At 50.6% G+C, this 141,702-nt stretch overlaps 2 protein-coding genes, 1 long non-coding RNA gene and 2 pseudogenes across 4 annotated transcripts; all 5 read right to left on the reverse strand.

The window, feature by feature from the left end:
- Positions 1–1,356: 1,356 nt before the first annotated feature.
- Positions 1,357–2,602, reverse strand: LOC711931 (protein FAM8A1 pseudogene; annotated as a pseudogene).
- A 23,752-nt stretch (positions 2,603–26,354) lies between these two features.
- Positions 26,355–65,252, reverse strand: PADI3 (peptidyl arginine deiminase 3). The gene is made up of 16 exons (XM_001089024.5): positions 63,026–65,252; positions 52,819–52,999; positions 50,335–50,407; positions 46,845–46,906; positions 45,724–45,841; positions 44,600–44,725; positions 42,100–42,278; positions 41,530–41,633; positions 41,334–41,445; positions 38,926–39,033; positions 37,580–37,731; positions 35,737–35,881; positions 35,524–35,626; positions 31,997–32,076; positions 28,669–28,794; positions 26,355–26,614 (listed from the first exon to the last, which is right to left on the reverse strand). Exons 1-16 carry the CDS (start codon positions 63,115–63,117, stop codon positions 26,381–26,383), a joined length of 1,995 nt encoding a protein of 664 aa, XP_001089024.2. The 5' UTR covers positions 63,118–65,252; the 3' UTR covers positions 26,355–26,380.
- A 678-nt stretch (positions 65,253–65,930) lies between these two features.
- PADI1 (peptidyl arginine deiminase 1) lies at positions 65,931–106,219 on the reverse strand. 2 transcript variants are annotated; one of them, XM_001088797.5, is made up of 16 exons: positions 106,016–106,208; positions 88,786–88,966; positions 87,535–87,607; positions 86,799–86,860; positions 85,311–85,428; positions 85,081–85,206; positions 82,162–82,334; positions 81,909–82,012; positions 80,747–80,870; positions 80,252–80,359; positions 78,101–78,252; positions 73,627–73,771; positions 72,396–72,489; positions 71,334–71,413; positions 70,358–70,483; positions 65,931–67,921 (listed from the first exon to the last, which is right to left on the reverse strand). In XM_001088797.5, the coding sequence occupies exons 1-16, from the start codon at positions 106,105–106,107 to the stop codon at positions 67,688–67,690; spliced, it is 1,992 nt and encodes a 663-aa protein (XP_001088797.3). In that variant the 5' UTR covers positions 106,108–106,208; the 3' UTR covers positions 65,931–67,687. The 2 variants fall into 2 exon arrangements, with proteins under 2 accessions (XP_001088797.3, XP_077828762.1); XM_077972636.1 differs by lacking the exons at positions 65,931–67,921; positions 70,358–70,483; positions 71,334–71,413 and adding an exon at positions 71,510–71,595 and having other exon boundaries at positions 106,016–106,219.
- A 9,675-nt stretch (positions 106,220–115,894) lies between these two features.
- Positions 115,895–122,202, reverse strand: LOC144335916 (uncharacterized). The gene is made up of 4 exons (XR_013407188.1): positions 122,056–122,202; positions 119,108–119,303; positions 116,670–116,828; positions 115,895–115,980 (listed from the first exon to the last, which is right to left on the reverse strand). It is a non-coding gene; the product is annotated as an uncharacterized LOC144335916 (long non-coding RNA).
- LOC100427744 (uncharacterized) lies at positions 117,372–118,094 on the reverse strand (annotated as a pseudogene).
- Positions 122,203–141,702: the final 19,500 nt, after the last annotated feature.

The raw sequence follows: 141,702 nt of genomic DNA on the forward strand, positions 1-141,702 counted from the left end.
GATGTTTGGTGGACACCCACACAGGCACCTCATTGTCCCCTGGAGAGACACAAGCAAATCCTCTTCCCCATAATATTATCTTTCCTGTGTTCCAGCTTTTTGTATGTGCATCCCTCCACCGTGTATCTTGCCCAGCCTTTTTATTTTCCTTTGTCAGCGGCCATTGCTCCACCCAAACCAGTTTGGCAGTTAGCCAAACAAGAGGAACAGGAGCCGGATGCTCAACAATGACCACTCCTAAAAATGACACCCCAGTCCGGTCCGATCTGTTTGCTGTTGTAATTCTAAAGGTTCTGATTGGCCATTTTTATCTTTTCCTAGTCCTTTTCCTGAGCAATGTCCCATATTTCTCATCATTTGTCTACTATTACTACTATATTGATCCATAGGAATAGATATTTCAGCATCCCATTGTTGCAGTTAAGTCTCTGCCCCATAAATTGACAGGAACAGATGTAATGATAGGCTGAAATGTCCCTTCCTGACCATCCGGTCCTTGACATGGTAAAATCAAGGAAGTCTGAAAAAGTTCTGAGGCAGCGCCTACTCCAACAATACCAACGGATGCCTTTTGCTTAGGCCAGTGCTGGGACCATTGATTTATAGCAATAATAGAGACATCAGCTCCAGTATCTACTAGTCCTTCAAAATCTTTTCCCTGAATAGTAACTGTGCAAATAGGTCTTTTGTCAGACACTTGATTAACCCAATACACAGCTTTTCCTGCTGGATTAGTATTACCAAAGGCTCCTGTTCTTTTCACTGTGCTGCTTCCTAGTTTTATGTAAGGTAACGGCAACAACTGAGCAATTCTTTCTCCTGGGGAGGCAGAACACAGAGTCAAGGAATTAATAACTAATTGAATCTTTCCAGTATAACCAGAGTCAATTATTCCCATTTGTACAGTAACATCTTTTAAATTTAGACTAGACCTTCCAAGTAATAGACCGACTGTTCCTGAGGGTAAGGGTCCCCTAACTGCCATGGGGACCTTCTTTGGTGGCTCCCCAGGAAGTATGAACTAAAAGATGAGTTACATAGATGCTTACAAAACACAACTGGACATTTTCCATTATTTCGGGATAAACCAAAATAAATTTTAAAGTTTCATTTGCAGATTTCAAAGCTGAAAATGCTTTCAGCAAATTCTTAGACCTTAAGAAAGTGCCATAGATCTTAAGTATATATTGTCCATTGTTTATAAAATCACTTGCCTTTTTGATCTAAAAATTTGAATTCTTGAATTTAATAGGTTTTTCTTCTGGAAAAGTTATTGGGCATTCAAGTAAAATCAGTACTTTCAGAGTAGTGACCTGCATCACACTGGAGTGACTGCTTTAATTTCTAAATCATCAATTAGTGTAACCCAGGGATACTGATGGCCTTGATACATAATTTAATCTTGTCATTATAGCGTGTGGAAATCAGGCCTTTGTGGGGGCAACATCTGACCCCATTTCTTTTGACCACAATGGTTCCTGCTACAATGTCATAGGCTGTTCGATTATGTTGAAAAAAACAGCAGTGTGATGAAAGCAGAGAAAAAAGAAGCAATCAAAAAATTTTTGATCATAGCTCGTATAGTGGACGTTGTAATGCTGACATGTGAGGAAGGAATCACTGAAACCCGACTTAGTGCAATAAGCACTGATGTATCTATCACATGTCACAACTTGAAGCCCCACCAGGAACTTCCCTGGGGTAGCTCCAACTGCTCCCCAAATGCAAATTATCTCATAAAAACAAACTAATAATCTGTATATAAGAGACACAACCATAATTTTCTGCAAGTTTTCCATTGATGTCTTCATCTGTTTTTTCCATTATATAATGCATAGCAAACTTAAGAGATATCCTTTATCCCACTGAGGCGCATAATGCTTAAGACAATGGTTGCTTTTACAAAAAGAGAATAAAGAAATCCACCATCTCTGCCATAAATCTGTGAGTCAAGGATGGAATAACATATTCTCTGCCTGCCTGGTGCCCGGTCTCACTTGGGCTTCGCAAGGGGGCTGCACATCCTACCTTTGTCACTGGAGTGGCTCGGACCTACGCCTGCACCTGAGGAGCCTGGGGTCTCAGGCCGGCAACTGGAGCAGCGGTGCTGATGCCAGCAGCCGTCCCTGGGTCAGACCCCGAGGCCCGAGGGACTGCAGCGCCGCCCGAAGGGAAACTCTGCGAGGGCCGTTGGAGGCTGCAATAGGCGGGGAAGGCAGCCAGGCTGCTGCGCCAAGTGAGTTAGCCGCAGCAGGACTGCCACAGCCACTTGTGCATTTGCTGGGAGTACTCGTGGGCGCTCAGCTGTGCCGGTCTCTCCCACGGCGCGGCGGCTTTGGGCCCTTGGCTGCTCCGCCTGCTCCTGCAGCCTGGCACTGGAGCTGGAGGCTGCCTCCCTGCGCCTCCCGAGCTCGCGGGGCCGCTCCGACGTGTCAGCAGCAGCGGCTGAGAGAGGCCTGCGGCCTTGGGCCAGCCTGGGGGCTGCCGTGGGGCCATGGGATGGCCGCGGCAGAAGGTCCCGCAGCGAAGGGACGGGCTCCTGGTCCCCTCTGCCCTCCCCGCGCCCGGGAGGGTGGCCTTGGGCTCCCTCTCCCCCAACCATCGTCACCCCAGCAGCAACCCCCGCGGCACCTGTGACTGCTCCATCTTTATATGCCCTTTTAAAATCTCTTCCAATTCTCACCCATTCATGCAACTCTATAGTACCCTGTTTCGGGAACAATGGGCAAAACTGCTTTACCATACTAAAAAAGTGATAGCAAACTCTTGAGTACTTCTACGCCCCCACTTCATAACAAATGCTTTAAAAAACTTAAATAAGCAGAATGTCTGCTTTCACTTTGTCTCATTGTTACCCTGGTTCTTCCAAGCGCTCAGCTTTCCCACAGAGGTTCTTTTAGACGTCCTCAGGTGTCCTTTGACAATGTATCCTCTGCTTTCACACACTCTGGCGTTCCTTCACCGGGGTCTTTGTCGTCCCATGTTGGGTGCCAGGAACGTTTGGGGTGATCAGACCCAACACCAGGTTGTGGGGGCGATGAAGTCCCCCAGAGTCAAAGTAATGAGAAAAAGACAGTTTGACAGAGAAAGTGGGACCAGGGGGCCATTGCGAGTTTGGAGGCTTCAAAGGCCCCGAGCTCTGGGAGCCCATGCTATTTATTGGTGCTCAAACAAAGAGGTGGTGAGGATGTGGGTGTTGAAAGGAAACAGTGTATCAAGTGAATGAGAAACATACGGCTTCTTGAGATAATGGGAGTGCTAGAAGCAAGGAGCCAGCAAGTCTAGCAGACATGCAAGCCCTGCCTCAGCTTCTCTCCCAACACACAGCTTTTCTCCTAACACCATGAGGGATCTGCTCCCATGATCCAAACACCTCTCACCAGGCCCCACATCCAGCATTGGGGATTACAGCTCAACAGGAGATTTGGGCAGGGATAAATATCCAAACTATATCTATAGACAAATTGCTTCTACTTTATTCTTCTTCAAAATTGTCTTAGCTATTATAGTTCCTTTGGCTTTCCATATAATGCTAGAATAAACCTGCCTATATCTTCAAAAACATCTTGCTAAGATTTTGATAGCAATTGCATTAAATCTATATATCAATTTGAGGAAGATTGACGTCTTTACTATGTTGAGTCTTTCAATTCATGAACATGGTGTGTGTCTCTATTGAGATGCTTTTTAGATTTCTTTCATCAGTCTTTTGTAGCTTTCAACATGTAAATCTCTTACATGTTTTGTTAGATTTAAACCTAACAATTTTTTTGGAGTGATTATAAACAGTATTGTATTTTTAGTTTCTTTCTTTTTTTTTTTTATTTTTGAGAAGGACTCTTGTTGCCCAGGCTGGAGTGCAGTGGTGTGATCTCGGCTCACTGCAACCTCTGCCTCCTGGGTTCAAGTGATTCTCCTGCCTCAGCCTCCTGAGTAGCTGGGATTACAGGCACTTGCCACCATGCCCAGCTAATTTTTTTTTTTTTTTGAGACAGAGTTTCATTCTTGTTGCCTGAGTTGGATTGCAATGGCATGATCTTGGCTCACTGCAGCCTCCACCTTCCGAGTTCAAGCAATTCTCCTGCCTTAGCCTCCCAAGTAGCTGGGATTATAGGCACCTGCCACCACACATGGCTAATTTTTGTATTTTTAGTAGAGACAGGGTTTCATGATGTTGGCCGCCAGGGATTTTAATGGGAATTTAGACCCAAGCTGGCTCAATGTCCAAGACTTTTCCTCCACTACTGGGCAGCTGGATGTGAAGAGCCCATAGCAACTATGTGAGAGAGGCTTTCTTGGTGCTGGTGACAACTGGTATCTGGTCCAGCCAGTGGAGAATAGGCTCAGAATCTGCTTCCCTCCCTGGTGAAAGGAGGCTTCCCCATCTTGGCAGAGACTAAGTCAAAGGATAAATTTCTTCTATTTTGGGGGGAAACAACCAGCTCATTATTTGGGAGTTTGAAGAAGACTTCTCTCCCTGACAATGTTCAAGGATCTTACCCTACCCACTGGAGGAGACTCAAAATGCCACCAGCTTTGGAACTTTGCTTCCTGTTGATGGAAACCTCACAAAGGAGACCTCATATTTTGCAGGGTAGAATTAGTGAGTTCCATAGTTTCTTTTTAAAAAGTTTAGAAACCATTTCCCCCTCCTTACTATAAGTGGATGATAAGAAAAATGGTGGTGGAGGGGGATATGAGTTGAAGGGAATACAAAATAAAAATATTACCTGGTTTCAATCAAATAGTCATTTCCAGCACATAATTTTATTTCCTTCCATTTTTAACAGAATTTTTTATTTCATATCTTACAGATTATTTATTTTTTATTTTTTTTGGAGACAGAGTCTTGCTCTGTCGCCCAGGCTGTAGTGCAGTGGCACGATCTTGGCTCACTGCAACCTCTGCCTCCTGGGTTCAAGCTATTCTACTGCCTCAACCTCCCAAGTAGCTGGGATTACAGATGCCCATCACCATGCCTAGCTAATTTTTGTATTTTTAGTAGAGACGAGGTTTTACCATGTTGGCCAGGCTGGTCTCAAACTCCTGACCTCAGTTGATCCACCCACCTCAGCTTCCCAAAGTGCTGGGATTACAGGCGTGAGCCACCTTGCATGGCCTTATACACTTTAAATGTATATAATTTTTATTTGCCAATCATACCTCAAGAAAGCTGGAAAAAATAAATCAGTATTGCTACTATTAATAATAGTTTTGAAACAGTAATTGCTGGCTCGCACCTGTAATCCCAGCACTTTGGGAGGCTGAGGTGGGTGGATCACCTTAGGTCAGGGGTTCGAGACCAACCTGGCCAACATGGTGAAACCCCATCTCTACTAAAAATACAAAAATTAGCCTGGTGTGGTGGCATGCACTTGTAATCCCAGCTACTCAGGAGGCTGAGGAAGGAGAATCCCTTGAACCTGGGAGGTGGAGGTTGCAGTGAGCCGAGATTGCACTACTGCACTCCAGCCTGGGAGACAGAGTAAGATTCCACCTCAGAAAAAATGAATAAATAAAAAAAGTGTATGTTTTGTTATACACATGCATTGTGAAATAATTATTACAATCAAGCTGACATATCCATCGCCTCACATAGTTACATGTGTTACTGTGTGTGTGTGTGTGAACACCTGAGAGCTAATCTCTTAACAAATTTCAAGTATAAGATACATTATTATTAACCATAGTCACCATGCTATATATTAGCTTTCCAGAATTTATTCATCTTGTAATGGAAAGTTTTACCTTGACTAACATCTCCCATCTTCTCCTACCCCCATCCCCAGTAACCACCATTTCTCGTCTCTGTTGCTGAGTTCAACTTTTTAAAGATGCCAGTTATAAGTAAGAATGTGCAGCATTTGTTTTTATGTGCCTAGCTTATTTCACCTGGATAATGTCCTTCCAGTTTCATCCATGTTGTCTCAAATGGCAGGGTTTTCTCCTTTTTTCAAAGGCTGAATAATATTCCTCTGGGTGTGTGTGTCGTGTGTGTGTATCACATTTTCTTTATCCAATCATCTGTTGATAGACACCTAGGTTATTTCCATGTCTTGGCTACTTTTTTTTTTTTTTGAGATGGAGTCTCGCACTGTCGCCCTGGCTGGAGTGCAATGGTGAGATTTCGACTCACTGCAACCTCCGCTTCCACACCTGGCTAATTTTTGTATTTTTAGTAGAGATGGGGTTTCACTATGTTGGCCAGGATGGTCTCGAACTCCTAACCTCAAGTGATCTGCCCGCCCAGACCTCCCAAAGTGCTGGGATTACAGGCATGAGCCACCACACTTGACCTTCCCTCTTTTTCCCTACTTTAAAAACTTAAAAGATGCAGTCAAAGCAAATCATGCCTAATTTAATCAATTTCCATAGGTAACGATTACTACAACCACCGTCACTTAGACCACTTCTACTTTCTTGTTTAGCTCTTTGTCATTTCATGGATGATTTTCTTTTGTAGTCATATTTTTTCACTTAACATAAAAGGTATTTGTCACACTACCATAAAGACCTCAGAGGTTTCATATATTGCATCAAATGGAGGTACTGCAATTTTCCCACTCATTCCCACAGGTTTCTAACATTTTGACCAGCTCGATTCTGATTTTTTGCTATTAAGCATCCCTAATAAATATTTGTGTCTGATTAGAGTTACTTCTTTGTTTATTTTCCTAGAGATTGAACTCCTGATATTTGAAACTCTTTTCCAAAGGACGATATCAAACCCCATCTCTATATTTAACACTCAAGGCTGCTCACTTCACCCTGGGCTGTCCAGAAACTTTCTTTTTTGTTTCTGTTTCTGCTATTTTGATTGTGGTGTTTTATGTTCATTTACTGCCTAATGAGATTAACAAATGTTCCTGGTATTTGTCATCAAGTTGTTGATGTTGTAGTTGCTCTTGTTATATGAGAGCAATATTGGTCAGGAGAGATGTTGGCAGGGCTGGGGCAGTGGTGAGGGGCTAGAAGTGGGAGATGGTTAGTGCCGACGCCGGGAAACTGGAGCGCTGCAGGCAGTTTGCAACCTCTCAGATTCATCACTTTACTTTTTCTGGTTAGGACTGTGATCGTATCCTTCCAACGGCAAATTGAAGGTTGAACCTGGAGCTATGTTCACGTAACATTGCCACAAAACTTGTACCTTGGGCTGGTTTGAAATAACTCTGACGCCTCACATTCTCCTCTGTCAGGCTTGAGTGATTCTCTTTTCCAAAATTTATTTGTTCTGTGATTCACACTCAGCAGAAGTCATGAGGTAGGGCTGGATCGTGCTGTCCCAAGGGTGTTGGCAGAGCTGCCTGTTTAGTTGGTGGTTAGTTCTTCTCTTCCCGGGTGCCCCAGACTTCACCAAGCTTTCCTTCTTGCTAAGCAGAGTTGCCCAGGCATCTTCACCTGCCTTTAGAATGGTTTAGAATGAACATGCCTCTTGGTCCTATAGTCCGGGACCCAGAAACCATGATGGAGAAGAGTTAGGCATGGGGTTGCTATATCTCCTCTTACTTTAGTGCTCTCATCCTATTTTTCACTAATCAGGGCCTCAAATGGCTGTAACACACTATTTGTGCACCCCTCCTCCATTCAATTTCTTCGGCACTCATGTGCCAGGCCCTTTTTCCAGGTCTCAAGAAATTCAGGCCTCAATTTTTCTGGAATGTTCTGATTTCAAATATGCTGCCCCCAAATAATATTTCCTCAGGTACCTTTGTGCAGAGAATGGTAGGTCCTAATGTTCATGTTCCCAGCCAGTGACATTGACTTTGGTGTGCTGAGCCCTCTGCAGGCTTCAGGCTGAGCTGCTGACATGCACCACCTCATGTAATTCTTTTTTCTTTTTTAAGAGATGGAGTCTCGCTCTGTCGCCCAAACTGGAGTGCAATGGTGTGATCTCGGCTCACTGCAGCCTCCGCCTCCTGGGTTCCAGCGATTCTCCTGCCTCAGCCTCCCGGGTAGCTGGGATTACAGGCACATGCCACCACGCCTGGCTAACTTTTGTATTTTTAGTAAAGACAGGGTTTTGTCATGTTGGCCAGGCTGGTCTCGAACTCCTGACCTCAGGTGATCCACCCGCCTTGGCCTCCCAGAGTGCTGGGATTACAGGCGTGAGCCACCGCACCCGGCCTCACGTAATTCTTATTTCAACCCCATGAGGAAGTCATTATTGACCCCACTTTGTAGGCAAGGAAACAGGCTCAGAGAAGAGGAATGACTCAACCAAGATTGTACAATTGTTAGCAAAAGAAATCAGGACTTGAACCCAGATCTAGCTGATTGCAAAGCCTTAACTACAAGGTTTTGCTGGCCAAATACAGGGGGAGATAAAAGATCCCAGACCCTCTGATCTTCTGGTTTAGATTCATTCAATAGACACCTGCTAAGCACCCCTCTGCTGAGCACCCCTCTATCCTAGGCACTGGGGACACACAGAAACAGAACCAATAGAACATATAGATGTACAGATATAGATGTAGATAGATATCTATCTACATCTATATCTGTATGTTTGTATATATGGAGTGGGGGAGAGAGAGAATTCAAGGAATTGGCTCAGCTCACATGATTGTAGAGGCTGGCAAATCCAAAATCTGTTAAGTAGGCCAGCAGGCTGGAGACCAGGGAAGAGCTGATATTGCAGCTCAAGCCAACAGGCGTAGAACTCCAACTCCCTCTTCCTTGCGGGGGTGTCAGTCTTTTTTCTCTGGAGGCTTTCAGCCAATTGGACGAGGCCCACCACAAACGAAAGTCATCTGCTTTACTAGAAGTCTATTGATTTAAATGTGAATCTCAACCAAAACACACCTTCACAGCGACATCCAGACTGGTGTTTGACCAAACATCTGGGAGCTGGTGGTCTGGCCAAGTTGACACAAAAAAATTAACCAGCACCAAACACATCGTTTAAGGCAGGGTTCCTAATCCTATGGGGTCATTTAGCCTTTTGAACATTTAAAGGAAGCAGTCAAGATGCCCTTTGCTTTCCTTTTTTTACATGTGGGGAAAATGAGGCTCAGGTAGAAGCTGTAACTTGCCTTAAGCTACAGGCAAGTGGATGCAGAACGAAGGCAGGGGCTTCCTCTTCTGACTCCAGTTAGCGTTCTTCATCTTCTGGGAGGTTCTTAGTTTGGGCTCCCCCAGAAGGCAATTCTGAGGCTAGGATTTGTGTGCAAGTGGCTTATTTGGGAGGTGCAGTATACACAGGTAGAGAGTGGGAAAATGAGTCAGGGAAGGAAAGAAGCGAATAAAGGGTCTGTTAATGAGCTGATTACCACCTGTGGGTAACTGAAGATCACCCCGCCTGAGGAGTGCTAGAAGTAGGGTGAAGCCCATGCCTCAGAGTTAGCCCAAGGAGCAAGGGAGCTGGGGCATTTATACTCCCACTCCCTTCTGCAATTGGCTGAGGGCTGCTCCAGGTGGTATTAGTTCCCTGGCGCTTTGGTCAGCAGGCTCCAGTGGTCAGAGAAGGCCTCAGGTAAACAGTGCAGGTGCTGGCACTTAGAGTCCGGGTCTCTTTGAGCTGAAGGAGGGGTTGTAGGAGGAGTGGGTGGGCACACATGGCATCTTCTACAGGCTGGGGGAGGGTTAACACTCCTTCCAGCAGCAGAAGACAGCTGGGAACACACTCTCCTGAAAGACACACATGGAATTTTCTGTGTACAGTTGGACGGATTTATGGAGCCATGGACCCCACCTGGGGATCCAAGTTTAAGATTCTTGACTTGAATCTTCCTCTGGCGACTGGTCCTTCCTCTTTTCTCCACGCCCATGCACCTGCGCTCCCCAGGAAATAGGCAAGACTTCATTGACACAGCTGCCATCCACCCACATGTGCCCAGGAACTTTTCCAGGAGGCGGCTCAGTGATGGCATCCTGGTGTGGTCCCCCACTGTGCAACACCCTGCTCTTCCCCAAGCTTCCAGCAGCTGGTCCCCTGCCAGCCCACCCCCAGTGCCCCCATCGTGGGTTACTCAGTCCTCTGCAATCTGCCCGCTGGAGGCCAGACCTCCTCTTTGTCCCGTCAGTGTGAACAGTGTGGAGTAACTGGATTAATTCACATACATATGCATTCATGATTGCCTTTGTATCTGCGTGCAGCTTCTAAAATTGCAAAATATACATCTGGAGGAGTGTGTAAACATATGTGCATTTATAGGATAATACTAAACTGAGTACCAAGTAAACAACACCAAGGTTAAGAAACAGAAAGTCTTCAGTACGCTTTTTTTTTGTTTTGTTTTGTTTTTTGAGACTGAGTCTTGCTCTGTCATCCAGGCTGGAGTGCAGTGCTGTGATCTCAGCTCACTGCAGGCTCCGCCTCCTGGGTTCACGCCATTCTCCTGCCTCAGCCTCCTGAGTAGCTGGGACTACAGGCACCTGCCACCACACCTGGCTATTTTTTTTGTATTTTTTAGTAGAGACAGGGTTTCACCATGTTAGCCAGGATGGTCTCTATCTCCTGACCTCATGATCCGCCTGCCTCGGCCTCCCAAAATGCTGGGATTACAGGAGTGAGCCACCTTTGGGGACATCTCCCTGACTACATCCCCCCGCCCCCAGAACTAACAGTTACGCTGACTTTTGTGACCATCATTCCCTTGCATTTATGGTTTGTACTTTATTGTTGTTTTTGTTGTTTTAGAGACCGGGTCTTTCTCTGTCACCCAGGCTGGAGGGCAGTAGTAGTGCAATCACAGCTCACTGCAGCCTTGCACTCCTGGACTCATCCTCCCAACTCAGCCTCTTGAGTAGCTGGGACTACAGGCACACACCATCATGACTGCTAATTTATTTTATTTTATTCTTTGTAGAGACAGGTTCCTACTATGTTACCCACACTGGCCTCAAACTCCTGCTTCAAGTGATCCTCCCGCGTTGGCCTCCCAAAGTGCTGACATTATGGGTCAAGTGCATTGGTTACTGTTTAGTTTTGCCTGTTTTTGTCTTTATGTGAATGAAAGCACACTTTATTCCTTCGTGGCTTGCTTCTTTCACTCAACATGGTGTTTGTGAAATTCATCCATGTTGATGTATGTTGGAGGCTGAAGGAGTGAGGGTCATGATCAACTCAGTATACCACTGGAGGCTATATGAGTAAACAGCAAACTGTGCTCATGAAAGCAGAATGTTGGCAAACTGACAAACTGCGTCTGCCGCCCAGAAGGACTGTCAAGGGCAGTCACGACCCAGGCACAAGTGTTTCTTGTTATAAGGTGTAATTGAAGCCTGTTAGTAATAATATAAACCTGTGATCAATTAAGCAGCTGACCAATCGTTGCCTCCTCCTCCCTGCTCTTTCTACCCAGCGAATGAGAAGGGCTGTGGAAGCTCAGGGGCTGCCTTGCTCACTAGAAGCAGGGAGTTCTCTTCTTCCTGCCTGGTTCCCCTTCCTTTATAATAGTTTCTTTTGTCTTAAGTTTTCATTTTTACATTCATCCCTTCATTCAGTCTCGTAATGATGGTCTCAAGCAGTAACAGTAGTAATTGCTATAGTGATGGTCTCAGGTAGTAGCAGTGGCTGTCAGCCACAGATGTGTGAGTCATAAATTGTTCATCTTTATCACTCTCTAATATTCCGTTGTATGAATAGACCACAATTTAGTTATTTGTTCTACTGGTGATGGGCACTGTTTCTAGTTTTTGGATAACATGACCAATGTTGCTATGGATATTCATGTCTCCTGAGGCAGAACAAGGGTTTCTCTAAGTATTACCTAGGAGTCGAATTTCTCGCATTGGGTGTAGGCATTTTCAACTTCAGTGAGTAGCACAAACTGTTTTTCGGGGCTGGTACCAATTTCATTCCCATCAGCAGTTGTGAGGGATCTGGCTCCTCCACATCCTTGCTACCAGTTCTATTTTGTATATTTATTTTTTTCCTAAGTGGTGAGCATGTAATAGTGTGCCACTGAGGTTTTAATTTGAATTTCCCTGATAACTAATTAGGTTGAATACCTTTTCTGTTGGATTGTTTATCTTCTTTTTCTCATGTTTATTGAATGGTAGGAGCATTGTTTGTACATCTTAGATACTGGTTCACAAAGAACAAAATGATAAAAAGGAAAGAATGATAAGTTTAACTATTTTAATATATTATTAATGCATGTAATATAATTAATAAAAGTAAGAGCTTCTGGTTTTTGAAAGAGTAGAAATAACTCTGGTTAACAGAGTAGAAATATAAACCACAAACTAGGAGAAAATGTATTTGTTACACATGCAAATGATGACTGATAAGTATATAGGATTAATAAACAACTGCTATCATTCTATAATAAAATGTTTTGCCCTCTCTTTTGTGTAATTGGTCTATTTGTCTCTGCATAAGTTCCATATTGTCTTAATTACTGTGGCTTTATAATAAGTCTTGATATCTGGTAGAGCAAGTTTCTCTTATCTTTTCATCTTCAAGGGTGACTTAGGTATTCTTGGCTCTTTGCACTTCTATATAAATTTTAGAATCACCTTATAAATATCCTTCCCTTCCTGTCCAGTCCCTCCCCTTCCCATCCAGTGCCTCGCCCTGCCTCGCCCCGCTTCCCCTCCCCTCCCCTCCCCTCTCACATGTGCACACACACATACATACACCCTGTAGAAATTCTGATTGGATTTACACTGATTTGTAGGTCTTGCAGAGAATTGACATCTTTTTAATATTGAGCCTTTCAATCCATGAACATGGCATATGTCTCCATTAATTAGATCTCCTCTAATGTTTTTTCAATACAGTTGTATAGTATGCTCCATAAGGTTTTTGCACATCTTTTGTTAGAGATGCTGTTTTTTACTTTTTGATGCTATTATAAATGGTATATTTCAAATTTGCCATTTTCTATTTCTTTTTAGTATATAGAAATGTAGTTAGGCCAGGTGTGGTGACTCATACCTGTAATCCCAGTACTCTGGGAGGCCAAGGCGGGAGGATTGCTTGAGGCCAGGAGTTCGTAATCAGCTGGGGCAACATGTGAGATCCTGTCTCTACAAAAAAAAAAAAAAAAATTAGCCAGGCATGGGGGCACACACCTGTAGTCCCAGCTACTTGGGAGACTTAGGTGGGGGAATTGCTTGAGCCCAGGAGGTCGAGGCTGCAGTATATTGTGACTGAGCCATTACATTCCAGCCTAGGCAACAGAACAAGACCCTGTCCCACAAGAAAAAAAATACAATTGATTTTTGTATATTGGTTTTATAGTGACAGCCTCGCTACACCCTCTTATGAATTCTTCTACTTTGTAGATTCTTTTGGATTTTCTGCATATATGATAATTCCTTTCTAATCTTATAACTCAATGGCAAGAACCTTCTGTTCAATGCTGATGAACAGTTATGATAATGGGTATTCTTATTCTGATCCTAGAAGGAATGGTTCCAGTACTTTATCATTAAGAATAATTTTTGATGTGAGTTTCTTATAGATCAGTAGTTCTCAAACTTCAGTGGCACTAGAATTACCTGAAGGGCTTTATTGAAACACAGACCGCTGCTCCCCCAGCCTCCAGAGTTTCTGATTCAGAAGGTCTGGGTGGGCCTGAGGACTTCCATTTTGGACACGCTCCCTGGTAATGCTGATAATGCTAATGCTGGTCTGGGGACCACACTTTGAGAATCACTATTGTAGCTTTTTTTTTTTTTTTTTTTTTTTTTTGAGATAGAATCTTGCTTTCTCACCCAGGCTGCAGTGCAGTGGCGTGATCTCGGCTCACTGCAACTTCTGCCTCTTGAGTTCAAGCAATCCTCCTGTCTCAGCCTCCTGAGTAGCTGGGATTACAGGCACGCGCCATCATGCCCCACTGATTTTTGTATTTTTAGTAGAGATGGGGTTTTACCATGTTGCCCAGGCTGGTCTTAAACTCCTGACCTCAAATGATCCACCCACCTCAACCTCCCAAATTGCTGGGATTACAGGAGTGAGCTAGCATGCCCGGCCTATAGCTATTCTTTATGGGGTTAAAGAAGTTTCTTTTCACTCTTAGCTTAAGTTTTGTTTAAAAATCATAAATGGCAATTTTATTAACTATTTTTCTGATTTATTGAGATGATCATGTAAATTTTTTCTTTGATCTATTAACCTGTTGAATTGATTTTCTAAGATGCAACTTTCATTCCTGGGATCAATTTATTCTGATCTGATATTGTATAATCTGATGATTTTTGAATTGAGTTTGCTAATAGTTTTGTTGAGAATTTTTGCATTTATGGGTTTATTGTTATGTCTATAGGTTTTCTTTCTTATTCTGTTCTTGTCAAGCACAGTAACAAACTCAGGTTACCTGCTAAAAAATAGAAGCTATTACAGTTATTATTATGGTTTTACAATTGTACTTATCATACCATGTTGCTACTGTCCGTTTGCCCTGCTTCTCTACTAACCTGTGAGCTTCCTAAAGGCAGACTCCATATCTGCTCACCCACTTCTGTATCCCCAGAATCTGCTGCTGAGCTGGATACATAGTAGGGAAAATTGTGCCCGTGTAAAATAGGTGTGAGGATTAGGTAGCTACCCTGGAGAGGATAAAGAAGGCACTAAGCTTGCTGGGGATAGAAAATGAAGAAATAAACATTTGTTAGGTTCTTACTGTCTGCCAGGTACTGCTCTAGTCCTCAAACACCCCATGAAGGTAAGTATTATTCCCATTTTACAGATAAGCAAATGGAGGCTCAGCCATAAGAAATCTCCCATCGAATTTGGTCTTGCAACTGCTTCTTGGCCTTTTGGCTAAGAGCAAATGTAGAATTTGCTCTTGCAAGGTGGTTGAGCACACTGACCACTCCATGTTCCTTTATAAAGGTCCATGTATGATGGGAATCATTTTGGCATGCTCCCTTCCTTCTGATAATGAGAATTAGGTGGTTGACTCTGGTTCTCTTCTTGCATGGGCTGCTGGGAAGCTCTGATCCTAATTATAGTTTGGTTCTTATGGTCATATATTTGTCCTTTACTGTGGGTTTTATTTTCTGGATTTTTTTTCTGTTTTGGTGTATTATTATTATTGTTGTTGTTATTATTTCAAGAAAGAGTCTCACTCCAGTGCCCAGGCTGGAGTGCAATGGTGTAATCTTGGCTTACTGCAATCTCCCTTTCCTGGGTTCAAGTGATTCTCCTGCCTCAGCCTACTGAGTAGCTGGGATTACAGGCACCCGCCACCATGTCTGGCTAATTTTTGTATTTTTAGTAGAATGGGGCTTCACCATGTTGACCAGGCTGGTCTCAAACTCCTGACCTTAACTGATCCACTTGCCTTAGCCTTCCAAAGTGCTGGGCTTACAGGCGTAAGCCACCGCGCCTGGCCTTGGTGTCTTAATTAAAAAAAAAAAAATTAATCATCAGCTTGTTGAATGTACTCTTAATATAAGTCACCTCAAATCCATAGAGGAAAGTGCCAAGGGAATTAAAAAAAAAAAAAACAAACCAGTAAGTAAATATGCTGATTGAGCTGTCCAGTAGCCTCTTGGGGAGCGTTACTCACATAAACACTTACTTCTGAACGATGCCCTGCCCAGCCCTGCTCAGGTCCCTGCTTGCTGGAGCACTGGAAACTGCCCGAGGCAGCTGTAATTTCTGTGATTGAGATGTTTTGGGTTAAGATAATTGGCATTGAGATGCAGTTTCTCAGAATGCCAAGACTTATTTAAAGACCCAAGAAGGGTTTGGAAAAGAAACTATGGAGCTAGCTTTAGTGCTGGCTTCCAGTTCTTGAAAGACAGCATTGCTTCAGAGAGCCAGCTGAGCCGTGGTTTCTTTCCATCTGCTGGTTCAGGACACACACATCCACCAAGCGCCCACGCCAGCAATGTTCAGCCTGGGTTTCTGAGTGTGCATTCCTTTCCAGGAACTCGGAAGGTGACCCTTGCCCCCTGACATCCTATCAGGAACCATCTCAAATCCTCACCACCAACCTAACAATGAAATGCTGTGAACCAGGAGACCCAGGCCTGGGGCCCAGAATTGGGGGGATGCACTTGGGGGAACAGGGATCCCAGCCCTTTTCTTGCCCCAAGCCTCAAAAAAACTTGCCCACTGCTTGACTCATCTGTGAGTCTTGGGGGAGCGGCCACTGGCCCATCATGGTGGGCAAATGGGGGATACACATACCTGCTTTGTTATCAAAGCTTTGCTGTAGTCAGGCTTTTTTGGGGGGTTTTTTAGATGGAGGCTCCCTCTGTCGCCCAGGCTGGAGTGCAATGGTGCGATCTCGGCTCACTGCAACCTCTGCCTCCCGGGTTCAAGCAATTTTCCTGCCTCAGCCTTCCGAGTAGCTGGGACTACAGGCGCCTGCCACCACGCCCAGCCAATTTTCATATTTTTAGTAGAGTTGGGGTTTCACCATGTTGGCCAGGATGGTGTCGATCTCTTGACCTTGTGATCCGCCTGCCTCGGTCTTCCAAAGTGCTGGGATTACAGGCGTAAGCCACCACACCCAGCCTATAGCCAGACTTTTTAAGTGTCCAGTTGTAACTTTCTAAAACCATATTTGTCACCAGGAAAAAGTGGGTAAGAGACTCCTTGGGTGGCAGTGCAGAAAAACCGAGTCTTCAGAGCCAAGCACATCTGCCTTTTTCGTTTACTTGGGCAAGCTGCCTCAAGTTATATCCTTCCCTGACAGACAGCTGCTGTTTGTTGACTGCCAAGCACAAGGCCGAGCTCCTCCCTGGACCACCTCTTAACGCTGTTCACAATGGCTCCCCAAGATATGTACCACTATTAGCCCCATCTTACTGACAAGGAAAGCAAAGTTCAGAGAGGTTAAGTAACCTCCCCAACGTCACACAGCTGACAAATGGCAACGCCAAGAAGCACACCCTGGCAGTCTGGCCTCAGAATCCATGCTTTCAACTATGCTGCAGCCATTGCCACTTACTGTCTGGGCACACAGTCCATGCTCAATAAACATCTAATGAATTAATGGGAGTGTACTTGAGAGTCGGCTCCTGGTTCCACCTCCCATCTGCAAAGCTCTCATTTGTGGGCAGTGGGCAGGTACAGGCTGGCAATCAGCCTCACCCTGCTTCCACATTGGCATCTCCATTGCTTCATTCCCACTGACAGGGAAACGGGAAAGATGGAAAGAGACATTTCTCCAAACACCTTCATCAGTCACCCTTGATGGGCCCTTTTTTTCTGCTTATACTGACTCATTCGTCTCTCTCCAGGAAACTACTTGCTGTGGCTGTTGATCCGTGGTTGAAACACAGGACTGCAGGATGAATGTGCTGGGAGTGGGGTGAGAGGGCAGGCAGAGAGGAACCTACAGGGGCTAAGTCCAGCTTTGTATGGCCACAGCTAGGAGAGGAAGGCTGACTCTCAATCCCTAAGGATAGGATACCACGAAGTGAGCAGCAATAAAACTGGAGCTACAAACTGAGGGTTCAGACCTGGGGTGCCTCCCTTGGGGAGAGATTTTATTTTATTTCCCTGGCCCATTCTTTTTCTCTTCTGAGTCAGCAAAGAACTCCTTCTCCCTCTTCTACAGCATGGATTTGACTCTGGGAGGCGGCTGCCAGGCGAGGACCACGTTACGCAGAGCCCCTTGCATCCAGATATGGCCACTGAGTTGTTCTTGCTGATGGACTGTAAGTGCAAGTCATGTGTGTCTCTTCTGACCCGACGTGATTAAGAAGCAGGTTTGCTTTCTCCGTCTTTTCTCTTCTCCTTTCTGCTGGCTCGAGGTCAACATCCAGGGTGATCTTGGAAGTCACATTTGGAAAACAGCAGCGCCTCTATTAGCCTGGGTCCCTGAGTGCCTGTGTGGAGCAGAGATCCCCCATCCCACCCTGATACACATGCATGCTTACCATTCAGACCTGACCAGCCTTAAAGGGTCAACACGAGCAAGAAATAAACATATATTGCTACTGAGCAGTTATACATGTTTTAGTCTATTTGTTAGAGCAGCTAGCCTACCTGAGTGAGTGATTGTTTCCTCCAGACTGATCCTTTCCCTTCTTTTCCCATGGCTCCACCATTCTTCTTGTTCATAAAGCCAAAAACCATCTAGATACATATTCTAGAGAGATTCGTGAATGTGCACACCAGGAACATCCCTAAGAATGTTGACAGCAGCATTGACTATTATGACAAAAGAATGGAAACGACCCACGTGCCTGTTGACAAAAAAGTATGAATAAATTGTATATAATAAATTCCATTCATCTGGCCCGGCGGTGGCTCACGCCTGTAATCCCAGCACTTTGGGAGGCCAAGGCAGGTGGATTGCTTGAGCTCAGGAGTTCGAGACCAGCTTGGGCAACATGGTGAAATCCCGTCTCCACAAAAAATACAAAAATTAGGTATGGTGGCACACGCCTCTAATCCCGGCTACTCGGGAAGTTGAGGTAGGGGGATGACTTAAGCCCAGGAGCTGGAGGTTGCAGTGAGCTGAGATTGTGCCACTGCACTCCAGTCTGGGTGACAGAGCCAGACCTTGTCTCAAAATAATAATAATATAAATTCAATTCATAAAATGGAATGCTTTGTAGCAATAAGAAGGAACGAATTATGGTGATGTACAACATGAATGACACTAATACGGTGCTGAATGAAAGAAGAGAGTCACAGAACACCAACATTAACATGGCCCTGTGAAAAAATTTCTAACAACAGGCAAAACTAAACAGTTTGCAGTTCAGGGATACTCACATGGGGAAATTATAAAGAGGAGCAAAGGAATGATAAATGCAAATTTCAGATGAGTGAGAATCCCGGGTATGGGAGGAAGTAGGAAGCGCCTCCATAGGGTTGCAGAGGGGTTTGGAATGTTCCCTTTTTAAAAGAGAAGATGCTGAGAGTACACAGGTTTTCTGTTTTTTTGTTTTGTTTTGTTTTTTTGAGACAGAGTCTTACTCTGTCGCCCAGGCTGGAGTGCAGTGGTGTGATCTTGGCTCACTGCAAGCTCCGCCTCCCAGGTTCACACCATTCTCTTGCCTCAGCCTCCCAAGTAGCTGGGACTACAGGTGCCCGCCACCACGCCCGGTTAATTTTTTGTATTTTTAGTAGAGACAGGGTTTCACTGCATTAGCCAGGACGGTCTCAATCTCCTGACCTCGTGATCCACCCGCCTCGGCCTCCCAAAGTGCTTGGATTACAGGTGTGAGCCACCACACTCAGCCAGCCAGAGTACACAGGTTTTCATTCCATAATTATTCTTTAAGTCATTCAGAAACATTATAAAAAACTTGGTTTGTATTCATGATTTACTTCATAATAAATCAATGAGTAAATAAATCTCCAAATCTGGGAGGGACTCTTGTCCCTGCCCTTTCCCGTTCCCCACGTCCTGCCCAGCAAGCCGGTCGCTTCTGGTTTCCCCACAAAGAGTGAATTGAACGCAGTGGCTTCTCTTCAGCTGAAATAGCTGCCACCTTCTGACTTGTCTCCCTGCTCCCATCCCTCACCCCAAAATTTCATGCTAAACTTTTCCCCATGCAGAGCTTTCTTTATTATTATTTTGAGATGGAGTCTTGCTCAGTCTCACCCCAGCTGGAGTACAGTGGTGCGATCTTGGCTCACTGCAACCTCTGCCTCCCTGGTTCAAGCGATTCTCCCGCCTCAGTCTCCCAAGTAGGTGGGATTACAGGTGCGCGCCACCACGCCCAGGTGATTTTTTTTTTTTTTTTTTTTTTTTTGAGACAACGTCTCACTTCATCACCAGGCTGGAGTGCAGTGGCACGATCTCAGCTCACTGCAACCTGTACTTTCCAGGTTCAAGCGATTCTCCTGCCTCAGCCTCCCGAGTAGCTGGGACCACAGGTATGTGCAACCACGCCCGGGTAATTTTTTGTATTTTTAGTAGAGATGGGGTTTCACCACGTTAGCCAGGATGGTCTCGATCTTCTGACCTTGTGATCCACCCGTCTCGGCCTCCCAAAGTGCTGGGATTACAGGCATGAGCCACCATGCCCAGCCAAATGTTTGTATTTTTAGTAAAGACAGGCCATATTGGCCAGGCTGGTCTCCAACTCCTGACATCAGGTGATCTGCCCTCCTCGACCTCCCAAAGTGTTGGGAGTACAGGCCTGAGCCACCTCGCCTAGCCCAAAGCATTCTTTGAAACAGGGTAGGCTGGGTGCGGTAGCTCATGCCTGTAATCCCAGTGCTTTGGGAGGCTGAGGCAGGTGGATCACTTGAGGTCGGGAGTTCGAGACCAGCCTGACCAACATGGAGAAACCCCGTCACTACTAAAAATACAAAATTAGCCAGGCGTGGTGGTGCATGCCTGTAATCCTAGCTACTTGGGAGGCTGAGGCAGGAGAATCGCTTGAAACCAGGAGGTGGAGGTTGCGGTGAGCCGAGATCGTGCCATTGCACTCCAGCCTGGACAAGAGCAAAACTCGTCTCAAAACAACAACAACAAGAACAAACCAAAAAAACAGGGCTGCAGACTGGTACCCGTCTGAGGCCTGTTAAGAACTGCTCACAGCAGGTGAGCAGCAGGCAAGTGGGCGTTACCACCTCCTGTCAGATAGGGGCGCCATTAGATTCTCTAGGACCCCGAGCCCACTTGTGAACTGTGCATGCAAGCGGTCTAGGTTGCATGCTCCTTATGAGAATCTAATGCCTGATGATCTGAGGTGGAGCAGTTTCATCCTGAAACCATAACCATCCCCACCTTCCCTATGTCCTGGAAAATTGTCTTCCATAAAATCGGTCCCTGGTGCCAAAAACGCTGGGGACTGTTGCTTTAAAAAATGCTGAGCACCTCATGTCACACCCTGCTTAGAGAGCTTCCACTGCATCAGATGGCAGCCATGCTCATCGCTGGGGCCTCCCAGACCCCAGAGACAGGGACCTGTCCTCCATTCATGCTATCCAATGTCATGCCCCTCGAGCCCACACACCCCACCCCAGAGGCCTTCGGCCAGCATCTGGAACACATGGAGCCAGTCCCCACTCAGGGCATAGCACGAGCTACCCTCTCCTCCCTGGCTCCTCCCCATCCTTCACGCCCAGCCTGAGATGCCACCTCCCTTGAAGGCCTTCCTGGCCACTTCTTTTTTTTTTCTTTTTCTTTTTTCTGGCAGTTTCACTCTTGTCACCCAGGCTGGAGTGCAATGGCATGATCTCTGCTCACTGCAACCTCTGCCTCCTGGGTTCAAGTGATTCTCCTGCCTCAGCCTCCCGCATAGCTGGGACTACAGGCAATTTCCACCATGCGCGGCTAATTTTTGTATTTTTAGTAAAGACGGGGTTTTGGCATGTTGGCCAGGCTGGTCTCAAGCTCCTGGCCTCCTGGTGATCCGCTCGCCTGGCCTCCCAAAGTGTTGCCGTGTCCTGGCTACACACCTGAGTCACCGAGTTACTTTGTGTAACATCCCAATGTCCGGACAGAATTTCTGATGGTGGGGGCCCGGCCCTGCTAGGTTTTAATAGCCTTCCAAGTGATTCTAATGTGTAGATGGGTTGAGAACCACTGGTGTGACTGGTTAAGAACCCAGGGTACAGAGGTCACGTGTCTAGGCTCAAATTTGTCTCCCCCACTTAATAGCTCTGTGACCAGAGCAAGCTCTTTTATGTGGCTGAGCCTCAGTTTCCCTGTCTATAAAGTGAGAGCAATAATAATAGCTGCCTGCCGGCATGCTGTGAGGGGTATATCAGATGGTGCTCGGGGAGCATTCGGTACCTGCTGGCACAATGCTTGCATTCACCGTCATTATGCTGGAGGGGACTTGGGATGACAGAGACTTTGTAGGAAGTGACAGGTCCCACGGACTCTGTCCAGCCATCCAGAATTCCTTTCCAGCCATCCTCACCCAGGGCCCTCTTTCCTGGGCTGCTGGAAGCCGCAGGAGGCCACAGGGTTGGGCAATGCCTGCCGAAGCCCTGCAGCTACTTATTCCAAATTTGAAGAAAGCATGAGTCAGGGCCGCCCAGAGCTGCAAATCCCCGTAAGAAAGACGGGCTTGCTTGTCAGCTTCTTGTCTGGGCAGGAACCTCCACCTGGGCCATTCCCACACAGCTGAGACAAGCAGGGTATGATCTGAGAATAGCCAGGACAGCTGTCCCTTCCGTACCTCCCTCATCTCGCCTCTGGGTCTCAGAAGGTCTTTGTCATCTATTAAAGTGCGGGGATTAGGAGTGTTCTACACAGCAGATGCTTGAGGAAGGGCTAGGGGATGTTATGTAACAACAGTCATCATTTACTGAGCACTTACTATGCACCATGCACTGTGCTGTTAACACTAAGTGTGTCTTGTGAGTTACCCTACTTCATCCCCATGCAAGCTCTATGAGGCAGGCAGTTATTTTGCCCATTTTATGGAGGGGGAGACTGAGGCTCACACAGGTTAAGTGCTCAGCTACAGAGTACAAGTTCAGCAACTAATGGTCCAACTCCGAGGGGTTCCAGGCAGCCAGCTGGGAGTAGGTGAGCCAGCTGGGTGTCTTCCCTTATCCTCAGGCCTGGTCAAGGTTGCCCACGGTGTTAGAGGAACCACAATAGGGTGAAGGGGAAGTTTCCCCACAAGAACCCAGCCTCATCCCAGTCTCCCTGGGATTTCCAGGCCTGAGAACCAGGCCCCGGAAGGGACCAGGAAGTGTGGCATGGGCAGCTGTCTGGGAAGGCAGTGGCCAGTGGAGGTGACCCCTGACCCCAGGCCTGGTAGGGGCAGCTTCCAGTGCTTTTTGGAGCCACCCAGCCTGCATCTGTGGGATCCCAGATCTCAGCCCAGCTGAGGGTCCAGAACTGAACACCAGTCCCAGAGTGAGGGCTCATTGACTGCATCTTTCTGCTGCTGCCTGTGTGGATTTCAGAGGGGACCGGGTATGGTCTCACTCTTGGAGGCCAGAAAGGGCAATCGGGACCTGGTTGCCTGTAGTCAGCAGAAAAATTCCACTTTCCACTTTCGAATCAGCAGAAAAACTCCAAAGATTTCCACTTTTGAATCTGCAGAACTCGTGAGTATATGACCTTCTTAGTAAAAGGGAATGACGGTTGCAGATGGAATGAAGTTCGCTCATCAGCTGACCTAGAGATGGTGGGTGAGCCTTGCTTATCCAGATGAGCCCACGGGCATCGCAAGCGTCCTTACAAGTAGAAGAAAGAAGCAGAAGAATCCGTCAGAGGAAGATACAAAAATGTTACTACGCTGCTGGCTTTGAAGATGGAGGAAAAGCCCAGCAACTGAGGGGTGTAGGCAGCCTCTAGGAGCTGGAAAAGGCAAGAAAAAGGATTCTTCCCTAGAGCCCAGAAGGAACCACCGCTTCCGAGATGCTGACTTTAGCTCAGTGAGAGCCATGTGTATGGCAGACGCACTGCCAGCAACAGCTTAACTGAAGCATACTCTGAGAATGACCTTACAGTCTATGACGAATGTGCATTTGGGATTCCCAGCTATGGAAAGTGCCCAACCCAGAGACTCATTTCTTTTCTGTGAGGAACATTGGGATCCACCGCTTATCTCATAGAATGCAGGCTATACGGGAATTGAGGCCCTTTGTTATGGGTGAAATGAAGATTGCCAGGAGGAGGTTGTTAGGGTGAGAGTACTAAGTGAAAATGCTATATAAACTGCATGCTTTTCTTACCTTTTTTTTTTTTTTTTTTTTTGAGATGGAGTCTTGCTCTGTCGCCCAGGCTAGAGTGCAGTGACACCATCTCGGCTCACTGCAACATCCACCTCCCGGGTTCAAGCAATTCTCCTGCCTCAGCCTCCCGGGTAGCTGGAATTACAGGTGCCCTCCACTGCACCTGGCTAATTTTTGTATTTTTAGTAGAGACGGGGTTTCACCATATTGGCCAGGCTGGTCTCGAACTCCTGACCTCGTGATCCACCTGCCTTGGCCTCCCAAACTGCTGGGATTACAGGCATGAGTCACTGTGCCTTGCCAACTGCATGCTTTTTACAAGCAGAGGTGGTTCTCCTGTCCAGCCCACCACCACTGGATTGCCCTGTATATGAGTCCCCTCAATAAACCTTGTCTCGGTCACTGGCTCCAGGTCTCTTCTTTGGTCTCTCAAACATGGTGCCATCCCTATCTTTTTTTTTTTTTTTTTGAGATAAGAGTCTCACTCTGTCACTCAGGTTGGAGTGCAGTGGTGTGATTTTCGCTCACTGTAACCTCAAACTCCTAGTCTCAAGCAATTTTCCTTCCTCAACCTCCCGAATAGCTAGGACTACAGGCATGTACCACCATGCCCAGCTTCTACTGAAGTCAGTAGAGGTCCAGCATGACACCATGTCAGACTTCTGACCTCCAGAACCATAAGATAATACATTTGTGTTGTTTTAAGCCACTTCATTTATGGTAATTTGTTATAGCAGCCTTCGAAAAGTAATGCACTGACCCTGTCCTTTGCTGTGTGGACAGGTGGATGCCGTGTTCAACTGTTTTGCTTCTCGTCCGCCTTTGGGTTAGGTTGCCCCACCCACACCAACCTAGAGCACACGGAGCAACTTTGAGAGGCAAGAAGTTTCCAGGGCTTTATGCTGGGTCCACCCAGAGTCTTGTGTTTAGTCTTGAGAGTGAGAAAAGCCTGTTGGAAACTCATCCCTCTTCTCCGAATTTTAGGCATTTGCCTTCTAGAGAGTCACATTTCCCTCCCCAAACCCTTTCAGAAAATAAGATGTTCTCAGCCTCTTCATCTGTCTCAGCTTCTCCTGCTGGGGGAAATGGGGGAGGGAGCTTATTTTGTCAAAATCTGGGCATGTGAGGGGACACCGGGAATCTGTTCAGAGAACCTAAGTAATCTATGGCAAGGAGGCAGCACTGGAGAAACCTGCACAGCTCTAGCCACCCAGCCTGGGGTGAGCTTGAGTGTGTTTCTGTGTTTTGCACCTTGAGAGAGAATAAGGGGGTTGGGAGGGTGGAGGGCAGAGGGACAGCGCCCGAGTGCTCTGAAGTAAGGCTTCCTGCAGCCTCTTGCAGGCAGAAGGAGGATGCTGCTAAGGACATGCAAAAGGCCTCCACATGCTCCCCACTGCCCCTCCTTCCACAGCCCGGCCATGCTCACTTGTCCTGGTAGCCTAGCATTTTACCCCCAGGCTTGCTTTTATGTGTCCATATCATCACAACTGTCCATGACAGCCCTAACCTATCTTCTGGCCAAGGCAAGGCAATCTCAGTCTTATCAAAATTTGGGTTGTCAGCCCCAAATTCTTGGGGGTCAAGAAAGCAAATGCTTCAGCTGCAAGAAAGTCCTCTTTCTTTGCTGTCTCATTCTAAGCTCAAAGAAGGGTCAACATGAGAGCCAAGCCATTTGTGTTTCTGTTGATTTATTAGCGAGTGATGGAAACGCAGCTGGACCCATACAGAATACACGTGTAGCTGGCACACATCTCGAGAACCGCCCCCCCAACCGCCATCCCCTGAATTCAGTGGTTCATTCCCAGAGTTTTCCCACCGTGAACTGTCTTGGTGGATCCAGTCCCTTTAGCCCCCTCTTCTGCAGCTATGCGGAAACGCTGACCAAAGGCCAATAGAGAGCCTGGGACCAATCCAGAGGAGAGGCAGGGGTCTCTCCTCCTGCAGAGAGAGGTCCCAGGGCCAATGAAGCATCCTTCTCCAGACACCTAATATTAACCATCACAAGGTGGATCACCATAGTCAACCATGTGTATTATGGGAGATATTTTTCACCCTTGTACCCAGTCTTCCCAGTACCCAATAATCCCCCAGATAATTTCATCTCCAAGAAATTCCAGGAGGATTCTGGACAAAGCTGGATTTCTGCATGTCAGATGATGGGGAGTTTATAAGGCTAAGGGACAATTCTCATTGCTTCCACACGCATCTAGAAGCTCATACCATGTGACAGCTCATGCTGGGTGAGGGTCAACATCTGGGCAGGAACTTGGCAGGGTGAAAGATGGTCCCGCCCTGATCTCAGTGGATCCACAGCTCCCTTTTTATGGGGGAGGCTTCAGGAAGAATCTCTCCTGCCTGTCCTGTGTGGAGTGATCTGGTTTTAGGGTTGTTCCTCTGCAGAGAGGAAGCAATTGGACCAAAGCAGAATCATGGATCTTTCCTCTGTTAGGATAAACAGGACAAGATGGCTGATGAGATACATGGATGTTTCTAGACCCCAATGTGGATTTGTCCCCAAACAGATGATTTCAGAGTGAGGAGGGGACATCTCCATGGGTTGTGTTGAATCACGGAGAGGCTGTAAGAAATGAGGTCCTTCTTTTTGTGGGGCCAAGAAGATTCAAGTCTGAGAACCACATGGGTTGCAGGTGAGGCATGGACACTTCCAGGGAAAAGGCTTCTGAGAGGGACGGTCACCATGGACACTTCCAGGGAAAAGGCTTCTGAGAGGGACGGTCACCCTCAGTGTTCCATCTGGAGCCTTGGGGTCTCTTGGTGCTTATCATTCAGGGGCCTGTCTCTGTCTCCACCACCTGGGCCAATGCCCGCCCCAGGGGGACAGGATGGTGGTTGGGAGCTGTCTCAGGGCACCATGTTCCACCACTTGAAGGAGAAGGGCTTTCTGCGCACATTGGTGCCACAGTGCACCTCCCCATGCAGCATGTGGTATGGAGTGAAGTCATCAATGAAGGTGCAGTGGAGGCCTAGCGGCTCCAGCAGGGATCGCACCTTCTCCTCCAGGCAGCAGCGGCCGTCGATGATGGGCCCGAAGGGCTTGGGGATGCCCAGGTGCTTCCCCAGCACCAGCATATTCACCTGCAGTCCGAAGGGGAGGCAGAACTTCATCACTGGGCTCCCACCTCACACCTCTACTCTATCTGCAGGACCTAGGTTTGTGTTTTAGGCAGTCTTATCAATAGCTGCTCACCCTTTCCTGTGCAATGAGAGGGTAACTGGCTAAAGGGGCTGGGAAGAACACTTTAGCCAGGTACCTTTGGGAGCATCTACAGAGCTCACTCTGGCAACGCCCTCTGGAAACTGCCCTAATGTGAATTTGGAATTGTGGATTGTGGCAGCTGCCATGTTTGTGCTATAGAATCCCAACCTTCTAGGCCATAGCTGATTGGGCCAGGGAGGACAGCTGGTCCAAGATGGACCAATCAGAGTCCCTCTCCCGGGAATTTGAAACTGACAATGGGAGAGTTTAGTCGGTCTCTGCCCGTGTCAGTGTCTCTGTGCATGGCCATACTCATCTTTGTCCCCAGGAACAGAGAAGCAAAGGAAGCCAAGCTGGAAGAAGAGAGAGAGGAAGTAGGAGATGGAGAGGGTGAGAGAAAGAGAGAGAATGAATGATGTAGACACAGAAACAGAGAGGATTCCAGGCTCTGCTGCAGCTATCCTGCCCTCAGGTTTCTGGTGTCCTTATATTAAGACTCCCTCTGGCTGAAGCTGGCTTGAGTAGGACTCTCTCTCTTGTGAACACAAGAACCTGAATCATTGCACAAGCTTCTTGGGGCACATATATAATTACAAGATAGCCTCGAACAGGAAGGAAGGGGAGTGGCAAGAGGCTTTGCAAGTGGAGGGCAAAAAGTTGCCTGAAAAGAGGAAGGAAAAAGGGGGGCATGAAGCAACAGTGGTGTGGACAGGTTCCCCTCAAGGCTCTGACAATGGCAAATTGAGTTCTTCTAGGGGATGGAGGTGGGGAGGCGTGGAGAGGGGAGCTGGGTGGCCTATAGCAGTGCTGCTCAAACTGTGTTCCTCTAAAACGCAGCATCAGCACCACCTGGGCGCTTGTTAGCGAGGCAGCAGTGCCTTGGGCCCTGCCTTAGACCTGCTGAATCAGGACCGCGGGGTGGGGCCCCACCTGTCCGGTGTTTCAAATGCAAGCTCAAGATTCAGAAGCAGGCCAGGCACGGTGGCTCCCGCCTGTAATCCCAGCACTTTGGGAGGCTGAGGCGGGTGGGTCATTGGAGGTCAGGAGTTCAAGACCAGCCTGGCCAACATGGTGAAACCCTGTCTCTAATAAAAACACAGAAATTAGCCAGGTGTGGTGGTGCACACCTGTAATCCCAGCTACTCAGGAGGCTGAGGTAGGAGAATTGCTTGAACCCTGGAGGCGGAGGTTGCAGTGAGCAAGATCGCGCCATTGCACTCCAGCCTGGGCGACAGAGCGAGACTCCAGCTCAAAAAACAAAAAACAAACAAACAAAAAGATTTAGAAGCATTAGAGGCGAAGCATCAGCGGCAAAGCCCTCAAGGCTCAGTCAAAGGCCACTTCTTCCATGAAGCCTCTTGGATCTCCAGTTCTACCTCTTAGGCTGGAAGTGCTTTGTTTCACCTCCAAACTGCCACGTCGCCTTATCCTACAAAATAGATCACTGGGACATGTCCTCAGAGAGGGGGAGAATTTCCCTCTCAACAGATTAGACTGAAAGTCCCTTGAGAGCAGCGGGCATTCTTAATCATCTCTGCATCTGCCACAGGAAACCCTAAATATATGTGGGATGAATGAAGAGCTGCAAGCTGGGACGAAGAAAGCAGAATGAGCATCTGGGTTCCCAGCTGATGCCATGTGCTTTGCACACGTGACCTCATGCAATCATTCATTCACTCCACAAATGTCAAGTGGTCCCCTTCCCTGACGCCCCTTGGGCCAGGGCTTGGCCAGCAAGCATTCCACAGGGACCATGATGGTCAGCCAGCTAGAGGCCCTTCTGAGGAGCACCACAGGACCCCTGATTCTCCCTGCCACCCCCACTGGCCACCACAATCCTAAATACGACTGTGACCAAACATTTTTCCCCTCTAGGGCTTAGAGGCTTGCAGCCTGATTTGGCGTAGTCTGGAGTCATGGGTGGTGGCCTCACCAAGTCAGGGAAGAAGGCCATTGCTTTTTTCCTCTCGGTCTTGAAGAGCTGCGGGATGTCGATGATGTCACACTCAGCCAGGCCCAGCTCCCGCTTCAGCACCTCACGGTTCCAGTCGATGCAGCTCTGGGGGCAGGGGAGGGCTAGAGTTGGGGACACCTTGCCAGTGTGTTTTGGGGGCACTCAAGGCATCATGTCTAGTTGAGGAGAGGCAGGATACCCAAGTGCCCATAGGTCCATTGTCCACACAGACCTTATCTGCGTGCCCCTTTGTCAAAATATGCCTATCCCGTGTCCACCCCTCACAGTTCTACCCCATAAGGTTAAAAATGAGTGTTTCAGAGTGCTCTGTCCTTGACCCTCTTCTTCACATCCCTCATGCCTTAGAGGATCTCACTCTGTCTCATGGTTTTTTGTTGTTGTTGTTGTTGTTGTTGTTTGTTTTGAGATGGAGTCTTGCTCTGTCTCCCAGGCTGGAGTGCAGTGGTGTGATCTCGGCTCACTGCAACCTCCGCCTCTTGGGTTCAAGCGATTCTCCTGCCTCAGACTCCCAAGTAGCTGGGATTACAGGTGCCCACCATAACACACCCAGCTAATTTTTGTATTTTTAGTAGAGACAGGCTTTCACCACGTTGGCCAGGTTGGTCTCAAACTCCTGGCCTCAGGTGATCTGCCCGTCTCAGCCTCCTAAAGTGCTAGAATTAGAGGCATGTGCCACAGCCCCCGGCCTGTCTCATGGTTTAAAACACCTCTATACAGTGACAACTCCCAAATGTGCATCTCCCCACCTCTTTGTTTGTTTGTTTTTTGAGACAGGGTTTCCCTCTGTCACCCAGGCCGTAGTGCACTGGCACAATCTTGGCTCACTGCCACCTCTGCCTCTTGGGCTCAAGTGATTCTCCTGCCTCAGCCTCCTGAGTAGCTGGGATTACAGGCACCCAGCACCATGCCTGGCTAATCTAAACCTCTTTATAAAGCCCATCTCTTTCCTAAGCTCAGACATGTGAGTGTAGCTGCCTACTTAGCATCTTCACGTGGGTGTCTAACAGGCTCATCAAACATGATGCATCCAAAGAGAAACGCTTAATTTCTACCCTACTACCCCGCTTCTTCCCCCAGGGTTCTTCAGCTTAGTACATGTCACCGCTGTTCACCCAGCTGTTAGGGCCACAAGTCTTTTTTTTTTTTTTTTTTTTTTGAGACGGAGTCTTGCTCTGTCGCCCAGGCTGGAGTGCAGTGGCCAGATCTCAGCTCACTGCAAGCTCCGCCTCCCGGGTTCACGCCATTCTCCTGCCTCAGCCTCCCAAGTAGCTGGGACTACAGGCGCCCGCCACCTCGCCTGGCTAGTTTTTTGTATTTTTTAGTAGAGACGGGGTTTCACCGGGTTAGCCAGGATGGTCTCGATCTGCTGACCTTGTGATCCGCCCGTCTCGGCCTCCCAAAGTGCTGGGATTACAGGCTTGAGCCACCACGCCCGGCCTAGGGCCACAAGTCTTGCTGTTATTCTTGATGTCTCCTGTCCCCTCCTCCAAATCCAATTCATCAGCAAGTCCTGTGGGTGCTACCTTCCCCCTTTGCCATCTGTTCCCAATCTGCCCCCTTCCCACCTGGTCTGAAGGCCACCCACTCCAGCCTGGTGGACCGCGATGGCTTCCTATGGGGTCTCTGCCGTTGCCCCACGTGGCAGCCATGATAACTCCTCTTGCACACCTCCAACTTGGGAGTGTAACTGACCAAGGGTGCTTGCTGCCCAGCTCTGAAGCCCTTCCTGGGTTTAAGGTCACACCTCACTGACTGCTCCTAGCTAATGGCTGAGAGTGATAGTGCACTCAGGCAGACCCATTTCTGAGAGACGAGGGACTCCTCTAGTGGCCGACTGTGGCTGGTGGGATCCCCCATAGCTTTGCTGAAGGTTCCCCAGGCTGTATGCAGTACAGGGTGTGTGCACCCCACCTTCCTTCTCTCTTTCACTCGGGGTCTCCCAGTCTTCTCTGGCTCCCACTCTATTTCCTCACACAGGCATTTTCACTAATAAAACTCTGACATGTTTAACCCCATCTTGACATTCTTGGAGGATTTCGACTCATGCAGTCCCTATGTGGGAAATTCTGTTTGCCCTTCAGGAACACTGTACACCCATCTCTGCCCTGTGCATGGGGAGGCTGATCCCTAGGAATCAAGGACTCCAGTGCCCTCTGGCTCCTGATTGGGCTGAGCCAACGGGAGCAAAGAAGGAGGAGAATACAGCTGAGGTATTTGTCCCTGCAGCTCCCTCCCTCCAGTTCACTGTGGGTTGGCTGTCACATCTCCTGTCTCACAGCCTCTTATCCTGGTGGCCTCTCCAGGTTCCAGGAACAGTTCCCTTCCCTCATTCCTTCAGGTGTAGGGGTGGTAACACTTCCCGCTCATCCTAGCCTGGGATACTGAACAGTCCTTTGCTAGTTTCCTTGAGCCTGCCTGTACCTTTGTAAATATGTCCTTTATCAACCTCTTCTGCAGTTATACAGCTCCGGGTGCCATGTATTTCCCGTTGGAATCTACTGTCACCTCTTACCTCCACAGAATATATGTTTTCAACACAGCAACAGAGAAATTTTTTTTTTCCGAGATAGAGTCTTGCTCTGTCGCCCAGGCTGGAGTGCAGTGGTGCAATCTTGGCTCACTGCAGCCTCTGCCTCCCAGGTTCAAGTAATTCTCCTGCCTTAACCTCCTGAGCAGCTAGGATTACAAGCACATGCCACCATACTCAGCTAATTTTTGTAGTTTTAGTAAAGAAGGGGTTTCGCCATGTTGGCCAGGCTGGTCTCAAACTGGCTGGTCTGAAACTCCTGACCTTGTGATCTGCCTGCCTCGGCCTCCCAAAGTGCTGAAATTACAGGCAAGAGCCACCGCGCCCAGCCGAGAGATCTTTTAAAGCATGAGTCAGACTGGTCTCTCTGTTCATATCCCCTAATGGCCTCAAATCTCACTCAGAGTCACAGCCAAAGTTCCAGCGATGCCTACGAGGCCTCACGTGATGTGACCTGGCCTCTTCTGGCTCCCCATCAGCCTCCTGGCTTGTCCTAAAATACTTCAGGCCTGTTCGTTCCACCTCAGGGCCATTGCCTGTGCTGTTCCCTCTGCCTGGAATGCCTGTCTTCTTCTCATACACATGCCTCGCTCCCCTCACTTCTCCTGGGTCAAAGGAGAGTGTGGGGGCCCCTTTGTCTGGGCCTGTTCTAACCTGAGCTTTCATGAACGGTGAGCCTTAGATGTCCGTATCCCATCCTTGCCTCCAGGCCCACCTGCTCCCATATCACAGCCCACAGGTACACCACAGCCCTTGTACCTGAACAAACTTATTGTAGTTGATGAGGTCTTTATTGGAGAGCACCTGGCTGATGGAGATGGTCCTCACCCGCTCATCATCTGTGAAGGAGAGAGATGAAAGGGAAGGACATGGACAGCACCAACATGAGGACCCCGTGTTTAGGGAAGCAGACAGGCAGAAGCCAAGTTCACAGCTACTGGTCTTGCCGAGTCAGCAGCCTCTGACTTTCCCGGGCCTTGGGTGGGCACCACCTATCTGAGCTTGTCTTGGCCATTGTGCACATCTGGGTGTGTAAGGAGTGGGAGGGTCTGGTTCCCATAGCGGGGTGAACTTTAGACCTTTATTTGAGTTCACCAGAAGTGGTAACGCCTTTCACTGGAAATTTACAACCGCCCGAGGGCACTGCATGAGGACTCCTCTTGCTTTGGCTGAGCCGGGAGCTGGGTCAGTTGCTGCCTACCCACCCACCATCAGAGTCAGGTTTTCTAGGTTCACTGAGCAGCGAACCAGCCAGTCCTGGGATTCGGACACCATCAGGCCCCAACCCTGCCCTCCAGGAGTGACTGCATGAAATGGGGACCTCCCAGGGGCCCAGATTTTCTCAGCCTGATGGGGTGCCCATGGAGATGAGACTGGACAGGGAAGGGGAGGCTAGAGTCAATGGCACACAATCCTATGGCTGCCACTCAGTAAGCGCTTACCATGAGCAGGCCCGGAGGGCAGTGCCCACGTTCAGCATCTCACTTAACCCTCATGGTGACCCCCACAAGGTATGCATTATGATCTCCACTTTACAGATGAGAAAACTGAGGCTCAGAGAGGTCAGAAGACTTGGCCAGGGTCACACAGGTAGGCTATGTAGGGGCTTGTGATTCAAACCCAAGCCCAGGGTTCGCACAGGGCCTCAAGCCTTGACCAAGGGAAAGGAAGGGCTGCCCGGACCCATCTGCAGGCCCAACACCCGCTTCACCCCAGTTTAAGGCAGGCAGCTGGGGTCCAGTCCCAGCTCCACTGCAATCTTGCTGAGGCCTCTGGGCCAGTGACGTCCCCTCTCTGAGCCTCACATTCTTGGGTAGAAAGGTGGGTGATGGTCATCCCCCAGGCTCTCGTGAGATCAAATGAGATAACACGTGTGATGCACACAGCGTGAGGCCTGGCACACTGAGGTGCCTAATAAGCGCCCTGGCCCCTGTGTCTGTATAATTAAAATCGCCACAGTCACTGCCTGAGTGTCAGCCCTCGAGGGTGGGGTGGCTGCTTGTGGTCTGCCATCTGTGAATTCTCCCACGCTCCCTCCCAGCTGGGCAGGTTGGAGTAACTTTGCTCAACCCATTCCTGGGTCTTGCTCACCATGAACATGGTTCTCCCAGGAAAGATGAAGGTGGCATTTCTCCCTGCCTGGTACATCATTTGGATTTAAGGATTTCTAAGACTTACTCTAGGTTCACCAGAGTCTAGTCAGGGTCCCTTTGGGAGCAACAGGATCAAGAAAGACTATTTCTCTTCCATTTTATTGCTAGGTCTCCAGGGTTGTGTTGGAAGAAGTTAACGCTAGCAAACAGAGAGCAAGGGGACTTTGGAAGTTATTATACCTGGGAGCATCTAAGTTCTAAAGGAGCTTTTTTTCTCTCTGAGCTGTGTTTGGTCTAGGATGCTATATGCCTCCCCTGAGGCCATGGGGCCAAGAAAACCTACGATTCTGCATGCCAAAGGGTCTTTGCCCTGTGGCCTCTGGGGTCACCAAGAAAGGGAGGATCCTCTGGGATTCATGCAGTCTCACTGGGGCTAGAAAGGAAATGAATTTGAGAACCGTTCCAGCAAGTTTGCCAGATGATGACTCCAGTCCAGCCAGCTCTCTCTCTCTCAAAATTCCTCCAGTGCAAAAAAAAAAAAAAAAAAGGGGCCCTCGCCAGACACAATGGTTCACACCTGTATTCCTGCACGTTGGGAGGCCAAGACAGACAGATCACTTGAGCTCAGGAGTTCAAGACCAGCCCGGGCAACATGGTGAGACTCCATCTCTACAAAAAATACAAAAAGCCAGGCGTGTTGGTGCATGCCTGTGGTCCCAGCTACTCGTGAGACTGCAGTGGGAGGATCGCTTAAGTCTGGGAGGTTGAGGCTGCAGTGAGCTGAGATCATGTCACTGTACTCCAGCCTGGCTGATAGACCCTGTCTCAAAAAAGAAAAAGAAAATGCCAGCTCCTTGCTTAAACAGCAGAGAAAAGAGTACCATTAAAGGTGCTATAGTATAAAGCTGTTTCTTTCTCCCCGAATCTCTCTCCTGACTTTTCAGGATGGTTTTTATTTGCTATTTCACATTGCACTTTGCTGGGGACACGCATGGGGCTGGGCAGACCCTTGCTGGTGTCAGGGCCTGGCCTGTGGGCCTCATAGTGGAGGCCTAGCTCCCCGTGGGCTGTGCCTGGGCATGCCTCTGCTGTGAGACCCACATGCTGTGCCCTGGAATGGGGCCAGCAGGTCCAGCCTGGCATCTCTCCTTCCCATAGGCCCGCCACCCCAAGCCAAGGCAAATGGGCGACCTCCAGAGTATTGTGGCCTCTGGGTATGTGCTGGGTACCTGAGCAAGGCTGGGTGAGACACTTACCCCTCCCAAGTTGCCCACCAAATGCCCTTGCAGGGCAGGGACGACTGATGCCATGATGATGCTGAGTGGCACATGTGCCCATGCCCAGGCTCCTGCTGGGGGCACAGTGCTACAGCATCTCAGGACAGTGACAGAGATGGGGAGGCCTGGCACTGGGGCTCCAGGGAGCACAGGAGTAGGCAGCACATAATCTGTGCCAGGGAGGCAGGGAGGCTAGGAGACAGGACTGTGCCTGAGCAGAGGCTCCAAGCCCCATAGACGCTCCATTGATCCATCAGACCTCACAAAACAGAATTAAGATTTCAGGACAGCCAGGTGCGGTGGCTCACACCTGTAATCCCAGCACTTTGGGAGGCTGACCGCGGGCCCATCACCTGAGGTCGGGAGTTCGAGACCAGCCTGACCAACATGAAGAAACCCCGTCTCTACTAAAAACACAAAATTAGCTGGGCGTGGTGGCGCATGCCTGTAATCCCAGCTACTCAGGAGGCTGAGGGAGGAGAATCACTTGAACTCGGGAGGCGGGGGTTGCGGTGAGTGGAGATCACACCATTGCATTCCAGCCTGGGCAACAAGAGCGAAAATCCGTCTCAAAAAGAAAAAAAAAAAAAAAAGAAAAAAAGGGGGATTTCAGGACAGTGACTGCAGAACATTAAAGCTCCACAGCGTGACTGCATTGGTCGCCTGCCTGGGAAGCCACTATGTCCCTGCTCAGTCCATGCCCACCTTCCATCACCCCGCTCCCCGCCTCAGCTTGGCCCCAGTTGTGGGCAGTGGTATCTGGTGAAGCAAAGGTGCGGGGGTAGGAGTGAGAAGCCCTGAATTTGGGGACACACCCCTGCTTTAAAACTTGCCCTCCCCCTCTCAAGCCATAATGTGTCTTAATTTGGGTGAGGGGCAGGCAAGCTGCAAGGAGGGACATGGCGCTGTTACCCACCAACAACCCCCTGGAACAGGAGGGCCCTCCCGTGGCCACACTTCCGCTTTTCCTGGAAGAGCTTGAAGCAGGCCCCGGGGCTGGCCAGGAGCATCCGGAAGCCCTGTGTGCAGAGAACAGATTCGGCTGAGCCTCCTGCCTTGGTGTGGCGCCCCGGAGCTCAGTTCTTGCCCCAGATGCCAGGGAAAGACATGTCATGCACCACGTTCTTACCTTCCCATCGGGGGCAGGGACGAAGCTCAGAAACTCATCCACGTGGCCCACGGCCAACCAGTCCACAAAGAGCTCCACGGGGGGCTGCACCTTCTGGGCATGGAGGAAGTCTCGCACCACCTGGGTGACCCTGCGGCCACTTGACCTGGGACCCACGAGGTTAAAAAAAAGTCGCTTAACTACAAAGACTCCATGCAAAAATAAAATGACAAGAATTTAGCATTCCTGCAATATCTGATTTTTTTAAAAACAAAAAATATGCATTACTTTTATAAACAGGAAAGATAATAAATATGTATATTTTATTTTTTATATATATATTCATTTATTTTTGAGATGGAAACTCACTCTGTCACCTAGGCTGGAGTGCAGTGGCACCATCTTGCCTCACTGCAACTTCCGCCTCCCAGGTTCAAGGGGTTCTCCTCCTCAGCCTCCCACGCAACTGGGATTACAGGCGTGCACCAGGCCAGGCTAATTTTTCTGTATTTTTACTAGAGATAGGGTTTTACCATGTTGGCCGGCTGGTCTTCAACTCCTGACCTCAAGTGATCTGCTCACCTCGGCCTCCCAAAGTGCTAGGATTACAGGCATGAGCCACTGTGCCCAGTCAGATATGTATATTTTAAAATTCCACTCAAAGTGAGTTCTGCATGAGGCAGACTCAGGACAGGTCGGTCACACCAGGGCAATGACCCACCAGGTCCCACCATCCAGGAAAATCTTCAGAACCACCCTCATACCAAGTCCTCATTCTCCAAGAGACAGATTTCACCCCTATGTTCAATCTTTAGGAAAATATATCTAAGGGCATGGTCCAGCTTCCTCTTTCAATGGGATTATGTATTTGAGGGCAGTGAGTCCCCTGCAAAGCTTGATTCTGGATTCATTCATTATTTGATCCCAAGTCTGTTCTAACAGCTTTGTTGCATTTGGTTAGCTCTATGTCTTGGTCTAGTGCACAGCAAGTAACCAATATGATAGGATTCCTTTTCCATCAGCACCCCTGTGTCACTACTGAACAACACATCATTTGTTTTGGTAAAAATGATATTTTTACCAATGGTAAAAAATGATATTACCATTTACATGGTAATACGTATGAACAAGCTTTGACCTAAAGGTGTTTTCTCCCAGGACTGTTGGGAATGGAAACTTTTTCTTTTGTTACTTTTTTTCTTTTTGAGACAGAGTCTCCTTCTCTCACCCATGCTGGAGTGCAGTGGTGTGATCTCAGCTCACTGCAAGCTCTACCTCCCAGGTTCACGCCATTCTCCTGCCTCAGTCTCCCAAGTAGCTGGGATTACAGGTGCCCGCTACCACGCTCAACTTTTTTTTTTTTTTTTTTTTTGTATTTTTAGTAGAGACGGGGTTTCACTGTGTTAGCTAGGATGGTCTCGATCTCCTGACCTCGTGATCCGCCCACCTCGGCCTCCCAAAGTGCTGGGATTACAGGCGTGAGCCACCATGCCTGGTCTTCTTCTGTTACTATTAATTGACTATTACTAGTATCATCTATTTATTTTCAGAATCAGAAAACCTGAGTCTAGTTATAACTTTGCTTTCTATGTGACTCACTTACCCTCTCTGGGCCCACTTGTAAAATAAAAGTGTTGGACCGAATGATCTCTTAGGTCTCTGCTCTCTGGTTTCAAAGTCCCCGAGATAAGTGTGTACCGTGTCTGGTGAACACCCACCACCCCCGCTACATCCGGGAGTATAATTTCATCACTCCTTGCTTCTGATTCTCTTCAAGGAGTGGAATGGTCCCTGCTCCAACATCATCACCACCCCCAACCCTCAGCCTCCACCCCAGGAACTCCACTCCCTGTCACTCTCTCACCCAGGCAGGTTGCCCCCAATGAGGATCCTCCCCAGGGGGTACTCCTTCCCATTGGCCACCACTGGGGGGCTGACCTCCAGGTTCCCAAAGGAGTCCAGGCCACTCACAGACCTGTCGCGTGGTTCCCGAGTCACGTAACCAAAATCTGGACCCTGGAGAGGGAAACCAAGTTAGGCGGGGGTGGAGGGTACCAGGAAGAGCCTGAACCAACTTGCTGGGCTCTGAGCTCCTTCAAGAGAGGGTGGGAAAGGCCATCCATTCTTCAGATGGAAATACAGAGTCATTGGCGGTGGGTGGGGGATCTGAGCTAGTCAAAATTTCGTGCACGCACAGCAGGCCAAGTTGGGAAGTGCTCGGACTCTTCGGCCTTGCTGCCTTATCACGGCAAGACAGCAGGGGGCGCTCTGGTCGCTCCACCACTCCGCATCGGACATGCAGCCTGAGGCTATGGCTACCCCACCCTTTTACCTACACAGCCTTCCTGCCAAGTTCAGACCAAGGGCAAGTGGCAGCCCAAGTGGCCAGTTGTGGGAACCAAGAGGCTGCTGATGGGCCTCTGGGCCTCTGTCTTTGAACTCTACAGAAGGGGAGACCTCCCCAAGGTCATCTCTCAGAAGGAACTTCAACAACATCAAGGGTCAGGAGAGAGAGCTCCTAGCATCTGTGTAATCAGTGAGGGGGTTGGAGGGGTCTTCTGTTCTTTATGGCACCAAGCAAGTCACTCCTCTTTTCTCAGGAGGTCCCAGTTAGCAACCATCGCCTTCCCTGTTATCCTTTTTAATTACAATAATGATAGCAGCTAACGGTGGTGCGCGCACACACACACTCCCTCCATGCAGGTACTGTGACGATGAGACGCTTCACAAACACCTGTGAGGCCAGGGCCTAAATATCATTGTTACTGATGAGGAAAATAAGGCTCAGAGTGTGGTAGTAACTCACGAAACATCACACAGCATGTAAGTAATGGAGCAGGGTTGTTCTGACTCTAAAGCTTGTGTTCTGAACAGGTGCACCATCCTGCTTCCCCTATTTAGTGCTACAAGATTTAGTAAATAAAAATACAGGATGCCCAATTAACTTTGAATTTTAGATAAACAACAACTTTTTTTAGTGTAAGTATATCCCATGCAGTATTTGGGACATACTTACACCAAAAAGTTAACCTGTTGCTTGTCTGAAATTCACATTTGACTGGGCATCTCCTGCATTTTATCTGGCAACCCTACCCTCATCCCGAAAGAGCACAGTTCCCACCGCTGCCCTCTGTACCCCACACCCCGTTGTGGCCCTTGGGGTAAGGCCTCTCAGCTCTCAGGGGTGGGCTGCAGCCGGGGACCACTCACCAGGATTCTTTTGTAAGGGAAATCCTGCAGTTCCCCATTCCTTGGGGAGTCAAAGACCACCGGGAGGGTCTTGTGTGGCGCCTGAACGTAGCCCAGCTCCATCTCATCCTGCAAGTGAGGAGAGGCGAGAGACGCACAGCTGTGACAGTCAACAGCTGCCCCTGCTGGCTCGGCTCTGAGCCCTGTGTGCAGACTGTTCACCAAGACCCCTGTCCCAAGCATGTTTTGCGCTTGGTCGTGGAGAGGACCGAGGTCAGGGTGCCTGCTGACTGGAGGAGGGGCTGGAGGCTCAAAGAGGGGGTGCACTTGTCTAAGGTCACACAGCAAGACAGAAGCTGGAGGTGAACGAGAGGGGGTGTCCCCATGAGTGCTGGGCCAGGGCAGGTGAACACAGAGAAACCCCCACAGTGGCCTGAGTTGGACAGGGCTGAGGGACCCTGTGGGGATACAAATATGCCTCCTTCTGAGACCCACAAATGTGCCCAGGTCAGTCCTGACCCCTCAGATTCTGGAGGAAAAGATGGCCCAGTGTGAATGAACTACACATCCAGGTCCTGCCCTAAACTCTTTATAAACATTAACTCCATTCATCCTCATGACACGCTTGACGTGGGTGCCATAATCACCCCATGTGACAGATGAGGAAAATGAGGAACTAAGAGGTCTAATTATTTGTCCAGTCTGGGTGTGGTGGCTCACACCTATAATCCCAGCACTTTGGGAGGATGAGGCGGAGGATTGCTTGAGGCCCGGAGTTTGAGACAACCCTGGGCAACATGGCAAGACCCCATCCCTACAAAACATTAGCTGAGCCTGATGGCTGCACCTGTAGTCTCAGCTACTCAGGAGACTGAGGCAGGAGGATCACTTGAACCCGGGACTTCGAGGCTGCCAGTGAGCTGTGATCACGCCATGGCACTCCAGCCAGGGTGACAGAGAGACACTATCTCCAAAAAGAAAAATAAATTCAAAATATATTAATTAAAAAAATAAAAATTAAAAAATATTTGTCCCAAAGCTCACAGCAAGTCAGTTGGTGGAACAGCCAGGCTCTAAACACTAAATCCCAGCCCATCTTGCCCCAGAGTCCTGCCCCAAACCCTCTCACTGAACTGACCTCCAGCCAAGAGGAAAGCTCCTTAACTTGGCGTTCAAGGTCTCCCACCTCAACCCTTGCCTTTCTCAGAACCAATGCCCTGACAGAGGAGAACACACAACGTTCTCTCTCCTGCCTCCCACCCTGGGCCTTTGCGCATGCTTGGTCTCTGCCAGGATCACCACCCTGTACAGCCTGGTACTTGGCAGCCTGAGTCCCAGCACTGCCTGTACCAGCTCTGTGGCCCAGTCATGCTCCCCTAAGAGCTCCTGAATTATGGTGGACTTACAGGAGGTTATCGAGAAATGATGCTATGCCTGGCCTGCAGAAAATGCTGTGTAAATGGCAGAAGTCATGTGCACCCATCTGCCAAGTCTGGCCCAGCTCAGATGCTCTCCTTCCCGGAGGTCTTCACTGATTCCCTGGGCAGAGGTGATGCTGCATCCCCCAAACCCTGCTGGTGTGTTGCTGGTACAGCCTCTGCACCCTAGATCTTTTTTTTCCTTCCTTCCTTCCTTCCTTCCTTCCTTCCTTCCTTCCTTCCTTCCTTCCTTCCTTCCTTCCTTTCCGTTCCGTTCCTTTCCGTTCCGTTCCATTCCTTTCCTTTCCTTTTCCTTTCTTTTCTTTTCTTTTCTTTTTTGAGACAAGGTCTCATTCTATTGCCGAGGCTGGAGTGCAGTGGCACAACCACAGCTCACTGCAGCCTTGACCTTCCTAAACTCAGGTGATCCTCTGACCTCAGCCTCCAGAGTAGCTGGGACTACAGACACACGCCACCATGCCGTGCTAATTTTTTAACTTTTTTGTAGAGACGGTTTCACCATGTTGCCCGAGCTACACCTTAGATGGTAGGAGTAGGTATTTTTGTAGCCATCATTCTGCACACCAGGGTTTCTCAGCTTCGACACTACTGATGCGTGGGACTGGATTACGTTATTGTGGGGACTTGTCCTGCGCGCTGTCTGCAGGTACTGCCAAACGTCTCCTGGGGACAAATCGCCTCTTGATGAGAACCACTGACCTCAGCTGTGGAGGGCAGGGAGTGTGTGTCTCACACCTGTGCCACCCCTATGGGCCTAGCCCAGTGCCTAGCCCAGATCCGGTGGGTGAATGGGTGTTGAATCCAGCATCAGCGTGTGTCTGGGTCTGCAGAAAGTTCTGGAGAGAGGCCTCTAGGTCTCACATTAGAAAGGGCAGCAAGTTCCCTGGGGAGCACCCAGGTCCTCCTGGGTGTTTCTCGGTGGCCTCCAGATGAAGGCCTTTCCCTCTAGGATGGTGTCCTGGCCGGGCCCTGCCCAGCAGGTGTGGTTACCTGGATCCAGCGGTCGTTGCGGTTCTCGGCCTGTGGGCAGATGGTCAGCTTGCAGCCGGCCTTCCTGGCCAGCTCTGCCACCGCATCCACAAAACACGTGTTGTTCCTCACACTATGGAGAAGCCCAGGGAGGAGGGGCTCAGGATGGAGCCAGGGCCTGGGGGCCAGAGGAGTCACCCACTGCCCCAAGACTCACCGACACACGTACACCTCTAGGGGCAGCAGGGTGCTGGGTGTCATGATCCAGGGTGCCACTCGGAATACCACAGTGTCAGTGAAGATAGGGGATGCCGAGAAATCCTGCAGGGGCAGACCAGGGGAGAAAGAGCTGGACTTGGAGTCCAGAGGCCTGGGGGGACTCTGAGTCCACCACTGAGGTCTGTAAGAAAGCCCCTTGCTTCTCTGCAAGACGGAAATGAACCAGAGGGGGGGCCAAGAAGTCCGGGGTCTTTCACACCAGTGGTGCCTGGTAGACTTACTAGGAATGGAGCCCTCCCCACCGCCCTTTATTATTATTATTTTTTTGAGACAGGGTCTTACTTTGTTGCCCAGGCTGTAGAGTGCAGTGGGGTGATCATGGCTCACTGCAACCTCAACCCCCCGGGTTCAGGTGATCCTCCCACCTCGGCTTCCCAAGTAGCTGGGACTATAGGTGCACACCACTATGCCTCACTAATTTTTTTTTTTTTTTTGTAGAGATGGGGTTTCACCATGTTGCCCACGCTGGTCCTGAGTGGACCCCCTCTTGAACCCCCTCTGTCCCTACCTCGTTGGAGTCGTCCAGCAGAGTGACATGGAAGGAGATGAGTCCTGTGAAGCCGGCATCGGGGAAGGACAGGCCTTCTACGAAGAAGCGCTCCTCGTCCCCATGGAAGCGGGGTACCTCATAGGACACCTTGTCTTGGCCCAGCACATGCCTATAGGCCTCACACATATCCTCAGGACCTGGAAGGGGAGGGAAGGGGTGGCTGTGACTCCCTGTGGGCCCAGGGAGCATGAATATGAGGGACACAGGAAGAGGTCTGCAGCCTCACCAAAAATTCCAAGTCCTCCAACAACTCCATCCTTTCACCTCCACTGGCAAAGGAGAGGACAGGTAATACACAGCGGGGGCGCGGCTGGGGAAAAGGATCTTCCTTTCTAAGACTGGCGCTCATGTCTTTTTGGAGGGCAATTTGGCAGCATCCAACAAAGTAATGTTTACCCCTAGCCCAGCAATTCCACTACTAGGTATCTTTCCTACAAAAATACATCTCCAGGCTGGGCACGGTGGCTGATGCCTGTAATCACAGCACTTTGGGAGGCCGAGGGTGGTGGATCATCTGAAGTTAGGAGTTCAAGACCAGCCTGGCTAACATGGTGAAACCCTGTCTTTACTAAAAATACAAAAATTAGCCGGGCGGTGGTGGTGCACACCTATAATCCCAGCTACTCAGGAGGCTTAGGCAGGAGGACCGCTTGAACCTAGGAGGCGGAGGTTGCAGTGAGCCGAGGTTACACCACTTTACGCCAGCCTGGGCACAGAGCGAGACTCCGTCTCAAAAAAAACAAAAAACAAAACAACAAACAAACAATAAAAGGTACAGATTCACATAATATTTCTGTACGAGAGTGCTCGATATTCATTAATTCATCAAATATTTACTGTGCAACTACAGTGCACCCACGGGGCACGGTTCTGGACTTGAACAAAGCCCCTGACCTCAAGCAACCTCCACTGTTATAAAATCAAAACACTGCAAAGCACTGTGATGTTCGGAGAACTGTGTAAGTCACAGCACCTCTATGCTTAGGAATATTATACAGCAGTGGAAAAGAATGAAGTGGAGCTCAATAAATACCAGGAAAGACGTGTGGGATTATCACTCAATGAAAGAAGCCGGTTGGAAAGCAGCATATGAACACATGCCGGAGAGCATGTATAATAAAGTTGGGAAGCGCACAACCCAACTCGTTAACAGCGAGAGTCAGATTTAGGCCAGGTGTGGCGTCTCACGTCTATAATCCTAGCACTTGGGGAGGCCAAAGTGGGTGGATTGCTTGAGCCCAGGAGTTCAGGACCAGCCTGGGCAGCAAGGTGAAACCCTGTCTTTACCAAAAAAAAAAAAAAAAAAAAAAGAAAAATTAGCAGGGTGTGGTGGTACATGCCTGTAGTCCCAGCTACTTGGGAGGCTAAGGTGGACGGACTGCTTGAGCCTGAAAGGTGAAGGCTGCAGCGAGCTGAGATCACGCTGCTGCACTCCAGCCTGGGCAACAGAGCAAGACCTTGACTCAAAAATAAATAAATAAATAAATAAAATAAAAAAGTCAGATTTAGAGACGGGGTAGAGAACTCTCAGGTTTCATTTTCTATACTTCCATATTGTCTTTATTTTAAAAATTGTTATTATTTTAAAAATGTCATTGTCATTATTTAAAAAATAAGCGGCTGGGCGTGGTCGTCACGCCTGTAATCCCAGCACTTTGGGAGAATAAGGTGGGCGGATCACGAGGTCAGGAGATAGAGACCATCCTGGCTAAGACAATGAAATCCCGTCTCTACTAAAAATACAAAAATTTAGCTGGGGGTGGTGGCACATGCCTGTAGTCACAGCTACTTGGGAGGCTGAGGCAGGAAAATCGCCAGAACCTGGGAGGTGGAGGTTGCAGTGAGCCAAGATCGCACCACTGCACTCCAACCAGAGCGACAGAGCGAGACTCCGTCAAAAAAAAAAAAAAAAAAAAACATCTTATTACTTGTATACAGTTTTACTTTCTCAAAGGCATTTAGATTCTTACTTTATTTCTTGTGATTTGGGCACTGTGACTATGTAAAACAACAGCTATCTATATTTGGGGGGGAACACAAACTGAATTAATTAGGGGTGAAATTTATAGTGTTTGGGGTTGGTTTTACAATACTTCAGCGAGACAGACAAAACAGTGATAATTGTTTAATCTGAGTGACAGGCATGTGGGGATTCATCGGCCTGCTTTTTGTGTATGTTTGAAATTTTTGATAAGAATTTCTACACATGCTTAAAATGTATTTGAAAAGTTCATTCATCCAATAAAATGACATCAGGCCAGGTGTTGTGCTGGGGGCACCAGTTCGTCAGTTCCAAAGCCCCCACTTCTGACTGTTCTTACTGTGACCCGCCACCCACCAGGGCATCTCCCAGAGTGTGAGCAGGACCTGCCCATGGCCCAAGGCAGGAAGACGAGGTTCCCTGGCAGGTAACCTAGCAACAGGGCACAGACGGCAAGGGGGAGTGGCACAAACTCACCGCAGACATGGAAGACCTGTGCCCGTTCGGCATCATAGCTGGAGGTGTGGAGGACAAGTTTGTGGTCGTCAAAGAGGGCTGCAGGGCCCTGCGTCCGCAGGACCATGACAGACATATCTTCCAGGTCTGTGAAACCAGACAGAGTGGTAGTGACTCAGGGGAGTCCTGGCCACTGGCCTCTTCCTCTGCTGCCTCGCTCCCTCCCCTGGTCAGTGGGTATCAAGACCTGGGTCTCCCAGCCCCAGCTTTGTGAAAACCCTGGAAGCTATCAAGAACAAACCACGAGGACATCTATGCTCTCCTGGACTCATGTTTCCTCAATTGCCCAGAGAAACATGAAGTGTGGCATAGCCAGCCGGTGTCTGACACACAACAGGTGCTCCAGAGAAGCGAGGAGGGTAAGACCATGGGGCATTTTGCAGGTGTGGGTTCTGGTGTCCGTCCCAGCATCCCTCCCTGTGACACGGTACAAGCCCCTCCCTTCCGGAGCCCGAGCATCCCCATCTCCAATGGTCCCCACTTCAGAAGGCAGCCATGGGCTTCTTCCATGGACAGCGCCTAGCACACCCTGGAATATTGCAGCTCATTCTCCATGGGGCTGGAATTCAGGACAGATGGGCTTAGCAAGAGGTGGGGTGTCACAGAAATGCAGGCCAGAGGTGCAGAAGGAGGAGGCCCAGATTTGGGTTTGAGAGGGGAGGCCCTGGATCAGACACCGTCTTCAGGGAGTCTCCTTGCTTCTGAGTCTCAGCATCCTCATCTCTAAAGTGGAGTGATGATACCGTCCCACTTGGATGATTCAACGAGAATTTGGGGAAAGGGCCTGGCACACAGTAGATGCTCAAACAATGCTAGCATCCTCTGCTCCCCTGGAGGAAGAGAATGGCTAAGTGGCTCATTTCCAGAGCTTCTGCCCTGGCATGTGAGTGCCTGCTGGCACTAGAGACACTAGGGAGGGGCAGCTGCCAGCCTGAGATGGGTTTTGAGGAGCATTGAGGAGTATCTGGAGGCTGGCGCTCTCCCCTGGACTCTGGCCTCAGAGTCCCGTGGGTCGGTTGGAACTCCCAAGGGGTAACTGAGCAGTGACCCTGGACACCTGGGGACTCAGGCTGCCCTGGCCTCACCTTGCAGGCAGCACACGTGCTCGTCGCAGTTGTCCTGGACACCACAGCTTGGATCATCACGGTCACAGTTCACTAGCAAGATGCCACCATACCCCCTGGGCCCCCAGACCCACTGCCGCTGCCAATGGCAAAACATAGCCAGTGGTGAGGGCTCAGATGAGACCTGTGCCTCCCTGCCCAGGAACCCCAGCCTGGCCTGTAACCACCCCACCCTGTGAGGTTAGGTCCACGTTCTCGAAACACCTTCTCAAGACATGGCAATGGCAATGGCTCTCTATTGCCCACACCATCCAGTCCAAAGTGCAGAGCTGTCTTTCATGGCTGGCTGTGATGGGCCTTCAGCCAACATCCTCTTTCTCAATAGGCAACCTCCCGATTATAGGACCACATGCCTTACTCTGTGCTCATTCCTCCATTAAACCCTCCTTAGTTTTGCTTCTGCCATTCCCTGCACCTGGAATGCCATCCCTCCTGCATCCCTTCAGAGCCCAGTTCAAGGGCACGTCCCTCCAGGAAGCCTTCCTCTCCTGCCCAGCCCACCTCGACTTTCTCCTTTAACTCCCAGGGCACCAAGTCCCAACACAATTCAGTCCCAAGTTCTTCAACAGTTTCATATTTGGTTTCTCTTCTCACCTAGGTCAGGATCAGCACATTATGAACTGTGAGCCAAATCAGGCCCGCTGCCTGTTTGTATAAATAAAGTTTTATTGGCACACAGTAACATGCATCTGTTTGTGTATTAACTGTGGCTGCTTTCGCACTATCATGGCAGAATTGAGACCATATGGCCCACAAAGCCTAAAATACTTCCTATGTGACTTTTCATGGAAAAAGTTTGCCCACTCCTGACCTAGATTATGAGTCCAGAAGGTCTTGATCCCACAAACCAAGGCCTAGCTCAGGGCTGGGTACTTCCATGCCTGATAATTCCTGGTGATGATTTTTCTCCTGGTGAAAGAAGATCCCCAGCCAGCCATGCCTGGTTTCTGTTTTTGGCTCCCTTGGCCTCAGTATCAGCTGGGAGGCAGGGGGATATCTGTAATGGCCTCGCCCTTCTTAACCCAACCTAGAGCAAGCTCCAACTGTACTCCTGCTTCCTGGGCCCAGGCAGAGATGCTTACCTTGTCTACAAAGGTCCTGTCCTGCCTTCCTTCACAGTTCAGGTCGCAATCCAGAGAGATGTCTGTAAGAGGAGGCGGAGGGTAAGTCACTACAAGGTTCCCAGGAGCCCAGGGCAGGCCTTGATCTCAGGGCTTGTCTGGGGCTGTTCAAAGGCAAGTCATTTCCAAGGAGACACCATCCAAGAGGTGAGGGCATCTGCACCCTCTGGGCTGGGGAAAGAGGCCTGAGGCAAGAAGCAGGGTCACAGCAAAGGCCCAGGACAAATGCTGCCACCTCTAGGAAACCTTCCCTGACCACTTCCTATCTGCATCCTTGCAGCCCTTGCAGTCCCAGGCACGGCCTGAACTGAGCCCAGGTCTCCAGGAACATTCTTGTCTATATAAAGCCGCCTCATCTCCTTGGAATGGGGTAGCAAACCTGGACTTCGGTGTCAAACAGATGTGAACACGAACCCAGGTTCTGCCACCTACTGACTGTGTGTCCTCTCTGAGCCACTCACAGTCCCCAAATCCCACCCCCATCCCACCTTCTTAACATTTATCCCTAGACACTGGGGGAGATTTCACAATGCAAATGGAGCATTCAAGAGGTCAGATCAATCTTCCTGCTCTGAAAAAAAAAAGTAGTATTCTTAGTTCTTAAAGAAGCAGCAGTGAGGAGCACGGAGGGAGAGAAAAAAGAATAAATTGGATAGGATTTTTTTTTTTTTTTTTTTTTTTTCCCGAGACAAGACAGGGTCTCTGTTGCCCAGGCTGGAGTGCAGTAGCATGATCATGGCTCACTGCAACCTCTGCCTCCTGGGCTCAAGTGATCCTCCCACTTCAGCCTCCTGAGTGCTGGGACTACTGGTGCATGCCACCATGCCCAACTAATTTTTGTATCTTTCATACAGACAGGATTTCACCATGTTGTCTAGGCTGGTCTTGAACTCCTGGGCTCGAGTGATCCACCCACCCCAGCCTCCCAAAGTGCTGGGATTACAAGTATGAGCCACCACGTGTGGCCTGAAATTATTTTTAAACTTGCGAAAAGATACTCAACCACCATGCAACAAGTGGATAAATCTCACAAACATAACATGGGGCAAAAAGAATATACATGATATGACTGCATCCATAGAAAATCAGATGGTAAAATGAGACCATGTTATTTGGGTATGCATATTCAGGAGATAAAACCATAAGGAAAAGCAAGAAAATACTTATCACAAGATAGTGGTTACCTGTAGGGGAAGGAGGGAGTTATGATCAGAGAGGGACATTGAGGGGGACTTTGGGGTGCTGGTAGTGTTTTATTTCTTGGGCTACTCTTGGGTTTATTTCCTGGGCTATTCTTCAGTTTGCTTTGCAATTATTCGTGTGCGTGTGTGTGTGTGTGTTCATATGATTTATACACATATGTATGTAAAATAAAGCTTTATGTACTTTTCTGTCTATGTTGTTTTCCAATGATCATGTGTGTATGCATTTGGGCTGCAGATGGGGAATGCCTAACCTCACTCCTAACTAAAGAAAGGCAAAGTAAAACAACAGTGAGATGCCAACTGATTGGCAAAAAGGGAAAAAGTTGATAATGCAGTGTTGGCAAAGCATATATGCAGTTGGCAGACATGTATACTGATACAATGTTTTTGGAGAGCAATTTGGCAGTATCTATCAAGTTAAAAAATATAGATTCTCTATAACCTAGAAGTTCTGCTTCTAAAAAATGCCTCCTACAGATAAAGCATTTTCAACTTCTTTGCTTATTGCTTCGCAAGTGTGTGAGCCAAAGCAAACTCCCACCCACTCCTTTGTAAGGAGTTTCCCAGCTTCACCACCTTGGCAATGCTCAGTTAGGCATCTTTTAATTTGGGTTTTGATCACTGGGGCTTTCTCTTCTGTGAATTGCTTATTCATGTTTTTGCCCATTTCTATTATTTTTGTCCTTTTCTTATTGATTGGAGTTCTTCATATGCTATATGCACCAAGTCAGCCGTATGCATTGCAGATTTCTTCTCCTAGTTCATAGTTTGGCTTTTTACTTGTCGTCTGTTGCACATAAATTTTTAATTTCAATACAGTCTAATTTAGCAATCTTTCCCCTTACGATCTTTGCACTTTCATTTTGCCTTGTTAAAGAAAATCTTTACTATCTTGAGGGTACAAAGATATTCTTTTCTAAAAGCTTTATAATTTTGATTTTCACCTTAAGATTTTTAACTGACTTGAAATTTATTTTTGAGTATGGTGTGAGGTAGGGCTCCAAGTTCATTTATGGCCACACAAGCATGGGTCTGTCTCTGGGTTCTCTTATTTGCTCCATTGCTCTATACCAATTTCACAATGCCTCAAGTACTATAGCTTGAAAAAAAAGTCTTGATATTTGGAATTGTGAATCCCTCCACCTTGTTCTTCATCAAAATCATCTTAGCTATTCTTGACCTTTGCTCTTCCATACAAGTTTTAGGATCAGCTCTGTAGGATCTTTTTACTCTGTATAGTAAAAAGCCATGTTGGGGCTGGGCACAGTAGCTCACACCTGTAATCCCAGCACTTTGGGAGGCCGAGGCAGGCAGATCACCTGAGGTCAGGAGTTCAAGACCAGCCTGGCCAACACAGCGAAACCCTGTCTCTACTAAAAATACAAAAGTAGCTGGCCGTGAAGGCATGCGCCTGTAATCGCAGCTACTCAGGAGGCTGAGGTAGGAGAATCATTTGAACCTGGGAGGCGGAGGTTGCAGTGAGCTGATATTGTGCCACTGCACTCCAGCCTGGGCAACAACAGTGAAACTCCATTAAAAAAAAAAGCCATGTTGGAATTTCTATGGGAATTGCATTGAATTTAGACTGTCTGATACTGTCACAGAGCTCTTAGATTTCTTATGTTTTTTCATTTGTTTGTTTTATTCTTTTTTCTCTTTGGGTTTCAGTTTGGGTAACTTTTATTCACTTATCTTCAAGTTCACTGATTCTTTCCTAAGCCGTGTCAGGTCTACTGGTGAAACCTTCAAAAGCATTTTTTAAATCTCCATTATTATGGTTTTTATTTCTAGCATTTCCATTTGACTCTTTCTTAACAATTTTCTTCTCTGTTGAAATTCCCCATCTGTTCATGCACGTTGTCCACCTTTTCTACTAGAACTCTTAACATATTAATCACAATTACTTTGCATGCCCTGTCTGATAGCTCCAACATCTGAGTCATCTTGCATGGAGTTTATATATCCATTTGTGGAGGCTTAGCAGAAAAACTTTAAGCTGGCAAAAGCAAGGTCCAGTTTCATGTCTATAGTATGCTTCAATTTGCTTACAAAATAGTAGGGATATACAGGTATGTATGTGCCTTCATATATAAGCTCAGCATATCTCCAGGAAAATGCTGGGTTTGGGGAACTAGAAGTCTTGAGTTGGAGGGAAGGAGGTTTAATTTTCAATGTATACTCTTTTGTACTGTTTGAATTTTTAAAATGTGCCCTTGGCCACACCATTCACATGGCCCCCAACTTACCAACACAGGTGAGGTAGAGCACCGCATAGGCCAGGGGCAGAGGCTTGTGGCTGGAGTGGTAGGAAATCTGAACCTGTGGAGAGTTGGGCACAGAGTGATACCAGCAGAAGCCAAGAGCTCCCACCCCAAAAGATAGTTCTCGGGGATCTGGTAAGGAGGGGAAGGGGCTCCAGGAACCTTGCTCTTTCTTTAACCTCCTCTGTGCCATTTATTTTTCTGTGTCTTGGTTGGCACATCTGTAAAACGGGAGCTATTTGTAAGAGCTTCTCTAGAGACTTGGGTCCCAGTCCCTCCAATAACCTACTCCGTGATTTTTGACAAGCTCTTACTCCCCTTTGGGTCTCAGTTTTGCCATTTGTAAAATAAAGGGTTTGGACTAGGCAGGGTTTAGGGACACTCTCCAAGCCAACATTCTTGTCTGTGGGACTCAGGCCTGGGCTTGAGCCTGGAACCTCTGGGTACTCTATGACCTTGGCCAAGGCCTCTCACCTCTCTGAGCCACCTCAGTTTTCTCATCTGCAAAATGGGAAAAGGTCTCTACCTCTATAGGTCTCTACCTCAGAGGCTTGCAGTGCAGCTTGGAAATGATAAATGTAAAAGACTGAGTCCATAGGAAGTGCCCGAGAAATACCAGCTACTGTTATCAGTGGGCAGATGGCATCTGGTGGGGTGGGGGGTGGTTAAATGCAGGACTCTGGGGTCAGATGGCCTGGACTCAGATTCTGGATCCTCCACTTTTGAATATCCCAGGAAAAGTTACTGATCTTCTCTGGGCCTCAATTTCCTCAACTGTAAAGTGGGGATAATAATAGTTCCTACCCCTTAGGACTAATTAGAGGCTGTGAAGATGAAAGGAGTCATGCATGGGGCATGTGCAGCTCGGTGCCCGGCCCACAGTGAGCACCCAAGAACTGTTACAGGGTGAGGATGAAGATGGCGAGGATGATATTTGTTTGGAGGCAGACGAATCCAAGGCATCCAAGTTCCCTTTAAAGCAAGACCCTCCTGTTGGGGTGCTCCCTCCTGATGTGGGTCTCTCAACTCTCTGCTTCTGATGTTTGAATTTCAGCCAGAGGGGAAGATCTTGCAGGGGCCACTCACCTCCTTAGTCCTGGGAGCCCCTAAATCCTGCAATTACTGACCCCCACGTGTCAATCACCAGCAGTGATGCTTGCCTCAAACATCCAGTTACTAGGATCCTGGCCAAAGGCCGGATTGGGAGCAGGGGCATATGGCGGGCAGGGGAAAGAGTGGGAGAGACTCTGAACTTCCTCCATCCCACCAGCCATCATGGCCAAGGAATTCAAGGCGGGGAGTACCCACACCATCCCCAGTTCAACCGGCACCAAGGTGAGGCCCCTCACAGGCTGGCCAGTCCTCTTGCACTGCCCCTGGGACTCTGTCCTGACTCTCACCAACTCTGCCACTCGCTAGATCATGTGACTTCAGGAAGGCCACGCCCCTTCTCCGTCTTACTTTTCTTGCCTGTTAAATGGGTTCACTGGGTCCTGCACCATGTGCCTCACAGAGCTCAGTGGAGAGGCTCAATTCAGATGCATGGCTGGGAACAGAGGTGGGGGTGATGGAGGGAGGCTGCCCCCAGGGGTCAGGCAGGTCTGCACTGAATTCTAGCTCTCCTGACCATTAGTATGTGGTCCAGGGACAGTTACTCTGAACCTCAGTTGTCAGTTGTCCCATCTGTGAAATGGGCATCAGTCCCCTGCCTCTCTGGGCTGCTGTGAGGGCCGGATGAGGTCATGGCTGCCCAGTGCCTGGCACGTGGTCAGTGCTCCTTAAAGGGCCAGTTTCTGAAACATCGCTTCTGACATGGAGTGGATCCCACTACTCCCACCCTCCAAGTCCTGGTCCCCATCAGCCCTTGAAGTGAACATCACCTGTGCCAAGTTTAATGGCCACCCATTTCTCCCATGTGTTAAACGTCTCCTACCCTGCAAATATGGTCAGGAAGAGAGTGGATTAGGGATAGCAAAGCACCTTGGGGAAATTGTCACCTAGGAAGGGGGTCTCCCCAGGCACCGGTGTCCCTCCCCTGTCCCTGCTTTCTCTCTTTCATTCAAAGTGGCAGAGATCCCCTGATCAACCCTCAGCCTATATATGGGGAAACTGAGACCCAACTCAGCAGAACTGGGACAACTCCTTCTCCAGGGGGTCTTGGGAAGCAAGAGAAGGAGCAACACTGGCTCCTGTGGCACTCCGCAGCAATGATAGGACACAGGGGTTCTGATTATTCCATTTTACAGATGGCAGACAGAGGCCCCGAGGGGTGATACGGCTTTCCAAGGACACAAGGTATGTGTCTGTAACTTGAAGAGCTGGGATTCAAAACCAGCAGCATGGCTCCCGGGCCAGGCACTTACCCACTGTGCTGCCCTGCGCTCTAGAGAAAGAGAATGTTGGGCCCTCCTAGAGCTAGACAGCTGCCTCCCCCGCAATCTCTCCCCACCCCACCAGGGACCAGCTCACATGGCTGTCGTTGAGGTCATTGCTGGGGGAGTTCATGACCACGATGATCTCCAAAGTCGCGTCAAAGCGCCACCGTCTGGTGTCTGCACGCTCCCGGCCCCTCTCCATGTTGGGAGAGACGTAGATGTCCACTCCAGGCGTCCCATAGACCTCGAACATCTCTGTGCCCTCAGGCACTGACCTGGGCAGGACAGACAGCCATGGGCGGTGCTGAAGGAGGTGTGTTTTGCTCAGATGTTTGAGCTTTGGCTCAAGCCCTGCTTCCTCTAGGAAGCCTTCCTTGGCCACACAGGCCCCTCAGATCCTCACAGCAAGTTCCCAGGAGTCAAGCCTGGACCCCACACAAAGATATACACAGTCAGCCAGGTGTGGTGACTCACTCCTTTAATCCTAGCACTTTGGGAAGCTGAGGCAGATAGATCACTTGAGGTCAGGCACTTTGGGAAGCCAAGGCGGGCAGATCACTTGAGGTCGAGACCAGCCTGGCCAACATGGTGAAACCCCGTCTCTACTAAAAGTACAAAAAATTATCCGGGCGTAGTGGCATGCGCCTGTAATCCCAGCTACTGGGGAGGCTGAGGTAGGAGAATCGCTTGAATCCAGGAAGCAGAGGTTGCAGTGAGCCAAGATTGCACCACTGCACTCCAGCCTGGGCAACAGAGCAAGACTCGGTTTCAAAACAAAACAAAAAACATACACACAGTCTGACATTCTAAGCCCCTGTGTTAATGTCATTAACATTTCCCTTGTGAGTTTCTTTACCACCCACCAGAATGGCGAGCTCCTCAGAAGTCAGAACCCAGCCGTGTGCTGGATAAATCCCCAGGGCAGGGCTGGGCACGAAGAGCTCAGTGAACACCAGCCAGTGGTGGGTGGAGCCCCTTACAGTTCTGAGAGCTTTAAAAAGAGCAATTCTCACCCCAGATCCCATCACATGTCTCCTTAGTGGGTGGCAAGATATCCTTGGATTCTTCCCTGGGAAGGGAATTCAATCTGGTTGAGTGCCCGCTGCATGGCAGGCACCTGGTACACACAGCTCCCTCCACTCTTACAAGCTGTAAGGTGAGCAACATCATCCCCATTTAACATATTAGCAACTGAGGCTCAAGGAGGCCTAGTGACAAGCCTATGGTTGCATCAAACGGCAGAGCCAGGTGTGCACCAGGTCTGACTCCAAGCCCCTGCTGTTCCACAGCTCCGCAGTGTCACCTGGGAAACTTGGCCGGATTTGGTCAGACAACGAGGCACTAATTGCAGGTTTAAAATATCTGTGATGTTACCTGACCCTGAGATTGCATTTCCCTCGTTCCTACTAGTCTGGGGTTCTTCGCTGGAAACCAGCCTGTGCATCCTTTGACTGTGGGGTGCCCACTGTGCACTCAGATGCTACCTGGCTGGGCCGATCCACCCACTGCTCTCCCCACTGCCCCAGAGCTGTTGATCCCGCTGGGGAGCTGAGGACCAACATTGTCCAGGGGAGCCAGATGGGGCTCAGGGCCACAGAATTACAGCTTAGTGGGAACCCATGTAGGGAGAGGCCACTGTGAGTTGGAGGGCTTCCTGGAGGAAGCGGCACGCACCCCCCTGGGGGATAACAGTGACTGACACTTGTTGAGCTCATGCTCTGTGCCAGCCCATCATGCAATCCTCTCAATAACCCTAGAAGGGAGGCACCATCTATTACTGTCTCCCATTATACAGATGGGAAAGCTGAGGTTAAGTAACTTGCCCAAGGTCTGTGGTGGGGCTGGGATCCAAACCCAGCCATGTGCCTCCTCAGTCCATAGTCTTGCCCACCACCTCCCCAAGAGTAGTAATAACAACAATACCGTTAGACAAAAAGCCCCCAGCCTCTGCGCCCTTACCACAGCAGGCCTGCCAACCCTTTCTGTACATTAGCTCATCTGATCCTCACTGCAGTCCCAGGATGAGATAATTACTCCTGTTTACACATGTGGAAACGAGGCTCGGGATATGTACAGGACTCCCCGAGTTTTCACAGCTGGCCACTCCGCCACTTTCCCATTTTCCCTCGGAGTAAGGCAGACCTCCCCAAAACACCCTCTTCGCTCTTCCACCAACATGATTCTGATACATCTCAAAGCAGCTCTTTTATAAAAAGGGAAATAAACCAAGCCCAGGCTTCTCTCCATCAGGCGGGTCCCACTCTGGGGTCCGGGCCCCTGTCAGGTGTCCTCACCAGGTGGGAGGGACAGACACACCTGTTTCTCCTCTTAGGCAGGGCTGCCAGACTTAGCAAATAAAAATACAGAATGCTCAGCTGGACTTGGATTTCGAATAAACAGTCAATCATTGTTTGGAACTCCCATGAAATATTTGGGATATACTTACACTAAAAAATTACTAATTATTTATCTGAAATTCAATTTTAACTAGGCATCTTTTATTTTATCTGGCAACCCGACTCCCAAAGGCTATCATTTCCAGGGCTAGTGGAGCCCTCTGGCCTGTTCTGCCCTGGGCAGCGCCCCATAGGGGAAGTGGCAGCCCCAGGTAGAGAGGCATGAAGACACAGAGACAGAGAAATAGGGACAGAGAGACGTGGAGAGACACAGCGAGGTGGAGAGTCAGAGACAGGGAGTCAGAAAGACAGACACAGGAAGACAAACCCGGGTAGGAAGAGCAGCCTCTCATACCCTCGGGAACACCCTCAGCCCCACTCCTGAGGCACCTGACTTCCACCACCCAAGTAAGCCTTTTTTTTTTTTTGAGACAGAGTCTCGCTCTGTCGCCCAGGCTAGAGTGCAGTGGCCAGGCTGGAGTGCAGTGGTGCAATCTCGGCTCACTGCAACCTCCACCTCCCAGGTTCAAGCAATTCTCATGCCTTAGGCTCCCAAGCAGCTGGAACAACAGAGCCCACCTCCGTGCCCGGCTAATTTTTGTATTTTCAGTAGAGATAGGGTTTCACCATATTGGCCAGACTGGTCTTGAACTCCTGACCTCAGGTGATCCGCCTGCCTCAGCCTCCCAGCTGGGATTACAGGCATGAGCCACCACGCCTGGCTGAAGCCTGTAAACTTTTTATGGAACTCCCTCAACCCCAAAGCTGTTCCCTGGGCCCCGAGCGTCCATGGGCGAGGGCTGAGCACCCTTGATAGTCCTTCTGGTATGAAAATCCCACTCAGTCCCCAGGCTCCAGCCCCTGCGTGTAGGGTATTTCAGCCCAGCGCCCTTGCCCCTCTATGTGCCAGGCTCTGTGTGAGATGCTGGGGGATTCCTAATGAAGATCCTACCGTCCAGGAGAGTCCCCGGGGCCACGGTCTGAACAAGGGCTTCACACAGAAGGTGAACAAGCTACATCTGAGGTTGGGGAAGGGAGGGTCCGCAGAAGTCGAGGGCTCGGGTGATGCTGGGACCAGAGTCAAGAATTAGGTTCTAGACCAGGCTGGGTCACACATCAGCCAGCTGAGCTTGACTAAATCACTTAGTCTCTCTGGGCCCATTAACCTCACCTATAAAGTGGGATAATGACACTTGGCCAACCTCATGGGCAATCATGAAACTCAAGTGTGATAATAGATGGGAAAGGCTTGGAACACCATTGGCCCAGGACAGGGAAGGGGTTATTAAAGTAAATGAGGGTGCAGGAAACGGGTCTGGAGGCGGGATGAGACAGTGGGCTGGGCAGCTGGGGCAGGTTCCCCAAGGAAGGCACCAAGAGGAGACACAAGTGAGGGGAATGTGTTTTCACCATGGAGCCTTAAGAGGTCTAGTTTAGACTCAGGTTATAATGAGCTTGTTTTCATTTTATCCCTCTGTAATGGGGAGCCAGCGATGGTTCTTGATCAGGAGGGGCAACATGATGGAGCCGTGTTGAGGTACTTGAGCCCGTGGTCCCGGGGCCAGGCAACTGGGTTCAAACCCCAGTCCCACCACTCATTAGGTGTGTGACTTTGAGCGAGTGACTGCCTCCCTCAGCCGCAGCGTCTACATCTATCTGGTGGGGATGAGGAGAAGATGAAAGGAACCAGTGTGGGTAAAGCACTCAGGATAAGCAAAAGTCATGCCCTCATTTCACTGCTGGGGAAACTGAGGCCCAAAAGAGAAGCGACTAGAAGGTAGGGCTGCTGACTCCCAATCCAGTGCTTATGCCTGTTATGAAAACTGTGTGCTAGGAAAATGAAAGGGGCAGCTGCTGGGAGGAGATCCTGCATCAGGTACAGGAGGATCTAGCTTCCCATTTCCTAGAGAACAGGGGAAGTACCTGGAGCCTCACCTGGACAAAGTCCTTCCTCTCCAGGCCACCTTGAGCTGCCAGCATGGCTGAGTCGCCACATGCTGGCTTCTGGGTTTTCTAGGCAGTGCTTCTGGTCTAGCCCTGGGCTCAGGGCCTTGGGCCCTCCCCTGCTGAGGCTTCCATACACAGGCCTGTCCAGGGCTCTCCCAGCCCCACACCCTCCCAGCCAGCCCAAGAACTCAACTGCTCCCATGGCACAGCCAGCCTAAGATGGTGAGTGGGGGGTAAAACGTGGCAGGGTGGCCGACAGCATCGGTTTGCTGGGACTAAGACTGTCTCTGGATACAGAATTTGCTGTGCTAAAACCTGCCAGGTTCCAGACAAACAGGAGCAGTTGGTCTCCCTAAAAGTAGCCAACCTCAGACCCACCTTATTGAAAATGTAGATTCTTACAGTGCTGCAGGCAGGGCCCTGGAACCTCATTTTAAGCCATTCTGATGTTCACTGACATCTGAGAATCACGGCTTAGAGTAGGTTGTCTTAGAAATGGTGGAGCCTGGTCTCTCCAGCGCGTGTAGAGTTGACTCAGTGTGAGCCCATCCCCTCGTGTATCACCCCCTTCAATGGTGAGGAGGAGGATGGGGCATTGGTGATGAAGGTATCCCCCACAGCCGTATGACACGTGTGCTATTATCCCCACTTTACAGATGAGAATACTGAGCCTTGGAGATGGCAGGTGATTTGCCCAAAGTCACACAGCTAGTAAAGGACAGAGCCAGAACTGACCGCCAGCTCTGTCCCCACTCCCCTGCAAACCCAAACCTTCTCCCTTCATGGACTCAGGGCCTGGACTCTTCTGGGAGAACAAAACCAGACATTTCAGGAGCTGAGAAACCGATGGGAAAGGTCCCCATGGCTGGACACAGAAAGGCTGACAAGATGACCAACAAGGTCTCCACTGAGCTGGACTGTGGGAGCAGAGGAGACCAAGACCCAGGCAGCTGGGTTTCTGGGTGGCAGTTCCAGCTGCCCCTTCCCAGTCAGCAAGGATCCCAGATCCGCCGACCCTGCCGGCCTCATCAACAAAACCAGGTTCAAGAAATCACGGTCCCACTGTAATCCTGGATGGCCCTGCCCCACCCCACCCCTGGAAAGTGGCAGCCACGTACACCCTTTTTCCAAATCCCCCGTATTTAAAAGGGTAGAAATGCACCAGCCCCCCCAGGTCCCAGCTCTCTGCACAGGCAGGTCAGAGCTCTCACATCAAACAAAATCCAACGTTGACAGAATGGAAGCTGCTTTGTCAAATCAGCGAGGGGATTCAGAGGCCTCCATGAGTGGAACTTGAAACCCACTGTTCTATGCCAACCCCTTCAGCGTCCATATGGGGAAAATGAGGCCCAGGGTTGAGTGGAAAGTTGCTCAAGATGACATAGTGAGTGGCGACAGAACTAGGACCAGAACTCAGGGTCCTGGCTCCATTAGGCAGCCTCTGCAGAGACAGGGTGACATGAGCTGTTTGTCCTCCCAACAAGGGCAGCAGTGCTCAGACCCAGATGCACATTCATCCCCAGTGGATCCTGGAAAACCTAGGGTGCTGGGACCCTTCAGAGATGAGTTGAATCAGGTTTCGAAAGGTGGGGCCTGGGCATCCATTTTTTTATGGGTCCCCAGGTGATTGAAACACACTGCCAGGGTTGAGAACCTCTGAGCTGGAGAAAAGAGGAGCTGGATGGCTCATCACCAGGTGTGGTCCCTTAGGAGACACCTGCCTGGGGTACCTTAGTGGTGGGCTCTCTGCCTTCTGTCTTTTCCATGTGCTGCTACTTGAGGTCATTCTCAGGGGCGGGAGCTGTGCACCTGCTCAGGTCAAGGTGGCCCCCTCTTAGAGGTGTCTGGGCTGCCATCAGAACAGACTCAGCTGCCCTCCAGACTGCTATGTGTGCTGGGCCCCTCTGCAGCCATGTAGATGGGACCTGACCTTCTAGGACCTTCTGACTGCAGGGCCTACACAGCTGTGCAGCTGAGAATACCTGGAGCTCTGGGGCCCTTAGAGCCAAGTGTGCCAGCACAGAGGTGCCACAAGCCCCACCAGGACCTCCAATCCAGGTGAGTCTCAGCACCTCTGTGACTCAGTTTCCTCTTCACCAATAGCCAGAGATCCTTCGTTTGGATTGGAAGATCTGGCTTCTAGTTGTAGCTCTGTCCCTAACTCGCTATGTAACCCTGAGCAAGTCATTTCACACTCCGGGCCTCAGTTTCCCCAAGTGAAAAATGAAGTGGTGGGTAAGACCCCAGAGATGTCTCACTGAACCAGCCTGGGGACTGCTCTCCAAGGCCACCTGTGATGAATCCCAAAGGTGACCAGCTTCGCGGGCCCCTCAGCCACAGGCGCAGCCACAACCCAACAGACTCCAGGAAGCATCTCCACATGTTACGGGAAAGCGCCGTGGGAGTGGGTCCAGTCCGTCCTTACTACTGGACCAATGACAGAGGCCCTGAGGATGGCCCTCTCCACCAGAGGTCATCCTGGGATTTTGATTTTGCCCATTAAGAATGAAACCAGGCCAGACATGGTGGCTCTCACCTGTAATCCCAGCACTTTGGGAGGCTCAGGCAGGCGGATCACTTGAGCCCAGGAGTTCAAGACCAGCCTGGGCAACATGGCAAAACCCCATATCTACAAAAAATACAAAAATTAGTCAGGGACGGTGGTGCATGCTTGTAGTCCCAGCTACTCAGGAGGCTGAGGCGGGTGGATCGCTTGAGCCTGGGGAGGTCCAGCTGCAGTGAGCCGAGATTACACCACTATGTTCTAGCCTGGGCAACAGAGTGAGCCCCTGTCTCCAGAAAAAAAAAAAAAAAAAAAAAGGAAAGAAAAAAGAAAGCAGCTTTCTTCCTGCACCAAGGCTTTGTGCTAAGGTTTACGCTGATGCTTGAGCCTTGAGAAAGAGCTGTGTGGAACCGAGCAAACCAACTGGGCTATGGAACTTGATGGGATCTGGGTTTAAGCCCTGCCTCCAGTTGCAGGGAGGAGTTAATGAGCCACCAGACACCCAGTGCATGGCTCAGTGCACCAGGGTACCCTTCCTTCCCTTTCCCCATCCTAAGACTCACTGCTCAGGAAAGAAAAGCCCCCATATCATGCCTGGGTCATCTTCAATTCATAGAAAGGCAAGAAGATAAAGTTGAATCCACTGCCACAGATAGAGAGGCCCAACAGACTTGCTTGTCCTCATCCTTCAAGGCTTTGACTGGTGCCCCTCCTCCAGGAAGCCTGCCCTGACTCAGCTAGGCTAATTTATCTTTTTTCAACTCCTCCTCCCAATACGGTCCAGGGGCTGTTTCCCAGACATCTTGCATATGGCAGGTTTGGGGATGCTTGAGGCTGTCCACAGGCCCAGGACAAAGCCTTAAACCGATGATGATGATAATGATGACAGTTAACATAACTGAATGTTCACCACAAATCAGTATTAGTTACATGCTTTGCACACACAATCTCATTCAATGCCCCAACTGCCCTTTGAAGTAAGGCCAAACTGGGTTACATCCTGGCTCTGCCACTCACTGGCTGTGTGACCTTGGGCAAGTTGTTTAACCTCTCTGTGCCTCTGTTTTCTCATCTATAAGATGACGATGATGACAGTACCCACTTTAGAACTGTGTGAGAATTAGTTAACATATGGAAAGTGCTTAGGACCAGCACTGCTGGGGAGTGGCATTAAGTGTCATTGCTGGTATTATTATCATCCCCAGGCGACAGGTGAGGAAACAGACTCAGAGAAGTTAAAGGAGTTTCCCACAGTCGGAGAGCTGGGAAGTTGCAGAGCCAGGATGGAGCCACCACACCTACTGCCCTTTCTCTTGTTGGCCCGCAGGCTGAGCACCCAGGAATGTTACATCACAGCACCTCCAAGCCAGGAGGGACCTCAGAGCTAACTCAGTCCTGCTCCCTTTCCCAGAAACGAGTCCTTTCTGCAGCACTCCTGTAAGAAGGTTGTCCAGCCTCTGCCGGCCTCTCAGAGGGGAGGGGCTGCTTCTGTACCCTTGTGTGTGTCCCCAGAGCCTGTGCTCATCCTTCAAGGCTCTGACTGGTACACACACTAGACTCAAAAGAAATACTTGAAGAATGTGTGAATGAACAAACTAGGAGCTCTCCACTCCCACCCCTGGGGGGTTCGGCCATCAGGGCCCAATAATCCCTCATTTGAAGGTATCAGAGCTTCCATCCCCCACCCTGTGACTGTCCCACCCTCGGCCTTCTCTGTAAACCTCCAGTGTGGCTCAGGTGACTCCAGGAAGCTATGGCCTTTGTCTCCTATCGCCCCAATCCATCCTCTATCCTCTAAGGAAGCTCTGCTGGGGAGGAGCCAGCCTCAGGCTTCCTGGGGCAGGTCAAACCGGAGCCACATCTGCCCAACAGGCACGAGGTAGCAGGGGTAGGTGCGTCACCCCATGGCACGCAGCCCAGTCACCCCATGGCAGGCAGACAGTGGTGCCAAGTGGTAGCTACCCCTCCTTCCTTACCCCTCCTCCTTACCCCTGTGGCACAGCCTCCGTGGCTTCCCCTTCCTTCAAGAACCACTGAATCCCCTTCCTCCTCCTCACTGCCCATCCACCCACCCAATACCAGGATTTATGTCCTGGACTGGCTCTGCTCCAGACTTGGTTCCCTCCCATGACCAGCTCCTCACCCCTCTCATCCAATGCCCTGGAGCAACCCCATCGCTGCTCCCAAGTTCACCCCGATTTTTTGAGTCTTAGTCTCAGAGACTCGTTCTCAATGGGTGGGCTATTCTCCTCCCCACCCCAGGGGACATTTGGCAATGTCTGGGGACATTTTTGGTTGTCACAACTCGGGAGCGTGCTGCTGGTATCTAGCAAAGAGAGGCCCGGAATGCTGCTCTCCATCCTACAGTGCACAGGGCGGCCCCCATGACAAAGAGGTACCGTGACAGTAGTGCTGAGGTTGAGAAACCTGGCCCGAGGAGAGGGCTGGGAGACTTGGGAGGCGGGAGCTGTCCCACAGTTCTGCACCCTCCTCTCCCAATATCCAGATTACCTCAAAGCCAGGTAACCGGAGACTCCCCAAAAGCCTAAGCCAGCTCCCTGGTGGTCCCCAGAGCCCAGCTCCTAAAACCCTACCTTAACCCTCTCTTCTTCCTAAGAGAGAGAAGACAGGGCCTTACCTCCCTCTACCAAGGGCCTTAAATACATGACCTGGCACACAGTAGGGGCATAATGCATGGCCATTGAGTGTCTGGAGGAAATCAGGTTGGAAATCTCTATTTTCCAAGTATCAGAGCAGCTAAAACCATAAGACTCTTGAGTAAGACCACAAGAGGGTTTAAACCCTGGCTTTGCCACTTAGTAACTGTGTGACTTGAGCAAATGGCTTGCCCTCTCTGCCTCGGTTTTCTCATTTGTCTGATGAGATGATGCTAATAATAAACCTAGTTCACAGGTTGTTGTAAGGGTTAAATTCAAGATTAAAGTTCGAAAGTTAAGTCAAGAGGCTTGTGAAGCTCTTAGAACAGTGCCTGGCACATGGTAAGTGCTATGTATTAACCTATTTTTTAAAAATGATTCACGCTCTGTTTCTAGGCTCATGGGCTCAGGATGGGGCTGGGGATATCTGCCTCTTCCTATTCTTTCGTGCCCCAGACAGATCCTCAGCCTAACCTGCAGGATCCCTTGGACACAGAAAAGTGCCATCTCTTCGTGGCACCAGCCCCCTCCAAGCCCCTGGCCCGGAGCTCAGCCATTGAAGCCTCTTCTACCCTGCTCAGCCTCCCAAACTTCAAATTCCCTGGCTGAGGTCTTCAGGAAACTCAGCTGACCAAGAGGAGGACCCAGGCTTCCCTGATTGGCTGCTGTTCCGAGGCCAAGGCTGGGGAGTGGGCCCTGAAGAAGCCCTGCCCGGCCTCAGGGAGGAAGGTCCAAGGGAGGAAGGTTCAAGGGCATCAGCACCAAGGGCCTGCAAACCACTAGACCTCTGACTCTTACCCATAAATGTCCACGACGGTCTCCACGCCAGCCACACACACCGCGCTGGTGGGATGCTCCAGGGACACGCGCACGATTCTCTGCAGCGACATGCTGGTCTTGGACTTAGCTGTGGCCGCCAAGCCCAACACTGCCCCTGAGGCCCCTTAGGATGAGGTTTAAAAGCCCCTGGCCCCACCCCTCCAGCCAGGGTGCCGATTCATTGGCTCCAGTCATGAAAGCCCAGCCCCTTCCCAAAACTGAGAGCTCAGGATAGGCTGGAAGGGACCCAGTATTTGTAATGAACCTGTTGTCCTGACCCCAGCACCCAGGAAGTTAATTTCTTGGGAAGCAAGTCCCCACAGGTACCTGGCTAGGCACCAGGAACTGTTGGGGGCAGGTGCTGTTGAAGGGGTGCAGAGATATATGATACCAGTCTCGGACGTTTCTTTCCCCCTCACCTCCATTTTCTGCATTTTCAGAGACAATATAATTTAATGGGGAGCTTTCTTACTCTGCTGGGGAGCTGGTGAAAATGCGGATTCCCAGGTCTGTTGTCCACTCTGATCCAGCAGGTTAGGGGTGCAGCCTGACCTCTGAATGTGTTTGTTTGTTTGTTTGTTTTGAGACGGAGTTTCACTGTTGTTGCCCAGGCTGGAGTGCAACGGTGCGATCTTGGCTCACCGCAACCTTCCCCTCCTGGCTTCAAGGATTCTCCTGCCTCAGCTTCTTGAGTAGCTGGGATTACAGGCATGCGCCACCACTCCTGGCTAATTTTGTATTTTTAGTAGAGATGGGGTTTTGCCATGTTGGTCAGGCTGGTTTCGAACTCCAGACCTCAGGTGGTCCACCTGCCTCAGCCTCCCAAAGTGCTGGGATTACAGGCGTGAGCCACCGCGCCCGGCCCTCTGGAGTTTTTAATAAGCTCCCCAATGCATTTTGGTGTCCTTTGAGAAACACCAGCTTTTTTTTTTTTTTTTTTTTGGCATGGATTTTAGAGCCAGGCCTGGGTTTCAGCCCTGCCTCAGCCACTTCCTGGAAGGGCGACCCTGGGCAAGTTTCTTAATAGTTCGCGCCTCACTTCTCTCATCTGAAAAATGGTTGCTATGAGGCCTCATGGACAGCGTTAGTAGAGCTCTGGAATGGAGCCTGGCGTTACTGTATTACTGTTGTTGTCATTAGATCTCAAAAACCTCTGAAAGGGGTAAATGATGAGGGTGAGAACTCTCTCCAGCCAGGGGAGCTTGGCATGTCAGAGTAGGAAGGCTCAGTCGTCGGGCAGGAAAACTGAAGTCAGAGGGGGCATTCGGGCTCCTGGAAGAGCAGGAGCAAGGGCTCTGGGGAGAGAAGTCTTGGGTTCAGATGCAGACTCCACTGTGTACCCACAATAGGGCCTTGGGTGCCAGTGTCCCCCCCTCTTGGAGACTCGGTTTCCTCATCTGTAGAAAATGTAGCTAATCACTGGCGCTGGCGGAGATAATAGTGAAGACGCACCCTGCCTGGGGGAGGCTCAGGAGGTACTGAATAGAAGTTTCCTCCCTTTTCCCTGGCAGTGCTGACAGCCTGAGGCAGGATGGGGACCAGGACCCGCTCCCCAGCACCTCCAGCTGGGACATCTGCACCAGTTCAAGGACCTCAGCAGGACCCTAAGATTGTCATTTCCATGTCTCAGTTTCTGGGAAGGATGTTCTTTTCAAGGAGAACTGCTGGGCTGCTGGGCCAAGACACAGCTTCACTGTTTTCTGCTGTGGAACGGCTTGATGGCTGTGTCAGCCCTGGGTAAGAGTTCGAGCTCAGGAGGAAGCCTTAGTCTCCCTAGCCTGCTTGTGAGCACAGATGGGGAATAGATGCAGAAAGTGGGGGCTTTCCCTGGAGTGCTGGCCCACCACCTGCCTCCTTCTCAGAGAACTGTATGTGCCTTTGGAAGGAGACTCATGCCTTCACTTCTCCCCCGTTAATACCAACTTTTAGAAACAGGTTTGTGGTTAACTCAGACTAAAGTGTCAATGACTAACAGGCAAAAACTTTTTGCCCTCTTAGTTCACAACAAAAGCTAAAATAAAGTGAGTATCAAAGAGTATAATTTGAGGCAGCAGCAAATGTGTAGGATGAGAGGGTGACATTTTCAGGCATCCAAAATCAGACCACTGAAGCCGGGTAACTTAGAAGCTTCGGAGGCAAAAATGGAAGAGAACTGAGCCAGGCACAGTAGCTCACACCTGTAATCCCAGCACTTTGGGAGGCCAAGATGGGAGGATAGCTTGAGCCCAGGAGTTTGAGACCAGCCTGGGTAACACAGCAAAACCCCAGCTCTGTAAAAAATAAATTAGCAATTTGCTGGGCATGGTGGCCTGTGCCTGTATTGCCAGCTACTCAGGAGGCTGAGGTGGGAGGATCACTTGAGCACAAGAATTCAAGGCTGTAATGAGCTGTGATTGCACCACTGCACTCCAGCCTGGGTGACAGAGCAAGACTCAGTCTCAAACAAAACAAAACAAAACAAAACAAAACAAAAACCAGAAAGGGAACTGTAGTGGCCTGTGGCCCTGGGAATCAGCCCTGCTGGGGAACTCTCACCTCTGTTAATAGGACCCAGGCTGCCTCCCCGTCCTGTCCTCCCTGAGAGATGGAGGAGATGCTGAACGAAGAGAGGAGAGAGGAAGAGGCAGGACCCATCCCTGCCCCGATCTGATCTCCATCTCAGCAGGGCCATCAGCCCCAGAGCAAGAGGCATGTGCCAGTCATCCTGCTGAATCAGCCTGCCTGGCACTGGCCGTGGCACTGTGAGGCTCTCCCAGCTGAGCAGGGTCTGCCTGTGGCAGCAGAAGTTGAGCCAAGCAGCTGCATAGTGGGTGGAACTGGAAGCAGGCGTCTCCGCTTTCCTCCCCTCCTCCCCAACCCAACAAACAGGCTGTGGAGACAGCCCTGTAAGAAACGCATATCGACATTTTTATTGATCAGAAAGGAGGTGACTGGTCACCCAGAACATTCTCAGAGCCAACACCAGGGCCCCTCGATGGCCCAGCAGCAACTCCAGAGCTTCCCACACCCAGGGTGGCCCTGACCCCCAGCCCTATCTCTGCAATGCCCACTCCCCTCCCACCCACAGCTCTTTCTCGGGGGATTCCCAAGCCCAGCTCACACCCCCGGCCCCTTCAGAGCCTCCTTCTCCTTCTTGACTCAGTGCAGCCTGGGGTATGATCCTGAGCAGGGGGTGCTCAGGTTAAAGCAGGAGCTTGCAGATGCGGTTCTGTAGAACCTTCCAGAAGGGGATTTTCAGGTTCCTGCTCACCCACTTTAACCATAGCAGTTCCAGGCTAGCTTTTGTTGGTTAAAAGAGTGACAGTAGTTGGCTCAGTGTGAGGTCTCCCCAGGGGCCACCAAAAACCTAGATGGGCAGAGGCTCTAGGGCCGACTGCCCTGCAGTGACCACACTGGCGGTGGGGGCTTTCTCCTGCCCGTGCCCTGCAGCCCAGCTGAACCAGACTGCCTGTGCCTGTCTCAGCGACTGCACTCAGAGCGATGAACCTCCTGTGGCAGCTGTCTTCCCTACTGTGGGAGGGAACATGGGCCTGCCACAGCGGTGTATTCAGGGGTGAAACCCATGCTATGTGCAGGGTCCCTGGGTTGCTGAGAGAGACCAGGCAAGCCTTCCCCTCCCACTGCCTGCAGAATGAAGGGGAATAATTAAAGACTATTAAAGGAAATTAAACTCCACCTTCAGAGAGAACCTAATTTCCTCCCAACACACACACCCACTTCTAACATTCTGGGCCCCCACCCCTGCTACATCTGGAAGCACCAGCTCCCTTCAAATCCAGAATTCAAAATCCCAGCCCAGGAGCCATGGACACCTCTAGGCCCCAAATCCATCATCACACACTCTGCCATCCTGACCTCGTCCCCTCCTGCCCCATCTTCCTTTGTGTGTCCTCAGGCCTCACATTGGCCTCTCAGCATTTCTGAGGAGGGAGAAGCCGGCTCCGGTAATTAAAGTCTTTCGAGAAAGGTAACAATCAGTCTCCTGAGGTTGGAGTCAGTTATTAAAATTTTGTTGTCTTTTTTTTTTTTCTATTGAAATTGGCCCTTGGACACTGGGTTTTTCTGTCCTTGTTTGTCCACACACAGCTGAAGGGTGCTGGATGGGGGTGGAGGTAAGTGTCACAGCCTTGGGCCCCCTTTGGGAGAAGAAATCTGGATGGGGCAGAGGATGTTTCTGATCTCCTTTCCTAGCTTTCCAAGAGCAGAGGCAGCCTGGTGCCTGGCACACCAGACCCCAGGTCCTCCGGGCCCCATTCCTGGTGCAGACACACAAAGTTACTGTCCTTGTTCCCCAGGGAGGCATCAGAATGAAGGGGGAGCAATTCAAAGTGGGGCCCATCTCCCTAGGCCACCCACAGCCTTTCTCGAACATGCTAACATTGTTGGTCCGGAGCCTCTGGGGGCTGTGGGTGGGGAAGAGGCGAGGGAAGAATGACGTGCGTTCTTCTCGGGTTGGGTAGGCCGTTCCAGAGGCGAGGGTGGGTGGTATCCATCCCTGTGTCCTGGTGCCCACGGGGGCCAGGATGTTTGCAAAGTGCCAAGGCTCCCCCAAGAGAATGGAGGCCAGGTGGTTGTTCCTTGCCCTCACCCTGGCGGGGTTCCCCAGCAAGAGGGCAGAGAGGATGGCAGGTGGGGGCAGGCTCAGGGCACCATGTTCCACCATTTGAAGGGAAAAGGCTTCCTGCGCACGTTGGTGCCACAGTGGATCTCGCCCTGCAGCTCGTGGTAGGACAAGTAGTCATCAATGAAAATGCAGTGCAGGCCCAGAGGTTCCAGCAGGGACTGCACCTTCTCCTCGAGGCAGCAGCGGCCGTTGATGATGGGCCCGTAGGGCTTGGGGATGCCCAGGTACTTGCCTAAGACCACCATGTTAACCTGCAAGAGAGAAAAGGCAAGAGGGAGGCTGTCTGGCTGTGAGCGCTGTGCTTCTGGCACCCCTTCCTTGCCGGAATAAGACAGACCCTGGGGAATGGGTTGGCCATCGCTAGAGCCCACAAAGGGCTCTAGGACTGGGGTTTGCTCAAGAGTTACGGTCTATGAAAGCAGAGGAGAAAAAGATTCAGGGTTGGAAATGAGGTTGAATAACAGCCAGGGCTACCAGGAATTTTGTACATTAAAAAAAAAAAAAGAACCACTTCTCCAACACTTTCTTCCATCTATGAGAAAACTGTCATATTATAGCAACTTTGTTAGAGCAAGAGATTTTCATGTCATCTGCCAGAAACTTGTACAACAAATATACACACCTACAAGGTCTGTGGTGTGAATGTCTTCCAAAGTGTGGTGTGCTTTTGCAGTGCACAGCTTGCTTAACTGTCTTTGGCAGCCCTGATCATTGTTAGCATTTATTGAGCATTTTCTATGTGCCAGATATATCATCACTAAATCTCACAGCCTGCCTCCGAAGCTGTGGCTCAGACAGGTTAAGTCACATAATCATACAGCCAGAGAATGATGAGACTGACATTTGGACTTGGATCTGACTGATGCCAAAACCCATGCTCTTTGTATCTGGCCACCTGTGGGACTGAGGAGTTGGGGGAAAGGGCTGAAAGCTTTTGGGGACACTTGAGTTTAACTCTGGGGGCACTTCTCCTTCCCTTGATTGTGGACCTGGCTTGGGGTCCTAATTCTGGGGATGGGCCAGAACATGCTGGGGTGGGAGTGGGGGTGGGGCATGCAGGGGGCAAAGGGCAGAAAGAGGAGAAAAGAGCCAGGACCAGGACCAGGACCAGGGCCAGGGTCAGAGCCAGCCAGGCCTCTGCTTCCTCCTAAATGAGGAGTTGTGGGATTTGGGGCTGGTCCCGACTCCGCCACTTGCTCACTGTGTGACCTCAGACACATGACCCACTCTCCTTCTAAGCCTCAGTTTCCCCATCTGACAAACCAAGGGGTTAACTGGGTGTTCCCTATGGGACCCGCCAGTGAAGACAAGCTGGGATCCTTCAGCAGAGCCTGGAATGAAGCTAGGGAATCCCCACAGGATGGCCCACAGGCAGGGGGCTTCCAGCAGACAGAGGCCAGGCCACAGTCACACGCGCTCCAGCCTAGGCCCTCCCCCCACCTTCAGCCAGAACCAGAGCTTAGCAGTCCCTTAGAGCTCTGCTGTCCACCACAGTAGCCACTGCCACATGCAGTTGTTTAAATTAAAATTAAACTTACATACAGTTATAATTTCCATTCTTCATCGACACCAGCCACATTTCAAGTGGTAGCTGAGTGGCTACTGGACTGTATTGTGCAGATATGGAACATTTTCATCAGCACAGAATGTTCTAACAGACAATACTGCCTGACTTCAAGCAGTGGTTCTCAATCAGGGATGATTTTGTCCACTAAGGCATTTTCGGTTGTCACAACTAGGAGAGTGCTATTGGCATTTAGTGAGTAGAGACCAGGGAGGCCACTAAACATCCTGCGAGGCACAGTACAGCATCTACAACAAAGGCTTATGCAGCCTAAAACAGCAATAGAGCTACAGAGTCAAGAAATCCTGCTTGGGGGTCTCTGCCAGGACCTAGAGGCTGGAATCTCCCCAGGAGGAGTCAGGAAAGCACACGGATCCTCCCCACCTCCCACAACCTGCATCCTGATTCCAACATTCGCTTCCAACCCTCGACTTGTCCCAAGAGAGGGATTCAAGCTAAAGACCGCAGTGTGAAGAAAGAGGGTCTATCCCCATCCTGGGGGACCATCCCTCCCAGGTGCCAACACCCCAACATCCTTTCCCAAGAGGTTAATGGGCACTTGGGCCAGGTCCACCCCGATAGCATCGCTCAGGCCTCTCCCAGGTGAGATCACATCTGCCCATCTCCTTGTCGGCTGCCCAGTTAATGAGAGTCAGTGAGGCCACCGCCCGCCCCCACCTGCCTGCCTGCCTAACACAGAACCCCCACTGGGGAGCAGCCAGTGAGGGACTGTAGTGGGAACCCAGCAGGCAGTTGAGACCCAGAGAGAGAAGCCTGAAACACTTGGAACCAAACCACGTATTCTTTTTCCGTCTGGGTGAGAAAAAAAAAAGTGCTTTGTGGCGAGGCATCCCATGCCCTGTAGGATGTTTAGTGAAATCCCTGGCTTCTACCCACCAGATGCCAGGGGCACGCACCTCCCTGTGGCAACAAAAAATCCCCTGGGGGCAAAATTGCCCCGGTTGAGAGTCACTGATGGGAATGTTCTCTATATTCACAAAAACAGACCCTGGAGAGGTCCGCAGCGCCCTCCAGCCTCTGCACCAGCCTGCCCTGGGCCAGGGAGTGCTTCTTCTGGGAGCCCCGAAGACCCCCCAGCAGGACCCTGCCCAAGGGCTCTCACCATGTCTGGGAAGAAGGCTTCTGCATAGAAGTTTTTCAGGAGGAAGAGCTGAGGAATATCCACGATGTCACTCTCTGCCAGGCCCAGTTCCCGCTTCAGTACATTACGGTTCCAGTCAATGCATTTCTGGGGAAAGGAGGCAGCTGGGCAGCCCGGGACCAGGAAGAACATAACACTGGCCAAGCACCTACTGTGTGCCAGGCCCGTGTGGAGCCCTCTGGGCCTGTTAGCTCCTTGAAGCCTCACAACAGCTTTGTGCCATAGAAGCCATTGCTGTCTGGGGGAAACTGAGGCTCAAGCAACCTGCTCAAGTGCACACAGCTAGGAAGTGCCAGAGTTGGGGTTCGAACCCACACAGTTTCTGGATGCAAATGTTCTTGTCAGTACAACACACTGTCTCAGCCCCAGCCACAGCGTGGCTGATGCTGCTGTCTCCTCTCAGCAGCTTAGGAGAAAGTGCTGGGCACCACCGGGGAGGGGCAAGGGGCCTCCTCCCGTTAATTGAGCACCGACTCTGACTCTGCGCTAGCCAATTTACCTTGCACAGGGCAGGTACTTTTTATCTTGGGGTGAGCCCTGCCCCTTCCTGACACCTTGCTTTACCTGTTCTCACAGAATCCCCCTGACTCTTACCCGCCCGACCTCTGGGCCCTGCAAGGTCCTATTTCCCCACCATGTCTCTCGTCTCGCATTTCACCAGACTTCTCGGATGAGAGGCTCAGGTTTGCCTCTGTGGAAATAGGTCATTGCCCCAGAGTGGGGCCAGGTCTCCCTCATTAGGCTGGGAGCTCCCTGAGGGCATGGCTCTGTCTCTTGGGTTCCTGAAGGCAGAGGCTTCCTACCCACAGGCCCCAGCAGCCCCCAGGACCATCAGAGCTCCAGCGCCGAATCCCTGACGCTCCCCCAGCAGTTCCAGGGGCTGCTTCTCCCTGGAAGGGAAAGGACCACTTAGAGCAGCTGGTGGTCCTGCCCCCACCTGTGCATGAAGATTGTCTCTCCGGAGGTGTCTGTCTGCCAGCATCTCATTAATGCTTATTTTTGCCTGGTGTTTTAACCCTGCAAGAAGAGAAAGACAATGCATAGCTCAGGGAGCACTGTCTGGAGGCCCTCTTCGACCTGGGGCTATGTAATCCAGGCCAGGATTTCCCTCCTACCTCAGTGCCAGGGTCAGAAGCCAGGATAGAGAAAGTCGGAGACTGAGAACCCTGATGGGACCAGGCCCTGGCTGCAAGGAAAACCTGGTGATGGATGAGGAACCCCTCAGGAAGTGACTCCGGACTCAGAGCCTAATAATTATGGCACAGGTACCATTATTGAATGTCTGCCATGCTCTGGACATCCCACTTAATGTATTATTAATATTTAAAGCAACTATAAGAGGGATTAATTATCACCTACAACTCAGAGAAGAGGAAACTGAGGCACTGAGAGGTTCAGAACACACCCTTGATACCAGAGCCAGCAAATGCCAAGACCAGGATTTAAACCCAGGACTATTCTTGTGGACAACGGCACCACATCCATTCCAATGCTCTATTCCCCAGATGAGAACACTGAGGCTGTGACAAGGAGGGGAGGTGGGCCAACCAAGCCCTTGGAGGGTCTGTTAGCTCCTGCAGGAAGCTCTGCAGAGGGGCCCTGACCAAGCCTGGCTTCTCCTCCTTCCTCTCTCGAGCCCCCAGCGCTGCTGCTCCCTGGCTGCACAGCCCTGGCCAAGCCAGTTCTCCTCTCTGAGCCTCAGTTTCCCCTTCTGTGAACAGGGATAAGGAAGGGGGAGGAGAGATCAGACGGGAGCGAGAACAAGAACGTGCCTGGCATTGACTGGCACCTGGGGCACTCATGGCTTCCTGTGCCTTTCCTCTCCTGGGGTGTGTCCCAGGAACTTCCCCACCCATCAGAGGACCTGGGGGCCCAAGACACGGAGAGTGGGTGTTGGGTTCTGAGCCCAGCTGAGAGCCCTGCAGGTGCAGGGACTGTAACCAAGGATGGTGATGAAAGGGCAGGGTTCCCGAGGGGTGACCGGGTCATTGGCACTCACCATCAAACTGGGCCGCCTCGCCATAGCCCTCTTCTTTCTTCTCTTGGAAGAGTTTGAGGCAGGCGCTAGGGCTAGCCAGGAGCAGCCGGAAGCCCTGGCACAGAGGGAGGGAGAATGGCTCAGTGGACAGGGTCCCCCTAGACACAGGAGACCCCAGACTCAGGAGGGGCCTGACAGCGCTTGGGACTCCCCTCTCCCGCTCAGTCTGCACCCCAGCCACAAAGCACTGTCTGCAGCAATCCCGGTCCTCCAAGCAGGTTCCCACCTCCAGAACTTTGTCTGTGCTGTTCTCCCTCCCTGGAAGCCCTTTGCATTTTGCCCACCAAGGCATTCTGACTTCTTCCTTCAAGGCCCAGTTCAGGGCTGGGCGTGGTGGCTCATGCCTGTAATCCCAGCACTTTGGGAGGCCAAGGTGGGCGGATCACCTGCAGTCAGGAGTTTGAGACCAGCCTGGCCAACATGGTGAAACCCCATCTCTACTAAAGAGATAAAAAATTAGCCAGGCATGGTGGTGTAATCCCAGCTACTTGGGAGGCTGAGGCAGGAGAATCACTTGAACCTAGCAGGTGGAGTTGTGGTGAGCCGAGAGCGCACTATTGCACTCCAGCCTGGGCGATAGAGCAAGACTCTGTCTCAAAAAACAAACAAAAACAAAATACCCAATTCAGATGTCTCCTCCTTCACTGTCAGAGCTGTCCCTAGCAGAGCTGTAACCACTGGTCACTGGGAAGCCTCTTCTCCCAGGCTGCTGGCTCCCTGGCCATGCCTTCCCCAGCCACCTCTGCAAGCCTTATTGTAGAGGCCCAGAACCCAGATCTGAATCCTATCCTGACACCTGCAGGCTGGGTGAGCTTGGATGGGTTAATGGCCCTTCTAAACCTCAATTTCCTCACTTGTAAAATGGGGCAATAATAATCGCACCACCTGACGGGTTTGTTGGAGGATTAAATGAATTAAAACGTGAGTATTTGGCACATAGTAGGTGCTCAGTAAATATTACCAATTATTATCAATATCATTCCTGACTGTCGGCTAAGGGATTTGGGTTCAAGCACAAATACCCAGGAAGTGTGAGGATGAGCGTGTCGGGGTGCCCTGACCCAGAGGATGCCCCAATCCAGAGTTTACTCGGGGCACAGGGTTGAGCTGGTTCTAGATGGCTTTACCCTGACTCATCCCATCAGGTCAGACAGGGGCAGAGGTGGCTCAAGCAGGGAGGGAGGGGACGCACCTTTTGGTCAGAGGTAGGCACAAAGGTCAGGAACTCGTCCACATGGCCCACAGAGAGCCAGTCCGAGTAGAGCTCCACGGGTGCCTGCACCTGCTGGGCCTTCAGGAAGTTCCGCACCACCCTGGCCATCTGCCGCCCGCCGGACCTGGCCAGGAGGGAGAGGGCGCGCAGTCACCTTGTGCCTGGGAGGCATCAGGCCTCACCTCTCAGTCATCATCAGATCTGCCACCAGGGGGCGGGATTGCTCAAAGAACGCTTTAAATGTGGGGTGTAGAGGGTGGAGAGGCCAAGACAACAGAGAATGGACTGTGCATTTGTGTGTGCATGTGAGCACCTACTGTGTGCTGTCCTTAGGGTACTCTCACTAAGTGTCTTGTTTAATCCTCCTGATGACCCTATGCTATACATACAAATACCAGCTCCAAGTTACATCTGAAGTGTGCTCGGCGGAGCTGTCTGGCCTCACTCCCCACTGTGCACCTCTTTGGTCACTTGGCTCCAGGTCCACTGGCCTCCCTGCTGGTCTGCTGTCTCCAGCCTGCTCCTGCCTCAGGGCCTTTGCACGGCTGTTTCTACACCCTGAAATAGTCTCCTAAGTAGCCACATCTTTAACTGCCTCTTCCTTCTTTCTTTCCTTCTTTTCTCTTTCTTCCTTTCCTTTCTTTCTTTCTTTCTTTCTTTCTTTTTCTTTCTTTCTTTCTTTCTTTCTTTTTCTTTCTTTCTTTTCTCTTTCTTTCTTCTCTCTTTCTTTTCTCTTTCTTTCTTCTTTCTTTCTCTCTCTCCCTTTTTTTTTTTCTTTTTTTGAGAAACAGGGTCTCACTCACTCTGTTGCCCAGGCTGGAGTGCAGTGTTGTGGTCATGGCTCACTGCAGCCTCAACCTCCTATGCTCAAGCGATCCTCCCACCTCAGCCTCCTGAGTAGCTTGGACTACAGGTATGTGCCACCACACATGGCTAATTTTTGTATTTTTTGTGGAGGTGGGATTTCACCATGCCACCCAGGCTAGTCTTAAATCCAGGCTAGCCCTGGATTCAAGCGAGCCCCCCACCTCGGCCTCCCACAGCACTGGGACTACAAGTGAGGGCCACTGTGCCCAGCCTAACTGCCTCTTTTCCTTCAAGGCTTTGTTTAAACATCAAACTCTCAGCAAACCTGAGACAAACATTTATTGGCATGTGCCACACACATACTTTACCCAGGCTACCTCATTTAATCCTTATGACAGCTCTGTGGGGTGGGGACCATTACTGTCCCCATTTTACAGATGAGGACGTTGAGGCCCAGAAAATTAAAGTTATGTGCATTTGTTCATGCATTCATACTATATTCATACATATGAACAGAAGTACTTATTTGTTTTGTTCACTTATTGTCTGTTTCTCGCTGCTGGAATGTTTGGTTGTCTGTTTTGTCCATTGCTAAGGTCAGAAACTAAGGCAGGGTCACTGGACAGCAGCCTGACGTGCTAAATTTGAGTTTGGGGCCCAGGTAGAAGGAGACCTGGGTTCTGACCATACTGCTAACTTGCGGTGTGGTCCTAAGTACGTAGCCAACCCTTTTCAAACCTCAGGTCCCATCTGTCCACCAAAGGCCTGATTCCTGTTTTTCAATCTAACAGCCAATGGAATGGGGACACGTCCACACTGGAGACCCCTCACTTTCCCATGTGGGGTCCTTGCTCTGTGCCTGGGAGTTCCCCTGCACCCTTGAGAGAAGGCTCCTGGCTTGGTTCGCTGGCTGGTGAGGCTTGTGGGAGCAGACAGGTAAGGATGCTCATGTGTTGCAGCATGATACAGAGACTGGGGCAGGAGCCTGGGACACAGAAGGAAGCAAAGTCCTTGGAGAACACCAAGGAGCCCCTCTCCTTCCCCAGCCTGCATCCTCTGAGCTCTCGGCCCCTGAGCCCAGGTCCCAGGGATCCCAGAGGAGAGAACTGCCCTGTGAGGCATCTGAACAGAATGATTTCTCCCCGAACTCTGTCCCCAGCTGGACCTGCAGAGCCCCCTCCTGCCTGAGGTCCTACAAGTCTATCCCCGCTCATCCACATGCCACCCATACCGAGTTCTTTCCACTTTTCCTTTGAGCTGCACCTTCTCTGGCTTCCAGGCTTCTGCCTGTGCTCTTCCCTCTGCCTGCAACACTGGTCCACTCCACTACTTTCTTTCCTTCCTTCCTTCCTTCCTTCCTTCCTTCCTTCCTTCCTTCCTTCCTTCCTTCCTTCCTTCCTTCCTTCCTCCCTCCCTCCCTCCCTCCCTTCATTTGTTTGTTGAGATGGAGTCTTGCTCTGTTGCCCAGGCTGGAGTGCAGTGGCATGATCACGGCTCAATGCAACCTCCACCTCCTGGATTCAAGCAATTCTCCTGCCTCAGTCTCCCAAGTAACTGGGACCACGGGTGTGCACCACCATGCCCAGCTAATTTTAGTATTTTTAGTAGAGACGAGGTTTCACCATGTTGGCCAGGCTGGTCTCGAACTCTTGGCCTCAGGTGATCCACCCACCTCGGCCTCCCAAAGTGCATGAGCCACTGTGCCCAGCCTACTTTGCTTCTTTCCTTACCTGCCTGAAGTCTGCTCACCATTTATGATTACGTGTTTATGATTACGTATCCATATCATTGGCTGCCCCTAGGAAGCCTTCTGGGACACCGCCTGTGGGATGATATGTGATCCCCTCTCTGATCCATTGTTTCACTGTCTCCCTCATTAGACTCTAAATCTCAAGGGCAAGCTCTTCAGCCATTTCTGTATCCCCGGCATTCAACCTTGGGCTTGGCCTATAGGAAGTCTCCATAAATATTTACCGAATTGGTAAATGAATGTATGAAAGAATGCACATAACTTTTCCAAGCCTCAGCTTCCTTCTCTGTAAAATGGGGATGATGATGGTCTCAGCCTCACAGCGTTTTTGTAGAAATTCAATGAGGTAGCCTTGGAAAAGCACTATGGGTGTGACACGTAGTGGGTAGTAGGTGGTCAATACATTTTGTCCAATTAGTTCCACCTGCTATGAAGCAGCTCCACTACTGGAGCCAACTGAAAAATACCTAAGCATTCAAGAGGTGGATGACACGAATTCTTTATCCCCAGTAATGCTGATTCTATAGCCGGGACTGGGATTTTCATCAGGCCCATTTTGAAGATAAGGAAACTGAGGCATGGAGTATAAAAGAATTTGCTCATTTAAAAGGCATCTCTTTTGTTCACTGATGTATCCCCAGTACCTTTAACTGTGCCTGGCACACAATAAATATTTTTAAATGAATTAATTGAGTACCTATTGTGTGCCAGGCACTGTGGTAAACACTGGTTTGGGGGACACATCCCAAATCATGTGGCTGGCAAGTGGCAGGGCCAAGACTCAAACCCAAGTCCATCTGATTCCAAAGCCTGTGCTCCTTCCTCACAGCTTCCTCCCTGAGTTAGAGAAAGACCGTCCTGAGGCCTCAAGGCCTGTCTGCCCCCAAGGGTGTGGGCAGAACAGCACACACAGTAGTGTCTGGGCATGAGTCACATGCCTCTCGCCTGGCCAGTCTCAGCCCCAGGCACCTTGCCTGGGCACCCAGTTACGTGCCTGGGTGGGTGCCAGGAAGCCTTACCTCATCCGATCCAGAGCTCTGAGACTGCCAGATTCACCAGGTGAGGCTGTGACCTTCTCAGCACTGCCTGGCTCCTCTGGGCTGGAGACCAGATGGTCAGCCAGGGCTTGAGGGGCAAGTGGGGGCACCCCTGCCATGCAAAAACCCCACAAATAGGAAGGTGATCTCCAGGGCTTGCAGTAGGTGTCATCTCCAGGGAGGAAACAGGGGAACCCACCAGGACCCTGCACTGCACACCCCATTCTTTGATTACCTGCAGGGAGGGTGTGCACCCATTCAGCCACCTAACAGACATCGCCACCTGTTTGAGCATTAAAACCTAAATACCTTGTTTCCTGCTCCATCACATCTGTCCGGGGTGAGATCCACTGACTCACCTCTGCCATCAGGGTATCCTGGCTAGTCACTTGCTTACCTGCAGCCACCTGCTCTGGGAACTTCATGACCTCAGGGCCCTTTTAAGCCATGGTTAGGACAGAAACTATTCTGACTTCCTAATGGGAGAAGTCAGTGAGTCTATTCCTCCGTCTGTGTGCCAGACTGTATCTCACCTCCCCAGCTTCTCCAGTTTTTCATGAGAAGCCAGAAACCTGGCTTTTTATGGGAGGCCCCCTGATATCTCTTTAATGTTGATGACTCATTAAGCCCATAAAATGAGGTAGGTCAAAAGATCCCAGGCCACAGGCATGTGAGTTTTCTCCTAAGACTCTGTGATCTTTTGAGATCCTAGGTTGCTGAGTCTTTGATCCCGGGATTCCACACAGGAAGTTAAGACCACTTATCAGACTAGGGAATTGTGTTTGTGATGGGGGCACAGGGAGGATGGATGCTGCGGTCAACCCCTTGTGCCCCCCCACCTCCCACCCCAGCCCCTCACTTGGGGTAGCTGCTCCCGATGAGGATCCGGCCCAGGGGGTACTCCATGCTGCCCACCGTGACAGGTGGACTGACGTCCAGGTTGCCGAAGGAGTCAAGGCTGGAGGGACCAGAGAGTGGGATCTCCCGGGTCACATATCCAAAGTCAGGACCCTATGGAAGGACCAGCGAGACCCCCGCCCCAAGAAGGAGAGGTCAGTGAGGACAGGACGAGGCGCTTCTTGGAGCAGAGGGAAGATGCTGGGGGCCTCCCACTCCATGGCTCCTGGTGCTTAAAAAACGATCTCTGTCCACTTTTTACAAATCCCCCCGGGCTCTGAGAACCATGCAGTTAAAGTCAAATCAATAACCAAAAGATAACTAGAAATCCCCCCGAATGTTTGGAAATTAAGCAATACACATCTAAGGAATCCATAGATCAAAGAAGAAATCAAAGAGGGAATTAGACAAGATTTTGAAGTGAAAGTTCATAAAAATCTGCTGTGTTTTGATAGCACATTAAAACTCATGGGATGTTGGTGAGGCAGCACTGCTAGGGAGTTGCCAGAGCTCTAGACATGTATATTTAAACCGAGCATCCTGAGGCATGCCTGAGTTCCTGGCTCCTCAGGAGGCTGAAGTGGGAGGATGGCTTGAGCCTAGGAGGTGGAGGCTGCAGTGAGCTAGGACTGCACCACTGCACTCCAGCCTGGGTGACAGAGCAAGACCCTGTCTCATAAAACAAAGTAGGCCAGGCAAGGTGGCTCACACCTGTAATCCTAGCACTTTGGGAGACCGAGGTGGGTGGATCACAAGGTCAGGAGTTCGAGATCAGCCTGGACAACATGGTGAAACCCCATCTCTACTAAAAATACAAAAAATTAACCTGGCATGGTGGTGGGGGGAGGGGGCGCCTGTAATCCCAGCTACTTGGGAGGCTGAGGCAGGAGAGTCGCTTGAACCCGGGAGGCACAGGTTGCAGTGAGCTGAGATCGTGCCATTGCACTCCAGCCCAGGCAACAGTGCGAGACGCCGTCTCACAATAAATAAATAAATAAATAAATAAATAATAAAACACGTGTGTTTTTTAGGAAAAGGCTGAATCATCTTAGATACCATTTGAAGCTAGAAAAAGAACAGCAAACTAAACACAAAGAAAGTGGAAAATGAAAGCGATAAAGAGGAGAGCAGAAATCAGTGAAAAAATCCTCTGGCCCCTATAGGCCAAGCCCAGGGCAGGTCAGGTGGGTCTCTCTCCAGCACTCTGGCCCTGGCAGGTGCACTCTCCTGCTGGGTTCATTGTCACCCGGTCCCTCCAGGCTGGGATGAATGTCCCTGCTCTGTGTGCCCACAGACTGCATCCCATACAGCTCCTACCTAGACTGGGGCTGTCCTAGCAGTGGGGGAGTGGGAGCCGGGAAACAGGCAGAGACCATGGGCTCACCTGGAGGGGTAGTGCACTCGAGGCTGAGTGCAGGGCTGTGGGGACAGCCCCTCTAGCTTTGCATCTTGGTGCCACTATTAACTTGCTGCATGGCCTTGGGCAAGTTATTTAACCTCCCTGAGCCTTGGTTTCCTCATCCATAAAGAGGAAATAATGATAGCACTTATCCATAGGCGTGCCCCATGGAATTCATGAGGTAAGCCTTGGAAGGCTAGGAGACAGTGCCTGGAACTCAATACGTAATAGTGGGTGCTGCTGTTGCCATCTTGTGCACAGGTGGTAGCACAGTGCCTGGCACGTGGTAGGTGTTCAGAAAACATTTGACACCTAAAGAGAGGACCTAGCTGTTAAGAACAAGAGCCATGCAGGCTCACTAAGGGTACATTCCCACATTCCCTCCAAAAGGCAGTTTGGTCTCCCCAAAGCTGACCACGCTGCTAATTCCCCCTTGGTGACCCGTCCCTTCTCCAGAAGAGCTCTGCTGACCTGCCCCTCTCAACACAGGAATAATCAGGCTGCTGCCTATTTGCATGTGATTTGCATATCATTTCCATCTCTTACCCAAACTCCCCACTGGCTCCCCAGTTTGCTGCTGTCCCACCTCCTGTATACTTCTGCCTCCTTTTCCTGTTCTCCAAGCCTCATAGGACCAGGCCCAGATGAGACTTCACCAGTGCCCCTCCAGGAGGACCCAACCAGGGTTTCCGCACTCTGCCTGTCGCCACATACCAGGATCCTCTTATAGGGGAAATCCTTCAGGCCTCTGTTCCGGGGGGAGTCAAAGACCACGGGGAAGGATTTGTGAGGGGCCTCGATGTAGCCAAACTCCATCTCGTCCTGGGAGGGGAGAGATGAAAAAGTCATGGTGACCTTTTTCGGGTGGGTTACAGAACAGGGTGGTCCCCACTGGGCCTGGGGCAGGGCAGGGCAGCAGATCTTCCCTAAGATCTGGTGAGGGGCAGAGGTAGACGTGAGGCCTCTTAGGACCCCAGCCAGGTGAGGACTCTCGTCTGGGACCAGAGCGTTTGGAGGGCAGCAGTGGGGGCTGGGGCTGATGCAGGCAGCGGAAAAGCCCTCGCCCCGGAAGCCTGGCCCAGGCGGCCGTGGCTTCTCTAGCGACACGGAGGTCCATCAGGCACCTGTGCGGCTTCCCTTTCCCCAAGCCAGGCTGCAGGCTTCCCAGGCTGCCCCCAGCTCTCTTCTGGAGTCGGCTTCGGCTCCCACCTGGATCCAGCGGTCATTTCGATTTTCAACTCGAGGGCAGATGATCAGCTTGCAGTTGGCTTTCAACGTCAGGTAAGACATGTCCTCCAAGAATTTCTCATTAGAGCCGTGAGTGTCCATCACACTGTAAAAGGCAGGGAGAGGGGAGCGTGCTAACGGCCTCTGACTGTGGCTGAGGTGTGAGTGGCCTTGATTCAGTTTGTGCTGGGCCCTGTGCAGCCTCTGGGGTACAGGGGTCCCAGCTCATGACCTTGAGAGGCTCATAGGCCCATGGGGAAGATGGATAAAGTCTCCAGATCATATCAGGTGACAGGAGCAAGGTGAGGCATAAGCGCAGGCTGTGGAGCCCAGAGGCAGGGCACCTAACCCAGCACAGGGAGTCAGGGAAGTTGCCACAGAGGTGACCTGGGGCTGAATCTCTTGGGTTAAAATAGCAGTGAGGGGCAGGTGGCCCCGTCTACTCCTGTTCCACACAACTGGCCTAAGCAAAGAGGTCAGGGTGGGATTAGCAAGCAGGAGAAGAGTCTCTTTTTAATACCTACACACACCTAGACCCAGGGAAGCACAGCAAACCTGTTTGGCCACACCCTTCCCAGCCTTTTAACTTCTGTCCAGCTCGACTGTGGCCTTTTCCAGTGGTCTGACCTCTGGCACAGAAGCCTGGCAGGCTTTGCCAGTCGAGGCTGGTCCTTCCCTCAAGGGCATGGTGAGGATTCTGAGACAGCAGAAGGACCAGCGAGCTGGGTGAGATCGGATTTGCAGTGAGACCCGAGGACTGGGTTCCCACGTCCTTAGCAGGCACGGGATTGTACCCATGTCACAGTGAGGGTAGGTCTCCGATGGTCACCAGCAGCCTGTGCACAGCCTGGCCCCACTGCCCAGACTAAATCTGAGATGTTCTGGGGCTGCAGCCACAGGACAGGATGGGCAGGAAAACCAGAGCTTGAGCCAGTGACCTGGGAGGGTCCTTAGCTGCACAGGGCAGGGTGGGTCAGGGTTGGGCAGGGTGGGGCCCCAGCCCACCTGCTGCTGTCCTGCCACCAGCTGAATTGGTGCCCACAATGAATCCGTTAGTCTGAGTGAGGCGCGCAGCCCTGAGGCAGCTTCTGTCCCTACCTCTGCACTCCAGACCTGGGGGAGGGCGGGAGGGAAGGAGCCTCACCTGCACACATACAGCTCCTCAGGAGGCTGAGTGTTGGGCGTCATGATCCAGGGGGCCATGCGGAAGCCCACAGTGTCTGTGAAGAGGGTCACCTCAGGCACGGTCTGAGGGGAAAATGAGGACTTGGTGGGCCCTGCAGGGACCCCTAGCCTGCCTCAAGCCCCCCAGCCCCCAGCCTGCCCAGCCCTGGAGCCTCCAAACTAGGTCCCCAAACCCCTCAGCCTCCATGCCCACCCCCCAGTGCTGTACACACCCCCGTGTCCACCAGGCTGACACTGAGGGAAACCAGCCCCAGGAAATCGGCATCGGGGAAGGTCAGCCCCTCCACATAGAACCTGATCTCCTGCTCCCCCGACTGCCGCTCAACTTCGTAGGACAGACGCTGGGGCCCCAGCACCTGCTTGTAGTCCGAGAGAGAATTCCCACCTAGGAAGAACAAGAATCAGGGACTAGCATGGGGACAGGGGTGAGGGGCTGCAAGCCCAGGAATCCAGGACAGAGCCCCCTTTGTGGTTAGAGCTGCTTGGGTTCCTCTCTGGTTCTGCCATGTGCAAGCTGTGTGGCCTTGGCTCAATGACTCAACGTCTCTGAGCCTCAGTTTCTTATCTGTAAAATGGCTAACATTTTCTCATGAGGTCAATATAAACTTTAAGCTAAATAAAGAGATAGAGGCATCTGGCACAAAAGGTGAAAACTACCCATGGATAAATACATATGCAAAATGTGATATATTCATAAGATGGAATATTATTAATTCATAAAAAGTAATGACCAGCCAGGTACGGTGGCTGATGCCTGTAATCTCAGCACTTTGGGAGGCCAAGGCGGGAGGATCGCTTGAGACCAGCCTGGGCGACAAAGTGAGACTCCATCTCTACAAAAAAAAATTTTTTTGTTGTTGTTCTTTGAGACGGAGTCTTGTTCTGCCGCCCAGGCTGGAGTGCAGTGGCGCGATCTCGGCTCATTGCAAGCTCCGCTTCCTGGGTTCACGCCAGTCTCCTGCCTCAGCCTCCCAAGTAGCTGGGACTACAGGTGCCCGCCACCATGACTGGCTACTTTATTTTATTTTTATTTTTATTTTTAGTAGAGATGGGGTTTCACCATGTTAGCCGGGATGGTCTCGATCTTCTGACCTCGTGATCTGCCCATCTCGGTCTCCCAAAGTGTTGGGATTACAGTCATGAGCCACCATACCGGGCCCCCAAAATTTTTAAAAATAGCCAGGCATGGTGGCACATGTCTGTAGTCCCAGCTGCTCGGGAGGCTGAGGTGGGAGTATCACTTGAGTCCAGGAGTTCAAGGCCGCAGTGAGCCATGGTAGTATCACTGCATGCCAGCCTGGACAACAGAGTGAGACCCTGTCTCTAAAACATAAGAAAAATAATGAAGCTGATTCATGCGACACCATGGATGAAACTTGAAGACATTATGCTAACTGAAGGAAGCCTACTGTATGGTTCCATTGATATGAAATATCCAGATAGGGAATTCCGGAGATACAGAAAGCACATCAGTGGCCGCACACGGCAGGAGAGGCTGTCCATTCACTTGTCGAGACTTTGCTTATTCCCTGGTGTCACACTGAGTGCTTTCAAGCTGAGTCCTCTGCCTAAACGTCCACCACTGGTGCATGGGAGGGAACGTTCTGGCTCCTGCCAGGCTCATTTAGCTGGAACAACTAGTTCTGGGTCAGTTTGAACAGAGGAGGGTGAAGGGGAATCAGGAAGGGCTAGAAGCCTGTTGCTGTTTGTAAAAACAAGTTAGAGCACTCCGGGGTTAAGGAGTGGTACATTATTTATTTATTTATTTATTTATTTGAGACAGGGTCTTACTCTGTCTCCCAGGCTGGAGTACAGTGGCATGAACACGGCTCCCTGCAGCCTTGACTTCCTGGGCTCGAGTGATCTCCCACTTCAGCCTCCAGAGTAGCTGGGACTACAGGCTAATTTTTTTGTATGTTTTGTAGAGACGAGGTTTTGCCATGTTGCCCAGGCTGGTCTTAAACTCCTGGGCTCAAGTGATCCTCCCACCTTGGCTTCCCAAAGTGCTGGAATTACAGGCATGAGCCACTGCGCCCAGCCAATTTTTTTTTTTTTTTTTTTTTTGGAGACGAAGTCTCGCTCTGTCACCTAGGCTGCAGTGCAGTGGCATGATCTTGGTTCACTGAAACCTCTGCCTCCTGAGTTTGAGTGATTCTCCTGGCTCAGCCTCCCGAGTAGCTGGGACTACAGGCATGAGTCACCACACCCAGCTAATTTTTATTTTATTTTATTTTTTTTTTTGAGATGCAGTCTTGCTCTGTCGCCCAAGCTAGAGTGCAGTGCGGCACGATCTCAGCTCACTGCAACCTCTACCTCCCGGGTTCACGTCATTCTCCTGCCTTAGCCTCCCGAGTAGCTGGGACTACAGGCACCCGCCAACACCCCTGGCTAATTTTTTTGTATTTTTTAGTAGAAACAGGTCTTCACCATGTTAGCCAGGATAGTCTCGATCTCCTGACCTTGTGATCTGTCTGCCTCGGCCTCCCAAAGTGCTGGGAGTACAGGTGTGAGCCACCGCACCTGGCCTAATTTTTGTATTTTCAATAGCGACAGGGTTTCACTGTGTTGGCCAGGCTGCTCTCAAACTCCTGACCTCAGTAATCCGCCTCCCAAAGTACTGGGATTACAGATATGAGGCATTGTGCCCAGCCTTGGCCATATTTTTTGAAGCCACAGGCTGATTAATAAAAACTCTGGTGAGAAAGTTGGGTTCTGGGGCCAGGGGCAGGGCCTGGGCCTCAGCCTCGCTGGTTCTCACGCCCTCCCTGCCTGGACAGTGCTTGGCATGCAGTTCAGTCCACACTGATTGACCAGAGGAGGGAACGGGAGTGGGGCAATGGTAAAAGGAGGAACTTTGGTGCACCCAAGACACCTGGGTTGGAATGCCTGCTCCACCCCAGATGGTTGTGCCACAGCGAATTCCTGTATCTGAGCCTCAGTTTTCCTCTCCATAAAATGGAACTCATTGCTGAACCTCCTCCTTGAGGACTATATTTGGTACTGATGGAGTGGTTGTTTGTAAGCTGTAATGAGAGTTACAAAAAGGTGATGGAAAAAAAAGAGAGAGAAATGGGGAGGAGAGGATAGACATGGATGGAGCTGGGAGGACAAGGCCCCGTCAGGCCACTCACCCCGAGCACAGAAGACCCTCAGTCTTTTGGAATCAGAGACGGGCATGTTCAGGACAAGCTTGTGGCTGTCGAAGAGCTCATCGGGGCCATTGCAGCTCAGCACCATCGGGGACATGTCCTGCAAGTCTGGAGAGAGTGGCCCCCTTGAGATTACCCTTTCTCCACCCCACCAACAGGATCCCCTCCCATCCCCGCACCCCACTCCCCAGACAACACCTTGTGTCACTCACCAGCCAGCGACATCAGCCAGCTGTGGGTGAGGTCAGGCTCTGTGGACCTGTGATTGTCCCGGTCACAGTTCACCAGCAAGATAGCCCCATAGCCCTCAGGGCCCCAGCGCCAGGTTTTCTGTGGCAAAATAAGATGCCTTGGGATCAGTGGGACCCAGGAGGCTCCAGGAAGGGGTTCTAGACATGGCCAGGGCGGGCTGCTTTGTTAGATTGTATACTTTCATATTCTTGGTTTGCTTAAGGATTTTAAAAAGGATTATTTGGGGAATGGAGTTACAGATAAGGCTCTAGACCCATCTCATCCTTGTGCAGTGAACAATCTGCACAACCATACACAATGGCTCCACCCAGCCATCACACTGGAGAAGCAAAAGTGTTACCATACCCAGAAATGACCCTCAAAAGCTGGCTAAGCTTTAGCTCTGCCTGGGGGGGCAGAGGCTGCCCACCATGACCTTGATGAAGGTTGGGATCTGGAGAATCTTTGGGAGACCTTCTTCATCCCAGCACTCTCCTGGGACCTGTCTCATAGATATCTCTGGCATCCGATTGCAGTCCTGCAGGATCTGCAAACTCAGGTCTGAGCCGAGGCGGGAAAGATGGCTGGAACGCTCCCCGCCTCTGTGGCTGCCGCTCTCCCCAACACGCCTCCCCACCAGACTCACAAGGCAGGGCTCACTTTCCCCATTTCATAGAAGGGGAGAGGGAGGTTCTGGGAGGTGAGTCCCAAGCCGCATAGCTGGCCTTCAAACCCAGGTCCTTGGGATTGCCCAGGGCTACTATTAGCCTTTATGGCACTCTTGCCCACACCTCTGGGTAGATGCCACTCTGCAGTAGGGTCCCAGACATGATTTGTATCATAGTTGCCACCATGCCCAAGCACTCTTGTGCAGTGAGCAACCCGCACTGCCATCCATGGCAGCCCTGCCCACCTTGTCCTCCAAGCCTTGTGATCCAGGCTGCCTCTCTGGAGTCTTTCTCTTCAAATTGTACCTTCTAGCCCTCCCAGGAAAGCTTCCAGATACTTCCTGTAGTGGGAGGCCCTGAGCCTACTCTATCCTCCTCCTTACTCTTCAGGCTTTACCTGGGGCTGGCCACCATAGCCTCCTCTACCCAAAGGCTTGTCTTCTCCTTGCCTTCGGTCACTCAACAACCTTTTAGGAAGCACTCCCACATGTGTAGGGGTCCAAATATCGCCCTCAAACTAAAAAAGGCAGCAAGCAAAAGAACCAATCCCAATTTCAAAGTGGCACAAGAAAGACCCAGAGAGGGTAAGCTATTTTCCAGCAGTCACAGCATGTTGGCTACAGGGTGTAGGTTAATATCCATTCATGCCAACTTGGCTGTCCCAGATGGGTTTCCTACGTGATTGGATACTACAGACCCTGGGAATCCATCATTCTTCCGTAGGGAGGGCACAGTCCACCCGGGACCACCCCAAGTTTGCCTTTCAACCCTGCAGTCTTGGAGTGCCCGGGAGGGTCTCACCTTGTCCCCCTGGCTTCTCTTCACCTTGCCTGTGCGGCCTGTGTCGACCTCAAGGGAAATATCTGCAAAGAGATGGAGAGGGGCTGCCAGGGCTCATCCAGCCCCATCTTCACACCCCTAAAGTCCAGGCTGGGCAAACTCTGACCCCGACCCAAACCCGTGAGGACCAGGATGCCCTGCCTGGGGGTCAGACCCCACATTTGGGAGGCCCTTGTGGCTTGCCCTGTGGTTCTGGGAGTTGGAGGGACCCAAGCCTTTGGCTCTTGAATGACTTGCTTGCCTGTGCATGTCCACCTGCTAGCCCCTGGCTTTGGGGTTCTAGATCATATGCTGGTGACCCCAAACTCTGGCAACTGGGGACATGGCCTGAGGTTGCAGGGGCTGGGTTCTGCTGTTCCATCGCCCTGGGCCCTGGCTGAAGGGAGCACATTCCGTGCTGGGTCTTGGAGGTCTAATGAGGGTATACGTGGGACTCTGGATGAAGGAGGCTTATTGTGGGTCTAGCTGTTGTTCACTGGGCAGTGAAGTTTCTAGATCCTTGTAGTCCTAAGGACTGCTGGGCCTCAATCCCTGTGGTTCCAGAGTGGACAGAAGGTCCCTGAGGAATCCAAGCCCCTCAGTGATGGAGGAAGCTGGCCATGGGTCTTCCACTCCAAAGAATTCACTAAGACCCTCAGACAGGCAACCTGGAGTGGCGAAAAGGGGATAGATGGTCTGCCAGGGAGCTGCTACTTACCGACGCCAGTGAGGTACAGCATGCTGTGGCCCAGGGCTTGCTCTTCCTGCTCCCCATAGTATGAGACCCTCACCTGTGGAACACAGCCCTAAGCCTGCATGGCCACCACCTTCAGAGATGGCGGGGGCAGAGGAGATGGGGGACACACCCTGACAGCCCTACTTAGAGGCACAGGAGGCATGGAGACCCTCCCAGTCTCTGAAGTCCCAAGACTCAAGGGCTCCCGGCTGGGATTCAGAGCTACCTCTCCAGTAAGCAGCTGTGGAGCCCACCCTGGCTCCCAGAGCAGGTGCGAGGAGCAAGGAGGGTGGGGGCAGGGTGGAGGGATGGGAAAGGCAGGGTAGCGCCCAGCAGGAGCAGCTGGCAGATGAGGGAGGAACAGCCGGCTCCATTGACCTAGGCAAGTCTCTCAGCTCCTCTAAGCCTCAGGTACTTCCTCTATAAAATGCGAATGAGAACCTCTACTCCATCATCACAATCAGTGGTCCTGGAGCTTTTAGCATGGTCCAGAATCCATGCCAAGCCCTCCAGCCAGGTCATCCCAGTGAGCCCCTGGAATGGCCCCAGTCAACAGAAGACTGTCCGGGCCCTGCCTGCAGTCCCAGCAGTCCCAGCAGTCCCTCAGCTAGCAAGCAGAGGAGGTGGGGTCTGAGCCCACGGTGGGCTCCTGAGCCCCTCTCTCAACAGCTGCCTCATCCCTGCCCTTTCCCTGTTGGGGAGAAAAGGTCATGTCTAGGATTTGATGGGTCACTGTGTGCCATGGGTGCCCAGGGCTGGGGCGAGTGAGGAGGGAATCATCTGAGCTTCGGGCAGGCGATGAGAGAGAAGGTTGGCTTAGGCGTGGGAGATCTGTGCACACAAAGGTGTGAACGTGTGTGTGTGCACCTGCACGGGTTGTTGCTGTGTGGTCCTGCCCACACGAGAGTACTGGGGCTTCTGGCTGGGTCTGTGTGTGGGCTGAATACAGGGATTAATGTGAAGTTGTCCATGAATCTGAGGGGGTGACTAGGAGAGCTTGTGTTTTGTGGGAGTACTCATGTGTACATGTGTGATGCTGGAGTGGTGGTGGAAGTTTGTGTGTTTGGGGCATCTGTGGCGTTGTGTCAGGATACGTTTTGTGTGTGTACCGTGATCAGCTTTGTGAGGTTTGGTTAAGTGGGGAGTTTGGAATGGGAATTGCCATGGTGGGGCTCTTACCTTGGATGGGGGTGGGGAGATCCAACCCTTTTCTGTGAGAAAGTGGCCTCTTACCTTGAAGTCCCTTAATTCCTTACTGGCTGTGCCCACAGATACGACCATGTCTGCATCAGTGTCCAGTGGCCAACGGGCCTTGCCTATGGGCTCTGTCACGTGTGTGCGGTTGTAGACCATGAAGATCTCCACCCCGGAGCTTCCAGAGACCCTGAAGCTGTTGGCACCCTTGGGCACATCGCTGGCAGAGAAGGGAGATGGGAAGAGACCCAGTACTCAGAGGAGTGGCCGCAGTGGGGTGGGGGCCTGGGGCTGCCTGGCCGTTCAAACAGCACCCCTCAACAGCCAGATCGGGGAGGCACAGGGCAGTGCCACTGGCCAGGAGACCAACCTGGGCTGGGCTTCAGGACGCCAGGGCATAGATGGCAGACCCTTGGACACCCCCAGCCCACACCCAAGTGCCTTCCAGATCTGACACTTTCAAACTCTCCAGCTCAACAGGAAATCCACTAACCCACCACCTCTCACCACCTCCACTGACATCGCTGCGGCCCAAGCCACATCACCCATCGCCTGATCACCGAGCGGCTCTCCTGGGTCTGTGGTCCCACCTGGGCCCCTCCAGTCTGTTCTGCACACAGCAGAGCGTGTCGTTCCTTTGCTCAAAAGCAGTGGTTTCCATCAAACTCAGTAAAAGGCAGAATCCTCCTGAGTAGCATAAGAGGCCCTTCTGATGTGCCCCTACCACGTTGCTGACTGCCTCCTCCCTACTATACTTCCCCTCGCTCACTTAGCTCCAGCCACGCTGGCCTTCCTGTTGAGCCATGAAGATGCCAGGCTGTCCTGGTACTTGGTTGCTTCTGCTGCATCGACTGCTCCTCCCCGAGATGTCCACAAGGCTCCCTCCCTCACCCACTTCAGGGCTGTGTCTAAATGTCATCTTCTCAGCAAGCCCCCGCCCCCCCATCACTCCATTTAATGCTGCACCTTGCCCATCTTTCCCCCTCACTGATCCCCCATCTCCCTTCCCCTGCTCGGATTCTTTTTTTTTTTTTTTTTTGAGACAGAGTCTCGCTCTGTCGTCCAGGTTGGAGTGTAGTGGCGCGATCTCTGCTCACTGCAACCTCCGCCTCCCGGGTTCAAGTGATTCTCCCACCTCAATGCCAGTCAACTATCCATCTTTCTTGTTGGCAGGTCAGCTCCACAAGGGCAGGAATTTTATCTGTTTTGTTCACAGCTGCATCCCCAGCACCTATAACAGTGTCTGGCACATGGTAGGTGCTCAATAAACACGTGTGAATGAACGGATGGATTCTCACTTTCTGCCAATCTGCAGGGGGACTCAAGCCCATCTGTACTTGAGTGGAGATCTAGAACTTGACTAATGCCAGTACCCAGTGCAGCTTCTTTCCATCACCCAATACACCGCATTCACCTGATACACCAGAGCTCTGGGATCAAGAAATGGGTGTTGAGAAGCTTCCCATCTGCCTTGGCCCCAGCCTGGGGCACTCGTCTTCTGGGGCCCCACCCTACTCCTCACACCACCAGCTACTCCCAGTCACAGCTGATTGGGACCAGCCTTCCTGGCCCACAGCATCAGAGGGGGATGCACTGCACATTCAGGCTACAGGGCACCCAGAGCAAAACCAACAGAGCCTCTGTGGGTGGCATCTCATTTTTTATCCCCTGCATAAGCGTGAACTATGGCCTCTCTGTGCCAGGCACTGCACTAATCCCCAGAGTTCCAGGAGGCTCTTGGGCCCGTGGCGTCCACACTTCGGAGGGGAGGTTGAATCAGAGAACTACACATTGGTGCTTGTTCTTCCTTTGTATGTCAGGGCTCTCCAACATCATCCCCCACGGCAGTCATCAGCCACCAGGACACCACCCAAGGTCAAGTCCACTTATAGACATCCACCTGACTACAAAGATGCTGCTGGAGGAATTGTGTCTGTTTTGCTCACAGCTGCATCCCCAACACCTATAACAGTGTCTGGCCCATGGTAGGTGCTCAATAAACACTTGTTAGTGAATGGATGGATTCTCACTTTCTGCCACTCTGCAAAAGGGGTCCTTCTGCATATTCTCCCGCCTTCATCCTTTCCTGGACTCCTAAAAAACCACCCAAATATTCAGCCCTCTGGAGAAACCAGACCCCCTCCGCAACCTCTGCCATGATCACTTGGCCCCATCAAAAAACTATCTCCAATGACTGCAGTGACAACAGTCTTAATCACAAGTCCTTCTCGGTGCTCCCTAATGCTCATCTCAACCCCCCAAAGCAACAAGATTATAATTCCCATTTTACAGATAAGGCAGGAGTGTGCAGGGGCCCCAGAGCCCCCGCAGACTGCTGGCAAGACCCACCACCCCCATCCCCCACTCCTGGCCTTATGATCACCACGTTCCACAGCACTTTTGGGGGCCTTCCCATCTTACCTGCTCTTCCTCATCATTTACATCAGTTACCATGGAAACCCCAAGTCTCCTGGACTTTCATCCTCTCGTCTGACTCCATTCCTTATCCTCCCCAACTCCCTTTCAATCCCAGCCACCATCATCTGCACGATATCCTCAGTCCTGCCCCGGACAGTTTTCTTGACCTTGTACTCTAAAGGAAGCCTGCCCCCGACAGCAGGCATGGCCTCCCCTGCAGCCATCTCTATGGCGACTGCTTCCCCCTTACTCCCTCCAGCCCCTGGGCCTGGAGGTGGGCAAGGGTCCTTCATGCTCCTCAATGTCCCTTCCAGATCATCATCTCTACTCCGCAAACCCCCAGCTTTGCATTGACATTTCCAGACTACTCCGCCCATCTACAGGGACACCCCTGCACACCGTCGCCCTGTCCTCATCTTGAGGGGGCCAGCTCCTGCCATGTTCCTCAGCCTGCTGCCGTCACCAGTTTATACTTCAATGGCGATGTAGATGGTATGTTGCACCCTGGTCCCTCAGCCCCTTGACCTCTCTTCCAATGCTCATGACCTCCACTGGCCTCATCCCCTTCTTCCCGGGGCAGGCACTATAGAATGTCATTACCGAAAAACTGCACCCACTACAAGCTCCCCTGTTAGGAACTCACTCGGGCACTCACTCGGGCACCGCTTCCCAATATTCCAGCTCGCTCTTAACACACCAATGCCACCAAGCCTTCAGCCCAATGGGACGCTTGACCTTTGAAGGCTGAATCCTCTCTACCCACTTCCCACTGCTATCCCTCACCTCTCATGTTCCATCTTCCCTTCCCCAGCATGGTCCCATAGATCCCATAGGCCCCCACTGTGGCCACCCCCTTGCACCACTCCCTTATCTTTTGCTCATCCTTCCCTCTCTTGAGTTGCCTGGCAGAGCTCCAGCTATACAATCAGATCCAACTCTCCACGCTCTCTGCACCTGCACCACGCAGCTGACCACGGTTCACTTGGATTCATGACTGCTGACCTCAAGGGATGCATGATATGCCTGGTGCTCCTACAACATTGCTCCAGGCTCTTTTCTCTTTCAGTGTCCTAGAGGACTATGTCCTATCTTCTCCTATCTCCAGAAGCCTCCCCGCTCCTCTCCTTCATCACTCAGAGCCTTCAACCTCCCTCCTCCCACCACCTCATCTCCCTCCTGGGACGAGGAGTGACCTGCCTGGGCTCTTGCCCAAGACCAGCCCTCCTGGGGGCACATCCCCTACTCAAGGGCATCACCGGCCTTGCCCCTTCTCCCCTCCCTTGCAGCCAGCACACAGATATGGTGAATATCACCCATCCCCAAACTCATTCTCCTTTGACCCTCTCATTTCTTCTGCTCCCTTGATACCTCCAATTATTTCTTCTCTTTGCCTCTTCAACCTGCCTCTAATCAGAGTTTCCTCCCCACCACACCAAGGAAACCCCACTGTTGTCGAACCCAATGGGTCTTTTCTCTTCTTCCCCTCGTTGACTTGTCAGAGGCACTTGGCCCAGATGATCACCTGTCTTTGAAACACTTTCCCACTTGGCAGCTGGAACATGGGCTCTGCTTGCCCTCCCCTGACTCTCTGGCCTTTCATCTGACGCCTTTGCTGTGTTACCCACCTTACTCCCAACTCCAGGCAGTGGTGTGCTGGCAAATGTTTAACAACCAGCTCTCTGGAGTGGGGGGTTCTTATGCACATATATGTATACATAAATTTATTATAAATTTTACTGATATAAATAGTGTGTAGCACATAATGTAAAAATAATAATATAATACATATTATTCTTTATTGTAAAATGTATTGTAAATTCTATGTAGTCCATTGATTCTTCCAGATGCCCTCTCTTGCAACCGTAGTCAACCTGTGGTTGCAATTTGACCATGATTTGGCCAATGCAATTGCATCTCAGTCTGTTTATTCTTTCCTCCATAAGTTTATTGTCACTAAATCTGATATGTGACATAAACGTTGGTTGATATTTTTGCTTACATTCACGAACAAGATGAAAGGGAAACAATGAAGATGCATGCCACCCTTCATTCATTCATCTAGGATGTGAGCAAATTCTTTGTTGAATCAGATAATCCTGGAGTAATATTTCATCAATTTTTGGTACTAACCACAATGTCATGGCTATAGATGCAATACACTTTTAAATTTAGTTGGCATTGTTAACCTCTCTCCATCACTTTCTGAACTCTAGACATTCAATAAAACCACGAATGAAGCCCGGATTTGTAGCCTCGACCAATGTCTGTGGTGTAAATACTCCCACTCTGGCCAGTTTCAAGTTACCAGCCCAACATCATTGGACTCAGAGTTCCAAAGAGATGCATAATAGCACCTCGTGACATCACTATTTCCACTATATATAGACGACGGTAGAATGCAGTAAAATAATTAAGCAGTGATGAGTTTCAGTATTACTGCCTTTGTTTTTAATATAATTTGTTTAATTGTGTGTACAATTTAATTTTAAATAGTGTCTGTGTTTAACAAGGGGCTCATAACCTTCCTAAAAAAATAAACAATCAGATCTCCTTGAGGAGGGACCCTGGTACATTGCCAAAAACTTACACTGCTCATCTTTCTCCCTGCCTTCCCCAAGAGGGCACACAACTTTTTACCAGGGTGACTGTCACTGGGGAAAAGGAAGTAATCGTACGTTTCCAGTTCTCCTGCACACTGGCCCTGAACTGGTCTAGGAGACCCTAAACATCACTGCCGCCCACCTGGCAGAGCAGGGGCTCATGGAAGCCAGGTGATCCATGTAGAGTCAGCTCAGGTTCATCTCACAGTGGGTCCAGGGAGCCCCTGAGCCCATCTGTGATTCCGCCCCACCCCAACAAGTTCCGAAATGTGTAATTGAAATAGGCACCATCGGCAACGGGCAGAATCCCCACACTGGTACTCTTCAGAGTGTGGCTGGCCCCAGCACACCTGGCTTAGAGCTCTGCCTCCCCTCTCCTCCTCTCCTCCCCTCCCTCCCCTCACCTCTCCTCCTTTCTTCTGTCTACACCCACTTCCTTGGTTTTCTCCACCTGCCACACCAATATGGTTAGAAGTCCTAGACTTCTTTCTCTCAGTTTCTCCCTGGGTGTCTACCAGGCATTTTATTTTATTTCTTTTTTGAGACAAAGTCTTGCTCTGTCACTCAGGCTGGAGTGCAAAGGCCCGATCTTAGCTCACTGTAACCTCTGCCTCCTGGGTTCAAGCAATCCTCCTGCCTCAGCCTCCCAAGTAGCTGGGATTACAGGAGCTCACCACCATGCCCAGCTAATTTTTGTATTTTTAGTAGAGACAGGATTTCGCCATTTTGGCCAGGCTGGTCTCAAACTCCCGACCTTAAGTGATCTGCTGGCCTTGGCCTCCCAAAGCGCTGGGATTACAGGCGTGAACCACTGTGCCCGGCCCTTCCAGGCATTTTAAATTTCACACCTCCAAAGCCAAAAGCTTGCTTCCCATGCCCACTCCTTCCCCATTTCTTTCAAACCTGCTCCTGCCCAGCCCACTGTAAGTCTGTCCATAGCGTCTCCACCTTCCGATTCAGCCTCACCTCCTCTTGTTCCCTCACTCACACAGCCAGCCCCTCAGCAAATCGCATCAGCACCACCTTCACAGCAACTGCAGACCCTGACTGCTCTCACCTCTGCCACAGCTCACACCCTGTCCAAGCCACCAGTTGCTTCCACGTGGATTTTTATCATAGGCCAGTGCCCTGCTTCCTCTCTCCCCCGACAGTCCAGCTTTAACACAGCAGCCAGAGGGACCTTTTAAAATAGAAGTCCCGTCGCATCCCTCCTGCTCAGAGCCTGTTGCCAGAGCCTGTGTGGACTCCCAGGCCTTCCTGACCCACTGCTTTCCCTCCCCACGCCCTCTTGCTTGGTTCCCTGCCCTTCCTCGAGCATGCCAGGGCTGCAGCTCTCTCTACAGGGAATGCTTCTATCACTGATCCCTGCAGTCCACCCAGCCCCTCACTTCCTTCCCTCAGGGTAGCATACGAGGCCCTTCTGATGTACCCTTCTTGCCTGTTGCAAATGGCGTGACATGAATGACACCATGAGCCTGGTGCCCCAGCCCCAACTTCACTCCAGCCCGTGGCACCAGCCACCACCTCCCAGCCACCTGACAGCTCTCCCTCTAAAATGCAGATTTTTTTTTTTTTTCTGTTTTATGCTGTCTGCATCGCTGCTGTCATCTCTGCATCCAACTTAGTGCCTGGTGTGAACCAGGGGCACAATCAATGAGTTCTGGACAAGGACACAGTGACTCAGGACAGTGGAGTGGCTTTCTCAGGACTGCCCAGCTGGGAGGTGGCTGAGCCATGATTGAATCCAGTCGGCCTGGCCCATGAATTCCAAGAGCAAGTAGCCACAAGCCCAGGGCACCCAGCTGGCAGCAGAAGGGTTTCTAGCTCATGGGGGACCCCTGCTCCACCCCACTCAGGGACCACCAGTGCCAGACACAGCCCTTTCAAGGGAAGCAGGACTCTGTGGAGCCAATCCCCAGCTTTGGGCAAAAGTTGACATCCCCAAGTCACAGCCCCCTATTTGGAGTCTTGGTAGAAAATTGATGATGATGATGATCATGATCATGATTATGATGACAGAAGGGGTAAGAAGTGACAGGCACAAATCCTCTGGGGCTATCAAGACCCTCCAAGCCCAGCCCAGCTTCCTGTAGTCTGGATCTGCTCCCTCCCCACCCCAAGCTTGCTCAGTAGCTCACACCTCTGTTCACCTCTCTCTGGGGTGCTGGGCTCCTGGTCTCAGTGTCTCACTCCCCTGTGAGTGACAGATGAGTGGGCAGGGCCTAGAGGGGTTGGGCCTTGGGGGAAAGGTGGCTTCCTGCAGGAGACACCTGCTATGCAGGTCTGAGACCCAGGGCCACTCTCGCAGGCATGAGGAGGGGCCTGTTCTAGTCCCAGCCCTACTGCCTTCAAGACTTGGCTCCCATCATCCCCATCCAGGTCAGCTTCAGCTACAGAAGAGCAGCGGGTACCCCAGCAGGAGCCTTGAAGACCACCAGGAAGAGGCAGGAGGAGGGGACTGCTTACTCTCTCTGGCACCCAAGCAAGGCAGGTTATGCCGGGCAGGCCCTGCGCTGCCTTTGATTCTCATTCCCTTGGCATCCCACCACTCCCCTGCCCCGGGGCTGGGAGACGGGGCTCACACTGCCTTTCCTGATCTCTCAGGTGCCCAGATCAGGTGACTGGCCATGGATGAAGGGCTGCCCTTGGGAGGTGTGACAGGCAGGAGTGGGAGCTTGTGGGGAGCCCCAGGCCACCCCACAGTGGGCTGTGCCGTGCCAGCTTTCCCGAGCTGCTCCCGGCTTCCTCTGAATCTAATAATTCTCTCCAAGATGCATCTCTTTGGTGATGTCTCATGATATAGCCCCCAGACCTAACCAACTCCCAGATGTGCAGTACTGGCATGTCCCCAAGGGCATAGTAAGGTGAGGTCATGGATTTGAAAGCACCTCTCCAAATTAAAAAAACCAAAATCGTTACCACTACAGGAGTCACCCCGTCAGGTGTCCCGGCAATCACTGTTATATTTATCATGGTTTCCACTGTTATGCTGATGAACCTGCCCCTCACCAGGCCTGCTCCCCCATCTCCGCTGGGCAGGGTCACAGTGGGGGGTGGGGAGGGGGATCTTTTGCGTTCTTCAAGACCCACTTCAAATGCCACCTCTTCCACGGAGTGAAGTGTGGATTCTGTGTGGAGCATGGCCTCTAACTGGGTCACTCAACTGCCTTGATTTTCCTTTGCTGTAAAATGGACATAATCCCAAGAGCTACTTCCTAGGCCGTTGGAGGGATTCCCTGAGATGGTGACTTCTCAGCCTTAGATGCCGTCACCATGGTGACAATTACTCTTCTCAGAGTCCCCACACAGCCCAACTCACTCCAGCCGGAAACCTATTGCTTCCTCTGTGCCCCCATGGCCCTGGTTCAGACCTTCCTGGTGGCCACGTCACATCTTGTCTGTGCCGCCCAGAGCAGCGTCCTCCTACTCACCCTGCAATGCCTGCCAACCTCATGCCCAGAGCAGGGCCAGTTGCATCAGGTTCAATAGAGAGGCTATGAGCAGGATGGGGTGAATTCTTACAGAATCTCACCAAAGGAGACGTGGAGGGTGGGATGAGGAGTGTAAAACCAGCTACTCTCCACCCCTGCCTGCCTCCTGTGGTAAGGTGCGGGTTCACCCACTGGTTATGGCACAAGGCAGTGTGTTCCATGGGTTCTAGTGGGGCAGGGAAAGAGCCTGCATTTTCAAGCACCTGCCATGTGCCAGGCACTTGCTTAGCTTTTGCTATCCATGATCTCATCCGACCAAGGTAGGTGTTACTTGTCACAGGGTAATGAAGGCTGGTAATGCAGGAGTAAAAGAATTTACCAGGACAGTTGTATGCAAAGGAAAGCAGATTGATTACAGAAAGTAGGAAAATACATCACCAGAGACACGACGGTCAGCCTTCAAGAAAGAAGCCTTTCTCTGGGGTGCAAGAAAGAAGCTGACTGCAAAGAAACAGAGACTTGCTGGGGGGGATTTTATAGGATGATGTTTATGCTGTCAAAAAGGGCTTTGTGCAGTACTGATTATGCCAAGGCTGCGAGGAGTTCAGTTGCAGGGGTCTGGTGAGAGCTGGGCCCAGGAAGATTGTGAGTTATTTGCACAGGAGGGCTGTGTGTCCCGGACCATGAAGAAAGGCAGGCTCAGACCTGATCAGCTTTCTTTTTTTTTTTACTTTTCCCTGCTCCTACCGGCCTGGCTCCTTTTCCCTAATGAAGACTCCGCATTACTGTCCCCACTTCACAGATGAAGAAATCTCAGAGAGGTTAAGTAACTTTCTCAGGTCACACAGAGGGCAAAGTGGGGAGCTGTCCTGGCTGGTGTTAAAATGAGTGCGTGTGTGCCCTGAGCATGTCCCTGTTGGGGACTGGAAGGAGGAGACTATTGGGAATGTCGGAAGGAAACAGGAATGTGTTGAGAGTGTGCAAAGTGAGCTCCTCTGCATGGCTCTTTGGCAGCAGGCCAGGGAGGCCTAGGGAGGGTGGCAGCACCGAAGCAGGAAAGCCACAGCCCCCTGGCCCCACCATGCATCCACATACAAGGGCAAGGCCAGGGGGGTGGTGCCTGTGATCTTCTTGTCCTTGTCTGCCCTAAAATGACAGAACAGACCAAGGAGCATCTTGCATAGGGTAGGCCTTGGGTCAGAGGCGGGCCTCGGAGGTCATCCCAGCCAGCCCCCTGCCCACTCCCCAAGACAGACAGCTCACTACCTCCACCCCTCTCTGCTTTGACAGCTCAGGTCATTAGAAAGCTTTTCCTTTTGCGTGGCTGCAACTTGCTTCCCAGAAGCCTCGGCCCACTGGGGCTCCACAGGCCAAACTTTATGTCAACAGCTCGGAAATGTACCACCTGGTCTCTAGGGAGAAGAGAAATACAGCAGTCGCAAAGAAGGGCTTCCCTGCCAACTGTCTTACGCTGCAGTTTGGACATGGCCAGATCCTGTGGACAGAAACCGAGTGGGTGGGGGTGGGGGCCAGTGTGCTCTTCGGGGTCGTCTGGGGCACTGCGCTGGGTGAGTGGTGGGGGCAGGAGAGGGAGAATCAGGTGGAATCGGATGACAAGGCTGAAGAGCAGCCACTGCTGGCTGAGCCTGTGGCTCCCCTGCATACCTGGCCAGGATCCTGCCTGCCAGAGCCCTACACGGACCAGCCACTAGGTGTCCTGGAATGAAGCCACAAGGAATGCCATAGGGTCAGCCAGCAGGGTCCAGCAGATCCCCTGGGGTGACCAGCTCCGTGGGCGATTCTGCCTGGAGCCAGGGATCTGCCTGGAGACTGACAGTCCCGGGGTACTGGCCGCCACCCCGTGAGCTCCAGCGCTAAAGGCCAGCAGCTCCCCTGGGGCACACAGGGCTCCCATTAGTGCTGCCAGTGACTCTACCTCAACGTACCTTCCTGGGTACCTACTGTACATCAGGTTCCACGCTGGGCACCAGGAAAGCAGAGACAAATCATCCTCGGCTTTGCCCTTGTGGGGTCCACAAGGGGCAGGTCCATCAGAGTCTACGGAGGGTTTTTACTCCATTCCCTGATTCCATCCCCATGGCCCCTGCCTGCTAATAGGAGAGTGATTATTCTTCTCCCCATTTTACAGAAAATGAGCTGAAATGCAGAGAGGTCACGCAGAGGGTGATGGGGCACAGCTGTGCTTGGCCCCTGCCTGGATCTGATAACAAAGCTCATCTGCTGCCCTGCCCTCACTTCACCCCTCACTTACCCAGCAACACAGAAGAGTGCCAGAGCCTAGGCAGTAACAGGGTTGGGCTCACAGAATTTAGAACCAGATGGACCTGGGTCCAAATCCCAGCTCTGGCATTTGTGGGCTGTGTGGCTTCAGAAAAGTCTCTCAACCTCTCTGTGTCTCCATGTGTCTGCAAATGGGGATTATAGTAGTCCCCATCTCACAGGCTTGTTGTGAGGTTTAATTGAGATAGTGCAGTGAGCACTTAAAACAGGGCTGCCGGCCGGGTGCGGTGGCTCACACCTGTAATCCCAGCACTTTGGGAGGCTGAGGTGGGCAGATCACGAGGTCAGGAGTTCAAGACCAGACTGGCCAACATGGTGAAACCCTGTCTCTACTAAAAATACAAAAAATTAGTTGGGTGGCCAGGCGCGGTGGCTCAAGCCTGTAATCCCAGCACTTTGGGAGGCCGAGACGGGTGGATCACGAGGTCAGGAGATCGAGACCATCCTGGCTAACACGGTGAAACCCCGTCTCTACTAAAAATACAAAAAACTAGCTGGGCGAGGTGGTGGGCGCCTGTAGTCCCAGCTACTCGGGAGGCTGAGGCAGGAGAATGGCGTGAATCCGGGAGGCAGAGCTTGCAGTGAGCTGAGATCCGGCCACTGCACTCCAGCCTGGGTGATAGAGCGAGACTCCGTCTCAAAAAAAAAAAAAAAAAAAAAAAAAAATTAGTTAGGTATGGTGGAGGCAGAGGAATCGCTTCAACCCAGGAGGCGGAGGTTGCAGTGAGCTGAGATCATGCCACTGCACTCCAGCCTGGGTGACAGAGCAAGACTCCATCTCAAAACGAAAACAAAAACAAACAAACAAACAAACAAAAACCAGGGCTGCCCTCATGATCATTACTGCCACAGAGGGCATCTGAAAGGCATGGAGGAGTGGGCAGACCTGGGCAAAAGAGGACACAGGGCCCTGTGGTTAAGAGGACCCTGGCACCTCCCTTCACTCTCCTACCTGACCAAGAAAATGGGCCAGGTGTGCAATTGTTGAAACCCACATCCTGAAATTTGTTTAACTCCCTGACTAAGATGGAAGCTCCTCACATGTGGCCATGGGCCGTATTATCACCGAGTGCCAGAGCCCAACACAATGCAGGCGCCCAGGAGCAGGCTGCCCTGGGGAAAAGACCACAGGAGGTTCTTTGAGATGTGAGGTGTGGGCGCCAGACAGTGGGAGGGGGCAGCTCCAACCCCCAGTCCCCTGGCTTGCAACCCTGGCTTTAGCTTTCCCCTGGGTCCTCTCCCGGGGGCTGGCTGGGGCTGATGGAGGTTGAGGGAGGGCAATGGCTGATATCCTAGACCCTTCAGCATGCTCAGGCATTTTCTCAGGAGTCAGGAGTTACACATGATGTGGCTGTGTCCTGTCTTCTCCCTCATTCACAGAAATCACACTAGTGGGTGCCTTATGCCCTGTCATTGCTTGGGGAGGGGCACGCCCAGAGAGCCCAGGCTGAGGGCGCAGGTTGAACCAGCCTTCTCCCAAGTGGAGCTCTACCCTGCCAGGAATGGAGGCTGGAGAAGAGGGACAACTTTCACTTACTAGTCTTCCCAGAAGAGGTAAACAGGGGCTGGGGACCAGAATGTCCCTGAGAGATAGGGCCCTGAATTTAGAGTCCAAGTCGTGAGTCACCTCTCCTCTCCCCAAAGCATGTCCGTGTTCTTTGGATTGTGGAATTCCTCAATGCAAAATGGAAAAAATAGGCGGGGGCACAGTGGCTCAGGCCTGTAATCCCAGCTACTTGGGAGGCTAAGGCAGAGGATCACTTGAGCCCACGAGTTTGAGGTTGTAGTGAGCCATAGTCATACCACTGCACTCTAGCCTGGGTGACAGAGCGAGACCACGTCTAAAAAAATAAAAAAATAAAAAAAATAAAAAAAAAAAAAAGATAAAAACTGATGCCGGGTGAGATGGCTCACACCTGTAATCCCAACACTTTGGGAGGCCAAGGAGGGCAGGTCACCTGAGGTCAGGTGTTCGAGACCAGCCTGGACAACACGGCAAAACCTTGTCTCAATTAAAAACATGGGGTGGTGCATAACTGTAGTCCCAGCTACTTGGGGAGCTGAGGAGTGCAGGAGAATCACTTGAACCTGGGAGGCGGAAGTTGCAGTGAGCCGAGATTATGTCACTGCACTCCAGCCTGGGCAACAGAGCGAGACTCCATCTCAAAAATAAAAATAAAATGAAATGGAAAAAATAAAGGTGCCAGCTTCGCAGGTACAAGCAACAAGGGATGTCACTCCTATTGGGAGTGACGTGGAAGAAAACAGGCTCAGAGATGCTAAGTGACTGGCCCAAGATCACACAGCCTGCAAAGACCAGCTGGGGGTAAAAGGGATGGGAGTTAAGAAGGGAAGAGGAGAAGGCTCGGAGTGAGAAGACATTCCAAGACTAGGATCCAGGAAATGCCAGGAAGGGGTAAAGGGGTGGAAAGGGGAGGGCCTGGGGGGCCAGAGGGAGGGGGAGAGATTCCCAGCCAGTCCCAAAATGGCAAGTGGCAGCTAGGACCCAGGAGAGCAGGGAGTTCCACAGAATTAAGGGGTGGCTGACCTCTGAGGCCCTTCCTGATGTCAATATTTTATGTTTCAAGAATGCCACCCTCCACCATTCTGAGTCCCGTTCTACAACCCCCAGGCCCATCAGGGTCCCTTGGAACTTGCGGAGGACCCCAGCTTCATATTCTCCAAGGACCCTGAAACTTGAAGTTTTGATGTTTCTTCTGGTGAAGAGTGTCCTTCCTACTGTAGTGACACAGTGACAGGATGGAGCAGAGAATGTGTCCAGCCAGCTGCCGGCAGCCTGTCGCTCGCTGGAAATTAGTGTCGGAGTCAATCCTATAATTTTCCCCTGAGGAGTACAATTATGCCTCATTGTTCTTCTGTGCAAGTTAAAAGCATTAATTTACTCGATGTACACATTACGTGTACCACAAGTTTTCAAACTCTGTTTTGGCATTTTCATGTTCTGAAATATAGGGAATTCCAGAAAATGCATCTGAGAGGCCTGCAGAGTCCCTTCCCCCTGTGCCCCTCCAATTCTACCACTCTCTGATCCCGAGTCGGTCTTGCATTGCTGCTTTTGCAGGGGTAGGGAAGGCTTGGGGGAAAGTGCAGGAGAATGCCCCTGTCGCCTACAAGGCCAACCTTCGGCATCCCAAAGAATAAAAGTTCCTTATGGCCTCCAGCCTGGGGCTCTGGTTCTGGCCTCTGGGCAGTCAAGGAGGGCCATGCAGGACCGCAGATGGATTCCTCACACTACCCACCCCTGTCTTTATTGGCATGAGCCACCTGAACTCCTTAGGCAAGGACAAGGACAGCCAGGGCAGTCTGGCCAGATCCAGGGAGTCAGGGTGGTGAGCTAGCCCACTGGAGTGTGGGGGTCAGTGTGGTGAGCTAGTCCAGTGGAGTGTGGGGCATCAGGATGGTGAGCTAGCCCTCTGGGGTGGGGGGTAGACAGGGTGGTGAGCTAGCCCACTGGGATGGGGGGTGGACAGGGTAGTGAGCTAGCCCACTGGAGTGTGGGGCATCAGGATGGTGAGCTAACCCTCTGGGGTAGGGGGTGGACAGGGTGGTGAGCTAGCCCTCTGGGGTGGGGGGTGGACAGGGTAGTGAGCTAGCCCACTGGGGTCGGTGGTGGACAGGGTGGTGAGCTAGCCCACTGGGGTGGGGGGTGGGGGTGGACAGGGTGGTGAGCTAACCCACTGGGGTCAGGGGTGGACTGGGTGGTGGGCTAGCCCACTGGGGTGTGGGGTTGGACCTGCAGCACATGCTGAGTGGAGGATTCCTAAGGGTTTCCTAGGCTGGGACACCCTGGGGCACACAATTACCCTAAACACAAATGTTTCTCCAAATAACCAGTTCACACAGCCCCTGGGGGAATGAATCACTTCCTGTGATGTCATCCCTACACACCCATCTCCTGGAGGGCTCAGACTCCCAGCGGCTCAGGTGACAGGCAACACCTCCTCTTCTGGGGCTTCCCCCCTCCCACCAGTAAGACCAGCTAGAAACTCCATAGTCACCACCAACACCCAGGTGAAGGTTCCTGAAGGGCTCTTGGGTGCAGGTGCCCTGTGGGCTCACTCAGGATCCCAGAGCAACCTCTGCCTCCCAGAGTCAACCAGAGCGCAACAGCTATGAATAGCCCAGGCAACTTCCTGTTGCCCCTTCGCTGGGCCAGGGCCTGCGTTTGAGGATGCTAAGGAGCTTTAAGGACACCCTATGCTCCCAGCACATGCAGTCTGAGATGTCCTTGTCTCCTCCCACCCTCTCAGGTGTGAGGGAAAGAACAGATGCTGGAGAAAAGGGAACTCACAGAGCTACCAGAGCTGTGAGCACTGCCAGGGCACCCACGGCGCGAGGGCCCTTATACATGCATGGCCTCATTTATCTTCCCCTGAACCCATTATAACTGGCGTTATTGTTTCTTCATTTTCAGATGTGGAAACTGAGGCTCAGAAGTACAGCAGCTTGCCCAGGGTCACACAGCCATGCCTGGAGCCAGCCTGAGAATGGAGTGTGTTTGACTCCGGAGTCTGGGTACTTCACCTCCACAGTGGATTGCAGAGTGGACTCGGCTATCTCACGGGAGCTCAGATGAGGAAATGAAACCCACAGAGGACTAATAACTTGGCCCACATCAGGCAGGAAGTCAGTGGCAGAGCTAAGACCAGGTCTCCTGGCTCCCCATGAAATGCTTCTGGCCTTAGCAGCGCCGTGTAGAGCCAGAGGTTCTGAAATCACCTTCTAGAAACAGTCATGCCCTCAGATGAGAGCAGAAGCCTGAAATAAGAAGAAGGGGGCCTGCAAGGGACCCTTTTTACTCTTGGTGTGAAAGTAGATTCCCAGATACAATGTGGGATGCCTAGTTAGATTTCAGCTTCAGCGGCCAGGCACGGTGGCTCACGCCGGTAATCCCAGCACTTTGGGAGGCCAAGGTGGGTTGATCACTTGAGGTCAGGAGTGTGAGACCAGTCTGGCCAACATGGTGAAATCCCATCTCTACTAAAAATACAAAAATTAGCAGGGTGATGGCGGGTGCCTGTAATCCCAGCTACTTGGGAGGCTGAGGCAGGGAATTGCTTGAACCCAGGAGGTGGAGGTTGCAGTGAGCTGAGGTTGCGCCATTGCACTCCAGCCTAGGTGACAGAGTGAGATTCCATCTCAAAAAAAAAAAGATTTCAGCTTCAGCTAAACAGCAGATTTTTTTAGTAGAAATATCTCCCATGCAATATACTAAAAAAGCTTTTTGTTATTTATCTGAAATTCAGACTCAACTAGGCATCCTGTATTTTTATTTGCTAAATCTGGCAAGCCTATGTTAACAGGGCAGGAGACAATGGGGTCTCTGCTAGCCACCTAGACCGGAGAGACCCAGCCCCCCACACCAGGACTCCCAGCAACAACTTAGAGTCAAGGTTTGGTTTCCATGGCTCCTGGTTCTCCTCCCTAGCCCTGCCACTAGGGTCACAGACCACTGGCCAACAGAGAAGCAGGAAGGGCTTCTCGGGCAGAGGATCACTGGAGGCCAGGTGGGCAGCTGGGTCCTGCATACCTTAGCCAGACCAGCAGGCACAGGGGCTGAGTCCCAAGAGGGAGATAAGAGCTCAGATCCCACCCAGTAACAGACTCCCAGCCCCTAGCTCCTCTTTGAGGGAGACTCCCACCACGAGCCCCCTATCTGCAAGGGGTTCAACCCCACCTGGCCCAGCAGGGATGGAATCCATAGACAGCCTGTCAGAGTTGGAAGTGCCGCCAGAGATCACCAAATCCAGTTCCCTTAGTGGTCAGGTAGGGAAAGTAGTCTCCAAGTCCCCGTCTGGGCACAGCCAGCACAGAAAAGATTTGGGTCAACAGGAGAAGCAAATGTTACTGCTGCCTCCTCAGATGTCATCATTGCCACCATCACCGCCATCATCGCCATCATCACTGTTCATCACCATAATCACTGTCATCACCATCATGTCACAGCAAACATGATCCCCAGCCTTCTGGCTCCAGGTTCTCTCCTCATATTAATTCACCGAATATTTCCTAACCACTCCCTCCTGATTGGAATCAATCTAGTTACCCCTGGCTGACCTCCAAGGATCAAGCTACCACACACGTCCCTTCGCCTCAGAGAGATGGGGGCTTGGCAAGAAGTTGAGGGATGGGGGGACCAGTTCTCTTCCCCGTCTTGAGCCATCTGATGTTCCACACAAGTTCTACCTAGGTGTCAGAATTCAGGGCCCAGATCCCAAAGCCTGACCCCAGAGCTTAGAGTTAGAATTCTAAGGCCGGACTCTTATCCAGGGGCTTGAGGCCAATGTCCTGAGCCCAGTGCCCAGAAGCTGGGGCCCCAAGGAGGACCTGACCAGACCCTAGTTCCTTCCTCCCAGGCTCCATAGCCAACTCCACCTTCTCTGCTATCTCCTGCCAGCATCCTCTTCAATGTGCCTGACTTGTCTATCAGGCACCCACCCCATGACCTCCATTCTAAATCAGCTCTCTGCAGCCAGGTGAGTGCCTCCCAGCTCTTACCTGTGAACGTCCACATGTGCCGAGACTCCCACTACACACACGGCGTGGGTAGGCATCTTCAGGGACAGCTGCACAGCTCTCTTTGGGGCCATCCTGTCACCTGGCTCCCAGCCTCCTAAAACAGCTCCGGCTCCCCAGCTCCCGTGCTGGGCACTTCTTCGCCGGGAAGAAGTGTGAGTTCTGACGGGTTGGTGCCTCCTCCTCCCTTTTAATTTCACCCTGCGACCTGATTAGCTTGCCTGAGCCTGGTCCCCACCTCCTGGCTCCACACCCTCCTCATTCAGGGCTGTCAATCCAGGAGGTCAGTGTGCCCATGGCCTCTCTGGGAGATGGGGAAGGGGAGCTTCAGCTAGGGGCCCCAGGTGGAGCAGGGCTCAGCTGCCAACAGGAGGCCCTCCAGAGCTCCCCAGCAGCCCCGTCCTCCCCTCCAAAGACTCCTTGTACCTGAACCCCTATTGCAATGATGTCAGTGTTTCTGAGGACTGACTATGTGCGGGCTCTGCCTCTAACCACCTGTGATCCTTATCAAATCTTTTAACCTCTCTGTGACTCAGCTGCCTCATGTGTAAGTTGGCAGCTGTAACAGTAGTACCTGTCCCACTGTGTTGATGTGGGAAAGACATGAGTTATATGTAAGAAGATTAGCACAGCTCCTGGCACTTGGTGTTCACTAAAATGCTAACAACTATGACTTGTATCCGCATTTGGCAGGTAAGAGAATCATGGCCGTAGTTCTCACTGCTAGTAAGTGGTAGAGTTAGAACTTCCACGCAGGTTCACCTGTCTCACCACACAACACCACCCCCACCAGGTGAGGGAAGGCCCTTGTGCCCAGACTCCACAGACAGCAGAAGCCACCCCAGGCAAGCATTCTTGGGGAGCCAGAGAGGAGGGAACTTGAAAAAGAGCTCAGAGCAATGACCTGGGAGCATGGACTCATTTCTGAAAATCCCTCTTCTTTCAGCTCAGCACAGCAAGCTTCAGCCTGTTCTGAGGCTCTTTGCAGAACTTCATTTGTTAATTTGACAAGTGTTTGTGAATCGTCTTTTATGCGTTCGGCACTCATTTAGGTGGTGAGGATACAACTACGAACAAAAGAGACCATGGTTCCTACTCTGATGACATTTATATTCTGGGGGAGACAGACCATAGGTGAAGTTAAATGAGTAAAGTGTGTATGACATTAGATGGTGCACTGAGGTTCTTCCCATTATTCAAGCGAGGGATGGCGTGACTTGGTCCCAGGGTAACAGGGAAGGTGGTGGGAAGTGGTTGGATCCCGAATGTATCTTGAAGGTAGAGCCGATGAGGTTTGCTGATGAGTTGGATGTGGGTGTGAGAGAGAGAGTGGTCAAGGATCACTGGAGTATTTGGGACCTGAGCAACTAGAAGGATGGAGTTGTCATCAGAGAGATGGGGAAGGCTGCAGGAAGGAAAGCAGGGCAGGGAGCTTGGCCATTCTCTGTTGGACTCATTCAACATGAGATGTCTGTTAGCCAAAGCTTGGGGTAGAGGTGGTGAATTGCAGGTGACATGTTCCCTTCATATCGGGCATCAGGGGTGATGAGAAGAGCCGTTCCCTCTGGAATCACAGGACACCCCTCCTCAGTAATGTGGTCCTCTCCTTCCAGGGGGCTGTTATACAGAGTGGAAAAGGGGGCACAGAAACCAGAACTCTGGTGTCCACAGGGCTGGGGTGGGAGGGCAGCAAAGAGCAAGAGAGAGAGAGACAGAGGAGAAACAGCCTTGCCTGAGGAGTTGTCAGTCTGATGGAAGATGTGGGGGACACACAGTCCCTGCCTGCAGGAACCCCAGCCTGATTAGGGAAACAGGAAATGTTAAAATGGCATACACCTTTTTTTGGTTACTTTTGATTTTGAAGATCTTTTTGAAATAATCTTTCTTATTGCAAATATTATTGATCTGCAAATTCATTACACCTAAAGGCACCAAGACAAAGTCTAATTTTACCCCATGGATACAGAACTCAGAGAAACAGGTGTTCAGGGATGGTTTTCCATCACCCAAACCCCAAACCCCAATTTACCAGGACCTCAGTCATTTTGTTTAATAGCATTTATTGACATAATCATGTCCATTTCATATGGAATGGAATGCGGAGTGGAAAAAGCAGGTTCCTGCAGAACATGTGGGTGTGTTCCCATTAGAGAAGATTAAACGGATGGGTGGGTGGGTGGATGGATGGATGGATGGATGGATGGATGGATGGATGGATGGATGGATGTGTGGGTGGATGGAGGGACAGAGAGATGGATAGGTGAACGATAGGAAAAAGGGAGGGAGGAAGAAAGGCAGGCTGGTGCATAAAGAGCTCTCTAAAAAGATGATGATGATGATGGTGATGATGACAACAATAACGATGATGCAAACACATATATGGCCCTCACCATGTGCCACTGTTTTAAGACCTTTCTATGTATTTATTTACCTAATCCTCACAATAATACTGGGTGGCAGGTATCAATCAAGCCTGGAATCCCAAGTTCAAATAGACCACATGGATGTGCAGGATGTGCCCTTGGCCAGTTGTGGGCAGGGCAAGGGCCCAGGTAGGTCATGGTGTCTTAAAAGAATGTTCTTTGGGCCGGGCGCAGCGGCTCATGCCTGTAATCCCAGCACTTTGGGAGGCCAAGGCGGGTGGATCATGAGTCAAGAGTTTGAGACCAGCCTGGCCAACATGGTGAAACCCTGTCTTTACTAAGAATACAAAAATTAGCCGGATGTGGTAGCAGGCACCTGTAATTCCAGCTACTCGGGAGGCTGAGGCAGGAGAATTGCTTGAACCTGGGAGGTGGAGGTTACAGTGAGCCAAGATTGCACCATTGCACTCCAGCCTGGGCAACAGAGCAAGACTCTGTCTCGGAAAAAAAAAAAAAAAAAAAAAAAAAAAGAATGTTCTTTGAGATAGAAGAAAGAGAAAGGGGGCAAGGAGGGAAGAGCAGAGGATAGGTAGGGAGGAGGAGAGGAGGATTGGCACATCTCTATTTTACAGCGAAAGAAACTGAGGCACAGAGAAGTTGAAGACCCTCCCAAGTCAACGGTTGGAAGTTGGTCCCATTGGGATTTGAGACCAGGCCATCTGACCCTGGTGGGCTGATTGTTGACTAGATCCCTGGGAGGCAGAATATCAGGTCATTTCTTCCCCATGCTTGTGTGTATTGTTTGAATCACTTTCATGAGCAAACAACATTTTTACTGTTGGAAAAAAAAAATGAAGTCACCCTCATTATTCTCTCTTCAAGGAAAAATAAGATGCGTTTCCTCCTTTTGGCTTCTCTCCCCACCCTCTGCTAGTCCCTCCCCGCCTCCCTTTTTCATTCTTCCAGCTCAAAGAACATTCTTTTAAGACACCATGACCCGCCTGGGCCCCTGCCCTGCCTACAGCTCACAAACACCACAACCTGCACACCCATGCTGTGGTCGCTTTGAACTTGGGATTTCAGCCTTGATCGGTCAGACTGGGGAGGAGCGAGGGTGGCAGACCTCTGTGACATCACTGCCCCCTTCTCCTCTGGAGGAGGACATAAACCTGGGAGGCCGGCCCCACTTGGCCTGAAACGGGGCCCCATGCAGGGTACAGCCCGCTGCCCAATGACTAGGGGACTCTAAGATGACCCCAGGAAGCCCCTGGAACAACCCAAGAAACCGCTATAGGGAAAGTGTCTGGTGCTGGGGCTGCAATGGCCAGGGCCTCATTTTCCCTCTTCTTCAACAATTTTTTTTTTTTGAGCACCTAAAATGTGCCAGACATTATTCTGGCCCTGGGGATACCACAGTGAATAAAATAGACCCAGCCCCTGCCCTCATGGGGCATCCCGGAGGGCAGGCAGGTAGAAAGCTGGTGGGATAGAAACTGCGATATCGGGAAGTGATTCGGACAAATAAAATAGAAGAGAGGAGGGGATGGGGTGCTGTTTTAAGTCAAGTGATCAGAGAAGGCCAATCTGAAGAAATGATATTGGAGCAGAGATCTGGAAATGAGACCTTAGTGATAATGACATAAACATTTATTTGGTGACTATAGATTTTGAAGGTCTTTTTTGAAATAATCTTTCCTATTGCAAACGTTATTGATCTGCAAAGTACATTACACCTAAAGGCACCAAGGCAAGTTCTAAGTTTACCCCACGGATACAGAGCCCCGGAAAACAGGTGTCTACGGACTAAGATTCCATGAACCTAGTGTGGCAAGCCGGGTTTCCATTAGCAGCCAGAGCAGCCACTCTCTGTCTCTCACACACACAGAGAGAGCCCTTTCCTCTCATTCTCATGAATGCATAAGTTAAACATTAGAGAACTGAAGAAAATGGTGTCCAAGTATGAGGGCTGGAATGTGAAAACAAACCCGTTAAGACCACGCCTGGGTTTTCTCAGACCCGAAAGTCTGATGAAATAATGAAAGTATTCTTACACATACACCTCATACCAGGGCCCATTTAGGATTAAGAAACTTTCTGCTGGGCGCAGTGGCTCATGCCTGGAATCCCAGCACTTTGGGAGGCTGAGGTGCATGGATCACTTGAAGCTAGGAGTTCCAGACCAGCCTGGGCAACATGGCAAAACCCCATCTCTACTAAAAAAATAAACTAGCCAGATGTGGTGGTGTGCACCTGTAGTCCCAGCTACTCAGGAGGCTGAGACATGAGAATTGGTGGAACCCAGGGGCAGAGGTAGCAGTCAGCTGAGATCACGTCACTGTACTCCAGCCTGGGCAACAGAGTGAGGCTCTGTCTCAAAAAAAAATTAAGAAACTTTCCAAGGCTCTAGAAAAAGCTTCCCAGACCCTAGACCCTAAAGATTAGATAAAGATGGAATGAAACAGACCTACTCGCTGGTAAGGTGTACTCCCACACGTAGGCATACAGCTTAGAATGTATACAACACTGGAGAAAAACTTGTACTTTCAAGTGGGTCTGGTGAGTTACTCCGACCTTCTCCCTGTAACCGGTTGCAGAAATAAAATCCCTTCTTTCTCAATCTGTCTGCATCTCCTTATTGGACCACGAGAGCAAGCAGCCTGACCTCCTTCATCCAGAAACACTAGGATCACCCCCCACAACTCCCCAGTCTCCCTATCTACAAAATGGGTTGTTACGCTAGATCAGAGTTTTCAAACTCAGACACCTTCGGGGGGCAGGCAGATTATATCAATGTGTGACGTTACCAGCTGGGAGACAATAGGGACGGGTGGTCACTGCTGCAGAGGGAACAGAGCCTGCTGGGTTAATGAGAAACATTAAGTCAGTGTTTCTCAGGAACAGAATACTGAGGTCAAACAAAACCCACCGGTAGGCCAGACCCAGCCCTTGGGCCATGAGTTTGGGCCCCTAGCATTGGTTATTGTGTGTTGGTGGGTAAGGAGAGGGGTGGACGGAATAACTCTGGCTGGGGAAGTCATTTGATACCCTTGAGGGTAAGCAATGTGGGCCCCAGGGAGCCTTGGCACCATCGGGGCATGGAAATTGCCTGCCTCAGACCTTGGGACCAATCAGGGTAGGTTCTGGGGCTACTCTTGTGTTGCTGACACTAGCTGTGGGCTCTTCTGGTCCGGGAGACCTCTCCCTAACACACACACACACACGCTGCCTGCTGTGCCTGAGCTCACCTAGGACTCCATGGAGGAAGGTAGGGAGGATCAGCAGAGCCCAGTTCTTGTAACCCCCTGTCTGAGGCCATTCTCCCCTTCCAGCACCCCCAGGGCACCACAGGGACAGTTTCACTTGTTCTCCAGGATCCTCCAACTTCAAGCTGGAAGGGTCCCCGAAACTATCAATGCAGTCCCTTCACTTCCATCTGGGTAAACCACAGCACGGAGAGAAGCAGTGACTCACCCAGGGTGACACAGTAAAGTCACAAGAAGCCAGATTTGGATCCAAAGTCTTCATTCATTCAACAAACATCTATGAGGCACTTTTTATATGCAGGTGCTGTTCCAGAAATCAGAGTCCTGGACATCTGCTGAGTCTGCTCAGCTCCCTGTGTTGACCCAACCCCTTCCTGTGCTCCTGGCACCCAGGGCAGGATCCCGGACCTTCTGGTGAATGGGGGAGAAACCTTGGGGGTTCTGACTTGGCCATTGTGAGAAAATAGGGACCCACTGATTACCACAGGGCCAGAGGGTGGGCTGGAGTCTCTAATGGCAGGAAGTGGTGAGGACCATGAGTCACCCAACTCAATCCACACTGTCCCCTCAGCACCCAAAATCCAGACCAGGCTCTGCTGGGCACCGCGGACCTGCAGGAATTACCCATTCCCTCCTCAGGTCCGGGGACATCCCGGACTCCGTGCGCCAGCATCAGCAAGCAGTGTTAATGACACCATTCATGGGGCAGGGTGGGACATGGCACAGCCCCAGCTGAGCAGGCTTGTGTCCTCTGCCCTCGGGGGGCTGTGACCAGGCGAGTCATCCCCACAGGTGGCCAACTCAGCAGCCTCCAAGCACATCGGCCCCTTCCCTGCCCCCAGCTGACTTTTCCCATCTCAGCAAATGGCGCCACCTCCACCCTAGTCACCCAAGCCAGCCCAGGCAACCTCTCCCTCCCACTCCCCCACACCGCCTAACCGTCAGCTCTACCTCCCAAACATCTCTTGACCCTTCCCTTCCTCTTTGCCCCCATCCTCACCTCCACCATCACCATCCTGGTTCCAGCCACCATCTCTCAGCTGAGACCTCAGCAGCTCCTGGTCTCCCTGGCCCCAGGCTTACTGCATTCCTTGCCGCAAGCAGTCATGTTCCCTCCGACACGTGTATCCGATTGCATCATTCTCCTGCTGAAAAGCCTTCCCTGGATCCCCCCAAGATAGAGAAGGACTAAGGGGCCCTACCATCTAGGGTTCCAATCTGGGCCCAGCTGTTTCTCCAATTTCAGGGCTCTGGGCAAGTGATTTAACGTCTCCAAGGCTCAGTCTCCTAAATGGTAAAATTTGAATTAATTACTTAATTTATTTATTTATTTATTATTTTGAGATGGAGTCTCACTTTGTAGTCCAGGCTGGAGTACAGTGGCACAATCTCGCCTCACTGCAACTTCTGCCACTCAGATTCAAGCAATCCTCCTGCCTCAGCCTTCCATGTAGCTAGGATGACAAGCATGTGCCACCACGCCCAGGTAATTTTTGTATTTTTAGTAGAGACAGGGTTTCGCTGTGTTAGCCAGGCTGGTCTGGAACTCCTGACCTCAGGTGATCCGCCTGCCTCAGCCTCCCAAAGTGCTGAGATTACAGGTGTGAGCCACTGCGCCTGGCTTAAAATCTGGAATAATTTAGAAGTAAGAAATAACATATGTAAAAGGTGCCTGGCATATGCTTGATGCTCAAGACATAGACACTTTGTGTGGCATTCAAGGCCCCTGAGACCAGCCTCTGAGGGACCTCTTTTCACTCAGTGCCCAACCTTTGTCCCGATCAAAATTCCTCTGGGCATTCCTGCTGCCCCCACTGGGGGATTGCTCCCTGATCTGGGAGTCTTCGTGAATCTCTGCCCATCACCAACCTTCCTGCCCTCCCCTTCCCTTCCCTAACTCCACCTTTTCCCCTCCAGCACCCACTCCACAGGAAGACTCAGCATTTCCACTTCTTTTATAGATTTACATCCCACATCCTAATAAAAAAAAATTAAGACTGCCCATAAAGTATACCCTGAATAAGGTGAGTTTTTTTGTTTTTTGTTTTTTGTTTTTCAAGTGAGGAAATTAAGTCAAATAATGAGGAAAGAAAGAAAAAGACAGGTCTGGACATCCTGTCCGGTTGGTAGATTTCACCGTGAGTTCCCTGGTGGCCCAGGAGAAAAAGAAAATATAACTGGTTTTAGGAATCATGGTGTTCACAAAGTAAAACTCAACCAGTTGAGGGGGAAAAGCCCTGCTCTTCTAGGCCCTGAGAACTGAGAGAAATCCATCCCTTCCCACCTTGGGTGGGGTTTAATGGATGGGGAAAGTGTGGAATATTGAACCATCTGGTTCACAGCATCCTTATATTCGGGTCTGGCTTGATCCATGGGTTTATTTTGGGATGGGATGTCTATAGAAATATGAGTTTTGGGCCGGGCACGGTGGTTCACGCCTGTGAGCACTTTGGGAGGCCGAGGTGGGCGGATCACGAGGTCCGGAGATCGAGACTATCCTGGCTAACATGGTGAAACCCCGTCTCTACTAAAAATACAAAAAATTAGCCAGGTGTGGTGGTGGGTACCTGTAGTCCCAGCTACTCGGGAGGCTGAGGCAGGAGAATGGCATGAACTGGGGAGATAGAGCTTGCAGTGAGCCGAGATGGTGCCACTGCACTCCATCCTGGGCAACAGAGCGAGACTCCGTCTCAAAAAAAAAAGAAAGAAATATGTGTTTTGGGTCCTTCAGACTCTTCTCCATGAGAATCCTCTGTTTTTTTTTTTTGTTTTTGTTTTTTTTTTTTTTTTTTTTTTTTGAGACGGAGTCTCACTCTGTCGCCCAGGCTGGAGTGCAGTGGCCTGATCTCAGCTCACTGCAAGCTCCGCCTCCCGGGTTCACGCCATTCTCCTGCCTCAGCCTCCCGAGTAGCTGGGACCACAGGCGCCCGCCAGCTCGCCCGGCTAGTTTTTTGTATTTTTTATTTTTTTTATTTTTATTTTTTTTTTTTGAGACGGAGTCTCGCTCTGTCGCCCAGGCTGGAGTGCAGTGGCCGGATCTCAGCTCACTGCAAGCTCTGCCTCCTGGGTTCACGCCATTCTCCTGCCTCAGCCTCCCGAGTAGCTGGGACTACAGGCCCCCACCACCTCGCCCGGCTAGTTTTTTGTACTTTTTAGTAGAGACGGGGTTTCACCGTGTTAGCCAGGATGGGCTCGATCTCCTGACCTCGTGATCCGCCCGTCTCGGCCTCCCAAAGTGCTGGGATTACAGGCTTGAGCCACCGCGCCCAGCCGTTTTTTGTATTTTTTAGTAGAGACGGGGTTTCACTGTGTTAGCCAGGATGGTCTCGATCTCCTGACCTTGTGATCCACCCGTCTCGGCCTCCCAAAGTGCTGGGATTACAGGCTTGAGCCACCGCGCCCGGCCTGAGAATTCTTTGTTTTAACCAAACCTTTGTTTGAATAGTGCCAGGGAACGTGTGGTTTCCCTCCCGGATATTGGCTCTTCCTTGCAGCTGACAGAGCAGCGACCCAAAGTCATCTAAAAGTCAGCCAACCTGGGGCTAGAGTTGAGGTCCCACCGTGAGAATCAGCACAGGTCCAGCACCTTCTACTGATTCACTAAGAGCTGGGGGACACTCATACCTGGAAAGGGGGTGGGGGACAACACCTCTGTAGGGTATCCCCAGTGCAGGACTCACATATCGGCAGCCCCTTCGGTGAAGGCCCCTTGGACCGGCTGCCTCCTTGAACATGTGGAGACAGAGGCAGAGAGTGACTTGCCATAAACCACACAGCCAGGGAGAGGCAAACCGAGGTAAAAGACAGAAAACCAGAGTTAGAAACTTGAATTCTTGGGCCCCTTGCCACGCTTTCTCGAAAAACTCTTCTTTTTCTTTCACAGGGGCAGCTCTGCCTAATGGAGACTCTCCATCTAGATCCGGCCCATCTGCTGTGGTTCTCACGATCCAGGTTGCTGGCGAGACACTGTCTCACAAGACCTTCATGCGACAGAAGGGCCCAGCATCTTTCCCAAAATCACTCGTTTATTCAGCAGACATTTCTTGGGCCCCTAGCATGGGCCAGGTAATGAACAGATGAAGAGGAGCTGGTCGCAGTCTGCTTTATAGGTGAGCGTGGTTGATGGGGAGTGTGGAAATGTGAACATATTGTTAGCAGGGAGTTGGTTATTCCACCATGATAAAGGGAGGGAAGGGATACTAATAATGGGAGCCAGCATTTATTGAGCACTTATGGTATGCCAGCTCTGACTAAGCACTTTGCAGACATCATCCTTAATCCTTGCAACAGACCTGGGAGGGGAGCACTGCTATTGTCCCTGCTTTGCAGAGGGGGAAAATCTAGTGTCAGAGTTTAAGCAATGTGGCCAAGGTCTCTTGCTAATTAGGATGGAAGCAGAGAAGCAACCCCAGTCCATGGAACTTCGGAGCTTGTATTTTAGTTGCTACATCCAACTGGCTCCGAGGAGGATGAGGCCAGAGGGTGCCTGTGTCCCTTCATGGGTTGCTGGTGCTTACAGGCTGCAGGGACTGCCAGCCCCAGCCCCTCCCATTGTGTCACACACCCCCAGCTTCAGCCCTGCCAAAGATGTCATTGTCTGGTGTGTGGTCCCTTGGCCCCCAGCAGCCCTCCTGGACAGAGGCCTGGTGGCAACAGGGTTCAAGAGACCCCCAGTTTCCAGCTGTCCCCACACCATTAAGGTCCTCTGAGCACTGGCCACCCAACTCCATCACCCCTTAGAGCCTGGAGCCTCCCAGGGCACGAGTGCAGAACTTCCAGTTCCTGCCGGCCTTGGAAAGGGCCTGGGTTGGGGTCTAGCCCAGAGCTAGGAAAGAGGCCCATCTGAGAAAGGGCCCTGATGGCTGGGGTGAGGGAATGGGGGTACACACACTCCCAGAAAGTCAGGACAGGAGAAAGCTAGAGATAACTCACAAGTCCCAGGGGCTTTGCATTTAACGCAGATGATATAGTAGACACTCAGGACAAAGCAGGCAGGTGTCAAAGCCCTACCTGCTCATCTCCTCCTCTCCAGAAGGCCCTGTAACCCTGGTGCAGCAGCCTGAGGTTGCATAGATCCTCTCAGAAAGTCACCAGTCTGTTTGTCACTAATAAGAAGGCCCAGAGAGGGCAAGCAATTGGCCCAAGGCCACACAGCCCATGTTCTTTCCCCTACAACCAGGGAGAGAGGAAGTGGCACCGGGGGTGGAGGGGAAGAAACAATGGTTACAAGTGGGGCAAGCCACACCAGTAGTGGACAGAGCATGGGGACAGTGGCAGGCCCCACCCAAGGCTACCACTCATCATCTGGGTGACCATGGTAGACGCTTCACCACTCTGGGCCTTTACAATACATGCCCCTTGACACCTCCCAGGGAGGTGGCTGTGCTTATCTCCTAATCTGCTGATATTTATAAAGCACCACCAGGCACTCAGTACATATTAGTCCCCATCCTGATCCCTCGTGATCTACCTCCTCCAGGAAGCCCTCCCAGATGTCTCTGGCTCCCAGGGAATGTGCTGTTCTCTAAGCAGCCCCCACAGGCTCCTGGGCTGGGAAATTACCTGTTTCAACTCTATTCCCCTTGTCACTCTGGTAAGTAGGACTGCACATTCCAAAAGGACACGGAAAGAGACCTGCTAGGCCTTTGGCTCAGGGGACCAGGAAGCTGATGTCAGTGAAAAACATCTAGATTTGCAGTGGTATGAGAGCTCTCAGCCGCCCATCCCACAGCTGGCCAGTAGCCCCCACGTTCCCTGGGAAAAGGATTCAGCTGCTGCTCAGCAGAGCTCTTAGTCTGGCCCCCATTGCCCTGACTGGGGCACTCAGCGTCATCTGACAGGAGAGTTCCTGCTTCTTCGCACCCCAGTCTGGGCCTGTGGCTCAGTGAAGCCAGAGGGGCCCCTGGAGAGGACAGCATGGGAGGAGAACGGGAGTGCAGGGGACAAAGACATACAGAGAAATGAACGGAAACAGAAAGAAGCAGACTGAAAATAGAGAGACAGAGACAGAGAAAGCCCAAAACAGGGACAAAAGAGAGAGAGAGAGAACCCGGCGAAGGAAGAGAGATGAAGAGAAAGGCAGAGACAGTGAGGTGCAAAGAGAGACTGAGAGAACCAGAGACTGAGATGGGGAGGGACAAACTGAAGGACAGAGGGAGGAACAGAACAAAGAAAGACAGAGACCCTGCGAGGGAGAGCAAGAGACAGCTCCCAGGCAGGCAGAACAGAGCCCAGGAACCCTGGGGCCCCAGAGCCCATGTGCTCCCTCTCCACTTTCCGCTTCCCTGGGGGCTCCCCTTTCCCAAGCCTGCTGTTCCCGGCACTCAGGCAGGGCCCGGGGAGACAAGTAATGATCACTGAACTTGTGCGTGGGCTGGGCGCTGGGGCCACGCCCCCTTGACACCTCCCAGGTGGATGGTTGTACTTATCCCTCATGTGCAGATGAAGAAACTGAGGTGGGGAGCCATCAGGTAACTCAGTCAATAACACCGAATGTTAGGGTGCAGGCAAGAGGGTCATGGATAAGGAGACTGAGGCCCAGAGAGGGGTGGTGCCTGGCTCTGGGTCACACAGCAGCCAGCTGCAGAGCCTGGGGCTGGAAGCCGGTTCCCCTGGTACCTTGCCTGGCTCCTAAGAAAACAAAGCGAATCTCATTAAGTCTTTGGTAATGAGGCTCCAGGTCTTATCAGACGGGCGGTGGCCAACACTCTAGAAACTGTCAACGCCCCCTCCGCATTCTCCATGCCCACCTCCTGCCTCCCACTCTCTTTTCTGGGAAGGCGCCTCTGGGACCACCCAAACTCGCCCTCTCTTCTAGGAACCAGGCCCCTGTCAGTGGCATCTCCATCTCCCCACACCCTGCTCTCCAGCCTGGACACCCGTGTAGAACCGACAAGCAGCAGGGTGGCCATTTGTACACCCCCCACAGTGACATCAGCGAAGCGTGTCCTCAGGCTCCCCCCAAAGACCTAGGCCCCCTGGAGAAAGGGAGGGAGGGCCAGCACGCTGACTCACATTGAGTGGCAGCTCTTGGCACACACCTTCGCTCGCCGTGGCCTCTTGCATCCCACAAGGAAGGGACAGGTGAGCAAAGCGTGGCTAAGAGAGGAAGAGAGTCCCACAGGTCATCCAGGCAAGTCGCCCGACCCTGAGCTCATGCTCCTGCCATTACCAGGACCCCAGACTATTTTCCTGTGTGTCCTGGTCCCATCCCTGTCCTGAGCCAAAGTGTGGGCCGCCTCGCCCTGCAGCCCTTCCTCCTCCACGTATATGCCCTGTGTCCTGGGATACAGCAGGCCGGGAAGAGGGGGACCCTTCCTGGCTGGGGGCAAGACAAGTCAGAGATCCTCTTGGGCCATGGTGGTCCAGTCTAGGCGGTGGTTTTCCTGTCTGCATCATTTGGGTGGAGGGGGTAGCATGATAGCCTCTGAGGGTCCTTAGGCTCCAACCTCTCCTGAACTTCACCTTGCCTGCATGTCCTCTGGGGCCTGGGGTCCTCATTTCCACCCTCCAAGGTGGCCCTGGTGCCTCGTAGGCTGATCCCAGGTTTCCAGAGCCTTCAGGAGACGGCACTTCTGGCTCCCGGGGGTCAGGGAGCATCTAGGCATGGACGCTGTGATCTGCCTGGCCTCTTGCCCCAGCCTCCTGACCCATGGAGGGAGGGGGTTGGGAACAAGAATGCAGGGAGTCTGCCTGAGGCTGCTCAGGGCTGCACCACACACCCTCACGTGTCCCCAACCTGGCATGCTGCTCCTGGCGTGGGATGCAGCCTCATGTCCTCTCAGAACTCCCAATCTGGGGCTGGCAGCGTCTGGCAGAGTCTGATGCAGACGCAGAGATTACAAGACAGCTCTTCCCAGACAAGCATGATGCCCAAAAAACCACCAAGATGGCTAAATAGCAGAAAGGAGCTTTACCGGTGGTATGAATTTGCACACCAGGAAGAGACGGTCTCTGGCGTGCTCCGGAGGTGCTCTCTCTCGGGAGAGGAAAAGGGCAGGTTGGGTTTTGTGCCTCTCGGAGCCCGTATCACGCAATAGAGTCATACATATTCAGCAGGTTTGGGGAAAAGGCTATCTATATTTATGAAGGGAGGGGAGCGTATGCACACAAGCACACCCCACGTTCACTTTGGGCTAGGGTTCTAGTACTAAAATGAGGTGGAATTTGGTTCTTTACAGCAAAAGGTGTAGGACACAAAGACATTTTGTTTGCGGACTCTATAAGCTGCTGAAATGGCTTAAGGACTGCAGTTGCGTATCAGAAGAGGATGTTTGAGGCTAGGTGCAATGGCTCATGCCTCTAATCCCAGCACTTTGGGAGACCAAGGCGGGTGGATTGCTTGGAGTTTGAGACCAGCCTGAGCAACATGGCGAAACCCCATCTCTACAAAAAATACAAGAAAATTACCCAGGCAAGGTGGTGCATGCCTATAATCCCAGCTACTTGGGAGGCTGAGGTGTAAGGATCATATGAGCCTGGAAGGTCGAGGATGCAGTGAGCCGTGTTCATGCCACTGAACAGCAGCTTGGGCAACAGAGTGAGACCCTGTCTCCAAAAAAAAAAAAAAAAGGAAGAAGAAGAAGAGGAAGACAAAGGAGGAGGAGAAGAGGAAGAAGAAAAAGAAGAGGAAGAAGAAGAAGACGAACGAAGACGAAGAAAGAAGAAGATGAAGATGAAGACGACGATGACGACAAAGAAGAAGAAGATGAAGACGAAGACGACGACGACGACAAAGAAGCAGAAGAGGAAGAGAGGAAGAGGAAGAGGAAGAGGAAGAGGAAGAAGAAGAAGAAGAAGAAGAAGAAGAAGAAGAAGAAGAAGAAGAAGAAGAAGAAGAAGAAGAAGAAGAAGAAGAAGAAGAAGAAGAAAATGTTTGTAAGGCAGTTCCTCCCTCTGGTCAGAGCTATAGTGGTCTGGGTTGTAAATCCAAGTCAGGAAGGATGAGACGATTTGCCTGACAGCTCTTATTATTGGGAGTTTAGCAAGGGTGTGGTTATTTTTGAGATGGAGTCTCACTCACTCTGTTACCCACGCTGGAGTGCAGTGGCGCAATCTTGGCTCACTGCAAACTCCACCTCCCAGGTTCAAGCAATTCTCCTGCCTCAGCCTCCTGAGCAGCTGGGATGACAGGCGTGCACCACCACCACCCAGCTAATTTTTGTATTTTCGGTAAAGACGGGCTTGTCTCGAACTCCTGACTGCAAGTGATCCACCCACCTTAGTCTCACAAAGTGCTAGGATTACAGGCATGAGCCATCACGCCCGGCCAGGTGTGGTTATTCTTGCAGTGGTAGGAATTTAGGGAGTTGCCATGCCAACCAGGCCTTGAACCTTCTGCCTGTAGGTAACTTTTATTTCCTTAACCTTGGGGTCCATCTTAGTTGATAAAGGGGCATCTATTTTGGTGTCTCAGATGATGAACATAGAGGCCCCCCCCAGGACCATGGGCTCTAGGTCCAGCTGTGGTCGGGAGCCTTCCTGGGAGGTGACAGTGGAGCAGCAGGGTGAAGAAGGGACTGGGTGTCAGGCCTCTGTGTCCAGCACACCCCTTGTTTCCCTGTTGTCACTCTGGGCCAGCCCCACCCCCTACCTGCTCCCAGGTGTTCACAGTACCTCCTTCCTAGATAAGCTACAGACAATGTCAGAGCTGTTGGGCCCTTAATGACACATGGACCACTAGAGCAGAGAACTGAGAAGGAAGCTGGGTGGTACCAGGTGAGCTAGGAACAGGGCCCAGGCTAGAATGCAGGGCTTGTGCCCCGCCCAGTGCCCTGTGCACTGCCGTTTTGTGCCTGTTCTCAGACTCTAGGACACGATGCCCCCGAGCCTGCCAAGGTGCCCCCCATCATTCACGCACTGATTGGCCGTGGGCTTCTTTCATGTCCTGGGCCCGGCTTTCATGCATGCCCACCCCCTGTGGCCTCAGTGTGGCCCCTTCACTCCAATGTGTTGGCCTCTGTCCCCATGCCACTCACAGCCCCCCTTGAGTCCCCATCAGGGCTGGCAGCCTGAGGAGTGGGAGGGGAAGTCTGGCTGTGCCTGACATGGCAAGTTTTCCCAGGAGAGGTGAAGATTTCTAAACTGGACCCAGCTTTCCAGAGCATTCACCAGCCTGGTCCCACCCCCACTCCCCACCAAAGCATCTGCCCTCCTGGCTGGATCTGACTTACCCGCACTGAGCACCAGGAACTGGATTCCAGGGCCAAGAATTTGACCACATCCTGGTGAGTCCAGCCTGACATTCCCCAAAACAGGGTGGAAACCAAGGGAGGGATCAGCAGATGAGCACGCATTCAGCTGATGGAGTCAAGGAATCTTCTAAAAGCAGCACTCACTACAAGGGATTTAAAAACCCAGCCCAGAAAATAAGCATAGGGAAACCCTTGCTTTTCACTTTACCTGGGTTCTGAAGAAATCTTAAGAAAACTTTTGTAAGTAAATCGAAAGTTACTTTGGTGAGGGGAGTTGACCCCTTAATAGCCACCTTTATTTCTTGCTCATTCTAAATGCCTATCTCCTCCACCACGGTCGAGCTGTCTTCAAGAACGAGGGCCACATCATACTCTTTCTGATAACCCAGCACCCAGCACAGGGCCTGGCCCATTCATTATTGGTGCTCTTGGAATGAGCTGATGAATAAGCAAGTTAAATTTGCTAATAGAGGAGGTAACTCACAATCCTTATATCTGACAAAGAGCTCACCTCCGGGATTTATAAGAACAGCTACAAATAAATATGAAAAAGGCAAACCTCCTGAATTTTTAATGAGCAAAAAAAATTCGCCAGGCATGGTGGTTCACATCTGTAATCTCAGCACTTTGGGAGGCCAAGGTGGGTGGATCACCTGAAGTCAGGAGCTCGAGACTAGCCTGGCCAACATGGCAAAACCCCGTCTCTACTAAAAATACAAAAATTAGCCAGATGTGGTGGTGCACACCTATAGTCCCAGCTACTCAGGAGGCTGAGCTAGGAGAATGGCTTGTACCTAGGAGGTGGAGGTTGCAGTGAGTCAAGATTGCGCCACTGCACTCCAGCCTGGGCGACAGAGTGAGACTCCATCTCAAAAAACAAAACAAAACAAAACAAAAACAGTAAAAGAAACCAAGAGGCCAATAAACATAGGAAAAGATGCTTGACTTCTTTAGTCACCAGGGAAATGCAAAGGAAAACAAAAAGGAGACTCTACCACACTACCACCAGGATGGCCAAAGTTAAAAAGTCTCACAATACCAAGTGTTGGCAATGTGGATGTGGAAAAAACAGAACTCTCAGACACTCCCTGTGAGAAAGGAAATTGGTAGGATCACATTGGAAAACTGTTGGCAGTATCTGTTAGAGTTGGAGCACAACACATATTTTCCCTGTGATAGGTGTCCCCGCCCAAATCTCATATCAAATCATGATCCCCATGTGTCAAGGGAAGAATCTGGTGGGAGGTGATTGGAGCATGGGGGTAGTTTCCCCCATAGTCTTCTCATGATAGTGAGGGAGTTCTCACAAGATCTGATGGTTTAAAAGTGGCAGTTTCCCCTGTACTCTCTCTGTCTCTTTCCTGCTGACTTGTGAAGAAGGTGCTTACTTCCTCTTCCACCATGATTACAAGTTTCTTGAGGCCTCCACAGCCATGCAGAGCTGTGAGTCAATTAAACCTCTTTCCTTTATAAATTACCCAGTCTCAAGTAGTTCTTTATAGCAATGTGAAAACGGACTAACACACCTATTATCCAGCAATTCCACTCCTCGACACCGTAGAAGAATGAGATCATTTCCCACCAAAAGATATGTATAAGGACATTCATAGCAACTTTATTTTCAATAACCACAAATTGGAAATAACCCAAATGTCCATCAATAGAAAGAGGGATACATTCATTATAGTACCTTCATTGAATGAAATACTATACAACAATGAAAAAGAACATACTACAGTTCCATGCAACAACTGGAATAAACCTCACAGACATATTGATGTGCAAGAGAATCCAGATACAAAAGACTAAATACTGCGTGTTTCCATTTATATGAAGTTCAAGAACAGGCAAAACTAACCTATGGTGATGGAAGTCAGAAAAGTAATTACATTTAGAGGAGGCAGCATTGACTAGCAGCAGGCATGAAGAAGGCTTCTGGGGTGTTGGAAATGTTCTGTATCTTGATCGGAGTGGTGATTACACTGCTGTAATTATATGTAAACATATATTGAGCCATATACTTAAAATGTATGTACTTTATGTATGGGAACTTCTATAAGCAATTAAACATTTTTTTCCATATAGTGAAAACACGCCCAAACCAGGATAGAAACCAGAAAAGGTTTCATTAAGTAACCACATGTACAGCTGATAGGATTAGAGTCAAAAGCATTCCAGAAACAACATTCACTACAAGATTTTTATTTTATTTTATTTATGAGACAAGGTCTGGCTCTATTGCCCATGCTGGAGTGCAGTGGCACGATCTCAGCTCATTGCAACCTCCACCTCCCAGGCTCAAGCCATCCTCCCAACCTCAGCTTCCCAAGTAGCTAGGACTACAGGCATGCACCACCACACCTGGCTAATTTTTGTATTTTTAGTAGAGACAGGATTTCTCTATGTTGTCCAGGCTGGTCTTGAACTCATGAGCTCAAGTTAATTACCTACTTCAGCCTCCCAAAGTGCTGTGATTACAGGCATGAGCCACCATGCCTGGCCTGCTACAAGATATTTAAAAGCCCAAATTTTAATTTACAGATAAAGCCAACCCATCGTTTTCATTCACCACGCAGGAGGTTGTGATCTGGGGTCAATTTGAGCTTCTCAAGCCGTGATCTAGATCCACGAAGCCCCCTGAGAAACATGGCCCAGCTCCCTGCAGCAGCATCAATTTACCCAACAATTTGAGAGAAAAAGAGTATTTGAAAATGTTAGGACAAACCTGGCCGTGTCATGGCGGGGCCTCCGCTGGCCCTTAAGGCATCTTTGTGCAAAGTAAGAAAAAGCATGCCCCTTCTTTGGGATAGATGAGCCCCACATCAGGCACAAAGCTTGGCAAGAGGCGCTCGGACGGGAAGTCAGCCCCGACTCCTCCTCTGTATGCAGTGAACAACCTGTCCAACCACTCGCAGCAGCCCTGTATTGTGGAGTGGAACTCAGTTCACACGCGCACAGATATTAAGCAGGAAACTCCAAGGAGATTATCTGCTCACAGCCAGCCTGTGCAGCTGCAACCTCTGGTTGCATGGATCTACTTGTGTCTTTACTGGGGGGTCAGTTTTGAAAAGTCTTATGTAAAGCGACCCTTTACAAAAGACTTTCAGAGGAATGGGCTTGCAAAGCTAGAGGAGAGTAATAAAAGGGAAGGAGGAGGAATGATGCCAGATAAAAGGATGGGGGTGGTTAGGAAGGCTCCCAGAAAGACCCCTGCCCTGTCACCTGGGTTAGCTGGACTCAGTGCTAACAATTAGGTGGAAGTGAGGGTTCTCTCTTCCCCACTCATATGGCAGGGGCCTCTCTAACAACACAAGCTGTGTCACCAGCTTGGAAGGAGTACTGGGCCAGGAGTCAGGATCCCTAGGTCCCTGTCCTAAGACCCTGGAGACCGGCTGTGCAACCTTCTGCCTCCTCTCCAAGGAGGGGCTTGGGCAGCTGATGCTCAGGGGCCTGTCCAGTTCTGACTCAGTGAGACCAGGTGAGGTCTACATCTCCTAAGGCCCCTCCCCTGCCTTCTCCTCTACAGCATCCCAGTGCCCCCAGCCTCCATGTCCTCACAAGGATCCCCCCAAGTAACCCATAGTGAGTCCAGCCAGGGTTGGGCTGAGTTTGAGAAGCAACCAGCTCCAACCTAGGCGTGAATCACCCAGCCTGCCCCTGGCCCTCTGCCCTGGGAGCACGAGGTGCCAGCACAGCCTGGCAGGGTGGACACCTGGTTCTGAGCCACCTTTCTGCCTTAATACACGCTTCCTGCCCCACTTCCCCTCAGTCCATGTGCATCCTCCTTTCTCCCAGACACCCAGCACAGGCCTCCCAGGTGCTGGCTCTGAAGGGAGACAGTGCGGCCCACAGTCTGAAGAGGAGGCTCAGGTCATGCTCAGTGAGACCCCAGACAGCATGGAGAGAAAATGCCTGTCCTTCAGGAGCCTCCTCGCTAATGAGGGAGGAACAGCCCCTGCGCTTGGAAGCTTCCAATCTGATGGGGAGGCATAGCCCTTGAACACACAGATCATCTAGTCTGATAGGGGAAACACAGCTCCCGTCATATAAGAGTTAAGGGATAGGCAATGCCCCCTCTCTCTTTTGAGAACCTTCTAATCTAATGGGGAAGACACAGCCCTGCCCTGGAGTCTTTTGATGGAGGAGGCCTCAGGACGCTCTTCCCGCAGGTGGAAAGGACCCACTGCTGCCTTCAAGACCTACCTCTTTCTGAGGGTGGAGACGAAGCTGCTGCTGTCCTCAGGGGTCCTGGTCTGATGGATGAGACGCAGCTCTGGTCCTCAGGAACCCTCTGCTCTGATTCCTTGTCTGATGGGGGAGGCAGCACAACCAGCAGATGCAGCCAGCAACCAAGTCACAAGGCCTCTTCTGCCCATGTGCACAGAGCTCCCTCTGGGCATGTGGTTCTTGGCCAGGGTGGGAGGCCAGAGCTGAGACGAGAGGTCCGGGCTGGGGGGTATGGGGAGGGTCACCCAGGGGCCAAGAGCCACTCTTCACCAGCACACTGCTCACTCCTGGCAACGCACTGTCACACGCTGCTTCCCTACCAGCACGCTGCTCACTCCTGGCAACGCACTGTCACACACTGCCTCCCTTAGGCCTCTTCACAGTCCAGGAGTGAGGCCAGCCAGGGATGGGCCTCCCTGTTTGACAGATAGGGAAACTGAGGCCCGGAAGGAGACGTGACAGGACCAAGGCCACACAGGAGGCAGGACTGGTGCCCTGGTTTATCTCCAGAGGGCAAGGGGGAGGAAGGGAGGCACCAACAGGCAGATGACAGAGGGAACTGGCCCGGGAAGGCTCAGCCAGCCGGGCACTCTCTGCCCCAGTGCCCCTGAGATGGCCTGTCCGGAGCTGGCCTTTCTCAATCCTGTTTGGAAAATGACTTTTATGTGAAGGAGACTGGCTGACCCACCAGGCGTTTATGAGCCTGGCTTATTGGTCCGGACTAGGGAGCCTGGGGCACAGCTTCTGCATGAGCCAAGGGAAACACTCGCCAAGGGGCAGCCCTGGCCAGCCCATAGCTTCTCTGAAAGTCAAGGCTGGGAGGGGGCTGGGAATCCCCAAAGGCCAGAGCCAGAAGGGACCTGGGGGATGACTTGGTCTAACCCCTGCCTTTTACAGACAGGAATGGTGAGGAGCAGAGAAGGGTGGCAACCTGCCCAAGGTCACCAACACTGGCTTCCAATCCCTAGCCAGGGCTCTCTGCAACCCTGGAGCCATGTGGAGGAGCACTTCCCCTCCAGCTGTCCTCGTGGGGACAGGTCAGGATGTCGGAAAGGTCTTCCGTATTCAGGTTTCTTGAGGGGCTGCCCTGTTTTTGTTCTGTTTTGTTTTGTTTTGTTTTTTGAGATGGAGTCTCTGGCTCTAGTCAGCAACCAAGTCCCAAGGCCTCCCAAGCTGGAGTGCAGTGGCATGATCTCAGCTCACTGCAAACTCCACGTCCCAGGTTCAAGCAATTCTTGTGCCTCAGCCTCCCAAGTAGCTGGAATTACAGGCACCCACCACGACGCCTGGCTAATTTTTTGTATTTTTAGTAGATATGGGGTTTCACCGTGTTAGCCAGGCTGGTCTCGAACTCCTGACTTCAAGTGATCTGCCCGCCTAGGCCTCCCGAATTGCTGGGATTACAGATGTGAGCCACGGTGCCTGGCCTAGGTGGCTGCCTTTTGTGGGGCTGTTCTCCTGGCTCTGTATCCATCCCTATGGCATCCCCTGAGGAGGCTAACCCAGGACCTGGCCATGGCATCTGGCCCAGAGCTCTACACTTAAAATGTATGCACTCTGTAGAGGTTTGTACCACCCCTCCTCCCTGTCCCCATGCCCACCAGCCACCAGGATCCCCAAGCAGGGGAAAGGGCTCTGCTGAGACAGCTGAGCTGCTCCCACTGGGGAAGGAGTGGAACTTACTGTTTGTGGGCCACCAACCGTGTGCCAGCCCAAAGCAGAGCACTTGAACATAACATTACCTCATTCAAGTCTCAACGGTTGTGAGACCAGGCATCTTTATGAAGAAAAAAAGGAGATTCCAGATGTTGAGACACTTTGCCTGAGGTCACGCAACACCTACGTGGGAAGCTGGGATGCCAGCCTGGGTCGGTCTGCTTCCAAAGTGCACGCTTGATTTCCCCACTGTATTAGCAGCCTCCAGAAAGGCCTCAGGAGATGCCCGCCTCCTCCAGGGAGCGCCCAGAGCATCCTGTCACCTCAACCCCTGACCTGCAGGGGCTAGGCTCTGCCCGTGGTTCAGAGCTGGCCGTGCCCCTAGTTGTAGCCCTGGCTGTAGGGTTCCCTGAACTCTCTGGGGATAAGCGATGGGACAGGCATAGGCAAACCTGGCCTTAGAACACATTCAAGCCCATTGAGATCCCCAGTTCTATTTTTTCACCAATTCCCACTTTTACATTGATCTTTCCTTTTAGGGAGTTAACTTCATTATTTTTCTAAATTCTCCAGTTTGACGCTTAGTTCATTCACTTTCTGCCGTTCTTCGTCCCTATCGTAAACATTCAAGACGACACATTTCTTTCTAAGAACCATTTTTGTTGAGTCCGTGAGTTTTCTTTTCTTTTTTCTTTCTCTTTTTTTTCTTTTTTCTTTTTTTTTTTTGTGAGACGGAGTCTCGCTCTGTCGCCCAGGCTGGAGTGCAGTGGCCAGATCTCAGCTCACTGCAAGCTCCGCCTCCCGGGTTCACGCCATTCTCCTGCCTCAGCCTCCCGAGTAGCTGGGACTACAGGCGCCCGCCACCTCGCCCAGCTAGTTTTTTTTTTTTTGTATTTTTTAGTAGAGACGGGGTTTCACCGTGTTAGCCAGGATGGACTCGATCTCCTGACCTCATGATCCGCCCGTCTCGGCCTCCCAAAGTGCTGGGATTACAGGCTTGAGCCACCGCGCCCGGCTGAGTCCGTGAGTTTTCATATGTGACCTTTCTACTGTTCAGTTCAGAATTGCCATCGCAATGTCTCCTTTGACCAATGAGTTGTTTAAATGACTGATTTTTAAAATTTCCAAATGAATAGGGTTTTCTTATTATCCTTGCTGAGTTCTAAGTTAATTGCATTCGAGTCAGAGGATGTGGTCTGGATGATACACTTTATTTCGATTTTGTTGAGACTTGCTTTTGCCAATACCCACATAAGTCAGATTTCATGTGTGTTTTATGTGCTTGAGAAAAATGTGTAATGGCCCATGCAGGGTCACCTATACATTGATTGGATGGAGCTTTATTTGTGTTCATGAGATCTCCTATTGGCTACTAATTTTTTGCCTGCTTTATTTATCAATTATTGAGACATGTTAAAATCTCCCACCATATTAGTAAATTTGTCCGGTTCTCGGAGTTCCATCAATCTAAGCTTCACGTCTTTTGATGTCAGGGTAATACTAGTTTGGTAAAATAAATTGAGAAATGACCTCTTCTCTTCTGTTTTCTGGAAAAATTGTGTAGAATTGGTGTAAATTCTTTAAACATTTGGTAGGACTCTCTAGTGAAACAATCTGGGCCAGGAGATTTCTTTTCAGTAGTTTTTAAATTACTAATTCTTCTGGGTAGATACCCAGTATCAGAATTGCTGGATCAAAAGGTAATTCTACTTTCAGTTCTTTAAGGAATCTCCACACTGTTTTCCATAGTGGTTGTACTAGTTTACATTCCCACCAGCAGTGTAAAAGTGTTCCCTTTTCACCACATCTCTACCAACATCTATTTTTATTTTTTATTTTTTGATTATGGTCATTCTTGCAGGAGTAAGGTGATATCACATTGTGGTTTTGATTTACATTTCCCTGATCATTAGTGATGTTGAGAATTTTTCCACCTCTTTGTTGGCCATTTGTATATCTTCTTTTGAGAATTGTCTATTCATGTCCTTAACCCATTTTCTGATGGGATTGTTCGTTTTTTTCCTGCCCATTTTTTGATGGGATTGTTTATTTTTTTATTGTAAATTCTGGATATCAGTCCTTTGTTGGATGTATAGATTGTGAAGATTTTCTCCCATTCTGTGGATTGTCTGTTTACTCTGCTGATTGTTTTTTTCTATGCAGAAATTTTTTAGTTTAATTAATTCTCACCTGTATATCATTGTTTTTGTTGCATTTGCTTTTGGGTTCTTGGTCATGAAGTCTTTGCCTAAGCCAATGTCTAGAAAGGTTTTGCTGATGTTATCTTCTGGAATTTTTATGGTTTTGGGTCTTAGATTTAATTCCCTGAGGAAAAGATACTTGTATACTCATGTTTATAGCAGCACAATTCACAATTGCAAAAATATGGACCCAGCCTGAATGCCCGTCAATCAATGAGTGGATAAAGAAATTGTGGTATATATATATATACCATGGAATACTATTCAGCCATAAAGAGGAACGAAATAATGGCATTCACAGCAACCTGGATGGAATTGGAGACCGTTATTCTAAGTGAAGTAACTCAGGAATGGAAAACCAAACTTACATGTTCTCACTCATAAGGATACAAAGGCATAAGAATGATACAATGGACTTTGGGGACTTAAGGGAAAGGGTGAGAGAGCGGTGAGGGATAAAAGACTACAAATTGGGTACAATGTATACTGCTAAGGTGACGGGTGCACCGAAATCTCACTAACCACCACTAAAGAACTTCTTTATGTAACCAAACACCACCTGTTCCCCCAAAAACCTATGGAAATAAAAAAATAAAAATAAAATAGAGAAAAACATGAAAAAAAAATAAAATTACTAGTTCAATTTCTTTAATAGCTATATGGCTATTCAAATTACCTATTTCACATTGGGTGAGTTTTGTCTGTTTGTACTTTTTGAGAAAGTAGTCCACTTTATCTAAGTTGTCAAATTTATGCTTGTAAAGTTGTTTTTAGTGTTCCATTATTATTGTTTTGATGTCTGCATGGTCTGCCTTGATGTTCCCATTTTATTCCTGAGATTGGTAATTTGTGTCTTCTCTTTTTCTTTGTTGATCTTGTAGGCATTTGTCAATTGTATTTATCTTTTCAAAGAACCAGATTTTGTTTCATTGATTTTCCTATTGCTTTTCTATTTTTATTTTCTTGGATTTCTGCTCTTATCTTTATTATTTTCTTCCTTCTGGCTGCTTTTGGTTTCTTTTACTCTTCTTTTTCTAATTACTTAAGGTGGGAGCTTAGAGTATCAATTTGAAGCTTTTTCTTTTTCCTAATGTAAGTGTTTAGTGATTTAGATTTCATTCTCAGCACTTGCTGTGTTCCATAAATTTGGATATGTTGTATTTTTATTTTCCGTGAGACTTCTTCTTTGACCTATGTATTATTTTGAAGTGTGCTCTTTAGTTTTTAAGCATTTGGAAATTTTCCCATTACTGATTTTTATTTTAATTCCATTGTGGTCAGAGATCACACTCTACAATGCCAATTCTTTTACATTTTTTGAGATTTGTTATATGACCAAGGATGTGGTCTATTTTGGTTTATGTCCCACAGGTTCTTGAAAAAGAATGTGTGTTCTACTTTGGTTGGGTGAGCTGATACAAAATGTTGAGTAGATACTGTTGGTTGATAGTGTTTGTTGAGTTCTATAACTTTGCTGGTTTCTAATTGTTCTATCAATTGTTGAAAGAGTATTAAAGCCTTCAACTATGATTGCGAATGTGTTTATTTCTCTTTTCAGTTTTATCAGTTTTTACTTCATATATTTTGTAGACCCATTGTTTGGTGCATACACATTTAAGATTTCTGTATTTTCTTGGTGAATTGACTCTTATCATATGTAATGACTCTCTCTATCCCTGGTAATTTATTTGCTCTAAAGTCTATGTTATCTGATATTAATATAGCCACTCTTGCTGTTTTTCAATTAATGTTGACATGGTGTATCTTTTACCATCCTTTTGTGTTAAACTTACTTATATCATTATATTTGAAGTGAGTTTCTTGTAGACAGCATGTAGTTAGTGTAGTATTATTTATCCACTCTACCAATTTCCATCTTCTAATTAGTCTATATAGACCATTTACATTTAATGTAATCATTTATATGTTTGGGTTTAGACCTGCCATTTTACTTTGTTTCTCTGTTTTTACAGTGCTATGTCAATGTCCTAGGGCTGTCATAACCAGGTATCACAACTGAGTCACTTAACAGAAATTTGTTCTCAAATTTCTCACCGTTTTGAAGGCTGAAAGTTCAAAATCAAGGTGTTGGTAGGGTTGGTTTTTTCTGAGGGCTGTGAGAGAAGGAGCTTGTATTAGTCCATTTTCATACAGCAATAAAGAACTGCCCAAGACTGGGTAATTTGTAAGGGAAAGAGGTTTAATTGACTTACAGTTCAGCATGGCCGGGGAGGCCTCAGGAAACTTACAATCATGGCGGAAGGCTAAGGGGAAGAAAGGCCCCTTCTTCACAAGGCAACAGGAAAGAGAAGTGAAGGGAGAAGAACCCCTTATAAAATCATCAGATCTCATGAGAACTCACTCACTATAACAAGAACAGCGTGGGAGAAACTGCCCCCATGACTTAATTACCTCCACCTGGTCTCTCCCTTGACATCAGGAGATTATGGGGATTATGGGGATTACAATTCAAGATGAGATTTCAGTGGGGACACAAAGTCTAATCATACCAGAGCTATTCCAGGCTTCTCTCCTTGGCTTATAGATGGCCATCTTCATGTTCACACAGTGTCTCCCTGTGTGCGTGTCTCTCCAGATTTCCCCTTTTTTATTAGGACACCAGTCACACTGGATTAGTGCCCACCTTCACAACCTCATTTTAACATGATTACTTCTGTAAAGACCCTGTCTCCGGATAAGGTCACATTCTGAGGTATTAGGGGTTAGGATTTCAGCATGTGAATTTTAAGTGAGTAGAGGGGACACAATTCAACACATAACAAGTGAGAACTGATAAACACTACCTCAGTCGGGTGATCAAGGTTCGCCACGGTGATGATGAGCACCCAGAGCAGGGCAAGGGCACTGATTTCTATAGGGGTCGGGAAGCCTCTCTAGCAAAGCAAACTATGAGTGACCTGAAGGATGCAAGGACACAGCCATGGGGACACCTGGAGAATCTGAGACCCAGAAGAGGGAGCAGCAAGTGCAGGACCTTGGTTGACTCATTCAAATAACCACTGGGAGGCTAGTGTGGCCCAGGGGTAGGGGAGGGGAAGGGACAGGTTATGTATTAGTCTGTTTTCATGCCGCTGATAAAGACGTATTCGAGACTGGGTAATTTATTTAAAAAAAAAAAAAAAAGAGAGCGATTTAGTGGATTCACAGTTCTACATGGCTGGGGAGGCCTCACGATCACGGCGGAAGGTAAACGGCACATCTTACATGGCAACAGGCAAGAGAGAGAATGAGAACCAAGCCAAAGGGAAAACCCCTCATAAAATCATCGATCTTGTGAGACTTATTCACCACCACGAGAACAGTATGGGGGAAATCACCCCCACGATTCAATTATCTCCCACTGGGCCCCTCCCACAACATGTGGGAATTGTGGGAGCTACAATTCAAAACGAGATTTGGGTGAGGACACTGCCAAACCCTACCAGGGTACTAGGGGATGAAATCAGAGAGATGAAAGGCAGAATCATATTGACCTTATAGGCCAAAGGAAGGGTCCACTTCCTCTGAGTGAGATCAGGAGTTGCCGGAAGGGTTTGAGCAGAGGAGAGGCATAACTTGGCAGAATCCCTCTGGCTGCTTTGCTGACCACAGATTATAGGGAGGCCAGGGTAAAAAGCAGAGAGACCAGTCAGAGAAGCAATCGTAATCCTGGCGAGAAGCAATGGTGGCTTGGACCAGGGAGGAAGTAGTGGAGCAGGTAACAGTCAGAGATGATTTTTTTGGAGGCTGATCCGACAGGGTTCACTGATGGATCAACTGTGGGGTGTGAGAGGAAGAGAGGAGTGGATGACTCCACGGTTTTGGCACAAGCACCCAGAAGCCTGGGGAAGTGTCAGGGAGGGGCAAGTTTGCAGGGTTGGACATCAGGAGGATGGTTTTGCAGGTGTGAGGTCGAGGCGCCTATTAGACCTCCAAGGGGCGACACAGGGGAGGGGACTGGTTAATCTCACTGAAGTCCAAAGTCAGAGGTCTGGGCTGGACGTAGGATTGTGGGAGTGGGCAGACAATTTCAAAGCCAGAGATCTCCTAGGAAGGGAGTGTAGGTAGGAGAGAGATGTGACCCAAGGACGGAGCCCTGAGGCCCTCCAAAGTTTAGAGTTTGGGGAGAACAAAGGAGCCAGGCAGGTAGGAGGAAACCCAAGACAGAGTGGGGTGTCCCAGAAGAGAGAGGGTCTCAAGAAGGAGCATGATCACCAGGAGTGGTGGCAGGAGGACTGTTTGAAGTCAGGAGTTCAAGACCAGCCTGAGCAACATAGTGGAACCCCGTGCCACAAACTCTCGCTAAAAAATTTTTTTTCTTTATAAGCCGTATGTGGTGGCACACACTTGTGGTCCTAGTTACTTGAGAGGTTGAGGTGGGAAGATCACTTGAGGCCGTTCTAGGCTACAGTGAACCAAGATCTTGCCCCTGCACTCCAGCCTGGGTCACAGAGCAAGACCCTGTTTCTAAAAGAAATAAAAATAATAAATAAATAGATAAGGTGCATGATCAGCATGTGAAAGAAAAAGGTCTGAAAAGCGACCCCAGCTAGGCTTCCCATCCTGATAAACGCCTTTTTAGTTTTAAAATTAACTTTAGGGCCGGGCGTGGTGGCTCACACCTGTAATCCCAGCACTTTGGGAAGCTGAGGTGGGTGGATCACTTGAGGTCAGGAGTTCAAGACCCGCCTGGCCAAAAGGGTGAAACCCCGTCTCTACTAAAAATACAAAAATTGGCTGGGTGTGGTGGCGCACGCCTGTAATCCCAGCTACTTGGAAGGCTGAGGCAGGAGAATTACTTGAACCCAGGAGGCAGAGGCTGCAGTGAACTGAGATCGTGTCACTGCACTCCAGCCTGGGCGACAGAGACTCTGTCTCAAATAAATAAATAAATAAATAAATAAATAAATAAAATTAATTTTATTGAAGTGTAATTTACATGTGTATATAATTTACACATGGAAAAATCATCCATTTTAAGTGTATGGTTTGCTGAGTTTTGACAAATGTACAAACTCACATAATCACTGCTCCCAATCAAGAGCTACAACATTTTCACTAGCCCCAAAAGGTCCCTTTTCCTTTTGCAGTCAATCCCTTTCTCAACCCTTGTCCCCAAGCAACTACTCACATGCATTCTGTGGCTATAGACGAGATTTTTGCCTGTCCTGCAAATAATTATACATGAAATCATAGACTTGGTATTCTTTTGCATCTTGTTTCTTTCTCTCTGCAAAATGTTTTTTAGATTCATGTTTTTGAACGTATCTGGCACTTGATCTCACAAGTCACCCACTTGGCCCTCTTCCAAGGATACTTAAAAAAAAAAAAGAGGCCGGGCGCAGTGGCTCACACCTGTAATCCCAGCACTTTGGGAGGCCGAGGCGGGCGGATCACCAGGTCAGGAGATCAAGACCATCCTGGCTAACACGGTGAAACCCCGTCTCTACTAAAAATACAAAAAAAATAGCCAGGCGTGGTGGCGGGCACCTGTAATCCCAGCTACTCAGGAGGCTGAGGCAGGAGAATGGCGTGAACCCGGGAGGCGGAGCTTGCAGTGAGCAGAGATCGCGCCACTGCACTCCAGCCTGGGCGACAGAGCGAGACTCTGTCTCAAAAAAAAAAAAAAGATAAAAGAAAAAGAAAAAAGAAAAGGAAGTATCCACAGCTCATTGCTTGTTATTGCTAAGTAGTATTCCATTATAAATTACAATTTGCTTATCTGCTGGCTGTTGATGGACATTCATGTTGTTTTCAGTGTTGGGCTATTACAAACTTTTATGAATTTTCATATACAAATCTTCTCATGGTCATGTTTTCATTTCTCTTTGGCAACTACTTAGGTATTACTGGCTCATATGGTAAATGTACATTCAATTTTTAAAAGAAACTAAGTCCGGTCCTTTTTAATAGTCTCTCGTTCTGTGCTTATGCTTTTATGCTTCTTTTTTTGTATTTGTTCATTTGTTTTTGTTTTTTTTACAGACAGGATCTCGCTTTGTCACCCAGGCTGGAGTGCAATGGCACGATCATAGCTCACTGCAGCTTCAAACTTCGGGACTCCAGCGATCGTCCCACCTCAGCCTCCCAAGTAGCTGGGACTATAGGCTCACACCACCACACCCAGCTAATTTTTGAAAAATATTTTGTGGAGACGTGGGGGTCTCACTATGTTGCCCGGGGTGGTCTTGAACTCCTGGCCTAAAGTGACCTTCTCAAAGTGCTGGGCTTGCAGGTGTCAGCTACTGTGCCCAGTGGGACGCTGTTATTTAAATTATGTAGCACCCTTATTACCCAATACGCTAATTCCAATACCTGAAGTGTTTACAGGTCTGATTCCTCTGTTTGTGGTTTCTTTGCATGTTTTTAAATGTTTTCATTGTGATCTCATGATCATTAGGACTCTAACTGTAGGAACTTTATAAGGTCTGGTTTGATACGTATTTCTCTAGAAGGAATTTTAGTTTGCTTCTGCTGGAGACCTGGGAGTTCTATTCACCAGGGACTCCTTGAAACTAGGTTCTCGGCCTGGTGTTTCTGGAACAAGCAAGAAGTGGGAATTTGGGCCCTGATCTCACCTGAGGGCTGGCTCAGGGGAGAATTTATTTCCGTCTTTATTCTGAGTGAAAGCCAAGACCACCCCTTTTCTTGCCATATCCCTTTAGAAGGAAAATCTTTTTCCAGTTTGCCTTTTAACTAAGGATATTGCCTGCAGAAGCTCCAACTTCATGTGGGATCTCAGACCCCACTTTCTACTCAGTCAGGCCTTGGGCTACGTCTTCTATCTCCCCTGCATCTCTTAAAAGCGAAGCTCTACATTGTAGTGGGAGAGGGGGTACCAAATGGCACAGCCCCTTTGAAAAACAGTTTGGCAGTTTCTTATGAAGTCAAACAAATCCTGACCATACAATCCTGCAATCTCACTCCCAGCTATTTACCCAAGTGAAGTGAAAAAACTACATTTACACCATAACCTATGCATGAATGTTGGTAACAGCTTTACTCATAATAACCAAAAGCAGGCCGGGTGCAGTGGCTCACACCTGTAATCCCAGCACTTTGGGAAGCTGAGGTGGGAGGGTTGCTTGAGCTCAGGAGTTTGAGACCAGCCTTGGCAACATTGTGAGACCCTGTCTCTACAAAAAAATAAAGAAATAATTAGCAAGGCCTGGTGGTACACGCCTGTAGTCCCAGCTACTCAGGAGGCTGAGGTAGGAGGATTGCTTGAGCTCAAGAGTTTGAGGCTGCAGTGCCATGATTGTACCACTGCACTCCAGCCTGAGCAGCAGAGCAAGATCCTGTCTTAAAAATCAATAAATGAGGCCGGGCCCAGTGACTCACCCTGTAATCCCAGCACTTTGGGAGGCTGAGCGGGGCAGATCATTTGAGGATAGGAGTTTGAGACTAGTTTGGCCAACAATGGTGAAACCCTGTCTCTACTAAAAATGCAAACATTAGCTGGGCATGGTGGCTCTCACTTGTAATCCCAGTTACTCGGGAGGTTGAGGCACCAGAATCGCTGGAACCTGGGAGGCGGAGGTTGCAGTGAGCCAAGATCACGCCATTGCACTCCAGCCTGGGAGACAGAGAGAGGCTGTCTAAATAAATAAATAAATAAATAAAATACCTAATAAGCAAAAGCTGAAGACAACTCAGATATTCTTCGGCAAGTGAGTGGATCAACAGACTGTGGCACATCTGCACAATACTAACACACTTAGAAACACAACACAGATGAATCTCAATTGCCTTATGCTAAGTGAAAGACAGACTCAAAAGACAGCATGTTGCTGGATGATTCCACTTTTGTGACATCCTGGAAAAGGTAAAAATACAGGAAGAGAAGCCAGATCAGTGTTTGCCAGGAGGCAGAGATGAGAACAGGGATTGACTTCCAAAGGACTCAGGGACATTGACGACAGATGAAATTTCTACACCTCGATTGTGAAGGTGGGTACGCAACTCTGTGCGTTTTTCAACACTCAAAGAACTTCATACTAAAAAGGGTGAATTTTACCCTACGTAAAGTTGACCACAACTTAAAAAACAACAAAGCTCTAGTTTACAGGAATCTTTTAGGCCAGTTGCCAGTTGAGGGCTCACCCCGTCTTGATTTGTGTACACATTCTTTTTTTCTTTTCTTTTCTTTTCTTTTTTTTTTTCCTTTCTTTTTCTTTTTTTCTTTTTTTTTTTTTTTTGGCTTTTGAGCGCTTCCTCTACATTCTTGCCAGCTCAGTCATACCTTTTAAAAGATTCTTTTAGAATTTTTGTCCAGGACATTAGCCTAATGGGGGACACCATCTTTAACCTCAAAGGGTCCTAGTCCAATGGAAGACAGAACAGGCAGGCAGGGGAGAGCCTCCTCTCAAACATCCATGGATGACAGCTCCCCCAGGTGCCTTGGGGCCTTCCCGGACCTGCTTGAGATCACATAACTTTTTCATAATGACAGTAATGGCTGTAATTAACTGGCATAAAAATGTGAGGCACAAAAGCAGCTGGCCGGGCTCACAGCCGGGGAGGTGGAACCAGGTGACTCACAGCCCTGCTAGGGGTAACATCAGGGTAGGCTCTGAGGGGCGTGAAGCCTGACCACGTTCAGAGAGAGACCCACATATCTGCAGACGTCACTCCGTGCAGGCAGCCTCAAGGTTGGGACTCCAATGAGGATGGGCCTGACTCAGTCCTAGTTAGCGTCCAGGGGCACTGGGGCTGTCCCTCTTGGAGGGAAACACATGCCTACAGCATGAGTTTCACTGGCAACCCTTGTGCTGAGAGTTCACCAGGCATGGAACCAAGCCCTTCACCAGTATGACTAACTGCATGGAGCTCTCTCCGGGCCTCTGATTCAATAGTACCTGTCTCACTGGCAGCAGTGAGGATTCAGTTAGCTGATATGTGTAAAGCACTTAGCACCGTGTGGGAACTACCATAAATGCTGACCATTATCATCACCAACCCATTTAATAGATGAGGTCACTGAGGCCCAGTGTTGTTAAGGGACTTGTACAGTCATGCAGCTACCATGTTGCAGAATTGGGTATACCTGGCTCTGGAATTTTACAGGAGAGCTTGCCTGGAGCAAGATCACACTTAGACAGAAGTTCTGGGGGCTCAGGTAGGACTAAAAATATTCCAGGGAGGGTAAAGAGGCTCCCCTGGGCCCATTCCATCTATCTCTGAGCACCTCAACCCTGTCCTCACTGTTGACCACCCATCTTCTCTGCATTTTCTTTCCATCTCTAAACACCTCCTCCAGGGAGCGTTCCTTGATTCCCCTTCCTCATGTCAAAGCACAGAATTCCATTTTACTCAAAGGCCTATTTAGATGCCAGGCACTGCCTGGAGCTCTGGGGATGTAGCAATAAGAAGCCAGACAGAGCTTTGTCCTCATGAAGTTGACATATTGGTGGAGAGAAGAGATAATAAGTTTTAAAACAGTACACTTAATTATAAATCATGATTAGGTCTGTAAAGGAAGAAAACAAAGAGGTCTGAGAAAGCCTCCTGGGCGAGGCAACATTTAAACTGAAACCTTGAATGAGAAGGCCCCGGACAGTGTCAGGAACAGAGTGTTCCAGGTCGGGGGCCAGGGGCAGGCGGGGGGAGTGGGTGGGAAGTTTATGCAAAGGCCCTGGGCTGGAAAATTGCCTCCATGGTTGAGGGATCCGCAAGAAGACCTCTGTGGCCAGGAAGGGAGGGAGGGAAGAGGGTGGGATGGAAGATAGAAGTAGCAGGCAGGGGCTGGGATGCACAGCCATGCCTTAGGGGTTCACAGTGTGGAGGAAGCAAGTGGGCAAACGGATGGTGAGGATGGTGGTGGGATGATAGGGGTGATGGTGGGATGGTGGTGGGCATGATGGTGGAGATGAAGGGAATGGTGGTGGGAATGGTGAGGATGGTGGTGGGGATAGTGGGGATGGTGGGGGTGATGGTGGACATGGAGGTGGGGATAGTGGGGATGTTGATGGATATGGTGAGAATAGTGGTGAGGATGATGGTGGGGATGGTGGTGGGGATGGTGATGGGGGTGGTGAGGATGGTGAAAATGATGGTGGAGATGGTGGTGGGGATGGTGGGATGCTGGTGGGGATGATGATGGGGATGGTGGTGGGGATGGTGGGGATGGTGAGGATGGTGGTGGGAGTGGTGGAATGTGAAAATGATAGTGGAGATGGTGGTGGGGATGGTGGGATGCTGGTGGGGATGATGATGGGGATGTTGGTGGGGATGGTGGGAATGGTGGGAATGGTGGGGATGGTGAGGATGGTGGTGGGAGTGGTGGAATGTTGGTGGGGATGGTGGTGGGAATGGTGGGATGTTGGTGGGGATGTTGGTGGCGATGGTGGTGGGAATGGTGGGATGGTGGTGAGGATGGTGGGATGTTGGTGGGAATGGTGGGATGGTGGGATGTTGGTGGGGATGGTGGTGGGGATGGTGGGATGTTGGTGGGGATGGTGGGATGTTGGTGGGGATGGTGGTGAGGATGGTGGGATGTTGGTGGGGATGGTGGTGGGGATGGTGGGATGGTGGTGGGGATGGTGGTGGCGATGGTGGTGGGAATGGTGGGATGGTGGTGAGGATGGTGGGATGTTGGTGGGAATGGTGGGATGGTGGGGTGTTGGTGGGGATGGTGGTGGGGATGGTGGGATGTTGGTGGGGATGTTGGTGGGGATGGTGGGATGTTGGTAGGGATGGTGGTGGGAATGGTGGGATGGTGGTGAGGATGCTGGGATGTTGGTGGGAATGGTGGGATGGTGGGATGTTGGTGGGGATGGTGGTGGGGATGGTGGGATGTTGGTGGGGATGGTGGTGGGGATGGTGGGATGTTGGTGGGGATGTTGGTGGGGATGGTGGGATGGTGGTGGGGATGGTGGGATGTTGGTGGGGATGTTGGTGGGGATGGTGGGATGGTGGTGGGGATGGTGGTGGGGATGGTGGGATGTTGGTGGGGATGTTGATGGGAATGGTGCGACGTTGGTGGGGATGTTGGTGGGGATGGTGGGATGGTGGTGGGGATGGTGGTAGGGATGGTGGGATGTTGGTGGGGACGTTGGTGGGAATGGTGCGACGTTGGTGGGGATGTTGGTGGGGATGGTGGTGGGGATGGTGGGATGTTGGTGGGGATGGTGGGATGTTGGTGGGGATGGTGGTGGGGATGGTGGTGGGGATGGTGGGATGTTGGTGGGGATGGTGGTGGGGATGGTGGGATGTTGGTGGGGATGGTGGTGGGGATGGTGGTGGGGATGGTGGGATGTTGGTGGGGATGGTGGTGGGGATGGTGGTGGGGATGGTGGGATGTTGGTGGGGATGGTGGTGGGGATGGTGGGATGTTGGTGGGGATGTTGGTGGGGATGGTGATGATGTTGGTGGGATGGTGGTGGGGATGGTGGGATGTTGGTGGGGATGGTGGTGGGGATGGTGGGATGTTGGTGGGGATGGTGGTGGGGATGTTGGTGGGGATGGTGGGATGTTGGTGGGGATGTTGGTGGGGATGGTGGGATGTTGGTGGGGATGGTGGTGGGGATGGTGGTGGGGATGGTGGGATGGTGGTGGGGATGGTGGTGGGGATGGTGGGATGTTGGTGGGGATGGTGGTGGGGATGGTGGTGGGGATGGTGGGATGGTGGTGGGGATGGTGGTGGGGATGGTGGGATGTTGGTGGGGATGGTGGTGGGGATGGTGGTGGGGATGGTGGGACGGTGGTGGGGATGGTGGTGGGGATGGTGGGATGTTGGTGGGGATGGTGGTGGGGATGGTGGTGGGG

The sequence above is a fragment of the Macaca mulatta genome, chromosome 1 (genome assembly GCF_049350105.2).
Source record: "Macaca mulatta isolate MMU2019108-1 chromosome 1, T2T-MMU8v2.0, whole genome shotgun sequence".
Lineage (NCBI taxonomy): Eukaryota > Metazoa > Chordata > Mammalia > Primates > Cercopithecidae > Macaca > Macaca mulatta.

What these genes read in the sequence shown, in the direction of transcription:
- PADI3 (XM_001089024.5), bottom strand. Translation starts at nt 63,117, where the DNA reads ATGTCGCTGCAGAGAATCGTGCGCGTGTCCCTGGAGCATCCCACCAGC. An exon ending in GCAACGACCGCTGGATCCAG is followed by an intron (nt 39,034 to 41,333) that starts GTAACCACACCT and finishes CCTCACTTGCAG; the next exon opens with GATGAGATGGAGCTGGGCTA. An exon ending in TCCCTTACAAAAGAATCCTG is followed by an intron (nt 37,732 to 38,925) that starts GTGAGTGGTCCC and finishes TTCCCTCTCCAG; the next exon opens with GGTCCAGATTTTGGTTACGT.
- PADI1 (XM_001088797.5), bottom strand. Translation starts at nt 106,107, where the DNA reads ATGGCCCCAAAGAGAGCTGTGCAGCTGTCCCTGAAGATGCCTACCCAC. An exon ending in GCACATGTGGACGTTCACAG is followed by an intron (nt 88,967 to 106,015) that starts GTAAGAGCTGGG and finishes CTTCTCTGCCAG; the next exon opens with CGATGTGCCCAAGGGTGCCA. An exon ending in GAAATGACCGCTGGATCCAG is followed by an intron (nt 80,360 to 80,746) that starts GTGGGAGCCGAA and finishes CTCCCCTCCCAG; the next exon opens with GACGAGATGGAGTTTGGCTA.